The following is a 144179-nucleotide window of genomic DNA, read 5'->3' on the forward strand; positions in this document are numbered from 1 at the left end:
CCAAGAGCTGATCACTCAGTAAATCTTATTTATACATTTCCCAGTATCCAAACATCACTTCCCTGAAGGCTTTGCAACAATTTCAAAATAACCATTTACTTTCTTTATGTGCCCTTGAGAGGAATTACAAGGCACACTAGAGTTTTCATGTAAAATTTGAACAGAAGAAGCAACTTTGCTCAGCATATAGCAGTTGCCTCCCAAAGTAAAACCTTCGGCTCACTGCGTCTAAACAAGGGGAGATCAATGGGCTCAGAATGCTTGTGATGTGTGCGTTGAGTGAGGAAGAGTATATTTTTTCTATACTTTGCAACTTCAATGCCAACAGCATAGCTGAGGAAATGAAAAGGACCGAGAGCGAAGACAGACAGACCAGTGAGGAGACTATGGCAGTCGTCAGCCTAGAAATGATGAGGGTCTCGGCAGCAAAAATGAGGGGGAGATGATTTTTGCCAGATATTGAGAAGGATGACTATGCAGGGCTTGGCAAATGACTTGAAATGGTAGTAGAGATGAATAAGTCAGGGGTGACTGCGTTTCTGCTTCAAGGCTTTGAACACGGCTAAGACTGAACTCATTTCCTCTTCACAAATGCAGCTCCACCTCCCAAATCCTGACATCCTTATCATCCTGGTTATAGAGGATCCCTCTCCCCTAAAGTGGCCTTTGTACAATACCCTCCTGTCTTGTCATTCTGCCCTTAGCCCTCCCACACCTTCACATGTTGATGTAATCCATAAATTGGAAATAGCGTACATTTCCAGCAGTTCTGTTCATATCACTAGTTGGACTGGGAATTCACCATCATTTTCAGCCAATGAGTTTGAAAAGTTTGGGACTAGACAACTAAAAAAGAAACAGAAAGACAAGCTTATGTCAAATTGGTAGCTAATCATCATACATCATACGGTTTTCAAAGTATTTTCACAACCATTTTCCTATTTGATTTTTATAACAACTCTCTAAAATAGGAATCCCTTTCCAATGATGGATAGGAGACTCAGAGATTTAACTCTCTGGCTGAAAATCACAGAGCTATTAAATTCTAGTAACTTGCAGCAGAGTACAATATAGAAACATATTCATTAAGTAGTTCCTTCTTTTTATCCAAATTTAATTTCCCATATTAGAGACAATAGGCTATGAGGGCTAAATAAGCCAGGATTTATGAGATTAATAACTAGAGAGTATACGGATTTTTTCCAAAAATTTTCCAATCACACTATGAATTTGACTCATAGTTTCCAACCTTCCTCTTTAATATGCCACAAAATTTCTAGGGCACAATCTAAAAGCAGTTTTTTGCTACTGCCCTGTCACCAAGAATCAGGAAAAATCACTGGGTTCTCCATTCTCTGAGTTGATGTGACATCCAAACTAGTGGCACGATGTTGTGAACAGCCCAGTTTCCACCCCTCACTTGTGCCTGCAGATCTCAGGCTAATTGTTCTTGGGAGACAGTCCCAGCCCTAAAAGGCAGCAGGTCAAATTCCCAGAGAAGAAGAGGTTGACTTAATAGCAGATCCTCTCTCTCAAGTCATATCCTGTAGTGACAACCTGGTCCTTATTGCTTAGGCCTTGAGCTTGAACTTCGCTTGCCTGCCTCCCTTCCCTGTAGACACACACCAGGGCCTCTGGTTCCATTTCTGACCCTTCTCCTCAAAGCACAGTTGCACCACAGCAGGGCTTTCATTGCATTTGATGTCAGAGGACCCACATTTAAATCCTGGTCTTTCCTCATACAATCGGCACAATCTTTAGCTGATTTTTTTTTTTTTTTTTGCGGTACGTGGGCCTCTCACTGTTGTGGCCTCTCCCGCTGCAGAGCACAGGCTCTGGACGCGCAGGCTCAGTGGCCATGGCTCACGGGCCCAGCCGCTCCGCGGCATGTGGGATCTTCCCGGACCGGGGCACGAACCCGTGTCCCCTGCATCGGCAGGCGGACTCTCAACCACTGCGCCACCAGGGAAGCCCTTTAGCTAATATTTATTGAGGCTTACTGAATGTCACAAGCTATTCTTAGCACTTGACATGCATTAACTCATTTATTTTTCACAGCATCAATATGAGCTAAGTATTGTTACTGCTATCCCCATTTTACCTCTACAGAGCCTGAGACACTGGCAGGTTAGGTTATTGCTCAAGCCGGTTAGTAGCAGAGTTAGGACCATTGGCCATTCATTAATCCTATGTGAACCCGCTTCTTCATTAGTAAAACAGGGATAAGAGCACACCCCTTAGAGAGCTGTGTCTGAATTTCATAAGAAAATGTATGTGAAAATACTTATTAAGCTATACAAATCTTTATAAATCCCAATATTGTTATTGTGGACCGATGCCTGGATACCACACTTAGCCAGACCCTAAATAATCCATCTAGCTCTGATCCTGGCTTCTTCAGACTTTCCAGTTACTTTCCTCCTGGGCACCCACTTCCATTTGTAGCCTGCAGGTACATATACATTGATATTACCAGCAAGAGCCTCCCTCTTCTAAACTGAATAAACTACTTTCTCCCACTTTATCTAGCCAGCCAATATGGGTGTGCTGAACTTATATATTCCTTAGATGAGGACCGTCCAAATGGCTGCCAACAATAATTCCATGACATAGACAAACCTAAAAGCTATGACATATTATCTAATATCCCTGTAAGGAGGAGAATCCATAACAAAACTGTGTTCCACAGAGGACTGAAATACCCCGTAGCCAATGAAAGCAGAAACAGTTGTCAAAGGCAGACAAGGTGTGGCCAGCAGAGTGTCATTTCTACCTTGTGGTCTGTGTCCCCTATGGGACTATAATGTCATGCTGTTCTCACACTGAAAGAAGCACTAGATCCATAAGTTGATCCCGGAGTGTGTTGTTTGTCTCAATGTTTTTCCTCTGTGTTGGGCTGTGTGTCCTTCTGATCCAGCCTTACCTTACATGTTCAGTAAACACTTTACTTGTTTGCAAACTGTGTTTAAAACTTTGACTCTGTCTATAAGATTGAGCTTCTGGGCCAACATAGTTTAAATGACAACTTGGGAATGAATGTATTCCCTCCTATATTAAAGAGGAGGGAGTCTATTCTATTGTACAGCAAGGCTGCTATAGCACTGCAGCCCTTCTTCACATGCTGCCTGTAAGATTATATTAGAGCATCTGGATCTGCCATATTAGCGATAGGAGAATGGGTCTCCTGCCTTTGCTGTGGGGCACTGAATCCCTTCATGGAGTGAGAATCAAGGGAGAAAGCCAGCAAGGCTTATAAGCAGTCTTACAAGTTTCTTTTCAAGTTTGTCTGTCTGCCTTCTTTCATTGTTAAATTATGCACTATCATATACACAAAGAAGTAGACCAAAAGGATTGATTTATCCAAGGATCATAATTGAAACCAGAACCCAAGTGTTCTGACTTTGATTCATAATTCCTTATAGTGTACCAACACTAATGAAATTTAATCAACAAATATCCACTGATCACTTTTTGTGCTAGCATGTAGTATAAAACATGATCCTTGATCGAAAGAACCTTACACGCTATTTTTGAAACCAGACTTAAGTGTATGGAAGTTGTGTACACATATACTACATACGTTATTGCCAAGGTAAAATACAAGCTTATCATATCTACGTATAGGATTAATTTACAAGTTTTAGGTGTATGTGATAAGTTCTATGTATTTTGATGAGGGTGGAACTTCTGGGTAGGAACAATATGGAAGGTTTGGTCAACTGTCAAGTTTATACTATTTTATATTTACACATGGATCAAATAGGTATAGGCAGGAAGGAAGGAGGGAAGGAGGAAAGGAGGGAAGGAAGGAAGGGAGGAAGGAAGGAAATTAAATTATCATTACCTGGTCACTCTCCACCCTTAATTGCATTAGAGTCAGATGTGTAGGAAGACACATACATTCATACTTATGCTAACAAGTAATCACACTGACTGGATCCATTCTCTTTTGACAAAGTTTATGAGCCTTCGCATTTTTATCTGGTTTCACATTTTTATTAGGCTCATAAACTTTTCTCTGTTCGTCATGAAAATGGCAGTTACTCCAGAGGCAGACCTGTCCTACCATATTCCTAGATAAGCATGGCATGTCTGAATCCCCAGCATATAAATAGCTTGGACCTTCCTTCTGTAATCATATTTACAAGTGTGTGAGTGTCTTTGTGTGTTTATGTGAATGATAACACACCAACATGGCACATGGAAATTTATGACAAATATTCTCTAAGTAAATAAATCCAGAGTTTAACTTCCATATTTGCTAAATCCACTAACATTTCAAGCCAACTGATAAGTTGATTATAATTTCATGGAATATAAGCTGTATTGTTATATTTTTACACTGGTAATTATTTAAAAGTCTTTTTTCTTGGCAACATGATTTAGCTGGTATTCTTTTGTAATGCATGTGAGCAAGTGTTAGGGTGAGTATATAATTTATCATCCAAAAGAGGACATCTTTTAGAGTTAAAGGAAGTACTAATAAATAATTACATTGGGACAACCAGCATAAACCAGGTGTGTCACGAGCAAATAGGACACTTGTGTGGTCACTCAAGATAGTGACCATACTATCAGCAAGTTCATGTGCCAACCTGAACTTTAATAAAAGTTAAGAAAACAGGGGAAGATGAACAGATGAGAGGTACTGATGGCAATACTTCATTTTTTTATTTCTTAACTGACTGCTACCTTTTTGGATTTTTATGAAATAATCATTATTTCTATTTCCATTTCAGAAATGAACACCAGGATCTCCCACTGCCAATTTCTCCTGGCTTTTCCTTCCACAGCTACTCACACTTCTGATTATATATGGAATAAATTGCATGAGTCTGATACAGTGTTCATAACGGACTTTCTAATCCTTGAAGAATATGTGCAGCTCTGACCAGAAGTTATCAAGTGGGTCAAGGGAAGCAATCACTAAAATAGATCTATTCAAGACTACTGAGTACAATCTAGTAAAGGCTCTTGTAAATACTTCAATGCCCAGTAACAGACAATTATTCCATACTTAATTTAAATTGTAATTGTTTTAACTTTATAGTATATAATCCAGAATATGGAATATTTGTTAGACACATAAACTTGTGGAGGTATGAAAACACCTTATTACTCTTTATAAATATTTAATAGAGAGAAGTCAGACTTTGCCTGCCAATTACAGGCTTTGTAAATTGTCATGGTAACAATTAGTGTGTTACCCCCTGTACAGGTCTTAATGAGGATTTGGGGACTTCTGCATTGATCTAGTATACCATTTTCATCAGTGAAATGGATGTTAAATTTACTCTTGAAAATAAGGATAAATTTAATTTTAATATGTAATGCAAGTGTTTGCCCCATTTGCTTTCATTAGAATTATTTTGTTCTCATAAGATATAATTTATTATAGCATGGTACAGTAAGCAAATATAGTTTCTGCCTTCAAGGGAAGTCATGAGATTATGATATTTTTTCTCTAAATTATATCAATAGAGTTAACCTAGCTTAAGAATTCAGTTTGATAATGGTCAAAACGGATCTATGTTTTCCATGGGTGAACATATCTTTTTACAAAATACCATTAAATCTTTGTCAGCGTTTGTTGAATATGGTCAGAATTACCAAATTAACTTCCATTATTATGAACACATTAAGTATTAACACTCTTCAGTTATCTATTTATTCAACAAATATTTACTGAGTGTCTACACTGTTCTAGGAATTCCAATAATGAGCTAGAAGATAAGATTTCTGTTTTTCCACAGCTTACATCTTACTAGGTGAGATAAATAATATATAAAAACAAAAATTGCTCCTTAACATAATTTCAGAGAATAATAAGTCCTATGAAAAAAATAGTAAAAGTTAAGTCTTTATAGTTTGATCTGGGTGACAATAATTTATTTGTTTGTCCTGTTTTTTTAGTCAAGATGGCTAGTGAATGTGTCTCCAAGGAAGTGACAGTTGAATAGACCCCTGATAAGACATGGAAAGTTTCAGGGAAACTCTGGAGAAGGACAAACCTAGGGGAAAGGCTCTGAGAAGGGAATATTGAGTATTAGAGTATTGTGAAGCAGTAAAAATGAAGTAAGAGCAGGGGAGCTTTGTAGAAAAAGAGCTTAAAGAGATAGAGAAGGACCAGATCATGAAGTGTTTAGACCACGGAATTGATGAGCTGAAGGAAACAAAATAACATAATATAAATGTAAACATCCTCCCCAAGATGTTTAGGTCCTAATCTCCAGAACCTGGGAATATGGTACCTTAAATGGAAAAGGGGACTTCCAGAGAGTAATGCAGCCCTACCAGCACTTAGATCATAACCTTGTGAGACTTGTGTCAGAGTTCTGACTTTCAGAAAAGATAATAAATTTGTATTGTTTTAAGGCGCTAAGATTGTGGTAATTTTTATAGTATCAATATAAAATCAATACAAGGATTCTGAGTGTGATATGATATCTATGATCCATGTTTTAAGTGATCCCTCTGGCAACTCTATGGAGAATATATTGTAGGAGAGGCAAGATGGCAGCAGGAAGACCAGTTAGGATGCTAGGCTGAAAGCAGCTATGGTTGCTTGGACTATGGTAACCAAGATGATGGTGATAAGAAGTGGCAATATTTGAGATAAAATATGGGTATAAAATCAGCATAAAGGTGGTTTTCAAAGCCATGGGACTAGATGAAACTATCCTGCTGCACTGTCCAATATGGTAGCCACTAGCTACATATGGCTAAAGAATAAAATGAACTAAAATGAAATAAAATTAAACCTTCAACTTCTTAGGCATATTAGTCAGATTTCTAGTTCTCAATGGGCACATGTGACTAGAGGCTACCATATTGGACAGCACAGAGTGTTTTCATCATCATGGAAAATTCTATTGCACAGGGCTGATGGTAGTGAGACAAGATAAAGAAGAAAAACAAAAATAAAAGATCAAGAGCAGATCCCTGGGTTATTCTAACTCTCAGAGTCAGGGACAGGAAAAGGAGCCAGCAAAAGAGACTGAGGATTGGTCAGTGTTTATCTTTTCCAAGATTTAAACACAACAAAACACAAATTAGGATACTACACTTATGATAGAAACTGTGATTCTATATTAACATAAATGTTATTTCTGCATAGATTTATTTAGCTGTTGAATCAGCTAACAAGGGGAAGGTATTAACTTTCTTTAGGATTCCATTTGCTATTAAGTCCCTTCTAAAATGGAACCTTGGCTCTGGGGGACAGAGTCAGGCAAGGAGAAAGGCAATGAGGGAAGTAATGGCATGGCACAAGAGTGAAGTATTTCTTCCTTCATAAATTTGTACTGGACCATCTTTGAAGGAGAAGAGATCAGAAGAGGGACAGATGAAAAAGGAAAAGAAGGTTAACTTGAGCAAGAGAACCAACACATTATTTTCTCTGACCATTCCCCCATAAAGAAGCTTAAAGTTTTCTCTTCTTACTTTTTCTACTTGTTTGATAACAAAACCGTTTTTGTTGCTAATAAATGATTACCAGCTGAGGATTTACCAAATGTCTGCTGTTCCTCAGCTGCAGTAAAGAATTCAATTTCTTAGAAGCAGTTGACCTCTGATACCATATTATTTGATTGTTTTGATGTGTTCTTGTAAAGGTTAGGAAAAGCAAGAATCTTATGAGGAGTCAGACCTTAAGTGAGAGACAAATGGGACTCTGAAACCGGAGAAGAACTTTAAGAGTCAGGGATTCTGAGAGGGGTACAAAGTAGTGCAGGTGAGGGAAGGGCCGTCACCATTTTGATTGTTATAATACAGTGTATTGTATCTAGTTAGTTATCTAACTAGTTATCTAATAGGTTATCTTATTAGTTATCTAACAAGTATTTCCCAACTTTATTCAGTTCTTTGAAATTATTTTTCTGTTTTGGGATAATGAATACAAATAAACTCAAGTTGAGCTTCTCTTCGTTGCTGCTTTGCTGACACCAAATAAAGTAGACTGAAAAAAAGAACTGAATAAAGTTAACTAGGAAATACAAAATCTGATAAAAGAAGAGAGAAAAAGTAAGCCAGATATGTGCTTTCATTCATTCAACACATATGTATTGAGCTATGACTCCTTGTCAATCCTGTCCTTGGTGCAAAGAATGTAAGACAGAGTTTTTCCCCAAGGAACTTGCATTTTCTCCTACATAGAAGATTTAATGGTACAAATTCTGGGCTTTTATTTTGTCCAGGAGATTTCTCTCAACTGCATTCTTTTTAAGATCAAAATTTACACCAAAGATTGAACACTTCATTTGTCATGATCTCTCAATTAGTACATGATAATTTTTACATGATTTTTGCTAACATATTCTTTAGTTAAATCCCAGTGATACAGATACTTCCATGCACTTTTAGCTAGTTTAACCACTATCTTTGGTAGTATATATGGGAAGTTCTCCTACAAAGGTCAGAGCATAGAGAACATAGCCATGTCACTTATTTCATTATTGAATCATTAGCAATGTTACTCTCACTCAAACTTCGTAATATAAGACACTATATTATCCATGCATAAGAATCTAAGAGTCAAGTTTACATGTCAGTAAACCAAGACATAACATACGTACGTAGCCCAACTTTGTTCACATTATAAAATGAGAATTTTCTTCATTCCTCTCCACTTCTAACACAAGACAACTAGAGATAGAATTTTCTCTCATTCCCCACGTAGATTAATCCTAGAAGATTCCCCTGCAGTCATTTTTGTTAAGTACTGTGGCTGTTCATTTTGAAATATAAATTATCAGGGTGACAGAATTGCAAGGAGATTGGGAGGGTTTTGTATTTGGGATGGGATAGATGTCATATGTTAAACATTATGAAATAAGTAAATTATTCTGCAATTTTGTGGCTCAGATAGATATTCATAATTATCCTGGAACCATGGAATCAAAAAGAGAGTTCTAGTGCCAGTAATTGTAACCAGCTTCTCAAATACTTCTACTGGAGAATAAGTATTATAGAGAAAAGGCAACTGACCTGAGATGGAAGAGTTATGTTCTAGCCAGATTAGCCAAAATTGCTCTTATAACATTTAGGATAATTCTCTACCTTCAAATTTGATCATTCTTTTCCCTATTTTTTTAATCCTAATTTTCTCTCTTTCACCAGAAGAGACAGCAACGGAAAGGCCATACAAATTATTACCTGGTCCACACCTCAGTTAATTAAAACTTGTAAATGATCAAGACATGTTGTGTACATTTTGAAATTGGTTTTTTACTGTATGTGGGATCTGTGTGGGTTTGTTCTACTGGGGACAGGAAACTGCAAAACATATATAAAATAGCACTTATTACTCAGAAATATATCTGGGACATCTTGGCAGTGTCTACTACTCCAGATAACATCTGCAATCTTGCTCACCAGTCCAGGCTGGCTGTAGCATGTGCTCCTTGGCTGCTAGGTATCTATGGCCTTGCTTCTGGTGGGGCAGGGCTAGAGGTTAGGTTCAAAAGTTAAGCCAGGCTTTGAGCCGGCTTCCTTGCCCAGATGGGCCATAGAATGGGCTCCATGGTCAACATGGCCTGTTGGATGGGAACCCAAATTAGGCAGAACTGTCAACCCAGCTCCCTAAGTCAGGCCATCAGCTTGGCTCTGAAGATGGGCAGAGCCACTGGCTGGGATATCAGTGGAGGCACAGCTGCAAGCAGGAATGCAGTCTGCCCAGATCTTAACTCTGGCTACTGAAAGCCCTGCCCCTCCCCCGTTCTTCATCTCCATCTGATCCCCAGTGGTTGAGTCTAGTAGATTCTCCATTGATTCCCATGAGGCAAGACCCAAGTGGGCCTCAAGGAAACACTGCAGAAGCTGGATGTCCACCTTGGCTTCTCTTTTTCCACTGGAGAAACCATAGGCCCTGAGGTGCCCCCTTGGTACTACTTGCCTGGGGGCAGTGTGATGGGGTCAACATGAAACCTCCCTTGTAACCCTTCTAATATGGTCCTTCTCATTCTCTGTGGTCCAAGGATGTGCTTCAGCCTCCCCTCTGGGTTCTGGGACTTTCCCAATGGTGTTTTGTCTATGAAGAGTTGTTAACTGTTCTTCTTATGAGGGGGAATGAAGTTGAGAATGACCTGAGAATGACATCACCACCTGGATGATGTCACTCTGTTCTGAGTATTAAAATTAGTACTTCAGTAAAGCATTTAGTGTAGTACCAGAACAAAGTATCCATTTTTATTCTTATATGTGAATTCTCTCCCTCTGGGCTCACTGTGGAACAAATGCTTCTGAAATAGTTTCTGTTCCACTTACTCTAAGAGATAACATCCTATTGGTATTTTGACATATTTTAGTATGATTTCATTTTTCCATGCTATTAGTAAAGAAGTTAAAATATCATAAATATGGGTGGTTATGAAGCTATAATTAGCATGAAGTATAAGTAGTCCTAGAAATCTATGGCAAGATACATCTATATTTTTTGGCAAGCAAGTAGCACAGAGCAAGAAGAGCTTGGTCCTTCACTGGCTTTTCACTTGGGTATTCTAGAAGTCACTCTTTCCTAACTCTTGTTTTTATTCCTCTATTTCACCATGACCCTCTCCCTCCTGCCAGCCTCCCTACCCAATAAACACACATGCAAATATTCATGCAGTTAACAAATGCCCACATACACACTGAATGGAGTATGAGTAGATGAAAGACAATAGGTTCATAGCAAGGACATTAAACTGAACCTAAGTAAACCTACGTTCCAATCAAGCTTGTTGAAAGCAAGCAATAGAAACCTACTAAATTCAGCTTTAATAAAAAGTGGCACAGAGAGCACGTTGTGCTGCCAGAAAGTAAGGAAGTGCTCAAAAAAACAAAACCAAAAACCCCAGTGAAAAGCTTCCATTGGCCAAAGAAAACAATTTCAGCAATATAATATATAGCACTGTATTGGATTATATCCTAAAATATAAAATAAGTATTCATGACTCTCCAATGATTTTATAAATACTTGGGAGAGAATAGACAAGTTTCCCATGCAGAAGAATTCCAAATAATATATATAGATATTCTGCCCTCAAGGAGAGAGAGCATAACTCCCCACTCCTTAGATGTGAGCTGTGCATAGTGACTTCCTTCTAAATAATACAGTATGAAAAGAGCAGAAAAAGAGTAACTTTACAGTAGAGAAATCTGACAAACACTACCTCACCCAAGTGATCAAGGTCAACATCATCAATGATGAGTCATGTTGACAGATGTACATTTGATATGATGTGATGAGAATGGCACTTTATGGTCCTCCTCTCAAAAACACATGACTCTAGTGTAATGAAAAAAAATCAGACAAATCCCAATTAGGACACATCCTACCAAATATCTGACCAGTACTCCTCAAAATTTTTAAGGTCATCCAAAAAAGGAAAATCTGAGAAGGTGTCACAGTCAAGAGGAGCCTAAAGAGACTTGATGACCAAATATTTATAACATAACATCCTAGATGGGATCCTGGAGCAGAAAAAAGAATATTGGGTGAAAAACTAAGGAAACCTGAATAAAGTAGTACTGCATCAGTGTTGGCTGACTCATTTTAACAAATCTACCACATTAATGTAAGATGTTAATAATGGAAATAATTGGGTGCAGGATTTACAGGAACCCTTTGTAGTGCCTTTGCAATTTTTCTGTACACCTGAAACTGTTCTAAAAAATAACATTGGGCTTCCCTGGTGGCGCGGTGGTTGGGAGTCCGCCTGCCAATGCAGGGGACGCGGGTTCGTGCCCTGGTCCGGGGGGATCCCGCATGCCGTGGAGCGGCTGGGCCCGTGGGCCATGGCCGCTGGGCCTGCGCCTCCGGAGCCTGTGCTCCTCAATGGGAGGGGTCCACAGTGGCAAGAGGCCTGCGTACCGCAAATAATAATAATAATAATAATAGTAACATTAATTTAAAAAGAAGTAGAGAGGGTAAAGTCTGGCTGATTATGGTAAGTGAAAGGGAATGTCTTAGAATCAGAGGTAGAGCCCATGAATACCAGAGCTGGGGACCAGAGAGCTACAAGGAGCAAGGTTGCCTTTGCTGTCTTTCAGTAGCTACAAGCTCTCTCATCTCTGCTTCCTTCAGCATATTGGGTTCTCTTTTGCAACCTGCGTGATCTAATGATGAACTAACTATGTACATGGTCCACTATGGGGATACCATCCCTAACCTCTCTGACACTGGATCAGCTTCAGCGAGCATCTCAGCTACCTCAATTCAAATTCCTTTCTTCAGATAGATATTGAATCTGGTAGCTGCCAGCCAGCCAGTTTGTATGTCCTTGAAATAGGTACACAATCTTAAACCAAATAGTTATTTTGGCAGAAGGGAGTGGAGGGCCATGCGGTAGCCTTTTCTAGGGTCTCAGAGAGAAAGTTCTTTAAATAAAGCTGGTGAGGACAGGGAGAATAATGGAATAAGTTTAGTACATGCAACCAAAGCATAATATAAATGTATTTATGCTATAAATTAGAAAGCATAATATACATATAAAGAAACAACAGAAATCATTATCAGTATGTATGGTCACAACACAGCTATGTACCAAGCACAAGATCTTGGTGTCATCAGATAATAACTCATGTACTCAACTCATGAGTCTACAGTGCTCGGCAGATGTGGGCTGGGCTTGGCAGGGTTGGTCATACATCTGTGGTCATCTGTGTTTTACTGTCACAATAATGATGTCTGGTGGCTGGTTGGCTGGCAGCTGGGGGAGTAGGGACACATGTCTCTCTTCCAGCAGGCTAGCCTAGGCCTGTTCTCATGGCAAAATCAGAGGAAGAAAGAGGAGATGGAAATGGCATGCACTTTTACAAGCTCCTACTTGCATCACAACTGTTGAACATGCAGGGGCCAACTCAAATCACATGGCCCAACTCAGAATGAAGGGTTGGGGAAATAGACTCCCTGAATGCTGAGGACCACTAAGGCACATTGCAGAGCATGTGGGTATGGGGAGGGTGTGAGGGTATGAAGAATTGGGATCGTTCACACAATCAATGTGTTACATAAATGAAATATTAAAGTAATCAGATGGTGGGATTAATCTGAGAAGCCCACCCAGAGGAAAGGATTTTGAATAAGTGTTCAAGTCAAATTATAGGAGAGCATATATAGATATCTTCATCATTTGGTCTGATTTCAAATATTTCTATTTTTGCTATTATGGATAAAGTGATCAAAAGGAGACAGGATGTAGCAGCTTCTATGTCCTGGAGTGAAATTATGATTCAGTTATTAACTCTGCCGCTCACTAGCCCACAAGAAGTAATGCTGCATCCTCCGATTTGGCCTTATCTATTGTGACAAGGCTCCAGGAAGCTGATGGGCATGAAATTCATTTCATGTCTCACAGAATGCCTGAGTTTTGAAAATACATTTATGATGTTTCAAGTTTCAGTTATTTAGTGTGTGATCTCACAGACTCACAGTCTTCAAAAGAAAGAACATTAACTTCTCCTCAGAAGCTTTAAGTTCTTTGTTACAGGAAACCCAGGAGGTATCATTGCAGGAGAAACATACAGGAGCACATAGGTCACTTTTGATAAAATGTCATGTATTCTAAGGGCAATAGAAATATGTATTTTATGCAAACTCAGAGTTGAATAGATGGCACAGGTTTAGATAAAATAGATTCAAACCATCCTTATGTATAATACATTAATAGATCATAGTCTGCCTGCATTTCACCTTTCTCAAAATACTTCATATAAATAAGAAAATGGCATTGTGACCAAGGCAGCAAATAGATACATAAATGTGCAAGTAAGAACAATAACATTTTTATAATCTTCCAGGAAAAATAAAATTACATCTTTCTTCCACTAAATGAAAAGAGATGAGAATACACAAAAGAGATGGGCAAATGTATAACTTTCTGCCATTAATTCTGCTGTATATTTCCAATGTTGTAATTTGTCAGCTTTACTTCTTTCCATGCTTACCAGAAGTCACAATAATTAAACCTGAATTTTTCTATTTGTTTCTTTTCCAACAATCCGTTGAGAATAGTGCTAATGTGGGGAACACCTGGCATTCTCTTCATGCCCTGGCAGACATTACAGGTTGATTTGGAAGCTCTTTTTAACAGAGGCTGGACCAGGTCTCTATATTCACCTCAACTCATTCTTTTGTTCAACTTCATCATGGGATCAGAAGTAACAACGCGAGGAAACCAGCTTGCCCCCCCCACCCCGTCATGCTCTGCACCCACGGTTAGTTTATCAGACTCCTACTCATCCTTCAAATTTCAGCTCACTTGCCACCTCCCCCCTAAGTCTTCCCTGACTGATGGTTTTCATTTTGATACAGCACCTCTGTGATCTCATAAAACCCTGAGCATAACTCAATGAAAGAGCTCTTTGTACCGTATCATCTTCTATATTTAGTTCTCTATCCCGCTCAGTGATCTATGAAAGAGACATAAGTAAACTAAGAAGAAAGAAAAACAAAATGTGGTTGTGATTTGTCTGTGGATGGCACATAATTCTCATAGCACAGCGCTTAGAACGTGGTGCCTACAGTTTTAGAGAATGTGCGCCAGCCTGCAGAGTGCGTGCGTGAGTGACTGAGAAAGTGAATGAACTTGGAAAGGAAAGGCCCACGTTTGCCTGTTTCCTTTTATCCATGCACCTCACCCAGAAAATTAGCAATTGTCGGTGACATTTTTCAGAGTTTATTTATAGCAAACCTAGTCCTGCTGAAAAATATCAGCCTAATATAACATGTCTCTAAAGTTCTTGGGCTAAGGTGAGGGGGTGGGGAGACAGAGAGGCGATGACAGAAGGGGTTTTATTTTGGGTGCCATTGAAAGCGCCGAGGATAGAAGTTTATTTATTCAAGCAGCTCAGTGGCATTAAGGGAGCAGTGGGGCTTGGAATCATTGGGAGATCACAGCTTACCTGTATCAGGCTGCTTAAAATTTCTGAGCCTCAGTTCCTGCCCTTGTAAACTAAAGGTAACAAGAGCTACCTTCCTAGAATACCTGCAGGGCTGTCATGACAAGCCAGCCTAATTGCTGCAAGCCTCTTAACCTGACTGACACCCCGATGATACTGACAGAAGCCCCACACCTACTGGCGGCCACAGAATAAAGCTGGTATATTTTTCAGCATCATTTTATTCAAGGAGATGGGAGACACTAATTTCGTGTTGAAATAACCATGTCTATTACATGTATACGGTGCAAAATGCTCATGAATATTTATGAGAAACTACAGGACTTCAGAGAAATTTCATGCTTGGGTCAGGGAGCAACAGACTGTACCCTGAATTACCCAAGGATTCATATTTACTTTTTTTCTGCTGCTAAGTTAGGAACATTGGAAAATCCCTGATTGTGGTAAAGGATTTCAAACACCTTCAAACACCATATAAGTGTGTAAGATGATCACAGTTTTAAAGTTTAAAATTATTTCTTTACAATTTTTCCTCAGAAATGAGTCCCATGACTGGGTACTGCTTATAGATCCAAACCCAGTAGTAGCTAAGTTGTCTTATTTTATAGCCATGTATGGAATCCTTGAAGTATATTTCCACAATTATTTCCCCAAGCACCTAATTAATTTATTTTTGCCACTCAAGAATGAAAACTGCATCTCTTTTTGGAAGATCTCTATAAGTAAACAAAAGGAATGAGGAGGGATGTTAGACTTTCGGCTCAGGCAGACTCTAACACGTACAATAGTGAGGGCAACTCAGCCGGCAGAAATAATAAATTGCAACTCAGCCAGTGTGGAAGAATTTTCAAACACAGCATGCACAAGATGTTATTCTATGTTTGCTTTTAGAATTAGAGAAGAAAGTCCATATGGGTATTCTTTGAGAACAACTGCCACCACTGCTTAATTCCCTAGAGCCACTGGACTTCTGTTATACATGATCACATTAATAGTGCTGCTTAAAAGATACAATACGCTTTCACCTCCTTACACACACCTGAATACCCACACCAACACATACACGCGCGCACACACACACACACACACACACACATGGCTATTCAGCTGATTGTGCTAAAAGCCATCAAGCCAGAGTACAGAAAAGAAATCGAAGTATAGACATAGTACAAATATAGAAGAGAAATCAAGTAGAGAAGATAAATTATGAAGTGAAAAAGCCAGCTTTGTTCAAGGTAGAACTAAAATTTGCCTATGAAAAATGCCTGAGAAAGAGGTGTTGTTATAAGCAGACTAGAAGTATATTTGGATTTTCCCAGATTCTCTATGTACCTGCTTCTAATTTTGTTTATCATCATCAAATTTGTTTTCATATTCCTTGTGAGAGAAGTTTTTGGTTGTTTGGAGAGTGTTTGTGTTCTGTATCTTAGAGCTGTTTATCATTAACAGATAAATCTACTAGGAAGACCTGAGGGTGTCGGCATCTGGAAAAGTTTTCAATATCACTACTGTCATTTGCTCCGAGTTCTGAAACTGAAAAATAGATCCTTGAACCAAAACTTTCATTTTTACACATTTGTTTCAGAGATCTAACCAGCCTTTGTCATCTGCAAAAGTTCTATTTCTGATTTACCTGGAGGCGCTGGTTTGACTGCAGATTGATTTCAAGAAAGCCTTTCTTTTCTGTTCAAGAACCAAAGGACAAAGATGCTTTTTTTCCCCCTAACAAATTATTTTACAGGCTCATCCTGATTCAGTGATAAAGAATACTCATGCTGGATAAGTACTTTGAGCCTGATGATAAATGCTGGTTTGGTATTATTTCTATTCAAGTCTGCAAAAACCTGGAGAATTGACTGACAGCTGAGAGACGGCATTCTGTGAAGAAGTCTTCCAGTGCAAGTTCAGCCGTCTGTCTGATGAAATAGCTTGATTATTACTGTCAACGAGGTACTTGTAATTCCAATACCAAAGACCATTTGGTCACTGAGAGGTTCTTAACCCTTATTATGACTTCTAGATAAATAACCTAATGCCAGAGCCCAAAAATACTGAAATTATATCCTGTACTTTGGTCCTCTTCATGACAGATTGCCACAAATATTCTGGAGGAAGAGAAAGAGACTATCAGAGAACAGCTAGGAACTGCTTCACCTGAGCCCCATGTTTCTAAAGAAGTCTCTTTTGCATCATTAGGAGCATGACAAACACATAACAGTGAAACTATTTTAGGAATTAACATTGGCCAGTATACACATAAACATCTGATTCGGGGGACAAACAATGTTAAAATAACCTGCATGGATTTTAAATTGTCAAGCATTAACACCTTTCAAAGAGATGCACACTGAAAATTGAGCCAAGCCTGCATTCAGATTAATATCAGAATCCTTGAGAGATTAAATCTGAAATGAAAAATATCACACTTAATCAAGATCTGGGTTGTCTGGATTTATATTACATATAGCCCTTAATAGACATGTGGGATTTGTTGGGGGGGGGGAGGGGAACATTTCAGATTGATCTGCTTTACATGACATTGAAAAGATGCATTCGAAATAATCAAAAGCTTTCAGCGTAATTCAAATGGAAGTGTTATTGAAACGGCAATAATAATGAGCTCGGCATGCCATCTAGTCTAGTAGAGCTATATTCATTTCCTCCCAGGTATGCACGTATCCATTTCAGGTTCTTGTAAGAAGGCACAAATTCAGGTGCTTCCCCAGGTAAACAAATGTCATCACAAGGTTTCCATTTCCAAGAAATTGTTGTCACGGTGGGGACTTGTAAGATTTAAAAGAGAAATATCCTTTAGCAGGAAAACAACCTATGTGGCTGGGAGTGAAGGCAGGGAAAGGCCCCCTGGAGCAAGAGACTTTCTCTTTTCTTCTTCTGAGAAGTAGGAAGAAGATGCCCAAGAGGAGGTGCTGAGACTTCTGTCCCACGAGCTGTGTTAGCTCTCTCCACAAGGCACAGGGTCACTGTTTCTTTCTGCTGGCTGCCTCCTGCCATTCAAATATATCCACTCACCTTCAGTTTTCCAATCTATCAGCTCTTGCTACCCTTTCTTATTCTTCCCTGACTGCTTTCCTTCATTCGTTTTTTCTCTACTGGTAACAAAAATATTCATGGCACTTTGTTCAAGAGGTTAAGACAGACTTTACGCAGGGGGACCGGTGCAAGGGGTCTTCTGCAGAAGCTGGGAGAGACCAGGCTCAACTCTGACTAGAAGGACCAGTGGAGATTCACAGGCAAGGAGGAGTCGGAGGTCAGTGGATGGAAAATTATTAAGAGGAAACATCCAAGCTAGGAGCATTCTCTCCAGACCAACTCAATAGGATTCTCGCTGAAGGCAGGCCAGGGGATAAGATATCAAGGTGGGGAATTTTCAAAAAATAACCCAGCAGGATTCTTGCTAAAACTAGACTATAAGCGCCAAACACAGAGCCCAACGTTGGGACTTTGAGGGTTCAGAGGAATCTGACTAAAATTATGTCATGGAGAGAGTCTTTGTCATCACCGAAAATAAAGCAAATGTCCTCTAAAACTCTGCTTTCCAGTCCCCACAGGAGAGGCACTCTCCATCAGATTCTTTTCCCTGTATAGGCCCTGGTGTCATCCTCTGTGTCAGAGAAATAAATATGCACAACTGTAGTCTGCAGACTGGTTGGGGTAAAACTGCTATTTTCAAAATAAGGTCCAGTCTTCTTGTCTTTCTTCCAATTTCTACCAAGTTATTTCAGCAGAAACCATACCCCCTATGTCCAATGGATTAGGCATTTCTTTCCATATTACCCCCAAAATACGTCCCAAATATTTCGTTCATTTCCCACAGTCACTATGTTAAGTCACCTCAACATCTTCCCTTTCCTGGATTCCTGCTACTATCTTTTGAGTGGTCTCCCTACTTCTTTTCTTGTTTCCTTTGATCCCCTCCAAACTTTTTGACAAACAGATAAGAAAAATGGCATTTTTAAAACAAAAATTGGATCATGTCTTTACCAAAAAAACCTACATTTATTGGACTCTCCATTGTAATTAGAATATGATCCATCTCCTTGCTTCGATGTATACATCTGTGCATGACTTGACCTCTGTCTTTCTATTTAACCTCATCGTGTTTCAATCTCCCTCAAGTTCCTTTGGGTCCAGCCCACCACGTGTCTCCCCTTCTTCTTTTTCCTTTGGGTCTCAGGGTAAATGTCCCTCTTTAGAAAACATCCCTAGAGTAACCTCTGTTCTTCTCTCAGTCCCTTGTTTGTTCCCTTATTAAACTTGAACATTCTTTGTCTTTTAACTTGTTTTTTGGCTGTCTCACCCAGAAACAACTGGCTTCTATCCTAGCACCCATCTGTCTTATTCATCATTGTATTCCTACAATGTCTGACATATGAGAGATACTGATATATGATAATTGTCTGATAAATGATAGATATCAATGACTAGTTTTTGAATGAATGAATGTCTCCAAGCCACTTCTCAAAAGACCTCTAAACAGTAATTTCTAGAAAGAGTATAGCAGTCTTATTTTAAAACCATATTGTCTTTGGTTTTAGAGAGATTTAAAGTTATCTTTAACGAATATGAAATTTCCACTCAATTTCTCTAACCATATTCAAATTAAGTTCATTAATGAGGGTTAATCATTAATGAGGTATAAAGGGCACGAGTAAATAGAGGTGTGTGTCCAAAGAAATCAATTTTTACAAAACTATTTAAGCCTGCTGCCCACATTATGGCATGAGCTTGCCAACAAATATAAAGATGTAAATTTGGGTAAATAAAATAGAAGTCCCGTGTTTATGGTTACCACTGGAGTTGACTCCAAGCTTACCTGGGTTCGAATAGTGACCCAAGAGTGAAGTAGACTTCACTTCCACAAACTCAGATGTCATCAGGAGCGAGCCTGTCCTGAGGCCATATCTGTTCCTGTACAGTCTCTGCCAGAGGTAATGATCAGTAGTTTTGTATGGCCAACACAGGGCTTGACATGCTTTGGAAGGCCACAACAGCTGGCTGAGGCAATTTGGCCTCTCATAGAAGACCTGGCAGGTGTCCGAGACACAAACAGTGAATTACCTTCCCTTTCCCAAAATAAATTCGATGCTAATCAGCATTTATCTTGGGATAATCATGAAATTGGACCCGTGATCATGTCATCAAATATCCATCTCGAGAATCCAAATTACACAACCTGCATCACTCTGGAAGACTCAGTCACATACACATTCATGGTAAACTTTCTGGATGAACTTCAGCAGCTGCTTGTCCTAAAAATCTGAGCACAAAGTTCACAGGCAGCTTTTCATGTCCATTCTTTTGAAGGTCACACAGAGTTTCTGTTATGAATGAAGAATTTCCTATAACTTTGTTGGGAAGGGCAGTGGTACAGATGTGAGAGCCAACTGTGTTCTCACTGTAAGATTTTATTTCCATGTACAGTCCCCGTTTTGGAAAGAACATCTTTTATGAGTGAATTGTAACAAAAGTGCTACCAAAGAGTTTAGGTGACTATATGGTTAGTGAATGTGGTCACATTTTGAAACACTTCAAAAAGGAATAGAGTATTAAAATACTTTCTGTAGAAACAGTTCTAATAAATGATACATATACTAATTTTTCCCATTCACTCAGTTGTTTTTGTGTTTTGTTTTGTTTTACCTTCAGGTAAATACATCCCAGTTATGATTATTATTTCCTATATTCGATTTTTAAGGACTTTCTCTTCCTCTAACTCTAGTTTAGTCAAGTCCTTTTCAAAATAAAATACCACAAATTGAATATAATGGTGCAGATTTAGTCATATCAATGTAAACTAGAAAGAAACTATAAACCAGTATAATCGAATGAAAATTTGATACAAAGTCAGAGCTATATTCCTATAAAATGAAATCTCAAAGGGAGGGGGATAAATTGGGAGATTGGGATTGACATATACACACTACTATGTATATAAATAGATAACTAATAAGGATCTAATCTACAGCACAGGGAACTCTACTCAATACTCTGTAATGGCCTGTATGGGAAAACAATCTAAAAAAGAGTGGATATATGTATATGTATAACTGATTCACTTTGCTGTACACCTGAAACTCACAAAACATTGTAAATCAACCATACTCCAATAAATTTTTTTTTAAATGAAATCTCAATTTCTTTGCCAAGCCTGAGTGTCACGTTAATGGAGTAGATGGTCCTTACAGTCACCTGAACACTGTGGTGAGCTTGGGAAATCCTGCAACTAAATTTGAGAGCAGAAGCAAAGGGAAGACCAAATTGTTCTGCCAAACAGACAGAAGAATTTGGAGGGAGGAACCTAGGGAAATTGAAGAAGAGAGGTGAGAGGGAAGAGGAGGAAAGAAGAAATAGAAAATAAATGATGAGTGGCTAGGGAAAAATCTCAAGGGCAGGGTAGTTAAAAGACCTTTGAAGAAGCATATTTAACATACAACTTCAAGTTTTCAAATTTCTGAAACATAAACTTCTTCCATCTTCTAAGTCTTTAACAAAGTGTGCTATGTTCTCTCTCCCTCTTGGTATAAGTCAGGGAACGGTCCAACTCTACCCACATTCCCATTACATGAGACAAGGAAGCATGCTGAAAACAGCAAAATGATCCATTACCTAGGTTGATTACGTGAAAGTAGATCTCAGAGCCAGAGGTGACCATAAGAACATAATCCCCCTCTGACTTTACAATCATTTCTGAATCATGCCCAACTTGGAGGAAATTTGAAGACAAGGAAATACCTTCTGTAACTCTGGTTAAGATGTGAAAGGGTTGATACCAAGTAGAGAGAAAGCCAGCTCTACGTAACTGAGCAGGACCCTATGGAGCCTTCCAGGGACAGATCCCTCCCGGGAAGATCTTCTGCTTTAGCTCCTCTCTGAAGTACTCAGATAATAGTATCTGATGCACATTTCCTGAGTTGTTTTGCAGATGCTAAAACCCCCACTGAATGGAAGAAATTAACACACGTTCTCTGGAGTGTGGCTGGAAACTGGAAAATTTCAACAACTTATAACCTTTTTATTGATACTTTACCTCACCATCAACCAATCAGAGAATTGTGCATGAGCTGATCACGTACGCTCACTTGCTTTGCCTTTTTTTTTTTTTTCAGTATGTGGGCCTCTCACTGTTGTGGCCTCTCCCATTGCGGAGCACAGGCTCCGGACGTGCAGGCTCAGCGGCCATGGCTCACGGGCCCAGCCGCTCCGCGGCATGTGGGATCTTCCCGGACCAGGGCACGAACCCGCGTCACCTGCATCGGCAGGCAGACTCTCAACCACTGCGCCACCAGGGAAGCCCTGCTTTGCCTTTAAAAATGTTTTGCTGAAACCCATCAGGGAGTTCAAGCTTTTTGAGCACTAGCTGTCCTGGACTCCTTGTTTGGCACCTTGGAATGCTGTACTTTCCTTCACCATAACCCAGTGTCAGTAGATTGGCTTTACTGCTCATGGGTGAGTGGACTCAAGTTTTGATTTGGTAACATCTAGATCTTTCTTAGTAACTAAGACTGACAGCGTGTGAAGGAAGTATAGCACAAAGTTAAAACGCTCAGACACACAGGGAAAAAAGATCATTGCAGAAAGGGGGATGAATGAATTTCTGCAAATAGTATTAAAAGTCTAGATATGAGCAAGAAGCCATTTTAATAGATAAAACTGTGGGTTGTAGGCAGAAAGGATGTAATGACAGAAAAATGAAAGCAGAGGACCTGAACAGGAGTAGAATGGAAACAAAGGCCTTAGAAACATCTGAATAAGGGTTTCAGGGTCTTCATGAGTTCTTTTGCGATGAGTAATTGAGATTTAATTTGACTGGTGCAGGTATTCTATTTGAGTGTATTGTATTCAATAAGATAAAATATACAGTAAACCCACAGTGTGAGCTCATTCTTGTTCAACCAATTCTCTGCCTCTATTTTGAAGTCGTGACTTAACACGTTTGAAGTTCTTCAAAATATGATGTAGAACCTATCTGGGCTAGGAGGCTCCTATCTGACAATTGTTGGCCTGATTCTGGAACCCAGAAAAAGCAAACCAGATTAATCACATCCCTCCCAAGTACTGCACCAGAGAGGTTCATACTTGCATAGTTTTAACGTGTGATACCAAGTAGGTACAAATTGTAGAAGAAAAAGAAGACTGGAAAGTTATACCAATATATTACTTATCCAAAAGTTTCTTTGCCTCATCAACAATGAAAACAATTAAATGGTGGCATTTGGCAATATAAAGGTAATATTAGGTATTGCTGCCTTACACAAAGCTCTTTTCCATCCAAAGAGAGTTGCATTATTAAATTTTTTACAAAAGCAGAATTAGGATGCTTGCTTTGAAACATCGTCTTCTGGGAAAAAAAAAAAAAAAAAAAGGTTGACCAGCAAGATATTTAAAAGGATGCAATTCAATAATTGCCCTACATTTTTTAAAAAGCATTTTTTTTCTTCTCAGGTAATGAAACAATAATAAAAACAAAAACCAGAGAACTCTTGACATAGAGGGACCAACTCAGTGTTTCACAATAATTCAGATACATGTGCTTGTCATGGTTCCAAGTGATGTTCTTCTTTTCTATCACCATGGAAATTGACATCAAACTATTTTCAATATAGTTTTGAAAGGAGAATGAGCGCTTCTAGCACATAATAGAGGTGTTCATACCATGTACTGAACCTGATCACTGTGCTAATGGAAATCTACTTGATGATGAATGGTATTTTTTTAATCCTTCTTTATTCCCTAAAAGCAAAATAGTTTGCCTTGTTTTGTAAGAAAACCTACTGAACAACTCCACAAGAAGTTACGAGTGGCAGAAAAGCTAGTTCAAGCCTACCTTTCACATTCAAGGGAAAGGTAGTGAGATGAAAGATTTCTTTTCAATTTTAGTTTCTTTTCATTTAAAAGCAAAGGGGAAAAGGATATACTGGTTTCAAATGTATCTGAATGGAGTAGATAGATTAATAAATGTTGTACACACTTGTAGTCAAAAGGGAGCTGTGCAAAGAAAAAGCAAGGTGCCACTGGTTGCTGAAAGCCTAAGATATTTTGAATTAAAAAAAAACAAAAAACATTAACATTCATATGCAGTCCTAACCGAGTGGACACTTAAATGGGACAATTAGCTGGTGCTTTTCTGGAAGTGCCATGGAGGGGCACAATAGCTGACTCTCCATTGACTGTACTACCTTGTCCCCTTCTTTCAATCAGAGCACACACGCCCTGAAATGGTATGTTTCCTTCTACCTTATATTTATTCCATCATTTCCTGAAAACTGATGGAGAAATACTTTCTCAGTGGTCCTTTTTCACATGTTATAGATCATACATTAATATCCTGAGAACCTATTCCCCTTTCTTTCTATGTCTACCTCACTCGGTATCCACAAAATATTTTATTTCTGTGTTATGGCCTTGGCCAGGCCTGCTGCACTGAAAGTTCAAATAGAGTTAACGACCAAAGTAGCACTGACTTATATACACTACCAGATGTAAAATGGATGGCTAGTGGGAAGCTGCTGCATAGCATAGGGAGATCAGCTCGACGATTTGTGACAACCTAGAGGGGTGGGACAGGGAGGGTGGGAGGGAGGCTTAAGAGGGAGGGGATACTGCAGCAAAAAGTATAAAGTACCTAGGAATATACCTACCTAAGGAGACAAAAGATCTGTATGCAGAAAACTATAAGACACTGATGAAAGAAATTAAAGATGATACAAACAGATGGAGAGATATACCATGGTCTCGGATTGGAAGAATCAACATTGTGAAAATGACTCTACTACTCAAAGCAATCTACAGATTCAATGCAATCCCTATCAAACTACCACTGGCATTTTTCACAGAACTAGAAGAAAAAATTTCACAATTTGTATGGAAACACAAAAGACCCCGAATAGCCAAAACAATCATCTTGAGGAAGAAAAACGGAGCTGGAGGAATCAGGCTCCCAGACTTCAGACTACACTACAAAGCTACCATCATCAAGACAGTATGGTAGTGGAACAAAAACAGAAAGGTAGATCAATGGAACAGGATAGAAAGCCCAGAGATAAACCCACACACATATGATCACCTTATCTTTGATAAAGGAGGCAAGAATATACAGTGGAGAAAACACAGCCTCTTCAATAAGTGGTGCTGGGAAAACTGGACAGCTACATGTAAAAGAATGAAATTAGAACACTCCTTAACACCATACACAAAAATAAACTCAAAATAGATTAAAGACCTAAATGTAAGGCCAGACACTTTAAACTCTTAAGAGGAAAACATAGGCAGAACATTCTATGACATAAATCACAGCAAGATCATTTTTGACCCACCTCCTACAGAAATAGAAATAAAAACAAAAATAAACAAATAGGACCTAATGAAACTTAAAAGCTTTTGCACAGCAAAGGAAACCATAAACAAGATGAAAAGACAACCCTCAGAATGGGAGAAGATATTTGCAAATGAAGCAACTGACAAAGGATTAATCTCCAAAATTTATAAGCAGCTCATGCAGCTCAATATCAGAAAAACAAACAACCCAATCCAAAAATGGGCAGAAGACCTAAAGAGACATTTCTCCAAAGAAGATATACAGATTGCCAACAAACACATGAAAGGATGCTCAACATCACTAATCATTAGAGAAATGCAAATCAGAACTACAATAAGGTATCACCTCACACGGGTCAGAACGGCCATCATCAAAAAATCTGCAAACAATAAATGCTGGAGAGGGTGTGGAGAAAAGGGAACACTCTTGCACTGCTGGTGGGAATGTGAATTGGTACAGCCACTATGGAGAACGGTATGGAGGTTCCTTAAAAAACTACAAATAGAACTACCATATGACCCAGCAATCCCACTACTGGGCATATACCCTGAGAAAACCATAATTCAAAAAGAGACATGTACCAAAATGTTCATTGCAGCTCTATTCACAATAGCCCGGAGCTGGAAACAACCTAAGTGTCCATCATCGGATGAATGGATAAAGAAGATGTGGCACATATATACAATGGAATATTACTCAGCCATAAAAAGAAACGAAACTGAGCTATTTGTAATGAGGTGGATAGACCTAGAGTCTGTCATACAGAGTGAAGTTAGTCAGAAAGAGAAAGACAAATACCGTATGCTAACACATATATACGGAATTTAAAAAAAAAAATGTCATGAAGAACCTAGGGGCAAAACGGGAATGAAGACGCAGACCTACTTGAGAATGGACTTGAGGATATGGGGAGGGGGAAGGGTGGGCTGTGACAAGGTGAAAGAGAGGCATGGACGTGTATACACTACCAAACGTAAGGTAGATAGATAGTGGGAAGCAGCCGCAGAGCACAGGGAGATCAGCTCGGTGCTTTGTGACCGCCTGGAGGGGTGGGATGGGGAGGGTGGGAGGGAGGGAGATGCATGAGGGAAGGGATGTGGGAACAGATGTATATGTATGACTGATTCACTTTGTTATAAAGCAGAAACTAATTAAAAAAATAAATAAATAAACTTAAAAAAAATGGAAAAAAAAAATAGTATGACATTATAATTGTCATTTGTTCTTGTATATGTCACACACAAGACTGGAAAACTTGAATTTTCCCATGTCCCGCAGTGGCGAGGCAGGCTCTTTTGTGCAGGCTGTGCAGTTTTCTCTCCTCGCCATACATTTGTGCAATTACTCAATTCCTACAGGAAGGCAAGAAAGCAGATAAACAAGTAGCTATGGGAGTCTCAAGAGGAAGAAGGAGATCAAGATCATCTTAATGTTCCCAAGTACAACATAAAAAAGAGTTTTCCAACTCTGACCATTTCATCCACTTTATAAAGGCAATAAGGTAGACAAAGATATGCTCATTTCTATTTCAATAATAATACGTGTCAGGATCATTTTGTGTGAAGGTTAGAAGAACCATCCATCATTTCGGTTGAACTGTATATTTTCCTGTTCAGCATTGATAGATTTTTATTTTAACCTTAGAATTTCCTCTCAAGGGACTCTATTAGGGACACTGTCATTTTTTATTCTGCTCTGTTACTTCTCCTTTGTAAACTTTGATGTGTGCAGACAACACATTCTGGCTAGGGAAATTTAATTAGGTAAGTCTACAAATTAATTGTTGCAATTAGACTGCTTCTAACTGCCTGGTGTTATGAATTTATTTATGCAGTAATTATTACTAGATGTGTGGGATAAAAGCCTGCAGAGGTGCCCCCTCTAAAGGTGCTACCTTTCAGATGTATACACAGCACTCCACATCAATTAGCCACAAAAAAAAAATAAAAGCAGGCATTTTTAAAAAATAAAGAAGAAAGAAAAAATCTCCATGGCCATGTGCACACACAGATTTTGACAAGCAACTTGTTAACAAGACCTAAAGAGGATTGTTTTCTTTGTATATTGCAAAATTCAAAATGTTAGAGATTACATAAATCACCATAAAACAATTTGCCAGTATATAAACTAGATGAAAATGCAAACTTCAAGTCCATCCTATGAACAGCATGTAGGTATTTTGTTCATAGTCATGATTGCAAGGGCATATTTGAAGACACTGATGATTTTTCAGTAAATTTTGTTTTTAATCATTAAGATCATTTACCACAACAAATTTTATGGAGCATATCTTTTTAAGCGCCTTTAAATTTTAAGGAAATAAACAATGGCACTTCAAGTTGTTTTCTCAAATCTTTTCTTCTGTAACAAGGGGCACTGTGGCTTTTAGTAGAAAAAGACAGATCTAATACCATCAGCTGAAAGAAAGAAAGCAAAGAGAGACCAATACTGGTGGAGACAGACGCCTATGAACAGAAGTTTGAAAGTCAAACAGTAAAATGAGAATGAATCACTGGTAGAAATGTAAATCAGTGTAATCTTCCTGAAGAGCAATTTTTGAAATGGATTCTTAGTCACTTTAGAATATTTATTACCTTTGATTTGCTATTTTTTTTAAATGGGATTAAATCTTAAATAATACCAAATTTTAAAATAACAGATACTCATCTCAGTATCAATACTAATAACCCCCAAATTGTAGCAACTCATATTGTTACCATGATTATTATATTTTCAAAAACTGGAATTAGTGGCTCTTCAATTCATTTATTACCACATTCATTTAACAAATATTTAATAATCACCTATGGTATGCAAGGCAGTTTTCTATGTATTGGGGACACAGAAAAATTCCTACTCTCAGGGGCTTATACTTCTTTGAGGGACAATGAATAATAAGTAGGTTAAAATATAAATAATATTCCATTGTATATATGTACCATATCTTCTTTATCCATTCATCTGTTGATGGACACTTAGGTTGCTTCCATGTCCTCATTACTGTAAATAGTGCTGTGATGAACATTGTGGTACATGTATCTTTTTGAATTATGGTTTTCTCAGGGTATATGCCTAGTAGTGGGACTGCTGGGTCATATGGTAGTTCTATTTTTAGTTTTTTAAGGAACCTCCATACTGTTCTCCATAGTGGAATATTACTCAGCCATAAAAGGGAACAAAACTGAGTTATCTGTAATGAGGTGGATGGACCTAGAGTCTGTCATACAGAGTGAAGTAAGTCAGAAAGAGAAAAACAAATACCATATGCTAACGCATATATATGGAATCTAAAAAAAACGATACTGTTGAACCTAGTGGCAGGGCAGGAATAAAGACTCAGATATAGAGAACGGACTTGAGGGCGTGGTGGGGGAGGGGAAGCTGGGATGAAGTGAGAGAGTAGCACTGACAGATATCCACTACCAAATGTAAAATGGATGGCTAGTGGGAAGCTGCTGCATAGCACAGGGAGATCAGCTCAATGTTTTGTGACAACCTAGAGGGCTCGGATAGGGAGGGTGAGAGGGAGGCTCAAGAGGGAGGGGATATGGGGATATATGTATGTGTATAGCTGATTCACTTTGTTGTACAGCAGAAACTAATACATTGTGAAGCAATTATACTCCAATAAAAATGAAAATATATATATATATAAATAATATGATTTCAAAACAATATCTAAGTGGCAGGAAAATTAAGCCAAGTGAGGTACTGACTGGCCTGGTGTGGGAGTCTGAAACCTTCTGTTTTGGGCAGAGTAGACAGAAAGGGCTTTCTGAGATGGTGACATATGATAAGAGACCAAATTGGTGATTAGTGGATGCAACATTGAAAAAAAAATAAAATAAAACCGCTGATATTTCATCATTTATTTTACATAATACTGACCAAATATAAATACTTATATTTGGCAAAATAAACAAATAAATAGTTTAGATTTCATAAAATAAAATCCATGAAGCTAAATATTTAATAATTTCAAAAATAAAAATATAAAACTATATTATAACATCAATTAACCCACACATTCATAAATTCAGAGATCAAACAAGCATTATCATTTTAATATAAATTATTAACTGATAAAAATTACCAGTAGGAAATTATTGCTTAAAAACAAACTAAACACTCCACAAAATGAAGAAATTTTAATTAATCCTGAAAATTTCAAGAGTAACATTATGTAACATATTTACTAAAAAACAAAGCTCACTGATGTGGTCATCATTTTGTACCAAAGACCATTGTGTGCAAATTTTTTAAACTAAGTTTATTCTGACTATCTGCTAAAGAAGAAGACAGGGAGCAGGGATCTTGTGCCCACTCCAAATATTTTCTCTTGACTCTTTGTAATACCATCTCTTATTAGAAATATTTGAAGAGATTTTTTAGAAAACATTTTTATATGTTTATTTTGATATTTTTAAAGGGACTGTAGTGTTTTTATTGATAGAAAGCTATAGATTTTGTTTTAAAAAAAAGACTTGTAGTTTGTCACTTCTTGAGTCTTATCATGTGTTGATAAAACTGTCCGAATCGATATCAGTACTCTTACATTTATATTCCGCTCATTTGAAATATTTTTGAACTAAAATGTGAGCTGTTATTTCAATAGAATCTCTGCTATACCACAATCCATTGTCATCTGCAGGTATGGACCACTCCAGAGTGTACACATGGCTTTGTTTCTTTTTCATGTAAATTGAAGAATTGAATTTTTTATCTTGATTTCAAAACATCAGTGACTCCAATTTCAGATTATTTTTATTGGTCCAATGACAGTGTAATATCAATAAAAATACCAGAATGTCACTTCTTAAGAATAGCAGATAAACTATAATCTTGGGGTACAGAAAATCAATATTACCAGCCTGTCTGATTAACTGATCAAAAGGGACACATTTTGTACCGATGTAAGAGAAAAGATTCCAGAAGAACTTCTAGTAACTGCTGAAGTTCTGATGTGAAAATGAGCAAGGACCTAAGTGTGCCCAAAAGGTCGTTAAAAAGAAGGAGGTGAGGCTGTCCCACTGGAGCTGCAAGCAGAAATAACCAAAATGCAAACAAGTTTTCTATAGGTGGGAGATTATACATGTTCATTATTGTCTGGACTTTTCTCAAGCTAAAATCTTTTTCTGATCAGTATGGATTCTTTTATAATGGAAAAGCAAACTTTAAAAAAATCCATGACACTTTCACTCAAATTATATGGAAAACTTTTAAACAGATAACTATGCCTTGGCATAGTTCTTCTATTAACAGTTGTCATGAAAGAGCTAAATGGAAAATGCAAAAAAAAAAAAAGGGGGTGGGGGGTGGGGGGTGGGGGGTGGGGGGGTGGCAGGAGAGAAAGAGAGAGAAACAGAGAAATAGAAATGAAGCAACAGAGAGGAGATGGTAATGTGTACCCCATGAAATAGAGTTCTTACAGTCAGTGCTCTCTGGGAAACACTGAATCATAATATAGCCGCCCTTTTGGAAAAGTCTAAGATATATTCACAGATATAAGTTGTTGAACAATCCAGGATTAAAGAACATTGAGGAATTTTATTTAACTCAATTTTTCCTGAACTTTTTTTAACCAGAGGAAACTTAGCTATTTTCTTTCATAACACTTTGGGGACTGCTTCCCAGGAACACAAATTTGGGGAACACTGCCCTGGAGAAAGGCCACACCTTCATGAAACCATCTTTTTATTTGGCCTGTGGGCGGAACTAAATGGAGATCAAGAGTTTGGTTATAAACATTAGCTTGATCAGTCATGGAGGCAAGTCTGTACTAAAACTAGATCTTTATTCTTAGGCTCCTAAAAGACTAAGAGGTACCTAAATTCAAACTGATGAAAATATTTGAGTTGGACCACCCCTTCTCAGTACCAAGAACCCAATACAATATTAGCAGGAAGAGAGAGGGGAGTGGATTCTATTAAGAAAGTGGAAATTGTAAATGGAAGAGTAACTGAATCGGTGTGAGCTTTAGTCATCTTATAACAACTGCTCTTCCCTTCCTCTCAATTTCCCTGCCCTCACCATCCATCCAATGTTAGTTAAGCTTCACAGGTTGTGGTGATGTTTATGCTGCCCGTCATAATGTCGGCGGATTACCACCACTCCTTCGTTGTTTGCTGGTCTTTGCTATCTGTTTTCTCTACCTCGAGCTATGCTCCATCCTACTCACCCCCCTCATCCAGCCCACACACATCTTTTCATTGTAATATGCACACAGATACAGATCATTCATTTCTTTGGGCCCAGGGCTGGCATTAACATTTGCTCATCCTTTGTCTGCTGTAGGTGTGTCAAAACTTCCAGTCAAAGATAAAATACATGGTGGAAATTGAGGTCAGAGCACAATAAATAATACACAGCACAGAACAGTCCATTCTGAATACCACTTTAGAATGGTTACTGGCTGAGAGAATTTGCACTAAAACTCATTGGCCAAGAATGTACGAAACAATCTAACTCTTTGGCTCTGAGCATAAGCTAGTACCCAAAGCACAGGGGATGGGGAATATATGTATAGATACGTTGAGTGTGCTGAAATGGACTGCTTTTTATGTATATAGTGGAAAATCATTCAGAGAGGAAGAGTTTTTATACTGAATGAGTACTGTGCAAGGATGATATAAATGGGGTCTGCAAAGCCTTCAAAATGACTTTTACGGTAGAATGTTTCCAAGGCTGTTCTCCCCACACCCTCATAGATGGATATGTACTAAAATTCAGCTCTTCATCAGGAGGATGCAATTCAGAATAAATGTAGTTTATTTCATCCTATTCTGCAGCATAACTTGGACACTGTAATTCCAGGGATCAAAACATGCAACTACCCAAATATTAATGGAAGGTAACCAGTTTGGAGAGTATTGCATGGCCAGGTGGACCAGCTCTGCCATATACATATATTGGCTGTGTGACTTGGACCTGTCAATTAATGCTCTGGACTTCAGTTTTCTCATCTGCAAAATAAGGATAAATATAGTAACTGCCTCACCTCCCAGATCTGTTATTAGGATGAAATGTATTTGTCAGTCTTTCCAGAAAGCATCTAACAGTTATATGCATCACGTAACTGTAAATAAATAAAAACAAGTAATTAAGTGTTATTCAACATAGTTTTAAATAACACCACCAAAGTCCACATGGATATCAAAAAACTTATATTGCCCACTTGCAATTTTCCCCAGTTTCTCTTTTCCTTTATTAATGGCTTTTTTTTTTTTTTTTGCGGTACGCGGGCCTCTCACTGTTGTGGCCTCTCCCGTTGTGGAGCACAGGCCCCGGACACGCAGGCTGAGCGGCCATGGGTCACGGGCCCAGCTGCTCCGCGGCATGTGGGATCCCCCCGGACCGGGGCACGAACCCGTGTCCCCTGCATCGGCAGGCGGACTCTCAACCACTGCACCACCAGGGAAGCCCCTATTAATGGCTTTTTAACACCTAGAAATAGTTGTGTGGGGGGGTGTGAGTGTGGATGTATGTATGTGTGTGTGTTCATGTTTGCGAAATGCATAGCCGTGTATACTTAAGGTACTTACATCTATCACTTTTTTTCATTACGGTTTCTCCCTTTTCTGTGTGCTTATCATGATCTTCCCTTGCAGAACCATGTAAATAGGCAGCCACATTTTCTTATAGGAGATAGTCTTGCAATTTCATGTTTTAATATTTAAATGTCAAATCCCTGTGGAACTTATGTTGATTATGCTGTGAGTCAGGGATGGATCATTACTAACTTCCGAATAGGTTTGGCTCTCATTTAATTCTCACGTTTTACAGAAGCCACCCAGAGTGCGCACTGCATCATGATTTTATTTCTCTGATGATTTCATGGTAGAACTAAAGGTGCTGAAAGAAGTGTAGTCAGTCAAGTGGGTAGCAGGGAACCCTCCCAGGTGGTTTCCACATGTTGCTTACAGCAAGTAGACTAGTCCACACTCAGGCTATCAATGTAAGACTTCAAAACACAGCTGGTTTTTGTTTTGGGTTTGGTTTTTGGCAATTTTTCTTTTAGTCTAAAAGGAATTTTTTTTCAGATGCAATTCATGACTAGGATTAATAAAAATTGTCATCACCTTCAAATCCAAATAGAGAAAAACTAACTGCTATTCCCTAATAGCCTGGAAAAAAAGGTTTGAAGTGCTTTCTAATATGTCACAGCTATAACTATAAGATGATCTGTGCCTTTCCCATGAGCCTGCTCTGAGGATATGCTATGGACTGCATGGGCGCACATATTCACCTATACTCTGTGCGTGTCTTTACATGGTGCCAAAATATCCATACAAGTTTTAAAGTTCAGTTAAATATCCCAATGCCTTAATAATATAATTCCAGATGTCTGGATAATTTAAAATATCTAGGGTCTTAGTATAGCGTCCCATTCACATTTCTCTGATACAGGATGGTTAGGAAAGTCGGTAAACTTATGCTGGGCAAAGACGCTAGCTAGTTGCATGGTGATCCAGGAAGTTCTCTCCACAGATACGCTTAAGGCTAAGGTAAAGACTATATCCATATATATATATATATATATATATATATATATGCAGATATCTGAAGTGACACTGTCTTAGTCTGTTTGGGCTGCTATAACAGAATACAACAGAATGGTAGCTTATAAATAAGAGAAATTTATTTCTCACAGTTCTAGAGGCTGGAAGTCTGAGAAAAGAATGCTAGCATGGTCATGTGAGGGCCCTCTTCCTAGTTGCAGGCTTCTGGCCATATCTTCAAAGGACAGAAGCGGGGTAGGGAGCTCTCTGAGTCCTCTTTTATAAGGGCACTAATCTCATACATAAGGGTTCCAACCTCATGACTTAAGTGCCTCCCAAAGGCCCCACCTACTAATACTATCACCTTTGGGGGTTAGGAATTTCGAGGGGACACAAACATTCAGATCATAGCATGCACTAAAGTGTGCTATTTAGGGCTTCCCTGGTGGCGCAGTGGTTGAGAATCTGCCTGCTAATCAGAGGACATGGTTCGAGCCCTGGTCTGGGAGGATCCCACATGCCACGGAGCAACTAGGCCCGTGAGCCACAACTACTGAGCCTGCGCGTCTGGAGCCTGTGCTCCGCAACAAGAGAGGCTGCGATAGTGAGAGGCCCGTGCACCACGATGAAGACTGGCCTTCGCTTGCCACAACTAGAGAAAGCCCTCACACAGAAACGAAGACCCAACACAGCAAAAATAAATAAATAAATTAATAAACTCATACCCCCAACATCTTCTTTAAAAAAAAAAAAAACCAGGGCTCCCCAAATAATTTCCTATGAATGAATGGTGGTCATTTCCCTCAAAATCCTTGTCTTAAAAAAAAAAAAAAAAAAAGTGTCCTATTTTAAAAATCTTACTTAAGTTGACAGAATTTTAATTCTATTTTCTAAATTTGTTTCTTAGACAGGGTAGAAATAATCTTTTTGAGTCCGTGGGCTCCATCTAGTTAAAAATAACTGGAATCCTCCCTGGTGACCCTTTTTGAAGACCATATTAAATTCATAACCACTTCACATTCAATAAAAATTACTTGCATTATTGCTCGTTATTTCAATAATAGATCTAGGTATTTTATAGTTCATATGTAATGGTCACTTACTATTTCTCAAGCTGAGCTTGATGCTCACATATAAGATAACTTGAAAGATATGATAAAGTGTAACCACCCTCACCCCCCAAATTCTTTACTATTTGAACTACCACAGTCATTAGACTTTCTTCAAGTTGCAGAATTTGTTCCAGAAAGCATTCCTTCTCATTAAAATCCAAACCTATTATTTGATGAAAATAGTATTTTCACACATAATGTTACTCCATTGCACCAGACTGATTGATTGTCAACTCCCTAATGGACAAGAACTACTTGGAATTGGCGGTATATTGTTTTTCATAAGAAGGAATGTCTGAGAAAGTCAGTAAAATTGGAGGGCAGTTCTTGAAGCATGCTGTAGAAGGAAGCTCTGGTCAAGGAGAAGTAGTGGACACTGAGAAAAATAAATTATAAAGAAGGCCAGAGTGATACTTCCTAATTTAGTCTAGACCAGCATGTGCCATGTCCACATTTATGCTAAATCTACCAATGGCTCCCAGACTCACTTCCCTATATTTGGGAGCAGTGGCTTTCAAATATTTTAACTCATACAACCCATTACAAGTTTTGAAACATGATGTGCCTCTGACCCATTTTAAGTTGCCTTCAAAATTTTACAACATGAGTTTAAATAAGTGTATTTTTTGTTATTTGGAAGGAAAATTAGATTTAGTAAGGTAAAATATGAAAATGCGTTCTAATGGAATAAATATTTCATGTTTTGGTAAAAATAAGTTTGACTACCTTATTAAATAACATTATAATTTATTAAAAATGGGTTTCAGGGCTTCCCTGGTGGTGCAGTGGTTGAGAGTCCGCCTGCCGATGCAGGGGACGTGGGTTTGTGCCCCGGTCCGGGAAGATCCCACATGCCGCGGAGCGGCTGGGCCCATGAGCCATGGCTGCTGAGCCTGCTCATCCGGAGCCTGTGCTCCGCAACGGGAGAGGCCGCAACAGTGAGAGGCCTGCGTACCGCAAAAAAAAAAAAAAAAAAAAAAAAAAAGGGTTTCCACTACTTTATTAAAAAATGTCCACAGAATTTGAGAAAATTAATGTAAATATTTTATCAATGGGTTTTAATCTAATGGATTCTTGCAAAATGCAGTAACCCCAGAAAATATTCCAGTTATTTTTTTAAATTAACATCATGATCTATACTGCTTCAGTTTTTCTGAATTCTGAACATTCTATGGTAGGGCAAACTTCTTTCTTAATAGAGATAAGTAAAAGGGAAGACCAGAAGGTCCAGTAGGTTTAAGATATTTTAATTCATCAATCATGGAGACATCTTTGAAACCAGCATTTCAAATTATGACTATTTGATGTCTGGGAAGATTTAATAGCCCAGAGCTAACCAGCCTAGTACAATTTGGAAAGAGTGTGATGTTTGCCTTTCTTTTCTGAAGTGGGGAAGGGGTAATATGAATATAGTCCTGTTCTCAAGAAGATCCATTTTGGGGAAAAGTGTAGATGGAAGTTGAGAATCTATAAATTAGCACCCTTAAAACTCTATACAGAAGTACCTTGTGAAATGTTTTCCTCACACTCCCAGGCTTTAGGTACCTCACTTTTAAGACGCCGGTGTGGGAGTGAATTTTGAAAAATCCATGAGCAAACAATGAGCTCAAAACAACAGAGTAAACTACAGAGCTAAACTTACAAGCTTAGTCAACAGTCAATCCCTGAGGATTGAAGATAAAGGAGTTCCTCAAATGAGATAGAAGAGCCCAAAATAGGCTATGGAGGACTGAGCTTTGGAAGTACCATGTTTTCATGAAAAGAGGGATGACATACTGGTGGGGAGGATGGATGGAACTTTTTCCCTCCTTGTCTAGCATCTGTTCACTCTTCAGTTATTTTCCCCTGGAACTCCACCCTTGCCTTGTGCAGCACATTTTCATTGGAGTTAATACTCCTCCAGGTCAGGGAGAAGGCAAGTGATCCAAGTCTTGCCAATCACACCTTTACATGCTTGGATATGTGACCCAATCAGAGCCAGCCAGCCACAGTGGTTCTTTAACTGGGCCTACACGAAGAGGTTTGTGTTTTTTACCTTTGGATCTAAACCTATAAGCATGTGGATTCAGAACTACTGTGAAGCCTCTTGAAACCATGAACCAGCCAGGAAAGCATCACCTAGAAACAGGGAAGGAGAGATTGGTCCTGATTATATCCTGTGAGCTGTGAGCCTTGGATGGAGCTCCATTCACCCATAGCTCTATTTACACCTAGAATGTTCTATTTTGTAAACTACTAAATTGTTCTTCCCCCACTAAATGAATATGGGATTTGGGCTCTGTTATCTGAGAACAACTATAATTAATACAGGACACATGTAACCTTTGTTTTTATTTTCTAGAATTGGGTATGAAAAGCTATAGACAAGACACTGTTTGCTTCCTTTAAATCGTTCTTTCTGAAATTTTAACAGCTGTCTCATAGTAGGCATTGGTGGCCAGTTACACCTATATGCTTCCAATGATTAATTGCTTATCAACATAATTAACTCATTCTCATAGTGTGTATTTTTATATTGTATGTATGTGTGTACATATATGTATGTACATATACACATGTATATATGTATTAACTTGTGCATTTTCTGAAACAACAAACTCAAAGCAATAATATATGAAAACTATTATAAAAAGTGATATGCATCTTAGACTGAGTTCTTTTAAAAATGAGCTTTTAAGTATAATTCTGTACTTTTTTACTTATATAGGATTTCCTTAAACTTTTTTGGGATTTCCTTAAACATTTTTGGTATTACTATCAAGAATGAGTAAATCAATTCATTCTTATAATTAGAAGCCACTCCTTTCTCATCTGAGTGCTTCAAAACACCAGAGGAGTTTGATATCAAAAACCATTTTGAAAACTTTCATTTGTGCTTTCATCATTTTATGGGTGAAATAGATGATCAAATATCTGATAACAATTCTTCCAATTAAATATTCCCACTTTGTAATTTTACTTCACTTATTTCTCTCATTTGCTTCCCTTTTCCTGTACAGAGCAGGAAAAAACAGACAATTATAGTCATGGTATGTACAAATTGACAGCAGAGGAATTTCTTTTTAGAAAATGTGCCCTTTAGAGTCTTGGGTTGGACAATATAATGAAACAAATGTATTCATTAAGTTGAGATGTAAAAAATTATAATGCTGACTGATAAGATGGTAAGCATGAAGATGACATCCCTAAGTGGGAAAAGAACATATGTGGTAACACTAGTGAAACGTTGACCCAGTGTATTTTTGTCTCCCAGTATGTTTAATTACTTTAAATATATAAATATACCAGTAGGCAAGGCCAAAAAGGCTTAGGTTGAGTTCTCATAAGATCACTGATTTTCAGATCTGAAAAAAAAAAAAAAATATATATATATATATAACTGAATCAAGTATATCAAGTATATTTTTTTAAAGTTTTATGTTCTTCTTAATTTTTTTTACTGAATTATGGACTTCATTTATATTAAAAAAAAGAGAGAGGAAAAAAAATCACTGATTCTCCCATTGACAATAAACATTTAGGATGTCTCAAAATTTCTAATTAGGAAAAGAAAGAAAATTTCAATATTAGAGAGAGACAGCCATAGAGCCTAAGGAAATGCAAATGAGAAATCTATTATCATTTTTTTTGCTTTCACAGATGAATTTAAATGTATTTTATTAAGACCACTGTATCTTAGCTACTGATGTATTCTGTCCACAGATTAGGGTCTCCAACCATGGAGAAACCTCTAGAAAAGAGCCTCAGATGAAAAATCAAATGATTGAGGTAGAAGAGGTCTGAAAGATCATCTGACCCAATCCTCTAATTTTACAGTTGAAGACACAGAAGCCAAAAAAGTTAAGTAACTTACTCAAGGTCACACCGCTAATCATTGGCAGTTAAGAGCCAATAGGTCTCTATTTTATTCTTCTTTATTCATGCTTCTGATGAGCTCCATGACATACACCAAATACTGAATTTCCCAGTACTTTAGCTCCCTATGATAAAATGGAGTTAAGACCCCCTGGTTCTTCCAGATTTCATAAGCATATTGTTAGAGTTTGTGTGAGTCATGAGCAATATACTTTAGCTTCTGTGAAAAGCAAATTATTCATTTCCTACCATTCTGTCGGTTAGGATTCTCTGATAATAAGCAACAGAAAATACACGCAGCTTACCTAAGCATAAAGGGAGTTGACCAGAAGGATGTGAGGGGGCTTGGAGACTGAAGGGGAATATTGAATAACTGGCTTAGCATAGATGAGAATGAGGGTGCTAGAGAGGGTGTAGGAAGTGGAAACAGCCCCGCATTCTTACCTGGTCCAACACTTGGATGATTCTCCTCCAGCTGTTCCTTCCAACAGGGGACCTCTGCTGGGGACCCCAATTGTGGAAGAGAGAATCAACTGGCTCAGATAAGATCACATACTTTCTCCCTTTACCCCAACAGAGCAGTGAGAGAGACCTATCACAAAGAGCTTGAAAAGCCCCATCAGCTTCCTTAGCAAGAGAAATGGGCACCTCAATCACTGGCTTTCCAAGATGACACACAGGGAGGAAAGGTAAAAGTCCCCCAAAGGAAACAGTGATGCTGTTAGGAAGAGGAAATCATGTATTGACTAACCAAAAAAACAACTAATGCCTACTATGTCTACCATGTTTACATTGACTGCTGAACTTTGCATTTGATGATATAGCCCTGGAAATAAAAACTATAAACTTAGATCACGTGTCCTTGATGTAAAAGGGCAACGTGTTATTGTGCTGATGGCCAATTCAGCACACTCAGCAAATCAATCAAGGTTGCTACCTAAGAAAGCCAGCTAACCAATATTAGCTAGGATTTAAGCAAAAAAGAAAAATGTTTCCACCTGAATTTAGACAGTAAGTTCAGCCCCTGTTGATCAAGAAGCCAATACAGGGCTTCCCTGGTGGCACAGCAGTTAAGAATCTGCCTGTCAATTGCAGGGGACCCAGGTTCGAGCCCTGGTCCAGGAAGATCCCTCATGCCGCGGAGCCCATGCACCACAGCTACTGAGCCTGCGAGCCTGGAGCCCGTGCTCTGCAACAAGAGAGGCCACCACAATGAGAAGCCTGCACACCACAACGAAGAGCAGCCCCCACTCACCGCAACTAGAGAAAGCCCACGAGCAGCAACAAAGACCCAGTACAGCCAAAAAAAAAAAGAAACCAATATAATCTGATCTCCTATCAACTAAAGTGGATGTAGTGTGTATGCATCTCAAAGTACGTCCTAGACCTGGAAGATGTAGGATAGGGAATCGATTCCTCATATCAGGTCCAGAGAGCTCATTTCTCTAGGACTACAGCAGCCATCATTTTATTAGGAAGACCAGGCAAAATCTTTCCCATCCCTGGCTTAAATGTCTTCACCTTCTGGGGAAAATTTTTTTAAAAATATTAATGACACTGTGAATGTATTTTTCTTTAAAATATGTTTGCACAAATTTGAAAACCCTAAACCAGGTAATAGTTAAAAGGGGGTAGGTCAAAGGTATATTTATCTTTAAATATCATGTAAGTTTCCTCTACTCTTTGTCCCCAACTCACCCCCAAATCCCACTTGACTTGGGCCATGGTCCATTTCAAGGGTAGCGTGATCTTTTAAAACAAACAAGATCATGTCACTCCTCCCTACGACATTCTTCACTGGCTCCTCAGAACCTTCAGGTCAGCCTGCAACTTCCCTCCCACCAAGGTATCCAGAGCCCCTCAAGTCAGCTGTCTGCTGGCCCCCCATCCTCCCTGTCCCTTTTGGCCACCAAAAGGTGCTCTACAATCACCCAAGCACAACTAACTGCTTGACGTCTCCAACACTTGTCACGGAATCTCACTTCTGCTTCCTCAACCTACAACTCCTTTCCTCCTTCCTTTATTAATATCCCTCCTCCCTGTCTGCACCCCAGTTACCACTCCCTGATCCAAATCCCTTCTTTGATTAACTTTGTTCTTTATGGAATTTTCAGCTCAAGCGTCTTCCCTTCCAGAAACTTTTCCCAAACCTCTCAGTTTCAGGTAGGAGACTCTGTGTATGTCCTCATAATAACACCCTCAGCACGGTCACCATCATCATAGCTCCTCTGACACTTATGTATTTAGGAATCTAGCTCCTCCATTAAACTGTGAGCTCCTTGAACAATAGGGAGTGCGTCTTATTCCTTTGCGTAGTTCCAGTATCTGACACAGTATAGGGCACAAACTATGCGATAAATATATGTCTATTGAAGACGACAAAAGCATTCTATTACAACTACAGAGGCATAATTATGCCCATCCTCATCTTCTGCCATGGCTGGAAGTAGGTATTATCATCCTTCTATTATCCCCATGCTGAGAAAAGGATAACTACATCTTCTCTGCTTAAAGAAAAAATGACAAGGGGGTCTTCTGCCATCACTGCATACAAAATTAGGCTTCAGTGTGGTTATCCAGTCATCTGGCGGCCTCCCACCTGGAACAGGTGATGACTCTAATGGTGTGAAAGCCTTAGAAGGATGATTTCACAGGCAAGCAGGGGAAGATCTGAAAGGCATTGGCTTGGATTCTTATAAAGTCTGTTTGCCAGAGGAAATGGGTGCAGAAACAGAGAGCCTGGCCTGCTCTCCCTGAGATATTATGTGATGGTTTCCAAGTGAAAAGCAAAGGACAGAGACGAGGGCAGGTAGTGCCTGGGAGTTTTCAGCGGCAGAGAAGCTGAGGTCCATTGGTCACTAAAGGCTCCAATCAGAACACAGATAAAGGAACACCTGTCCTGTGATACCTGCAAATGGATGAGAAGGGGGAACTGATGGGCTAGAACAGAAGGAACGAGCTGTATTGCAATTGTAAAGACTACTGATGTTTGGATCTATATACATATACTCTTTCTCAGGTTTACTGTCTAGCATTAGTGAGGTTGGAGAAAGACGAAGGTTAGCTGCATAACCTCATTTCCTGGTCTTTGCTAGTATGACCACCAGCGTTTCTGCTAGGAGCTGGGGGTGCTGTCGTTTGCATTTGACACAAAAGCCTTTCTCCATTCTAGTCACAAGCAGCTGGAGCGTCACATGGTACAAAATATTTGTAAAAGCTGGCGTCTTTAGGATCTTTTCCATCTAGAGCAAATTTGAAAAGCTGGCATTTACAGTTCCCTAAAGTATCCATCTCTAATGAAAACAATGTCAGAGCCTTAAGCACTTTGGCATTTCTTGGACACACTATAAATATACAGGATATATTTTATCACGTACCGTGTGTTAGAGCACAGGGACAAAGAACGAGCACCAGGGAAAATGGTTTGAGGCAATTTTTCCGACATATTTCTTCCAAGGCCATTTCAAATGACGGCCCTGTCCTTGAACTCCCTGGTGATCATTTTAATAGCAACAAGGACCATGTGGTAACGGGCCTAGACTGCAGGTTGTATTTGGCTGTAGCTGATATAAAGTCTACTGTCTTTTGTTACTAAGGAGACTGTATTCTAGTCTCTTCTAAAGATGTTTCGAGCTTTCTTAGCACCGTATCCCTAAAACTTCACAATGCTGCTAAGGATTTCTGCATAGGCTTTGGTTTTAAACCACTTATCAAACTTCTGATTCTCCTTCCATTTAACCACCCTTGACTGTTGACTTGATAACAGAAATCCTGTGCTGAAACCGTGGTCAACTAGAGGCACCTGTCAGGATTAGGAAAATGCAGATGGGGGCCCAGATAAACTCTGCTTCATCTCCTCACCCAGTGGTCTCCATCTCACTGCAACTCACTTCATGATCTGCTCGGGTGGTTTCTGGAATCAGAGGAAACAGGGCAAGACTCCTGGGGGCAGACACACGCTTATGAAAATAATTTTAGTCTCACCACTGATTCCCCCTGCCCTTTTGAAACTTTAAAACAAGCTGGGCAGGCTGGAAACAGTCCAGGCTGGATGGGTGCCATTTAGGGAGAGCATTATAAGACCAGTACCCAGAGTTCTTTTGATGTGCCGGCATCTCTCAATTGGATACAAATATCAGACAGATCACGGAGTTGCTACTTGGAGGACATCCCTTTATATAACAGAGGAGGCTCAGCTTCTCCAGGATATATTTATGGACTGAGTGATGCCTCTGAGCGCGCCCGATCAAGGTATGGCAGCGCTGGTGGGTGCTACAGAGAGCTCAGCTGAAAGAGAAGTGTCACATTGTGTGTCGCCATGGAAGCGGCATCTTGACAGAGCAGTACCTGTAAAAGTGAAATGTTTAACGATGAATAATTTTGTTTGAAGCTCTTCTGACTCCACATTTCCATGGAAAATGGAACCATGGGAGGCATGAAAATCTCTAAAGGGCTTTTACACATAGATTAATGTGGTAATTCTCTCATTACTATGTTCTGAAGAAGAGCTTCTTACGCCAGGTTCTGTGCTTTACCTTCAGTTATAACTTGGCTTTGCATTAAGTGTTTTAATAAAATGTGAAATTAAATGATCATCCCTGGTGATATTCAGCTTTTGGTTGAGGTAAGGAAAAAAGTACTTCTACAGTACATGAAAGCCAAAGAGATGGTCCTGTCCTCAATAAAGAGATCAGTGGTCAAATGACATGGTCTCCCATGGGTCTGCACCTCTCCATTAATTGGGAATTTGTTACTACTCTCTCCTGCACCTTTGAGAATTACAAATAGTATAACCCATTGACAGTCATGGAATATGTACGCTGTCAGAAGCCGACCAATTTAATTTATTCTTTTTTGCACATTTAACCAGGTAGCATTGGGAAAAGCAAATATTAATAGTGACAGTTTATGCCAGTTTTAACTCTCTGTGCTCCTCTCTGGTGTATCAGTAACAGGAGAGGAACAGAAGCTTCCTGAGCAGCATTGATCAACTGACGGATGGACACATTAGTAATAAGAGACATGAACAATCAAGGGAGATGGAACGTAATTCTTTGGTAGAGAAAATGATGAAACAGCTTTTCATGTGACATATTCTAAAATAACAACACAGTCCTTCAAAACTGTTGAGGTTTTTGTTTTGACCAAAGAGTGAGAAGCCTTCCAACTGACGGTGTCAGAGAAGCCTGCCGCAAGAATTCTTGTAAATTGATTGTTCTCATTGGGTATTAATGCTCTAATTCTTCCAAAGTAAGGCTGAGGTTGGCAAACCCATAAGGCAACTGCTACGTGTTGATTGCACTCATTCTTCAACGAAGGCCTATCACTTTGCTTCCTGAGGCTTCCACAGCAGAAGACTCAGCTCTGAGACCAACTACCTAAGTGATAGTTTAGAACTTGGGCTCAGGTCCAAGACTTTCTAGATTTGATTCCTGGTTCTGTCACTTATTACCTTGGGCAAGTTTCTTAACCTTCCACCAGCTTAGCTTCCTCATCTGTATTAAACACTGATCATGTAAATGTCATATTCCTATAGGAAGATTAAATGAGGTGCTAATGATAGAACAGAGCTTGGAACACGGTAGATGCTCAATAAATGTTAGTTGTCAGACTGGAACTCTAAGTCCCCCATGGACTCATAAACTCCAGTCCTTCCATCCTTTCTTTCATGACATGTCATAACCATGATCTAACTGGACAGTGGGGTTATTCTCCTAACACATATTTCTAATTAAGGAAGACCTGAAAGTTGCCACATTGAGCCCATCATGTTTGGAAATGTCTGGAGTCCAGTCTGTGTAATAAACACTAAATAGATTCAATTTCATCAGCTTTGTCTCTCTGAGCCTTGAGGCCATTTTCCATTTTAGCAGAATCAGGAGTGCTTGATCTCTGTGGAGGCTAAGCCAAGACGTAATGACTTAAGTGAAATCATTCCCTATGGTAGATTTCACGTAAGCGTGCTTGATTTGCATCCTGTAGGTGAGAGTAAAGAAAATGAGGATGAAAAATACAAATAATGCTCTGTAGCTGTCACAAAATCACCTGTTATCGTCCCCCTTTCCTTCTCCTGGATACAAGACTGTACACATTTGCACAATGTTCTCAAGAGCTATTTGTGAAGTGAATTAATAAATACATAATATAGTGCTGCACAAGAAGCAACACTTATTAGCTATGTTGTTTTCACTGTGAGTTTAAAACCAGGGTCAATCCTCTAACATACACGCACACGTGCACACACACACACACGTTTTTCACATTATATGCCAAATACATATACCAAGTGATCACTGGGCAAAGGAACTGTAATCTGTCGATCATAAAACCAGATGAGAATGTAGAAGAAATTATCTAGAACAACAGATACACTTTACATATTTAAAAATGAACACTTGGCATCTAGGGTTGCTACATTATTGACTCAAGGTCAGAAAATAAATTAGAGGTAGAGCTAGAACCAAAATTCACACTCTGCCCAGACTTCCATCACATCATCCTGCATCTGTTGGCAACATTACTCTGAACTTGCTTTCAGTTATTCAGATAAATGCTAAGTAAAACCTTGTGAGAATCTGAGAATGTACCCGATCTTTATTTCTTGACTCAACATGCCACACTAAGGTCAGATTGTTAATCTTGTATTATTTCTTGATTCAAAAATTGACACACAATTTAGTTCTTTCCAGAGGATTAATAGGTTTCTCTTGTGTTAAAAGATATTTACACCAGAGCTTTAAAAATACTGAGTAGCATTACAGAAAATAAATCAACAAAAGTTCAAGTTACCTTTCAAATATCAATCATACACTGACAAGTCAGTCCCTTTCAAATTACAAAGTGCTAAGAACTGTCTAGCTGGTAGTAATTGCCAATGTTTTAAATACAAGTCTTCTGTGAACCCATTACTTCTCCTAAAGGACTAATTTATTTTCTGCAAGAGGAAGGCTTCTAATTTTATGTGTGTTTTATTCAGTTTTCATAGACTGTAATCACAACATTCCTGATACCCCCTTGTATGGCAAATTTGTTTTCTCACCCACTGATAATATTTGGACATATTTTATTTGTTTTAAAAAAGGTACTAAAAGGAAATCCATGTCTTCATATGTAACCAAAATCTAGTTATTCATCAATTAGCTGGTTGGTTCTTAATCATGGTGACTTTGCCCATTGGAAAAGGGAGAGCGCTTTGGCTCAAAACCCACTGCTGCCACCTAGTGTTACTGGACAAGCAGTGCCTTGGCTTTATCCCTTGTGTTTGTGTCAGAGACAGTCCTCTAGGGAGAGGGAGAGGGGGCGGGGGGGTGGGGAGAGGGAGAGAGAGAGAGAAGAAGAAGAGGAGAGGAAAGGAGAGGAGAGGACTGTTACTTTAGCAATGATCTTAGTAATTAATTATTTAGGAAACTTTTGTCTCTTTCTATTGACTCTTTTTTATTTGAATATCTGGGTTCCAGACATGCTCCTTTAATATGCTTGGCATTTGAATTCTTTGAAGGCTTTAAATCGATGAATACTAAAGACAATGTGGTACCTTAAGGCAATCATCCATATTGATGAAGTTCACGATAAATCGATATATGCTGCAATAATCCATGTGTAAAAGCACTGTGCCCTTTTATTCTATTCCTATTGATTTCAAACCCCTTAAGGGCATGGTTGTCAATAGCTGAGCCAAAAGCTGCAGAAGAAGCCCACAGACCACTAAGTCATTTTGCATTACAGGGCAAAGACAAGCCCAGGAAAGAAACCCACTACTGTATTCCAACTGAATTGATCAAAGAGAGTACAAGAATTTCCCTGCATGAGAAATTATTTTGTTGAATAGGAACCACCTTTCAAAGGGTCTAAACGAATGAGATTTAAATAAATTTAAAGATTCATATCCATTTTATAGGGGTGCTTATATGCCATTCAATAGTAGCTCTTCAGGGAGAGGTTGTTAGAAATGTGAAAGGCTGAGGTTCCACGGTAAAAAGCAAGCTGGAGTAGCCAGTGTGTGAAGTGGGTGCCAGGACAGGGAGGATATTGTGATGGCCTCTTGCTCCGCCATGGTACAGCAAATGTGTTTCCAGAGATTTGGGAAGTCTCTCTGGGTGGGAGCCTCGTAGAGAGGAGAGCTCTGTCTCAGAAACAGAGGGGACCATAAAGTCATAACAAGGGTGCAGGACCCGAGGGTCTTTGGATGTGGATTTTTTCCTATTAACCTGAGTCGTAGTCTAACTCTGGGTCTTTCCTACTCTTACTGATTTCCACAGACCAGGAGTGTTTCCCTTACTGATGTGACTGAATAGATCTCTGGGACATTCTCTTCTGAAAATATGAATAGAAAAAGCTCCTCCTTGGTACTGTCAGCTTTGAGATATACACAAAGGAATGGATCCCCAAATCTCAGTGGCTTAACCAACAACAGTTTATTTCTCATACATGTAATAGTTAAACACAGTGTTCTATAGGCAGTCTTCCATGATGAGAGGTGGGGACTCAAGGTCCCCCCACGTTGTGGCACTTCCATCCACGAGAACTTTGGAGCCTTCACTCCAGCCAGAGGATGGAGAGTCAGCAAGCGTGGAGAATTGCACAAGATGTTTGTATGACCAGACCTGGAACTGCTTTACGTCACTTTCACCCTCATTCCACTGAACAGAATTCAGACACATGGTTACACACATACTTCATGTGCTGGGAAATGTTGTCTAGATTTGTGCTCAGGAAGTACAGGAAATAAGTTTTGATGAATATATAGCAGTACGATAAATATATAACATACTCATCTCACAGTACCGTACGTTTGTCAAACACAGGGGCCAGCAAACTAAAGTCCATGAGTCAAATGTAGCAGACCACTTGTTTTCGTATACCCCATAAGCTAAGAATGTTTATTACATTTTAAAATATTTGGAAGACTGTAAGAGAGAAAGAATACACAACAGACATTATTTATGGCCTGCAAAGCTTAAAATATTTATTATCTGGACCTTTTACAGAAAATAATAACCAACTCGTGGTCTACCTGTTTTATTTAGTGTCCTGGAAAGAATCAGATGTCACCCTCAAAAGAACATTAATGAAGGGACTTGTATTTAGTTTTCTATTGCTGCATAATAAATAACACAGACTTGGTGGCTTAAAACAACACACATGTATTATCTCATAGTTAGGATTCTGGGCACAGTTTGCCTGGGTCCTCTGCTTAAGATCTCACCAGTTTTACAGTTGAGGTGTTGGTTGTGGCTGTGGTCTCATCAGAGGCTTGAACAAAGGAAAGATTCCTTCCCAAGCACCCTTGGGTTGTTGGCAGAATTTATATCCTTATGGTTGGAGGACTGAGGTCCCATTTTCATGCTGACTGGAGGCTACCCTAAGGCTCTAGAGGTCAACCATAGTTCTCTGCCATGTAACCCTCTCCATGCAGTTCACAATTGGACTGTTGGCTTTTTCAAGGCCAACAGAGCCTTGTACAATACAACCTAATCAAGGGAGTGACATCTCATCATCACCTTTGCAATGTTGTGCTGGTTAGAAACAAATCACAGATTCTACCTGTGCTCAAGGAGAGGGGATTACCAGTTACCAGAACAGAATGAGACTCTAGCTATAGGAGAGGACCACCACAATGGTGCCCACAGCCTTCAGTGAGGAATGCAGTCACTACCAACCCATGGCCTAGGAAGCAGCCGCACAGCAGAGGGAGATCAGCTTGGTGCTTTGTGACCACCTAGAGGGGTGGGATAGGGAGGGTGGAAGGGAGGGAGATGCAAGAGGGAAGAGATATGGGAACATATGTATATGTATAACTGATTCACTTTGTTATAAAGCAGAAACTAACACACCACTGTAAAGCAATTATACTCCAAAAATGATGTTAAAAAAAATGTAGGCAGAAACTTGTTGTATACCAACAAAGTAGGGTGGAGAATTTTGTTCTCTGAAGGGGGGTGAATGGTGGATATTGGAAAAGGAAGGTTGTTTTTATTTCTTATTCAAAGTCTTACTCTCAAATTCACATTGATATTTAAGAGCCTATATATGGTTACAGAATACAGCGTCGAGTGGAATTCAGTAGTTATCCACTTAGTTAGGCCATCGGTCAGAAGATTTCAGAAAATACCACATAGGATATGCATTTTTCAAAGTAAAATTGGTATCCACGTCAATTCCCTTACAGTAGTCAAATTTCTCATTCTATACTGAACAAGACAGAACCACAACAAGAATCATGGATTTAAAATATCATCTCTCAATAGTTTCCCACCCTCTTTCTCTGTATATGTAATGCATATAACACATAGTCCATACTCTTATGTGGAGAAGTTAACGCCTTCATAACTCTGTTCTCTTTACATCCCAGACTTCATTCACACACTCCCTGAATACTCTTCATGTCAACATATGGAACTGGGTGTTCCGGCTTTGTCTTCCGCTTTTCCCTATCCTCACACCTGACATGAGATTTCCTCGACTTGAAACACCCCTCTTTTGTTATCCATAGTGTAAACTCTTCCCCATCTTGGAGTGTAAGCACACCCTCATCCATAAGATTAATCATGCTTCCTGAGAACACACAGCACTCTGTCACACTCATGGGAAGATTAGTCATTCTTCCTGAGAACACACAGCACTCTGGAAAGATCACAGCACTATTTAAACTTCACTGCAATTATCTGTTCGCATGCCCATCTTCACCGTTGAACTGTAGGATGCTTATTCCTACTTATACCTCCTCACCGCTAGCATCGTGGCACAAAATAGACTTTCACGAGTGTTGGTTTAATAAATGAATGATTAAATGAATGGGTGAATATTAAAATTGCCTTATTGAGAATCAATCGTCTGTTTTACATAGCACAAGAAAGAATAATGGATTCAAAAGTTTACATACGAGTCACCTATCATCTAGGGAAATATTAACAGTAAATAACAAGGACTAATGCATCCTTGATCTAGCACGCATGTCAATTTCTAATCTCCTGGATTTCCATTAATGCAGATATAGCTTTAGTTTTCCTAGGTGCCTTTACTAAACCTTAAACATATTAACAGGAGTGACATAACCAGATGAGATTGGAAAAGAAAGAAACTGAAGTCGATACATTTATTCGAGGGGAAAATACAATAGAAAGAATCCAGACCCACTGGAAATCTCTGATAATGGGAAGCAGAATTGAATCTTTACATCCTTCACCTTGCTGAACCAACACAAAGCATGATGTAGTGTTTCCTCGGTGCCAGTAGAGGGCAGCACACACTTCATTAACTAGGGAAGCAGGCTGTGCTGAATTCCTACTTTATCAGCCAGAACTCCAGTAAGTGCTCTAGCAACGAAGATCCCAGGTTTCGTCCACCTCAAGCAAAAGCCTCCCTCCAGAATGTGATTCTTTAAATATTTTTGTATTAACATAATTTCACTGAATTCTACTGCAGATTTCAAACTGTGATTGTGTTTATGCTTTGAGGGATAATGTGGCAAAGCAGAAAGGATATATAGGATTTGGGGCTAGACAGACAAGCTTTGTACATCTGGAGTCCACTACTAACTAGCTGTGTTATTTGGTCAAATTGCTGATTCTTTCCAATCTCCCTTTTACTCACGTTTAAAACACAGATAACAAGATCTACCTCATGGAGTAAGATCAAATAAATATATAGGTATTGGCTTGATGTTTTCTAGTTGTCTTCCCCCTTCTCTGTTTTTTCCCATTTGGGAAAAACAAACATCTACAAATGTCTATCATATACAAGGCAAAGCACTTTGACAGAACCAAAAAACGCCCAGAACCAGCCTTGGATGAATTTGCCAAGTAAGCCAAATTTCTCTGCCAGGAGCTCTGGCAGAGAACATTAGAACACAACAAATAATAAAATTTTTTGACAGTAATAAACGCATTACACATTATGGAATCATGGAAATATGGACGACAAAGCCATTTAATATTGTGTAATACAGCACTGCGGTAGGAATTCAAGAGAATTTAGTCTTCATTTACAAAGACATGGTTAGGATGTACAGGTGACCCACAGCAAAGTTTGTCCAAGTAGATGCCAGTCTAGAGAACCACACACTCACCAGCGTGTGAGGTCAGCTCTAACAACAGACTTTGAGAGCCTCTGCCTGTCTTCTACCCTATGATTCTCCTTTCATAACCAAAAAACACTGTTAAACAGGACAACATAAAACAGTAACAAAAAAGAGAGCAAAAGGGATGAAAAAGCCTGATTCTACCAAGGATGCCAACCAAGTGGGAACTCATAACAAAACCTGGGTACCAAACTGAGAATAAATAGCTGAGAAATTCAAGGCAAAGACAGCAGAGTTCAGACCCAATGCTGACTTACCATATCAGCGTGGACTCGACAAGCTGTGTGCAGTGAGGCACAAGGGGCCTCTCTGTCTTCTCGGGGAGCTATGGTCCAAAGCTGGGGTCTGCAGCAATGGGCAGTGCCAACTGTGTCTCTGTGGGACATCATGAGACCTGTGAAAATAAGTAAGTTCATGAACATGAGAGCAAGAAGAGGCTGTTTATTCAGAGCTTTCTACAGCAAGGGGGCCAGCCACCATCACTTGTGTTTGGCAGAAAATTAATTAAACGCAGGCAGAGACATGGGAAAGCCTTCTCATGGAAGCAGGGGTGACTTCAGGCGTGCCCTGATTGGAGGCTGTTGGCATGGGGACACTGCAGCTGACCTAGATAGAAGTGGAGCATCCTATGTGATTGGTCAGGTGTGCATATTTGGGGTTCTCAGGTTGGTCCTAAGTTGGAAGAGAGGGCAAAGGTTAGGGAAGCTGTCAGTGATTAATTATGTCTTAGCCATTTTGGACCAACTGTCACATGGCTATGTTTGGCCTCCTGGACTGGTTCCTACAGATAGCAGTCTGACCTCTTAGACTGGTTACTATGGAGAGCAGCCTGGCTTCCTGGGCTCTTTGCTGCAGGTTGTAGGTCAGGATTTTACTTTTATATATGGTCTTGCCATTGTCTGTTTTTATATTTAGTCTCTCACTAAGACAGAAATAAACCTCAGGCCAGGAAGATGTCTTCCTTAATCTCTTAGGTCTCCTAGTCTCTGATATCTGAGATCTCTACTCTCCATAATCCTGGGTGAGTTGCTTATTCTCTGTAAGCCTCAGATGTGTTATCTGAAAAATGGCAGGTTTCATCTAGAGAACAGTTCCCAGCCTCATGTGAGTGTAAAAATGGATGGGAGAAATTGTTCTGGGGTAGGGACATTTAGGTAGCAATTCAAAATTGCACAGAACCCATGGGCTATACTACCTAGGCAGCAAACTCAAGTGAGTGATGTGAAGGACATAGCTCAGGGAAATGTTACCTGGCAGGTATCTCACTCTGGGGGAAAAATGGTTGGAAACCACTGGCCCAGTTAATGTCAGGTTCATTCCACTCTACTTGCAATAAGAACCAATTCCCAGCTATAAACTCCCCACCTTTCAGTCTATGCATGACCATCACTAGCATTTAGAAGAGTGGGAGCAAAAGTAAACACTGTCCTAATGATCTCCTTGGGGTCAACTGGCAGGTACACGTTGATCAGAGGCCAAGATAAAATAGTGACACTGATTTAGCCATTAAGTTCCTCTTGGTTTTCCAGTCTCACTAATTTTAATCCTCTTCTCTTTTTCAGGTGCTTACTTGTCCTTGTGGAGCCACTGCCTTAGCTAAAAATTAAATTACTATTAACGTTTATTTCTGAATAAAATGTGAGGTGAAATGCCATGTGCTGCCCTCTTCAGATTATTGAAATAACCTTCAGTCATTTTGAGTAGTTTGCCAGAAACTGTGATAACTTTTCTTTCTTTAAAAATCTTGCTTAGTTATATATGCACAATGTTAACCATTTTTCTATTCAGTATTTGTTGTTATTTTCTATTCTATATTTTTTGTTCCTAGTACTTACCTAAGTCCAAAGAAACTATCAACAAATAAAACCAGATAAGTCCTAGCCCTCACTGGAGCTTATGTTCTAATACTATAAATTGGACTTAAATATCAAATTGCTATTCCTAAGGTAATAAGTACTAGGAAGTAGGGTAAAGAGATACAGAATGAGTGTGTTACTTACATGAAGTTGTGGTAGAAGACCTCTAGGATAAATTGATAAATAAACAGAGATCTGAAGAAAGTGGAGAAAAAAGCAATATGGATATGAGGAAAAAGATTTCTGGACAAAGAACAAAATGTACCAAGGCCCTGAGACCACAGCATCCTTGGCATGTTCCAGACACAGGAAGGAGGCCAATGGGTTAGAGCTGAGGGGTGAGGGAAGGAGGGTAGCAGGTGATCATGGCTTCACAGGTCTAGAGGAGAAAGACCCTAGAAGGCCTTGGGGCCAGAGTAAGAATTTGGGTGTTTACTCTGAGTAAAACAAGAAGGCATTAAAGGTTTTGAACAGAGGAATGATATGATCCCACTTATATTTTAAAAGATCACTGTGGCTGTCGTGTTAGGAAAAGACCAAAGGAGGATGAAGATGGAAGCAGAGAGACAAACTAGGATGCCGCTGCAATGGTGTAAAGGTGGGAATAACTTGTCTAAAGATGCCTCCATGGGTTTTGGTTTGAACAATGGAGAATGGAGTTGACAATAACTGACATGGGAAGACTTTAGGCAGAGCAGATCTGACCCGGATAGAGAGGCAGAGCTCGATTCTGAACACCTAAGAGGCCTATGAGACGTGCCAGTGAAATCTCACACAGGCAACTGCACAAATGTATCTGAAGTTCAGGAATAAGGTCAGGGACAGAGGTATGAATTTGGGAGTCATTAGTTTACCTGTGGAACTATTGCAATGCGAATGGATAAAATCATCAATGGAGTGAGTGCAGGCAGAGAAGACATGGAGGCTTGAGCCCTCAGGTGTTCCAGTGTTTGAAATCTGGTGGATACAGTAGAACCAATAAAGGATCTAGGAAAGGAAAGGAGAGACTCGAGAGAGAAGGGTAGCCCAGTGTCCAAGTGAAGAAAATGTTTCAAAAATGTAGAGTGAACCTTTGCTGAATAATATAAATAGAGTGAGATGAAACCCAAAATGACTTCAAATGGCAGCATAGAAATCATACTTGATGTTGACCAGAGAGGTTTTAGTGGATTGCTGGAGAGGAAAAATTGATTAGAGTGAAATCAAGAGAGAAGTGGAGGAAGAAGAAGCCTTGAGTATAGACAATTCTTTGAATGAGCTCTGCTGAAAAGGGAAATTTAAAAATAGAGCATTACCTCTTGAGACACATGGAAAAAAGTAAGTTGTGTTGGTTTTTGTTTTTTGGGGGGGTTTTGGGTTTTTTTTTCGGTACGCAGGCCTCTCACTGTTGTGGTCTCTCCCGTTGTGGAGCACAGGCTCCAGACGCGCAGGCTCAGCGGCCATGGCTCACAGGCCCAGCCGCTCTGCGGCATGTGGGATCCTCCCAGACCGGGGCACGAGCCCGTGTCCCCTGCATCGGCAGGCGCACTCTCAACCACTGCGCCACCAGGGAAACCCTGTTGTTGGTTTATTTTAAGGAGATATTTTAGCATCTTTATATGGTGAAGGGAATTATCCAGGAGAAAGAGAATAACTTATGACACATGTGACAGAGAGGATGATGGCAGGAGCGTTGTCCTTGAAGAGCCAAGAGGAGTTGGTACCTAGTGTCCTAATGAAGGCACTGAATAGTGCATCAAAGTCCATTTCATCCTGAAGGAAGGGGGAGCCAGGCACAAAAATGTAAGCAGGTTGGTAGATACAATGTTGAGAGAGTAGAGAAGTTTTCTTCTCCATTCTTCTGGGGAATAAGAAGCAAAGCCACAGCTAAGCTTGATGAGAAAAGAGAAATTGTTGAAAGTTTGATGGCACCTGGGGTAGTTTATGAAAAAGAATTGAGTTTTATCCCCAAGTCAAATGATATTGGGCATATAAGGACTCAAACCCTGAAATTAGCACACTTTCATAAACAACTGAGACAACGTATTCATTTTTTCACTTATGAATCCATCAATCATTTCTTAACGAACTTTTACTGAGCATCTATAATGTACCAACTCTGAGCAACTCTGGGAAAATTGCTACCCAAGTAAGTCTTAGTCACTGTGATGGCAGAGAAGCTCACAGTCTAACTGGGGAGACAGACATGGGAAAAAATAATACTACACTTCTCTTTATTTGAATATGATACATATCATCTTTCCAGTGGCATTCTTACTAGATATCTTGAGACATGATCTACTTCAAATATTCTGTCATGTTCTATGAATAAGCACAATCACAGTTGTAAGGCTACATGTTCCCATTTTTGCTTAAGAAAAAATATAGCCACCATCACTATTACAGAGGCATGTTCAAAGTGCTAAGAGAGCATTGGACAAGACGGGATTCACTTGTGGTCCACATATACAATGGAGTATTACTCAGCCATAAAAAAGAATGAAATAATATGTATTTGCAGCAACATGGATGGACCTAGAAATTATCATACTAAGTGAGGTAAATCAGAAAGAGAAAGACAAATACCATATGATATCATTTCTACTTGGAATCCAGAATATGACACAAATGAACTTATCTATGAAAGAGAAACAGAGCCACAGACATAGAGAATGGACTTGTGGTTGCCAAGGGGAGAGGGTGGGGATGGATTGGAAGTTTGAGGTTAGCAGATGCAAACCATTATATATAGGATGGAGAAACAACAAAGTCCTACTGTATAGCACAGGAACTATATTCAGTATCCTGTGATAAACCATAGTGGAAAAGAATATGAAAAAGAAGGTATATATAACTGAATCACTTTGCTGTACACTTTGTTGTACAGCAGAAATTTACACAACATTGTAAATCAACTATACGTCAATAAAATAAATTTTTAAAAAAGAAGGGATTCACTAGAGTTATGAAGAGATTCATTTGAGCAAAGTCTTGAAGAGTAAGTAGAAAAGACAACCATATGCCATATACCAGAAAGAAAATGCATAAAATCCTAGAGACATATGAATCTGCACAGACATGCTGAGAATAAGTTGTTAATAAAGACAGTCTTTGAGTTTTTATTTATTGGGTTTTTATTTAGTTAAGTTTTTTGTTTTTAAGCAGAGAAAGAATGACATAGCTGGATCTCGTTTTCAATCAACTGTTTGTGTGGATGTGTGGAAGGAGGATGGAAGGAAGAAGAGGCCAGTAGGTGTTAGATTTAACAATTAAGAGGCTGATGAGGACCTATACTAGAACGTGGGCAGTGCTGGTGAAAAGAATGGATGGATTAAAGAGACATTTTGAAAAGGCAATTGATAAGTCTTGCTAACTGACTTGTTATGGAGGATAAAGGAGCATAGAAGAGTCTAAGATTTCCTTATGTTTTCTGTCTTACCAGATTCAGTGAAAAGTGATATAACTAACTGAAACAGGAATTATAGGAGAAATGGCAAGTTTCTTTTCTTTCTTTCTTTCTTTTTCTTTCTTTCTTTTTTTCTTTCTTTTTTTCGAAAGAAAATGAGGCTTGAATTTTAGCACTATGTTTGATTTGTAGGTGCCTACTGAACAAGGGAAATACAGGCAAATGTCTGGAGACCAGTATTTGGAAGTTATCATTGCATAAGTGCCACCTGAAGCCTTGGGAGATGATGATCTCATTGCATGTTGACGTCTGCAATGAGAAAAGAAGATTGAAGACTGACTCTAAGAGAAAATGCTAGGAATTAAGAGACAAGTGAAGGTAAGCCTGTGAAAGAAGGACATGATCAACTTATCCAGTGTTCTGAGGAAACCTGAAGCCAGGTTTCAGGGTTAAGCCATGAGTCAGCCAATGGTGACTTTAGTGAATGTGGTTTCAGTTGACATAGGCACATGGAAAAGAATGGTGATTTCACAACGGGGGTGATGATTATACATGTGTTTAAGAGAAGGGATCACAAATATTATGTATCCCCAGGTACATGATTAGGAAGTATCACTCTGATGTGGAGAATAAAATGGGTGGGATTAGAGACTTCATGCTCTAATTCCCATAGCCATCCTTCTCAGGTCTCTGTTATATACTGCAGTAGATGTTCCACTTATGCAGAAATAAGAAAATAGGAGAGAAAGTGGTAGATTAAAGGCCAGTGAGATATAATTCAGTTAGGACGTCCTGGTCACTTCAAGGACCATATATTCTGAAATATAAAAAGCACCCCTCCACCCCTATCCAAGTCCCTTCTTGAAAACCTAACAAACAAACTCAAACATACTTTACAGAAATACCTGGGAACTAGGTGTGTACAAGAAGGAAACACATGTACTAGAAGAGACTTCGCCATTCCTTAGAGGCTCTTTCTAAATTGTTCTCTGATAAGGCAATTCATGGGAAGAAAACATTTTGGATATAATTATTCACACTCACTACATTGCTTTATTCTCCAAACTGCACATTTTTCAGAAAAACACAAAAACAATAAGAACAATATTTGTATGGTACTTTTTCATACAAGTGATTTTTTAATGCAATATCTTATTCAACTTCCCAATAATCCTATGGACTTGATAATATTATTATCATAATTATTAAAATGTGAAAAATAAGCCTCAGGACAGGGTAATGAATTCAACCTCAGGTTGTTTGGATAGGAAAAGGCAGAGCCAAGACTTAACTGAATCCAGGTAATCTGACCCCTATGCTTTTTCCACTATATTAATTTGCTTGTTCAACAGACGATGCTGGGACCCACAGAGATTTCCTTTAATTCCACAAGAAAGGAATTACTGTTTTAACTGGGCTAGTTCCCCTATAATTTGACAAACCAAAGTTGGGAAAGACCATACCATTTTGTATGGGTTAGTGTTCAAAATTTAAATTAAATGAGAATTGTTACTATTTCATAAAGTATATAATAAATATATAATAAAAGTATTGAGAAATAAAGCATTTTAAGTGGTATAGACAGTTTCCTCTGAAATTCCATTCAAGTGACTGTGTACTGCAAGGAATTAAGGTAACCAAGCTTTAAAAAGGTGTTTGTACATTGATGAAAAATATGAAAGAAATGTATGAATGATTTTAAGGGTTTTCTGACCTTCTATCAAGATGCCCAGGCAACATGGGTGATGATGACTTGTTTAAATCCTAGAGAAAAGCGTTAAATAATTAGTTGCGGGGCAAAGAGAAACACTGACTAATAGAAGAATGTTTCAAGATGTCTGAAGATTATATATACAAAATCAAGTTATTGCAATCTTCTTCATCAAATATTTAAGAGAGGGCTTCCCTGGTGGCACAGTGGTTGAGAGTCCGCCTGCCGATGCAGGGGACGCAGGTTCGTGCCCCGGTCTGGGAAGATCCCACAGGCCGCGGAGCGGCTGGGCCCGTGAGCCATGGCCGCTGAGCCTGCGCGTCCGGAGCCTGTGCTCCACAACAGGAGAGGCCACAGCAGTGAGAGGCCCGCATACCGCAAAAAAAAAAAAAAAAAAAAAAAAAAAAATTAAGAGATTTTTTCAGGAATATTTTGACGAGACTTCAGGTTTTTAATTTTTACACAGACCTGGAATACGATACTTGGGAAAAATTGGATACTGTTAACATTTCAAACTGGAGCATTTGAAATTGAGGTTGAAGGATGCATGTGGTCTTTGGACGATACGGTATGACTTAAGAGAAAAGTTAGGAGGACAAAATGAAAAGAAGTGATGCACACAACCCATAAAACCAAGGCAGAGGATTTGTGTCAAATAGCTCATTGTTGGGGAAAGTTCCTTCCTAGTGGCCTTCCTTCTAAGCAGCAGGAACTCAAGTCTGGTGACTTTATTTCCAGTCATATAAGCCACATTCAGCTGCCCATGAAGATACCCAGTCCTAAAGGCCCAACGCATACTCATGCAAATTTCTGGACTCATCCCTCATTTCTGTAAAGCTACTATTTTCTTTACAGCAGGGTTTACAATTTGGGCTATGCTTCTCAAAAATATCTGGGAACTTATCTATTTATATCATATGTACATTTTTCCTGGGGAACTTTCACTATACATGGCAAGGGATCTCTTTAGAGTATCAGCTACCTTCCATATATGGAAAAGTAATTAAGGTACTTGGTGATGGTGATGTTCTTCTTCTTACTGGATGACACCTAATTTTTATTCCTGCAGGATGGAGCAAGGTGCCTCTGAACTTCAGCCAAAATAAAGCAACTCTGAAAGTCCAAACTTCATTCTTTCATTGTAATCATTGACTAAAATGGTGGCCAAGGGCAAACCAGAGACTGAGAAGTTTTGTCACCCGCAGAACTGAGACCACGTTACTTGAATAAATGACATGTTAAGCCATCCTTGGCCATTATACTTCCTGCTGAGAGTTGTGACAAATCATAAACTTCAAAATGCCATCATGGGGGAAAAATGAGTTCTTCAGGAAAGAATAGTATTTGTCTTCCTCAAGTATAACTCATCATTAAGAACAAGTGTCTGGAAAAGAAAACAGTTCTTCGACTGACATTGTAACTTTGCCTCTTTTATTAACATTACAACAGAATTTTGTAAAGGAAAATCTGCATGCCCTTATTAGTTCCCTTGATCCCTTGCCAATCTGTCATTAGTGAAGTAGCAACTTGTGTAAAAGATTTTTTAAATGCATAATGCAAACAGGAGACAATCAGGCCTCTTGAAAAGTAATAACCGTCTTTTAAAAGATTTTAATACATTTTTAAGCTATGCTATCCAAGAATATTTGGAGATATATATATATATTTTTTAAAAGGTCCTTTGTAGACATGAATAAAAAAAGAAGATGCAAATATCCGACTTGCTACTTGAAGCTTTGTATTCTACATAGATGTTGATTATCAAGAATGTATTAAATAATGATTGTTCTTACCATTATCCAAGAGGATATATTTCAGCTGTGTGTTTTCCCAACAGAAACAAAATAAAGGCAAAGTAGAAACAAAGTACAGTCAATATATTTCAAACTCTTAAATGGAATGCTTATCTGCTTTAGGAAAGACATCAACTTAGATTCTTTCTAGATTCTAGCCAAAAATCACTTTGCATCTCTCAAATGAAGGACTTGCTATTTAATGTTGACTTTTTTTTCTTAATGGCACTAACTTACTTCATTAACAATAAGATCAGGTAAAAATTGACATCCAGAATACTTAGATGAGCCTTTAGATGAGTTTGGGGTTTTTTTCCTGGAACAATCAATTTCATTTTACATATATTACCTCATCGATCTCTGACATTGTTCAAGGATGCCGTTATCTACATTTTGCAGATAAGCCTTCCCGCCCCCCCAAAAAACACCTTAAGTCCATTTTAAGATTCAACTAACCATTGATGTGTGTGTCTGTCTTGTGTTAATCACTTGAACAGTATTTGAGTTTTGCACCTCCTAAATTCCTGAAGGGAATATTCTGTATTATTCTACCTGAGATAGCATGGCCCATTCATCAGTTTCTTCTTGTTGTTCTAAATTTTGCTGTTCTCAAGGTGCCACATGCTATGTTTCACCTGGGAATAAAACTCAAGATAAGGTTGGTCTTTTGGCTAGGTGCAGAGAACCTCATTGCTGAATAGAAAGTAGGGTTGATGGATAAAACATCTAGATTTTTAAATTTTTTGGAAAAGCTAAACTTCAGATAGATTTCTCAGTGAAGGTAACAGCTTGCCTTGACAACTCAGTGAGCACAGCATCATTATTTCACACAGAATATATGGCAGGCATTAATTTTCAGTGTCAGATAAATTCATTGACCACAACTATCAAGAGCACAAAGAGAATGGATAATTAATTCCTTTTGACATGAAATTACTATATAATAGAACTGCAACCTTCACTCTTTCTCCAACCAATTGTCTAATACTCTGCTTTCAGAGGTCATGGAAAGCACGGTGCAGAAAACCTTTGACCAAAACTCTCGTCATGCTTCTACACTTGTTTGCTGATTGATTCGTATCAAATCATTCTCTTCTTTTTAAATGCTCCCCCTATCCTTCCAGTAGTGCTATTTCCAAAGTGGAAATATCAGAAAGGCAGGAATTTAATTTTAACATTCCTCACACCTCGTCTGAAATTAGGTTGATCAATTTTTCTTTTAAAAGAGTGTGCCTGCATTATTTGTACACAATAGCTAAACATATATATATATATATTTATTTATATATATATATATATATATATATAAACAATATATATATATTGTTTTGTTTTTTGCTGGTTCCTTTTGAAGGTAGAGGTAGGCAGTTTCCTGATGCCTGGAGTTTGGTACCCTAAAGTTTACCTTCAGTGTGAGTTTGACACCTGATAATTCAGAATATTTCAACTTTAAGATATCAAGCTGTTTTTTCAGAGTCAGATGAGACTATTAAATGGCCTTTACCACAACACACACCCCTATATATCTAGCTTAATGCCTGCCATGTAGTGGGCATTCAATGAGGACTTGTTAAGTTAATGAATGAGTTCCTTTTAGAGACATTGTGGTAATGTCTGATTTACATGAATTGATTCCAGCAAGCTGAGAGCAGATTGTATTTGTCAATGTTAGTCATGTTCACTTCCAGTTAACAAAGGTGGTTTTTATGTTTTCCTGGGAATGCTGATGAAGCAAAGCAGGATGGCAACGTTCTATTCTGTGGAAACTTAAGTGGCATTAAGAATGGAGACATAAGTAAAAGGGAGCTTGGCACAGGGATTTAGAATGTGGACTCCAGAGCTGAAGAGCCTGGGTGTGAGACCTGACTTTGCTCCAGGACCTTGGACAAATTATTTAAACTCTGTTTAATGGAACTGTTAATGGTCTCAACTTCACAGGCTTAAAGTGAGAGCATTAGATGAGTTAAAGCAACTAAAAGCAAGTCTGTGAACCAGGAAAGGCAGAGTACCTCTATCATTGGTCCCCAATTTCAAATATGTCACGTCCTCACTTAGTTTTCAATTTTTTGTAATTGTTCCTCTTTACTCTCTCAGCTCATTGAGCTTAAACGCAAGTATCAAAATAAATCAAAATATTTTAGGGCTTCCCTGGTGGCACAGTGGTTGAGAATCTGCCTGCTAATGCAGGGGACACGGGTTCGAGCCCTGGTCTGGGAGGATTCCCACATGCCGCGGAGCAACTAGGCCCGTGCACTACAACCACTGGGCCTGCGCGTCTGGAGCCTCTGCTCCACAACAAGAGAGGCCCGTGCACCGCGATGAAGAGTGGCCCCCGCTTGCCACAACTAGAGAAAGCCCTCACACAGAAATGAAGACCCAACACAGCAAAAATAAATAAATTAATTAATAAACTCCTACCCCCAACATCTAAAAAAAAAAAAAAATTTAAGTATACTAGCTTTCCCATCATATACTTAAAAGGAAATAACAATCAATTTCCCACTACTACAGATCCTTCTGGAAATCCCTTAGGACACTCTGTACTGAGCACTCAGCAATGGCCTCTTCATGACCTAGCAGGACGCCCAGACACAGGCGTGCTCAGATGCCTGGAAGTTATCCTAAATCTCTCCAGTCATTCTCATCCTGAGAATAATGAGATTCCTGAATTCACATTATGTGGCAGACACCGTGCTGAGTGCTTTGTGTGCTGATGCCACCACATGGCCTGACCAAGACAGAGGAGTGTCGCCAGACAGGACCCTGTAAAATCTTGCAGTCCTGGTACACCCGACCACTCTGCCTTTAGCAAAGTGCGTCAGGACATTCAGGGACTGGAGGGTAGGGAGGGAAACTAGCCTCAAACAGCCCCCAAATCGGTGACAATTGGTGAAACTGGTGACAATTTCAGGCCAAGCCCAGTTTCCTACTGGTTTCCTGACTTCGGAGGTAGGCCTCTCAACAGAGTGCTTTGACCCTTACTGCTCCAGGACTTCTGTCCCTTCAGATCTCAACTTTCTTAAACTTAGATCCAGCCATGCCTTCTGAACTGACCTTCAGCTTCAACTCTTTGATTGCTATACCAACAACCTTGGCCTCAGTCCATTAGCCACTGAGCTCCTAGACCCCGATCTAGAAACAGGTGATACTGCTCAGGGCCCACAATAAGGGAAATTAGAGCATTTAGGCTAGAACTGAAATTCAGAATATTTAACCCAAACTAGTATGTTTTGAAGAGCAGTGGGCAGGTCTCCTAAAAAAACTTATTTATTGTCTCTCTGTCATAATCCAAAAATTTTACCATTTAAGAGTTAATTCTTTAAGTCTTAAAATTGCTCTATTTTTTTCTATCTGAAAGACCCTTAGAGTTTCTGGAAAATGCAGCTCCCTCAGACAATTTGTACAGCCCTCAATAGCATTTGTGTAGCTCACCAACTACACAGAGGTGAGATTCTAGGGCTTTATTATATTTAATCTTATGATCTTATCTATTACAAATATTTAATCTTCAAATTAAATCTGCAGGCCACACTCATGATAACAATCTCAAGATGAAGAAACTGAGGTTCAGAGAAGACCATATAGCCTTGGGTACCTAAGAAGTAGATGTGACAGATCTTATGGCCTTTCGCATTGTATTTCCGTACTACCTGCTCAAATTTGGTTGACTTAGATTTACAGATTGTATTTTAAGGGTTTGAATTCACTCAAATAACCTTTTATACTTACTTTTCCTCTCTCCACCTAGTTGTTTTAATTCTTTAAAAACATCGACTCTGTTCACCAGTTAATTTCAAAGGCTTTTCAATGTCAGGACTTGTGCTGAGGTTCCATGACTCTCCAGTCTCTGAACAGGTCATTAGTCCAAAGCACTTTCTAGGCCAACCCATTGGCCCCTAGTGACTCCGTATGCCAGTTAAACAGATGCCCACCCTTGAGAATACCTACTTAAAACACAAAGAGTAAATCTTATAAGCAGCTCTGCAGATTCAACTATTGAAAGACTAATGGGTCCATATAAAATAATCTTCCAACTTCTGGGTTTAGGAAAGCCCTAAAAACAAATTAACTTTAATATTTTTCCAAGGTTTTTTAACCTTGCTCACTCAACAGCTGCTCTGCTTTCATAATGAAAGAGAAACGAAGCCATAACGGCCCTAAGGTTGCCAAACTTGGGGGGTGAACAAGCTTTCTGGGCTCTTCAGAACATTCCCTCTCTAGGAAGTATGACTGTCAGATTCCAACAGTCTGAGGACATTTACATTTCAGCAGTGATGAATGCCACAGATAGACAGCAAATAGGGCTGCAGTGAAATTTAATGTTCACTTTAGATGCTCCAGTTCTTATTAGAAAAGGTCACCCATTGTCCCCCTCAGATGATTAATGCAGACCCTTACATCTTTATGGGATATTTCTGCAATATGTGCTAAGTGACTGTCTGTTCCTCATTTCAGACTCTACCAGTGCTTTATACTCAACACGAATTTAGATGGGCGGAAATGCCACTTTACAGCCTCAGGTTTCTGTACATTGCCCTGTTTTTAAAAAAAAGCTTAAGTCATGGGGTCCAAAGAAAGCTTAAAGCCCATTTTCATCAAATTTCCCATAGCACTTTTCTTTAAATGTATGCTTATAGAACAATTACTATAATACACAAAGCCCTTTTCAGTGGAACTTGGAAAATGCAAACCAGAACTATTTTCTTTCAGAAGCTAATTAGTTAAATCACACCAGTGGTAGTAGAAATAATCTGTTCTTATTCCTATATTAGAAAAAGCAAAATTTCTTAAAACAAATTCTGTTTACCTTCCCTGCTAATGAGTTAGAACATGGACATGCATTACTGCTTGTGATATTTTTTGAGGTCAGGAAACTTGTTTTGTCATTTTCTGGGGTCAAAGAGAATAACAGTTTTTAGTTTCTGTCCACGTAACTATCCAAAGAATCATTACATTTTCAATATCAACCACACAATTTAAACACCTGTACTTCAATTTCTCTTGTTTTTGCCATCCTTACCTCTATTTTTGGTCTTATTTATTTCCCCAAACTGGGGAATCCTAGAAGTACTAAATGGTTAAAGCCCATTTTTATATAAATTTCATTCATATAAAAGTCACCTGGCTGTGCTAGTTCATTACCAAATTTATACAGCTGACCTGAAAATTTTTTATGGCACCCTGGATGTTAAGCAGAGAAAGCATATTTTCCAGATGGAGTTGACCTAGAAGAATTTGCCCCGTCACTCAAACGGTTTTTTCTCTGTGGCATTTTCCTTCCTCAGCCTACTAATGGGTTTGTTGTTGAACTGCCGCATTGTTGCTTGATGTGAGTTACATTTCATAACACTACCGAGTTCAATATTTGTAGGCCACATTGTTCTGGGTTTTGTCACTAATGTTGGTAACAAAGAACCAATCAAGTTGTAAACAGCCAATGTGAAAGAATCAATTATATAGATCCAGCACAGTGTAGGTAGAAATGTAGGTAGTAAAATAAGATTTTCTTTTCTTCTTACAAGCCTGTCCCATTTGCCAAAGGGTTAAATCAGTTCACTTTAAATGTCATTGCCTGAATTTGGAACTGGTCATGTGGATGAGCCAAAATCTGTTGAGAAGATAAAAATAATAGGTACTAATGAGTACTTATTATAATCTGTCCTTTTGATTGAAGCACACAAATAAAGGAGGTCCACATCAAGATGGTGGAGTAGGAAAATCCTGAGCTCACCTCCTCCCAAACCAAAACTACATATAGAACAACTACCTCTAAGAATGACCTGAATATTAGCAGAACAGATTCTTAATAAATAAGGATATAAAGAAAAGGCAACACCAAGATAGTAGGAGGGGCAGATATGTGGTCTCATCAGAACCTACACCTTCAGTGTGGTGACCCCTAAATGGGAGGGATATCATAACCACAGGGGTGCCCCCTGAGGAGTGAGGAAATTGAGCCCACTTTGGGCTCCCCAGCCTAAAGAACCAGCACTGGGAAGATGAGCCCCCATAACATCTGGCTTTAAAAAACAGTGGGGCTTATGTCCGGGAGAAGAGAAGGCTGTGGGAAACCAAAACACTGCTCTTGAAGGGCTCACTCTCACTCACTCTGAGTCTGAGCACAGAGGCAGCAGCTTGAAAAGCAACTGGGTCAGATGAGAACGAGTTTCACTGACTAAATGTAAAGCACATGCTGGAGGGGTAGGGATCTAGCGGAACTTTCTCTGGGGATAGAATTGCTAGTGGGCATCATTTTTTTTATGGTGCCTAGCTGGCTGGGTGGGTGCTGGAGGGTACCATTTCTGTCATCATCCATCAGACTAGCTAACACCAGGCACCCCGCCCTGGCACTCCCCTGAGAACCAGCCCTGTTCAACATGCCCAAAACAGCTGGCCCCTTCAAAGAGTCTCCTACCCCCCCCCCACACATCTGGAAGGAGTCCTCGGCCAGCCCTGGCATCCCTCCAAAGCAGCTCCCACTCTGGAGACCAGTCTCAAATGCCAGCATGCCCATAATAGTAGTGGCCAGGCCTTGCAGCCAGCTGGGCTCGGGCCAACCCTGTCCACCAGTGCACCTGCAGCAGTCATGGTCAGGCCTCTTGTAGGGACCAAGGCACTGGATGGGGACCAACTCCGCATACCAGTGCACCCACAACAATTGTAGCCCAACCACAATAAGAGGGCACACAGGGGAGGGATACCCCTGGAGCATCTGTCTCTCGTGACCAGGGGGTCAGCACTACTGGGCCCTACAGGACACCATTTATTTAAGACCACTCTTTCAAGACCAAGGAACATACTTTATATACCTAATAAAGAGAAACAAACACAGAGATTTAGACTAAATGAGGAGACAAAGAAATACCTTCCAATGAAAGAACAAGACAAAACCTCAGAAAAATAATTAAATGAAACAGAGACATGTTAATTTATCAGATAAAGTGTTCAAAGAAATAGTCATAAAGATATTCACTGAACTCTGGAGAAGAATGGGTGAACTCAGTGAGAACTTTAACAAAGAAAATATAAAAAAGAGCCAATCAGAACTGAATAATATAGTAAATGAAATGAAAAATACCCTAGAAGGAATCAACAGCAGATTAGAGGATGCAGAGGATGAATCAGTGATCTGGAAGACTGGGTAGTGGAATTATCCCAATTAGAACAGCAGAAAGAAAAAAAAAATTAGGATAGTTTAAGAGACTTCTGGAATAACATCAAGAATATGAACATTTGAATTATAGGTAGAGAAGGAGAAAAGAGAGAAAGGGACAGAAAACCTATCTGAAGAAATAATGGCTGAAACCTTCCCTAACCTGGTGACAAAAAGACATCTGACTCAAGGAAGCACAGAGAGTCCCAAACAAGATGATCGCAAAGAAACCCACACCAAAACATTATAATTAAAATGTCAGAAGTTAAAGAGAGTATCTTAAAAGCAGCAAGAGAAAAACAACTAGTTACATACAAGGGAACTTCCATAAGACTAAGAGCTGATTTTTCAGTGGAAACGTTATAGGACAAAAGGAACTGGCATAATACATTCAAATTACTGAAAGGAAAAAAATATATATATCATTAAATGATTTTTTTTACAAGGGTGCCAAGACCATTCAATGGAGAAAATACAATCTTTTCAAGAAATAATGTTGGGAAAACTGGAAATCTACATTGCCAAAGAATGAAAGTTGTACTCTTACTTAGTTCATGTAAAAAATTAACTCAAATGGCTCAGTGACTTCAGTGTAAGAGCTAACACTATAAAAACTTAAAACATGGGGGAATATCTTCATGATGTTGGATTTGGCAATAAATCTCTTGAATATAACAGCAAAAGCACAGGCAATGAAATGAAAAAATAGGTTAATATCCTATATATAAGGAAGAACTACAACTCAATAACAGCAGCAAAAACAGCCTAATTAAAAAATGGAGAAAGGACTGAATAGGCATTTCTCCAAAGAAGATATACAGTTGGCTAATAAGCAAATAAAAAGATGCTCGGGCTTCCCGGGTGGCGCAGTGGTTGAGAGTCCGCCTGCCAATGCAGGGGACACGGGTTCGTGTCCCGGTCCGGGAAGATCCCACATGCCACGGAGCGGCTAGGCCCGTGAGCCACGGCCACTGAGCCTGTGCGTCCGGAGCCTGTGCTCCGCAACGGGAGAGGCCACAACAGTGAGAGGCCCGCATACCGCAAAAAAAAAAAATTAGTGTTTGGCAGGAAATGTTTTCCGATCCACAGTTCTCTAAATCACCGTAATTTATTAAGTGTGATAAATGATGTGCTGCTAACATGTTTATCTTTGTATTCTTAGTCCACTTACAAATAAAAGGTTATTTTGTTCTGCTTCATAAATACTATGGGTGGTGAACAGTTTTATAAGATGACTGATTCATTTTTTTAGTAAATGAAAAGATAATGCATTTTAAGCTATCTTTTAAGTACTGCTGAAATCCAACTGTGGCCGTGGACTGCACTCCATGTTGATTTATATACACTGAAGACCATAATGTGACGAAGACAATATCTAGCACTGACTTTGAATGAACATTGTCCCATGCATTTTTTGTATATGTAGATATTTGACTATTTAATCTTACATGCTCAGATAAGATTATCTATTTGGCTGTAATCAGTATGTTTTGTCATAGCAAACTACAAATTTCTCACATATTTTATTCAATGCTACTTCACTGTGTCTCATACAATGCCAGCACCCTAAGAAACCTCAACTGTGAATGGAATCCTATTATTTAAGCAATATTGGGGTTTATTTTCCTACAAAGAGTGTTAGTTTAGAAAGCACCTGATTCTCCCTATAAATTCTTACCATTTGGTTGAGTTTCTCTCACCACAGTGTTGATCTACTTAGCAAATGACTGGCTGGCAATTGGGATACGAATTAGCTCAGTCATTACCTGGATTTGGCAAGCAGGAGGCTAGGGCCGATGCTCTTGGCTTTGTCAGAGCCCAAGAGTGAGTGCGCTGATGTGAGGGGTCACTACTCAGTGGTGATTAGCATCATCCATTGGTCCCACTTCCACACCATAAACCATCACCACTGCACCAAAGCCCCTTAGCATTTTGCTGCCCCATTTAAGTCATAGTTGCTGATGAAGTTCAATATGAAAATATTTATTAATCACTACCAATAAGCAAAGTGCAGTGTTAAGCACTTTTGGAGATAATAAATGCAATCCCTTCCTTTAAGTAAATTACAAGCCAGCAAGAAAATAGGATGATCTTTTTTAACTTTTTATTGGGGGGGGTCTTTTTAAAAAATATTTATTGCATGATTTTTTTTAAGTAGCACTATTATATCTCAGATTGTGGCAAATGCCAAAAAGGGGGTGGGGGGGAAGGCATAAAAAGCTAAGAAAGTTTGAAAACGAGAAAGAGAAAACTAACCAAGAAACCACCCTGCCAGGTGTTCTGAGAATATAAGATTGTCTGAGGATATAAGAGTATAGGAAGTCTTCTGGTGTAAACTGTCCTGAGAGAATCATGGCTTTTAAGTTTCAGAAAACACATCAGAGTGGGAAGTTAGCCCTCACTATTTTAGGCAGATTATTTTCGTAACTTTCCAAATCAAAATGACAAGATTTGGACACATTTGTTCATTTCACCATTCAATACATTTTATTAAATGGCTGCTAGAAACTGGAGCCTGGACTCTGACCAGGTGGTATAATAGTCAGTGAAACAATCTAGTTGGATGGTGCAGACATAGTAATGCATCAGTTTCACTGCATCATCTATGTTGTCTGTGTGTGCAGGTGAGATGTGAGATCACAGGAGGAATACCTCCCCCATTCTGTAGGTTTCAAAGACAGAGTCCCAGAAAGAGACACTTCTGGATTTCAAGCTAAAGCAGCAGTATTTCAGCCCAGAAAACAACATGAGCCAAAGCCCTAACTGTCCCAAGCACTGTACTCCTATGTCACAAGACCCTCCAATTACAGATACCTGGCTCTAAGGAAAACAGTTTACCCTCTAGAGAGCACAATAATATAAATAATCTTCACTTCCCATTATAATATTATTGATCCACAAGAATAGAGCATCCTGCTCCATTTAGAAGGCATTTGCTTACCACACTCTAGAGATATTAAATACTTCTGCAAATTAAATCAGCCCTTGGTTAAGTCATATGCACTAGTGCTGGCCAGCCGGTCAAACGCTTAAGGATTTTATTTTAAAGAGAGAACAAAATTATTTGTGATCGTTAGAATTTGCATGGCATTTGTTTGGGACATAAATTACAGTTCTTTGGTAGGAGAAAAACATCAGAGAGGTTTGAGCACTTAATAAATAACTGTGGTGATGACCCGATTTTCAGTCTGACTGAAGAACTGCAAAGACAGTCTCAGCTCGGCTCAAGATGCAGCTGAAGCTCATTTTAGATGATCAGTGACGTGAGGGAGGCTGAACGTCCTCAGTGCAGCAGTTAAGTGATCTCGGCAGAGAGAAGAACCAAAGAGATTTGTTCTAGTTAAGAGAATGAATATTTGGAACTGCTTCTGCAGCACTCAGGGGAACATTTTTCTTATTTGCTAATATGAACTAAGAAATAAATTCATCACATTTGCCAAAGTCTCTACACACTGTAAGATTGAAAGAGGCTCAACAGATTTCTTAAGAGCATCTGTGATGCCTGGTATCTGTGAGCTCCTGTGTATCCCTTTGAATGGCTCCCTTGCCCAACCCCACGCGTGAAATGTGACACATGAAAGCATCTTTTCCGGTCTCTCTGGGACCCTGTTCTATCATCAGCTCTCTTCTCTCATGTGTCTTCCATCTCTTCCACTCTACTGATTTCTCAGCATTTATACATTCTTATGTCTCTCACATTTTTAAAATATGAAGGATATTTTTTAGCCATGCTCCTCTGGCTTCTCTCTTGTTGCTATTCTTCTATTCAGAGTCATAATCCTTGACAAATACTTTGAAGTCACCATCTGAACTTCCTTACTGTGCAATGGTTCTCCAGTCTGGCTTCTGCCCCCATATTCTGCTCTATCTGCTCAAACAACAATCACCTATGCCTCAGCACTGAAACTGATGGACTCTTCCTCATGCCTTGGTATTGACCTCTTGGCAATACCTGACTGGTGACCACTCTCCTCTTTGTAAATATCCTTCTTTGGCTTCCGAAATGTTGTCCCCAACTCATGCTCTTTCTGAGGTTGCTGACTACTGCTTCCCTCTTTTGCAGACTCCTTTTTCCCTCTCTCATATCCCTTAAATATTGCTGCCATTAATCTTCTTTTTTTTACACAGCTTCAAATATCTTCTTTCACCTGGTGAATCTCACATCTACGTTACCAGGAGAGGATCATGTCTTGAATGCCATGCTTGTAATGCCACCTACCTGTGCAACAGCTCCACATGGATGTCACATAAGCACTTCAAACTCAATACTGTCAAAAACCAAAGCTATCATCTTCCATTCCTGATTCTCTCCACTACTCATGATTGATCAGGCCTACCTTTGAGGAACGTATTTTGTCTATCACTGAATTTACACATGCATTTTTTAAGCTTATCTATTCTATTTACTGAATTATAAGTTCTCTGGGGAAAGAGCTCTGCCTTACTCATTTTTGTATCCACAGTACCTAGCAATGCCATAACTATTTGGGAGCTATAGATGAATGAATGGAATGAGGTGAGGTCCACCTCATAGCTGTATTTCTTTTTTTTTTTTTTTGCATTAAAAGGAAGTATATCAGATAAGAGTCCCAACACACGGTTGGACTGCTCCCTGGCAGAACTGCTCAGCGAAGGATCTCTTTTATTTCTCCTGGCAGCTCTCAAAACACTGCCATGTGCCACAGTATTCTCTCTCCCAGGAAGGTACAAGAATGCAATCCCAGGAGAACATATAAGGAAAGAAAAGTGCCCATAAGAGGATAGCTATGTTCTAACACATATATATGGAATCTAAAAAAAAAATGGTTCTGATGAACCTAGGGGCAGGACAGGAATAAAGACGCAGACATAGGGAATGGACTTGAGGACACGGGGAGGGGGAAGGGTAAGCTGGGACGAAGTGAGAGAGTGGCATGGACATATATACACTACCAAATGTTAAACAGATAGATACTGGGAAGCAGCTGCATAGCACAGGGAGATCAGCTCGGTGCTTTGTGTCTCACTAGAGGGGTGGGATAGGGAACGTAGGAGGGAGATGCAAGAGGGAGGGGAAATGGGGATATATGTATACGTATAGCTGATTCACTTTGTTATACAGCAGAAACTAACACAACATTGTAAGGTAATTACACTCCAATAAAGATGTTAAAAAATATTCATTCTCAAAATGAATGCTGTTCTTAAAATACAATTTAAGAGTTTTTCCTACATTTGAGATATAAGCTTTTGTGTCCCACAGCCTATAAATAAGCTGATTCTGATAAAATTTCTACTTATTCAAGGTTTATAAAAGTTAAAAAACTAACACAACAATGTAAAGCAATTATACTCCAAAAAAGATGTTTAAAAATAAATAAATAACATAACATAACATAAAATGCAGGAAACCACACACACACAAAAAGACACAGCCCTAAGCCTCAAAGAACTCACAGTCTAGAGGATTATAGATAAGTAAAAAGGGTCCAGAAAAGTATGCAATGGGGACTTCTAGCCCTGACTTGGCATTTGATATAAGATTTCTGAAAGAAGTACCATTTCTGCTGAGATCCTATTGATAAAAAGTACTAGCTAAGTGAAATTGTCTAGGGAAATATTCCTGGCATATGGACTAGCATATGTAAAAACATAGAGGTAAGAAAGCAAAACTTGTTTGTTCGTGCAACTGCAAGAAAGACTGGATAACATCATCCACCAAGAGCAGGAAGAGAGGAGGATAAAAAGGCTTATGGTGGTGATGAACACAAATTTGGGCATGTTGAGACGGAGATGTCCGTGGGATGTCCAAATGGAGTGGTTGGGTTCCGGGGATATCATCATTGTCTAATATCACCATTCGATGATTTGAACCATTGAAACAGATTTGAAAGACAAGATAGAAAATAACACGGTAGGGCTTCCCTGGTGGCGCAGTGGTTGAGAGTCCGCCTGCCAATGCAGGGGACATGGGTTCGTGCCCCGGTCCAGGAGGATCCCACATGCCGCGGAGCAGCTGGGCCCGTGAGCCATGGCCGCTGAGCCGGCGCGTCTGGAGCCTGTGCTCCGCAACAGGAGAGGCCACAACAGTGAGAGCAAAAAAAAAAAAAAAAAAAAAGAAAAGAAAAGAAAATAACACTGTAAGGGTGGTAAGATTTCCCAGGGAGAGTACAAAGAATGAGAAGAGAGAGGATAATGGACAAACAGAATCACAGGGAACACAACCATATTTAAAGAAGAGATGGAGGAAAAAAATTGTCAAATGATACAGAATCAGGAGGAAAAAGAAGAGAGATAATGGGAAATCCAGAAATGAAAAGAGTTTCAGGGAAACTTCTGGCATGTTCGAGATATGTTTGAAGGACCAGGTCTCTCCTAGGGAAAAACTCATCCTAAAGGAAGAAGTTTGCTCCAGCGTAGTACAGGCTGGTCTCCAAAGGATAGAGTGATTTTTATTAGAGCTTGCTTCCTGTTTTCGGTTCTAGTTCTCAGGGACTAATGTCTGAACTCTGGGAAGATAAAATATCACTAATGAGTGATAAAAATCTAAAGAGCCATTCATTCAAATGAGGTATTGCATCAGAATGGCTTCACTGCCTACCTGTATCAGATCCTGGCAAGAATCTCTGTCTAGGGCAACTGTTGGAACTCACTGAGGCAGAGAAGGGACATAGGACCAGAGCATCATGCTGGACCAGCCCACATCTGTGACCGAGAAGACACAGGAAAAAAAAAAAAAAAAACCACAGGAAGGGAGGAAAATGCTGAGAGTCACCTACAAGTTGAGATCTAGTTCATCATCACTCTTAAAACACTTACAAAAAATGCCACAAAGGAGAAGGGGAAACTGTGATAGAGCTAGAATCCCTAAAATTATGGCCAAGAGAGCCAGGGATGTGCCCTTATATTATTTCCCATGTGATACATGATGTCTCACACTGTGTGACCCGGGAGCCAGGGTCTCATAAACATGTGATCCCTGCAAGAGATGGGGTAGATGAGAGGAGAAAAAAGCAACTTGCATCCAAATGAAGGTATTTTAAAGACGAAAATATTAGTTCCACTTATTTTCAAATATTCAAATGACATTTTAAAGTGTTTTACCATGTGAACGTATGCCCTAACTTGAGGATTTTACTCCTTTCACAGATTGGAGCTGTCTGTCTAAAAAGGAGGTTGTGAGACATTTTTCATCTACTGACCACAGCGTTTAGGTCAGTTATCAGCAACAACAAGATATCCTGTAAAAAGTTAAACTGGTGAAAAATATAAGCCATCTTGAAATAGAAAACCTGGTGGCAGAGAACCTTCAATTTCCTTGGCACAATGAAACTAGATGTAGCATCTGTAGAGTCTGTTCATACACCCTTTTCATAGATGGCTTGTGAAACCAACACTCACACTCACACGAGAGCCTTAGGGGAAGCCAGATTTCACTCCCCCACCCTTCAAAGTTCTAACATAAGGAAGAAAATCTGAAGTCGTATCATCTTTAAGAGACTCTATGGAGAGAGACGAGATACCAGTCATGGAATGCCCACAGTCTGCCAAGGGGCTCTGCCTGCTGTCATGTGTTTATGAAAGAAAATGCCCACAGCCACCAAGGTCTTCAGCCCTTTCCACAAAGTATCTAAAGGCAACAATAGAGAGGAAAGACAATCCTCTGGTTCTGTAAATAAACAAAGAACTTGAATCCCCAGAGACTCCTCCAACTTCATAAACACTTTTTAAATGGTGATCATATTGTCTCCAGGGAAATGACAATGAAAGAGGAGGCTATGGATACTATCCTGCTGCCATATGTCTGGTACTGGAGATCATAAAACTCTGAATGAGAGCAACGTGAGCCAGTGACTAGAGCTCTCCTTGGATTTATGACCAACCTGCTCTTCATTTTCACCCAGTGAGGGCACTCATGTTCTTAATAAAACGCTTTGAAATCCTGACATGAGAAACACAAAACAGTATCATTGCTAAAATCCATAAAGTTCTCAGGGCTTCTCCAGAGATCTCAGCTAAACCACAGAAGGGAAACACTGATAGGCTCCCTACCTTATTTAAAAACAAGCACATGCAAATATCTGGACTCAGAGAAAAATGGCTTCTCTTATAAACTGACCGCTTTTCTGGTACTAACACAGATCTCACCTGCAGTTACCTAAATGCAACAGCTCTCCCTCTGAGCGAGCGCCTGAGCTCCAGACAAGGTCAAGCATGCTCCATCTCAGGAGGGGTGACTCTTTTTTAACAGCAATGCTTTAGAAATGACTGAAACGGACACCCAGAGGTTCTTAATGGACCCGTTGCAATCACAATAGATGTTGTTTCAGGAGCTGCCTTTCATATTTGCTGTGCAAATATGAAAAATGTGTGGGTTTACTGATCTGAATAAACCATCCCTTGATGTAAAGAAGGTAAGATCTTTGTTAGTCATTGACTATTTCAGTACCAATAAGGCTGCCCTTTGGACAATTTGTTCCCTTTCAGACCTGTGGCTTCTCATTTGGTTTGTTTGGTTTGGTTTCAGCTCTGCGTCTGCTTAGAGAAAAGACCTTCACTCTTATTTCTTCTCATCCTGTTCATAGCATCTAGTATACAGCAGGCATGTTAAATGAAGATTTACTGTACTTCCAGATCCAACAATTCACTATACATTCTTTGTTAGGACACTGAACACTAAGGAACATATTAGAAACAGAAATTAAGAAGAATGGATAGAAAGGATCTGTATCAGAGGCTCATTTCAAGCTGGTTGAAGTTAAATAGTGCAGCTTCCACTGGGCCATAATGATTACAGGGAAATATGAAAGGGACTGCTGGGTAGTGTTATCTTTGCTTTTTATTCCTAACGGTGTCTTCGCATATAATGGATAGTTAATAATTTCTGGATGGACTGAGTTTTGCCACGGTCAGTAAAAATATACATTCCAAATTCAAGGAAATTCTTTTCCACGATGAAAAATTGTGTATGTGGGGAAACCTCTTTATGTACTGCTGCCTGATCAAGGGAAATCAGAGGTTTCCAGCAATGAAATAAAATGTCTTCTCATTTTACCCATTCCCTATCTTGGCATTTATACCTAGAATTGGCAGAAAAAGAAGAAAAGAAGAAGTCTACCCACTCCCTGAATTATCTGTTTCTTTTTTTATGGCTGACTTCCTTGTTTTTCTTCTACTCTGGCTGTCCATCAGCAAAATACCCATTCAGTTAGGTACTTATACATGCATTTAAAAAAATATTATGTACTTATGGACTCCTGGTTGGCACTTCATGAGGTGGTTCTAGATGGCTGGGCAGGAAAAGATAGGGGTTTGAAAATTGGGCAGTAACAGCAATGGGCTATTAAACAATTCTGCATGATTATCACAGTGCTTATTACATATTTGTTATTTTTAGTATATGCTCAATAAGTAAGATATAGTTTCATAATTAAAACACAAATAAACCCTGAGATGCACCAAAAGAATCCAGTATGTTTTACTGTTACTAGGTACATATTTCTCATATGTGAATGTTGTCACTTTTTAAATATAAACTTACTTCAGAAGCTAATATGAAGTATGTGGTGAATTTCCTGGTTACATAAAAGGTACATAACGAACAAAGTTTAATAGTTCTCTGATTATAATGCAAAAGGAGTCAACTTAGTGACAAATGGTTTCCTATAGTGAAAAGGGGCTGAGACCATTGTTGCTTATGAATTTCAGTGGCTAAGAGCTGGTTAATCAAAAGGGGAAAAGATCCATGACTATTTGCTCTCTGTAGGAGGTCTTACAGTAACTTAAGTGTCACAAATGCCAATAAAACTGAATTGATTTATTTGCTTTTAAGCATAATATTCCTGATGTAACAAATCTCAATTCTGTTTACATTTTTAGTCTAGGAATAATCATTATACTTTATATTAAGTCTATAAACTGGAGTACTAAGTTATCAGCAATAAAAGTTTATATTTAGGTAACAGACAAGAAAAAACAGTAATCAATTTTGATTAGTTATTTTTTTAGAATCCCCTAACATCCAAAATTAAAATAATCATACATACATGTAAATACCCAGCTTGTAAAAGCAATTTCTTAGATTGTTTTAAAGTCATGTGCAATTTCCAACTTCTTGATACATCAGAGAGAACATATGCAAATGTATCCAGTTTGGCATTTGCGGGAGAAAATCCCTTAGATGGAGAATTTCATTGGCTGCTCAGATAGGAAAGTCATTTTGGTTTCACTTAAAAATTAACACATCCTCTCACTGACATTTAAGACCAGTAATTGGCTGTGAAGTGCTCAGTGATACTTTCAGAGGAAAAGTGGTATATATATAATGAATATAAATGTGGTCTATACGTATATCATTATATAGATATAACAATATATATAATGGTATGTATAGAAACTTCTAGTTTGCTAATCTACTACATCAACCTGTTGCTGAAGGTATTGTATGTAATAATATTGGCATTATATTGTATGAAATAATATACTATTGAAAAAAAGTGACTGGCTTTTTTTCTCTCAAAGACTTTCTGAGATGGTAAAATTTGAATCAAACACCTTTTCCAATAAAACTAGTAGCTGGAGAGCAAAAGGAAAGGATACAAGGCTCAAGGAAGCTCTCTTACACTGATTTCTCTGTCTTTTCATTCTTGTATATATTCTATTGCATTTTTATAGCAGCTGTGTGATATATCTAGACAAATTTTAAATATAAATTATAATATGGAAAGAATGAAGAAAAAGGAAAGAGGAAGGCTTGGGGGGCACAGAATGCTTAAATACCTAAATTATACACTCCTCTATGTAAAATATTTTCCATTTTTCTTAGTAAATTAAATTCAGATTGTGGAACAGTTAAGGGAAAACATCCAGATAAAAGGAAATAAAAGAATCAAGCAATGGTTGGAGAACATATCGTATTATCTTTTTTCCCTTATATTCAAATTTTACCCTTATCATTTATCTCCTAAACATTTAGAAAGGATACAGAAAACAAGACCAGCAACTGTAATCCGTCATCAAGCATTTTGACTTCTATCCCAGGAACAAGCTCCAGCTAAAGAATGATCGCTTTTAGTTTTAATGTGTTTGTATAAAAAATATTCACCGAGCACCCACGATGTGTCAGTTTCTTAAAGGCTCCACTTTGACATTATACATTCCATGTTCTCTCTTGCCAAATACATAACAGTGCCACCTGGAATTCCTCATTATGAGACACAAGTAATACTGGGGAATATTGAAATTTTTTCCATTAACTAGAGAGAGCTGACTACTTGTCAGAGTTGTAAGAACTTTTTATCGGATAAAAAAAAGCGATGTAGAATTAGGTGATGACCATACCTGTAATTCTCTCTGAACATACAAAAAAATGTACTGAAAATCTCTTTCAGTTTATATTAATCTTTAGGTTCAAGAATTTAAGGAAAATTATATGGACAAATATACACATGAAAAGCTACTTTGAAGGGCTTTTGTTCAAGAAAATGCATTGTGTTGAGTACACATTTAGAGATAAACGCACAATCTGATTATTCTTAATGCCTATTTTTCAATAAAGACTGTTTTAAAAACTTGTAGTCCAATGAGGGCTACACTCAAGGACCATATTCATTTTAAAATGTATTTAGTGGAGCTATAAGCCTACTCCTCCATGCCATTGCCCTATAAATAGCAGTTCTGATTGTCACATAATTGTGGTTTCACTTTTCAATGAGGAAGGAGGAGAGTTAATGAGAACCTCTCAGGTTTTTTCTGACCAAAGTACAATACTAGAAGTAGTACTCTGGAGAACATAAAAATGATAATGTCGATTCAATTTACAGTATTATCTCCTAGTCCTTAAAAGTAAAAACAAAATAAAACACAATACTACTTAATCTCTAGCATTTTACCTAGGACAAAGCTATGTAGATTTCAAAGAACATCTATCTTTCAAAGAATGCGATCATTCATAGCTCTGAAAGCATGGCTCATGAAAACCACATAGGTTAATCACTTGTTTTAATTATGCATCAAATCTTTAAAATATACCTAAATTACGAAGAAGCGCTATCATACTATCTTCAGCCAAGAAGGCAATCACCCATTCAGAAAACAAAGAAGAACATGTTAATTGTTGTTTGAAATATGAATTACTATAATTTTGGGAAAGCATTATGGCAATATGCAGCAACAGTGCTAAACTATTCATAATTGTTTTTAACTTGGATTTGCATTTCTATAAAACAATTTGAAATTCTCCAAAATTTTAATATCCTTAATATTAAAATATACAAATACGCATTAGAAGAAAATTGAAATGAAGGGCATGGTTAAGCAAAGTATGGCACATACATAGGGAAAAATATTACTAAGTCATTATAATCACCCTTTTGAAGTTTTCTTTAAAGTTTTGTTGATATATAACGTTCATATAAAAATTATTACTGGATGAATTTTCACAAAATAAACATACATGTGTACCTATACCCCAATTGAGAAACAGAATGTTCCCTTCATTCCAATGTGTATAAAATTTAAAAACCTAGGTTCTAGTAGTGTAGACCTCAGGCGAGGAGCATCAACCTCACATGGGGAATTTGTATGATCTCTACCTTGCAAATCCTAAGATTCTACCCCAGACCTACCCAGTTAGAAGGCCCAGAAATAATGAGGATCTGCACTCTGTTTTACCAAAGCCTGTAGGGGATTCTGAGGCACACCAACATTTAAGAACCACTGGCCCAGGGAAATGTATTTTGTTATAAAATGAAAAAAGTACTCATACGTATTATTTTAATGATATAAAAATAGGCATAGGAAAGCAGAATGAAAGTAAATATGACAAATAGCAGCTATTGCTAGAGAATAAAATTGTAGGTGATTTTTATTTTCTTCTTTATATGTTTTTGTATTATCCAGATTTGCTGGAATGATTATAATACTTCAGGGCTATTATTGAACACATCTGTTTTGGTCTTTGAAAGGACGTTATCATCAGCTAAATCAGAAGAGCTTCTTATGATGATACCATACAGTCGGCTTGCTTGAACTCACTGTCATTACAATTTCCTTTCTGCATACCAACATCTACATGTGGGGTACAGAAGAGAGAAAACCCTACCCAATTATTCTTTAAATGTTCGGCAGAATAAAAGTACACGGTAACCAACTGAACACACTGATAGCTGCACAGATGGAAATAAATATTGCCTTGCATGAACATAGGAGGCAATCTTGAAATTGGAAGGCAAGTTAAATTCTCAAAGGCTTCAAATTTACTAAGCCTTTTTATTTTAAGGAACACGACCTTTCTAAAAGAAGCTTTTCAATTCCATCTCTCCCCAAAAGGCTAAAATAAGTAGCTCTTTATCACAGCAAAAGGGATCTCCAATGAGGATAGATTAAAAGAGCAATTCAGGAGCTACAGAACACGGAACCTAACTCGGATGATAATAAAGTAATTATAGTAGTTGCTATCAGTCCCCAGCCCATATCCCTCAGTCTTATTTCTTCAGAAATCAGGACTTCCATAAGCCAGGTTTGGGCAATCTATGTTTGAAGGCTTTTCCGGAAGGCTGCTCTGTTCTAGGGCTCACAGATTAGAAGTGCCAAGGACTTAACATTCAGAAGAGCAGCACTCGACCAATGACTGGCAATGTGAGTGTATAAATACCTCAACTCCCTCAACCCACCTAGCGGGATAATTCTGAAGCACACATCTCAACAGTTCCTGGAGATTCCCTGAGGTATAAATACCTCAACTCCCTCGACCCACCTAGCGGGATAATTCTGAAGCACACATCTCAACAATTCCAGGAGATTCCCAGAGGTATAAATACCTCAACTCCCTCGACCCACCTAGCAGGATAATTCTGAAGCACACATCTCAACAATTCCAGGAGATTCCCTGTGGGACTGAGCTTCTCTCACAGGATGGTAACACATATGCTTCGTGGGCTGCTTCCCTTCCCTCTATCACTTTTCTATTTCCTTGCTGATGTTCCTTGTACCTCCCAAATAATTGACTTGCAATTGAATCCTTGTCTCTCTATTTCTTGGGCAATGCACACAAGGAAAGTGTTGATTTGCTGAATAACGTAGAAGACAGGGTAGGTATTACTTCCAGTAAGTTTATTAAAATGCACTTTTATAAGCCTTGGGGATTACACTCATTGCTATCATTATAATTTTGAACGTAAACTAACCTTGCTAACTAGACATTGCTTCTTGAGGGTTTGAGCAGTCCTCAGTTTTCCTATGAAGGTTTGAACCATTATTCATATAGTGAAAGAGGCACATCAAGATGACAGTCAAAATTATTTAACAATAGGTATGATGTGATCGTTATTATAATAACTTGAAAAATAATAGACATTGCCATGGAGCTAGGCCAAATCTCGTTTGCCACCTATTAACCATTTGGTGCCAGGATTGAGAGGACTTTCTGGGGTCTCGGGGGAGAGTCTGGAATAACAGAGAGATATTATAAAGGCTCAGGCAAGTGGATGTATAACAACCAGTTTAAAAGAATTTCAATATTTTAATAATCAGTAAGTCCCTACTGGTGCATACCAAATGGATATCAACATATCCAAAGAAAAATCTTGAACACCATATATATGAATGTCTTCTTATTATAATATAAACGATCTAGCATTATTTCCAGTGGGATCAGTGTATTTAACATGCAAAATAACTGCCAAGGGGCACTCTGTTCTTGGGAATCAAGTTTTCTCAGAAAACAAATGTGAAGAATGTGGGTAATTTTAAAGTAAAACACAGAAATGCTTTCAATCCAGCAAAATGACTATCAAAAAAGGATAAATCCTCCTGGTGATGTGAGTGTAACTCCTCATCGTAAATGAATATAACACGCCTATTGAAATACAGTAGCCTCCTGACTGGAATACCTCCTTATTTACACTATGCTATAAACACACAAGGAATTCGTCCTGTATTGAGTGCTGAATAAAAAGGTGAATAAAAATACACAGTTGCTAAAAAAGGTTTGTAATCTCCAAGAACTACGTGGGAATTCAGAGGCCAATAGTCGGTTAAGGCTGAAATACAAGGTGAGTGGCCATGGTTATCAAAATGATTCCCTACAACCTTGGGCAATTAACTAAAACGTCAAAGATGAGACTGCATGAAAAAAATATTGTTCCTACCATAGTTGTACAGAAAAGAAAGAAAGGCAAAGAAAACTAGCAAGCAAAATATTCCATGAAAGATTCAGGATTTACAGTTTTTAACAATATTTTGTAAGCCTCAAAAACAGCTTCTTATGTAGAGAGAGAAAAAAAAATCAAACTGAAATGAACTCTTCCCGAATTTATGCAAACAAGTAATGAACAAAATGATTTCTGTATTAGATTTCAACACAGGGTATATAAAAAGAATATTTCTGCATCTGAAAAAGGTAACATCCCTGAACAAGATGTGTTTTTTTCCAGTCTCCCACCATACACAGTGAGAGTTTATGTTTCACTAAAATAGTAGCACTAATCATCACAACAGAGAACTATTAGCAACTTTTCCTTTACGTTTTAACTGTAAACCACACATTTAAATAATTTTTCCCTATTCAACCTCAGATGCACAGTATTGGATGAATCATATCTTTGTTCCATGACACTGACATCATTGATCCATACTTGCCTCACTTTTATTGATTATTCAATTAGTGTTTTTTGAATAATGTAACAAACACCTGCTAATTCACCACCCCAAGACAAAAGCTACTATGTAGAGCATAACTGACATCTAATTACATGGATCCTCCAACAGCATATCCCTTTTTGCTCTACAATGCAAAATAGGCGTCATCCAAAATTCTGTGTTCATCATTTCCTAGCTTTCCTTTGAAAATAATTTGTTGCATTCGTATGTATCATTTGTTAGTTTGTTTTAGTTCTCTTTAATGTTACAAAAAGGCTAGCATGCTACATGTAATCTTTTGGAACTCACTTTTTTTTCTATATTATGTTGCTACGATTTTCGATGATGTCACTTGTTGCTATAGCCCATTCACCTTGTTGATAATATTTTATTGTGTGAATACGCAATTTATTAACCCATTCTCCAATAAATGGGCTTTTGAGTTGTTTCCAGTTCTTACCATTGGAAATAGTATTATGGATTTTTTTTGTATATGTTTCCTTTGTAAATGTGTCTGACTTTCTCTTTAATGGAGATTTCCTCTAAAGTGGAATTTGTTGAGTCATGGTAAATCGAATGCTCAACTTCAGAAGGTAATGCCAAATTACACTCCCGCCAGCAAAGAATAAGAAATTCCATGGATCTACATCCTCCTTGAAAAGTATTATTCCACATCCTATGTGGAAATATTGGCTGATCTTGGTTTGCCAGTGTGAAATACAAAATATATGAGATAAAAACAGCCTCACTAGTGAAACAGAAACATTTGCATTCATTATAGATCACTAGTATTAATTAATTTATAGACCACAAAATCATAATGCAAATATAATTACAATGTTTAAATTTTTGGATTGTCTATTTTATTTCCATTTAACCAAATAACTTATGAATATATATTGTATAAATGAAATTATCATTCAAATAATAGTTATTTTTTAAAGCACAAGATTTATAAAAATTCTCAATTTATCAAGAAAGAATAGATCTTACCCTGCTCTATTCTTCTATAATATTTCATTCACCAATAGAGAAGGAGTCTTTCTCAAGCTTCCTCTCTGATTTCTCTCCTTCCACAAGCCCAAGAGGGTCATTGTTTTCCATGGGTCTAATACTAATCTTCTTTCTCTCCCACTCTAAATTTCCTCCCTGAGAGATCCCATCCAGTTTCACTGGCTTAAAATACCATTTACGTACTTGTGAATTAATTTTTGTCCTCCAATCCCAATCTCTCTGCTGAGTTCGGATCTCAATTTCCACTGACCATTGGACATCCTGCATCCTGAACTTAAAGGGCTCTAGGTATTTTCTGATGACACTGCTTACTAGTCACTGAAGTTTTTCCAACACTTTATTGACCCCAAATGTCAGAGATGCACTGGTGAGGAAGAGGAAGATGCTATTTGACCTAACAGAACCCCAGAAGATAAACGCTAACGAGACCATAGAAATGCTGTAGCCATTGGTCACCTTCTTGGCTATAGGTCTGAGAAGGGAATTGGACAGGCATTCAAATAGACAAGGAAAATATATACGTTCTGTCTGTTGACAAATGGTGATACTGGATAGATGGCTCCTTGTTAGAAAACAGAATGAAAGGAAAAACGAAATAAAAAACACTAACTGGGCTTGGGGAGGAAAAAGGTCACTGAACAAGGGAAGGGTAAATCACCTTGTCTCTGAAATACATGAAAACAGTATGGAAAGTATTTATTACAGGTAACAGAACAATGTGTTAGATAAATTTTTGGCAGTCTCAACTGAATTCGTGAATCAAACAATGAAAGAGCAAACTGATTAAAAACAAAACAGGGAAAATAACAGGTGGTCATGAAAAGGGAGAGAGGTGAGACTATGAAAGATAAACTAATATTAAACATCAGATTAAAGTAGCCTTAAAGGATTTAAAATGGATAGTATGATTGATGATGAGGCTTCCTAGTACATAAGGGACCTACTACAATGAAAATTTCATGGTACAGATGTAGTAAATGGAAAATAAATAAGAGCATAGAGAAATTAAATAATGATAAATAAGTAATTCTATCAATAAACATGATAGTTCTAAAATTAGAAGTATTAAACTATTTCTTAAAGACCAAGGAGTTGGACATGAGAATGGAGGCAAATAGAAGATCTTGATGAGTGAAAGAGGTTTCAAATATTAGCAGAGATATTTGGGACTGGCTAAAAGAACAGAAAGGCAATCATTTATGGAACAGAAAAGTAATAAAGAAGTTCCCAATTTACAAAGGGAAAAATGAAATGAACAGAAATGTAATCAAAGCAACAAAAAATAAAGAAAATAAAAAAGAGGGAGAAACGTAAAATCAATATTAAAGAGGGAAAGTATTACATTGAGAATATCAGTCATTACACTAAATGTGAACTGTCTGAATTCTCTTGTGAAAAGACAAATCACTAGATAGGTCAAAATCAAAACACAGCTATATGCTGTTTAACTGAAAATACTTAAAATGAAGTAATAAAGGAAGGTCAAGTATTGAAAACTAAATTGGGAAAGCAGATAGCCATAGGACAAATATTTAAACTTGCAGGGGTATTATTTCTTACATTGACAAGAAAGCAAACCAATGGAATATTAAAAACAATTGATAAGCAATCTTGATGACTGCAAGTATATGAAAAGAAGCTCATAGTCACTAATGGGGAAAGCGAACTAAAGGAATTAGGTATCTTCTTATACCCATCAGAGTGGCCAAACTTAAAAGACTAAAAGCATATATTGTAGGCGAGAAAATGAGAAAATAGTATAGTGGAACCATGAGGTGTTGGCACTTTTTGGAAATCAATCTAGCAACATTTCATAAAATTAACAATTGGTCTGTCTTTTGAGCCAGCAATTTCACTCTTGGTACAGAATCTCTTAGAAAGAAAATCCCAAGGGAAAATAAAAGTACTTAAAGGAGAATGGTTGAATAATACTGGTATATCCATAGGGAATAATATGCAGCTACTTAAAAGAATGAATATGAGCTATAGTAATTTGTATTTGAGGAATTTCCAAGAGGTATTTTCAAGTAAAAAAAGCAAGATACAGAAAAGTGTATCATATACCATTTTTAAAAAAGACAAACAATAACAATGGAAACCCTGTATGTGGAGGAAAATGCGAGGATGCATTCTAGATGTTAACATGCGGTACTGGATGGAGGAAGGGGCTGACGGATTAAATACACTGAAGCTTTTTTCACAGCCGATGAGGATAACCAGAACTACGGGCCTGTGATCCGATTCAATCTTACTTTTAAACTATCAAAATGCGGGCAATACACCTGCATACATTTAAAACATGCTGCTCAAAACCAGTCACATAACTTCACTTATAAAACAAGTATGAGTACTTCATTCTCATGAGAAAAGACTTGTTAAAAGACATAAGAATTTACTTTCAAAAGTCCTAGCACACCCTCTATTGGTCTGGAAAATTAAATGGGTAGGGAGTTTTTTGTCCTAGGGACTGAAAGTCCTGCAATCCTTTACTGTTTATTCTTTTTTTCTCTCTGACTGCTTGTCCTTTACTCTCCCTAAGGATGAAATTAATGGTCAGCTGCACCTGTCCATCTGACCCAGTTGGTTAATTCAGAATTAAAATTGACTTATTCAGCAACACTGCCAATCCCTGTAGCTCTGGAATGATAGCAATAATTCTAATTAAAAATGTACCTATTGCTGCATGTATTATCTAATCCATATATACCCTTTTTAAAAAGCTAATTAATGCTTCTACTTGTTGTCTCTGGGTTTTCAGTATCTCTCTGTCGATAATAGCTTTGCTTTTAATCATTTGTTCCTGTTAAAAAGCAGAAATAGGCAGAAAGAAGAGGGAAAAAAAACATCACTTGCGTCTGTCTCTACAGAGAAATTGCTTGGAAAGCTGTCAAAGTTTCTTTAGATGATTTAGATGAGGGAGGGTAGCTTTTAAAGGAAATGAATGTGAGACAACAGATGAGGTTGGGAAATTCACTGTGGATAATCTTTTTTAACATTAGGGTGCCCAATGCATTGTGTGTATGTATTTGTATGTGGGCACGCAAATCTGTATGGATTTATGAGGATTCAAAATTGCATATGCTTCAAATATAAAAATCTCCAGAATGAAATCAACTGATATTTTCTGGTAGCTTACAGCAGTCCTAGGCTCTGCTGAGTGAACACACCACTAAATAGAATATATCTTGAGTTGTCCTGATTTAGAAGCATAGTCAAATATTATCCCAAGCATTCTTATAAAGAAAATAGGCTCCTCATGTTTCAGACCTATTTATACCTAAAAATTAGGTTGTCCTAAATGGGCAGAGATTCTTGGTTACCTGTTTAAAAGCAATTATTTTCATCCAGGCTGAAACTAACCAATTAGCTAGCATTTCTCTTTTTATATTTGGTAATAAATCTTTCCCTATTTTTACACTGTTCATGTTTTTGTGTTATTTCATTTTGTTTCTATTTCTTGTAAGAAACTATGGTTAGAGTTTATTTTCTTCTATTAATTTTTGTCTATTATGGAATTCTAAGCTATTTATTCTTATAGTATTTGATATGCCTAATCTTAATTCTGAAATCTTATTTTTTGTTTACTGTTCTACTCTTCTTTCACGTTTTCTTTATATTTTGTCTTTTGTTATGTGAACTGTAATTTTTCTTTGTTTTTAGAGATTTGCTTTATCATCTAAGGATTTTGAAATAGTCATACACTTGGTTTTTTAAAACTTCTATGGGAGACTATGAGTTCTTCAAAAGTATGCATATTTTTTGTTCTCAAAGTCAAGTATGAAACAATCTCTTGATACTGCCGATATAAATCTAGGTATTTAGGACGTATTTGTGTTCCCTTATAATAGCCTCATATTCCTTTTATTATTATAATCTGGAATTTTTAGTATTTACAAGAACTGCTTTTGGTATTCAACCTAATTTTATTTTTAACTGATTTAAATGTCATTCAGAATCATTTCTTTTATGACTCTGAAGTTTTACTTTGGATTCTTCTGTCCTTTGGCTATGGTGTATCTTAACTTTCCTGGAAAATTTCCTGAAAGGATGACTTGCCTTTGCCTCCATATCTAAAGCTTCTAGGTATAGATTTCTTGTGGCACATCTTTTCGCCTCCCAGCCCTGGAGCTGTAGAGTTCTAGTTTCCTTGATATCTCAAACTGCAGGGAAATATAAAACCAATCTGATTTTTGTTCCTTTGTAGGAATTTTATCCAGATGTTTTAACTGTAAGATTTTTCTTTCTTTTTCCTCATAATTGAAAAAGAGGATCATAGTATTTTGAGGCATAAGCCTCTTTTATCGTCATTCTTCTCAGCTAAAATGCGAGCAATTTTGAATGTGTATGTTTAGGTTGCTTTTATTCAGAAATATTTTTCTTTTATTATGTTTTTCTTCCTTCCTTTCTTTCTTCCTCCCTCCCTCCCTCTCTCCCTCCCTCTTTCTTTCTTTTTCCTTCTTTCTTTCTTTGTTTTCCTTTCTTTCTGTTCTAGTTTCAGGAGTTTTGAGCATTCTTAAAGAATACAAATGAAATACAGATAGACAAGTAGGGTTACTCAGTTTAATTACAGATATCAGTTTAGAATAAGTTAATATACAAATTTTATTGCCAATCTTAAGATGTTTCATCACCAGAACTGGTAGCCTATCTGCCACAATATCAATATTTTGAATGTCTAGATTCTTTCTGGCCAGATTCTGAGTTTGAGCCCAAGTTCCTCACTAAATGCCAACTAGCCCATGTGGATGGTCTCCCCCTTAGAGTCCAAGAATGCTCTTCTTACCTGATGCCTCAGCTTTGACTGTATCAACAAACATCCATCCTTTCTTTGTTCTGGACCTTAACCCTAGCTCCCAAATGTCATCATTATTTTGTCTTATCCTTCAACTGTGTCTTATTATAAAATTAGCTTCCCCTAACATCACTTCTATAGAGTCATACACAGAATGTCTATATAATTTGGTAGAAGATGATTGAATACATTATAAATCATGAAAGAAATATGAGTAAACATAGGAGATACACAGTATAAAACTGTCATAGGTCTCATTTCACTACTGTGATTGAACACAAGGTTTCAAGCTGCAAGTATGATATTGATGTTTTTATAGGTGATATGTTAAAAGAGATAAATATCAAATCTTTTCAACTTTATTCACCTCTCTTGCAATTATGAGGTGATAAAAAGCTGCAGCTATGTTGAGAATCATGCCTCTTGTGGCGGACAACAAAAGAGTATTGCTTTGTAACTGGATAAAATATACCTTGCTCAGCATCCTACCCTCAATCTGCAAGCAGTTCCATCAGAGCTCCAGGAGCTGTGATGAGACATCAAGCAGTACCCTGAACTTATTGCCATGACTCCCTGTTTTAAACATGCTATGCCTGAAAACAACAGTCCTCCTATTCTAGGGAAACTTCATTTTCTCAAATACTCACTTTCACCTCCAAGTAGCTAATTTTGTAAACTCCTTGAGATGGGTACTTCTCCATTTACACACAACACCCACATCGGGGTGTTCAACACAGCATTTGCTCAATAGCAAGTAACTGATGAATGAATGAATGAATGGATGGATGAATGAAACCATTGTTGATCTAGACTCCTGACCCATCTTTTATTTTCAGATCAAAAATAAATCCCTCTGTTAAAGTAGATTTAAGTGGAAACTCTGGTACAAAGTTCTTCTTACTTAAACTTGTCTATAGCAGGTACATTCTCTTTCTTTTCCTTTGTAATGTTGCTCGGTTCTCTGGAGACACATCTCTTAAGAGACACATCTCTCTCAGGTGTATGAAAAGACTTAATAGACCTGGCACCACTTCCCCCAGCCGAGCATACTAAGCCCTGACTATTCTGGTCGCTGTCATCACCCTCAAGACAATTGCTGTTCTATTTTAACCCCAGTCCTTTCAGGCACTTTGGAATTTGAGATAACTACAGAGCTACTTGATGTATTGAAAACTGCCCAAATTCTACTTTCTCTTTTGTTCTTATTCCTTGGTTCACTGAGAACATTGTATCCAGCCTGTCTCTCTGTTTCCCCCATGAGATTTGAGATGGCTTGTCAAAGAAAAACAACAGTGAAGAGGATAATTAATGATCCTTTGATGCCTGCCAGCTCTCAAGAGGTCCTTACCTGTAGGTTTTCAAGTGTTTCATAATTACTTGACAGTCCCAACTGCTTGCCCATTTTGCCAAGTTTCCATATTTCCTTCAGAATATGGTAGATGGTGTAAATACCTTCTGGGTCCCCACTGCACTACAGCTCAGTGCATTCAAGTAAACCTTTTCCATTAAAATGATCACAGTACATGTACAGTATGCTTCAGAAGTATGTAGTTATGATGGTATGCCAAATGCTTTCTCTGAAAGGTTTGAGATAACCACAGATGTCCTGTGGGATTTTTCTTTCTTTCTTCTACTTCCAACACACAAAAGGATTTAGAAACTTCTTCTTTAACCAGAATTCAGTTTTTCTCTCAAATAAACTCAGAACTCTTTCACTCCATCTTGCTATAAGCTAAGCCATTGAGGAGGAAATAAGTTATTGTGTTTACAAAACTTGGCAGTTACTTTTTGAAAGATATAGGATACATAAAGAAATAAATAGGGCTCAGGCTAAACATGAACTGGTATAAAAGATGTAAGCCAGGGCCTTCTTGGCCTTGCAGTAGTTCTTCATAGGTACTATGTTTAGCTCTAGTCCTGACTTATGAGCAAGGCTTAACATTAACAGAACAGAAAGAAAGTGTGGGGATGAGGAGGAAGACTGAAAGAAGAGCATCTTCTATGCTCAAACGATTATTATTTATTTGGGCAACTTAAAGGGCCATCCAAAAAAATCACTATGACATTCTGTTTCATTTTACTTGAAAAAATGATAAATCTCTCCTATGAAATTTTCTCAATTTTTATATCTAAAGAAAGATGTTGCCAAGGACCTTTTTATCTTACAGTACTATTTTTATGAGCAAAGAAGTTTTTATCAGAAATTCTGTTTTGAGAAGTTTCCAAAGCTTCAGGGATAAACTTTCCAACACAAAGTGTACCAAACATCCCACATTATAAAAATCACAGAACAGGATGGGTAGATAAGACTTTTTAAGAGTTTGTTTTGAGATAAATCACACTGGAAAGATATTTTCCAATTTCCAAAACCTCTGGGGAACATATGTCCCCAAGACCCCCACTTATTCAGGGCTGTCATACCTCATTGTGTAATTGTGTATTGCACAGCTTTGAAAAACTTCCAACACTTAGACTACCAGGTGGTATCAACACTGTGGCCTCCAATCCATATTTGTCATTTTAGAAAACTGAAATAGTTATTATTTTAGGAGAATTGAATCTTTCCCCAAAAAAGTCTTATTCAGAACACCAACACATAAAATAGATAAAAGCACAACTGCCCTGTTGGACATGTAGATGGGGAATCCCACGGACCCACCCCCTCTAGCTCCCCGTAAGGACTCCTATGTCTCTGAGAAAAGCAGTTCAAAAGTGGTGCTTTACAGCAAAAAAGTTTGTATAAGGAAAAGACATATTTTCCAAGATTAACTGAAGCCATGGAAGGTTCGATAGAAAAGCATGAACATGGACTTCAATAAACCACTTCAGATTTGGCTGTGGGTAAGCCCCAAGGTCCTGAGCAAGTCACAGCTGTTCTAGGATGTTGGACAAGATAAATGAGAGGGGTATGAGCCTTTTTTTTTTTTTGAGCCATGGGCTTTTAGGGGATCTGAAAAAATACTGCAGATCGTCTCCCTTTATCCCGTCAAAGCCACATAGACCCACTGCTATGCTTTCAATGTCCAAGGATATTTGGCCCCTTGATCTCCTAGTGTTTCATGGGCATCCACTCTACATAAGCATAAGGTCATTCAGATCTCCGTGTTACTCTACATTACTCTACATTTTTAAGTGATTTTCAAGTCTAACAAGGAACGTTACCTCTGCATTCTCTCTGCTTCCCAACAGGTCAGCTGGCTCTCCTGTGCTCCATAGAAGCAGAATAAGACTACATGCCCAGCTCTAAACAGAATGTTTGCAAAGTTGCTATCTTCAAAAAAATAAAAATAAAAAGACTGGTTCTAATGAGTATAGCTCAGTGGTGCAGTCTTTCCCCTCCTGGAAATATGGTTTACAAAGCAAGTCCTTCTGAAGTGAAGAAACTAGATCATATTATGCATGAAACAACCCTGCCCACCAGAGAAGACATTTACCTGCAGGTCTGCAGCTGGTGGAAGTCCAGCTGTGTCTAGTTAACTAGACAGGGAGGGTGAAGATGGCCACGAGAACTTTCAAATCAGAAAATCTCAGTATCTGCATATTTTAGCCATTTACTATTTCTTGTCGAAAAAGCTATGACCAGGATTTTATAATATGCATCCTCCCCTCATGTTCCCTCTCAATTCCAAACTATATTATTGCTTATAACTCGATTATTGATAGTGATGGAAAACCAGTTACCTCTGACCCCAGCAGTGCCCAAATTTCTAAGTGACTGAAACTGATGTTTTTTTTTTTTCCTGAACTCTCCAACTCATCAATGCTTTATTTTTCCTTTTCTAAGACATTGATGGAATTCTAACTTGCATGTAAATTCTGTATATATACTTGGAAAATGTGCATTTCTGGAGAGCAGGAACTGGATTCCAAATGACAAATAGTTTCTTCTCTTCTGTCAAATTCTATTTTTTGATTGAGTGAGGCTGCCTAGAGCATAGAGTTAGAAGAATTAGAACTATTCCAAGGATGGGGTTTTGTAATCAAGTACTATCTGTCCAAGTGCAGAAGGTATTTTAAGGATCCTAAACTCTATCTTCACCAGCCTATTTCTTAGCACCCCTGGCAGAGCCCCTGCTCACCCAGAGTACATCAGAGAAAGCAGTAATAGTGGAGAAAATTGATAGATAATGCAAAGAAGGTAAAACAACATACATAAAATCTCCACCAAATCTCTATTTCTTTGCCCATTTGGGTTTAAGAAAATGCACAATATTTTGTCTATTTTATTTTGAATATTTATTTATTTATTTGGCTGTGTCAGTCTTAGCTGTGGCATGCGGGATCTAGTTCCCTGACCAGGGATCGCCTGGGCCCGCTGCATTGGGAGCACAGAGTCTTAACCACTGGACGGCCAGGGAAGGCCCCTGTCTATTATTTTCAAACCATAAAAATACATATTATCTATATATTTCAATGTGCCTAGAAAAATTCTGGAAATACACAAAGAAACACTGAATGATTGCTCCCTGGAAATGAGAATGCAACAGGTTGGAGGAAGTCCTTTGCTTACCAGAATAATTTCTGTAGGATTCTCACCACCAAGTGATTTGGTAAAGTATGAATTCTGAGAGAGTTAATGCTAATATCAAGTGTAATCACTAGACTTGAAACTCCTTAGAAGGAGGATTCTTTTGTCACTTTAGGGCCCTGGCCATTTTCTGAAATAAAATAGGTGCTCAAAGTAAGTTTGTTTGATGAATTAATGAGTCAACCAATCAATTAACCAAGCAATCAAAGTGCCTCAGACATTGTTCCTAAATTATAACTATAGGCTGGTTCTACCCAAACCTCTTTCTTGCTTCATGATAACCAAGTAGACCAGAATTCACATGTTGTCTATATCATATATAAGCTATAGGGCTTGGGGTTAATTCCTAAATTTTCTGAGTTTAAAGTTTCTTCATTGAAAATGGGAATGAGCCTCAAGATTAAATAAGACGATATGCACAGAGCGCCTACCTACCTCAGGGCTAGGTGAATGGTAGGTACAACTACTGTTATTTTTTTTAAATGCCACTAACTTTCAAGGCTAACTTTGTGTTTTCTCCTCTCTATTTAAATGATGTGATAGGAACTTAACAACAACAAAAAATCCTGCAAAAATATTATTATTCAGGTCCTGCTGCGTGATAGATGTCCCAGAATTGGATTGTACTACCTTTGAGCACTCACAGAAGTATATGACAATAATTTAAAGACGACACAACTGAGCTGATTAATCATTTAGTGCCCTGCACTAAATCCCATGTTTCCTTAGCTTCCCTAAGGTGCTTGCATATTTCCTAATGCCCGTCGTGTGACACAATAATACAATGTCATATTTGCCCTTCAATAGGCAATTACATTCAGTTATCACATTTTGAGAGGGACAAAAATAATAAAGTGAAATTTTTGCAGTGAATGCCATCCTCATAAATATGAGTATTTAATTTCTGATAATCCCGTTTTTGTTGGATACAATATGAACCCTATGTGAATTTTAGTCAGTTTCTATAAAAGCATTTCTTTTGAACTTTTTGAAAATCGCAAATATATTTTCTAGAATGACAGCCACTTTCCATTCTTTACATTATCCATTTTTTCTAAGTTTCTTAAAAAGTTAAGAAAAATATTGATAAAAACGGCAAATCCTATTGTCTAATCATAATCCTGTTGGTCTAAATATTCAATGTCTTCTTAAGTTTCTTTTTTTTAAATAAATTTATTTGTTTTCTTTATTTATTTTTGGCTGTGTTGGGTCTTCATTGCCGCACAAGGGCTTTTTCTAGTTGCGGCGAGTGGGGGCTACTCCTCGCTGCAGTGCGTGGGCTTCTCATTGCGGTGGCTTCTCTTATTGTGGAGCATGGGCTCTAGGTGCGCAAGCTTCAGTAGTTGTAGCACGTGGACTCAGTAGTTGTGGCTCTCGGCCTCTACAGCACAGGCTCAGTAGTTGTGGCACATGAGCTTAGTTGTTCCGTGGCATGTGGGATCTTCCTGGACCAGGGACTAAGCTCACGTCCCCTGCACTGGCAGGTGGATTCTTAACCACTGTGCCACCAGGGAAGTCCCTTAAGTTGTTTTTAAAACCTAATAGTCTGAAGTCTAGACACACATTTCAGTGATTAAGTAAACTACTCAGTCAATTCAGTTAAATAAATTAGATATGACTAACTCATTTTGGTATCCCCCTAACTCAGCTTACTGCCTTGTCCAAACATAGTAGGCACGAATAAATATTTATTGATTTGAGTTGTTTGCTCTTTGAAGTGAAATGTACTTAGGTTGACACTAGAGCAAGTAATTTTGATAATGCACATGAAATGCCTAATAGCTTCTATTAAGTCCTTTTCCAACTCTTGTGCACCTTTTTCGGATTAGTGAGTTTAATTTGTTCTTGTTAGGTTACTGAGCTTGGATTTAGAAGCAGATTGGCAAATTGCTCTCCCAATATCTATTATCTATTTTGTATTAATAACTGTTTATTGGGTTTTAAGTCATCTCCCCATCGTCTTTGTTCTAAGCATCCCTCCGTTGTGAATGGTTGCGCAAATAAGAAAAAAGTAAAGAAGAAACACCATGGATGCCGATGAGAAAATTCTTCCTACCAACAGATGTGATTCATTAATAAGTCAGTTCACTTCGAATGGAAAATCATTAATGTTTTCACTCCTATGAGACAATAACTCTGTAAGAGTTAGATTTGATCAAATAATGATTAGATGAACTATAGTAGGATTCAGATTAACTGTGAAATTATTACTTCTGGGACTGTGATTTAGTATGTTTTAATTTTTAAATATGAGAGCATGATTTTAAGAGATCAATAAGTCTGAGGGAAGAATAAGATTAAGATATCACCCAGTGTGTTTTTATATACAATCATAATTATACTATTATGAAGTTCATTAAAATAGCCACATGTTGGATTATCCCTCTTGATCTTTATATTTTGAATTCTGGTAAGCCATCATTACCAAACCACCAAGGTACATATATTTCTATCATGTAATATGCATTTTGTCATTGTAACCAAAACAAAATGTAAAATGTTGTTTTTTTCTATGTGGTTTAAATATGAAATTTTCATCCCAAAACTGAGGTTACAGTTGGCTTTATAAAATACAGTTCCAAAGGTGGGAAAATATATAGCTGACATATATAAAAATCATATTAATTTTCTTACCCTTTCTTTCTGAAAAACTAGAAACAAAGAACCACATGCCTTCCCCTAGGACTCTGATAACTTTACTATCACACGTAAACAATCAATGTGCCATTGAGACACAGAATCCTACCGTGGTCTACAGTACCACACTTACATCCAGGCGACTGGGAGGCTTCCAAGGGACCCACACTTAATGACCCCTCAGGTGCCTGGGGCCAGCCAAAGCCGACAGGGCCGCCTGGATGGGGAACCCCAAGCCTGGACAAGAACCCACATGGTCCTCAGTTCTGGTTTCTAGGATGCTCTATGGACACTCTCCAACCCTTTACTTCCACACATGGGGTTGACCAGATGCCCTGAGGAACTGTGAGATTCACATCTATGGGGTTGTCCTTGGGCAGGCCTGGATTCCAGGGGATCACTTGGCAAGCAGATCACTCTGGTTCTCTGGCATCATATGTCTTTCACAGAATCACATGAGATTGGGCCCTCAGAACAGTGCTGACATGCTGATTTGTGGGAACCTCATGTCAGATTTAAGCCAAGACTTGGACCATGGATGTAGGCTCATTTGTGACTCTGGCCATCCATATTCTGACACTGACATGGCCTCTGGTCTTCAGCATTTGAGAATGTAATGTGGTATCAGGCATCCTTTACCCCATGTGCTCCTAGCTACTGGCACCCAGGGCAGCCCCTCTGTCTTTACAGCTTCCACAGCTCACAGGCTGTCCTGTGGGTGGCTGCCCTCTTCCTCAGGCTTTTGAGGCCATTGCTCCACAATGCCAACTGGCCTTGCCAATCCATATCCTCTCTCATCTCCAATCCATGTGCTTGCTGCATTTCTCTCTAGGTTGCCCTAAGCTGTGCTGGAGAAAGAAGGGACATTGCTTGTATAAATGAGGCTGTTCTTCCCACTCTGCCCACTGTCCCTGGCCTATGGTCCCTACAGGTGGTGACGTATGGACAACAGTTCACATTCTAGGAATGCAGTGATTACAACCTAAAGAGTGGTTGGAAGATATACTGTTCTATGTTTATACTGTAAAATTCTGATAGGTAAATATTACATGATCAGAAAACAAATTATTGTTCACATTTTCCTGCATAAGCCAGGTAAGCCTTGCTTTGTGGTCATTTTCCGTAAAACCCAGCAACAGCCCTTGCTGGACAGAGTCATTGGAAGCCAGTATTCACACGTGGTACGATGGGTGATGCCGTATCATGAGTAATGATGTGGTTGACATTAAATAGATGGCATTAGGGAACTGTAAAGGCAAGAAAAATCTATACTGTTTCAAATACAAATACTAAGGAACCATGGCATTGTGAGAAATAATAGCATGGCCACTTTCTGTCATGGTGAGAGATGTGGAATTAGCCAGGAGACAGTGTGTTTGACAACAGAGTATAAAATGATGGTGCCTGGACATTTCACATGCTGGAATGGATAACAAGCAAATACATAAAGTACTTCTACTCTATCCTTAATTTTATATCTTCATCAGTAAATCCCTATACTTCGTGAATGCCTATCATGTATGAATCTTATAATGAATTTTTATTGTTTATTTTTTTACTTTATTTTTTACGATCTTCATTAGAGTATAATTGCTTTACAATGGTGTTAGTTTCTGCTTTATAACAAAATGAATCATTTATACATATACATATCTCTTCCCTCTTGCATCTCCCTCCCTCCCACCCTCCCTATTCCACCCTTCTAGGTGGTCACAAAGCATGGAGCTCATCTCCCTCTGCTATGCGGCTGCTTCCCACTAGGTAGCTATTTTACATTTGGTAGTGTATATATGTCCAAGGCACTCTCTCATTTTGTCACAGCTTACCCTTCCCACTCCCCGTATCCTCAAGTCCATTCACTAGTAGGTCTGCATCTTTATTCCCGTCTTGCCCCTAGGTTCTTCTGACCATTTTTTCTTTTTTTTTTAGATTCCATATATATGTGTTAGCATATGGTATTTGTTTTCCTCTTTCTGACTTACTTCATTCTGTATGACAGTCTCTAGATCCATCCACGTCTCAACAAATGACCCACTTTCGTTCCTTTTTATGGCTAAGTAATATTCCATTGTATACCTGTACCACATCTTCTTTATCCATTCATCTGTGAATGGACATTTAGGCTGCTTCCATGACCTGGCTATTGCAAATAGTGCTGCAATGAACATTGTGGTACATGACTCTTTTTGAATTATGGTTTTCTCAGGGTATATGCCCAGTAGTGGGATTGCTGGGTGGTACAGTAGTTCTATTTTTTGTTTTTTAAGGAACCTCCATACTGTTCTCCATAGTGGCTGTATCAATTTACATTCCCATCAGCAGTGCAAGAGGGTTCCCTTTTCTCCACACTCTCTCCAGCATTTATTGTTTGTAGATTTTTTCTTGATGGCCATTCTGACCAGTGTGAGATGATATCTCATTGTAGTTTTGATTTGCATTTCACTAATGATTAATGATGTTGAGCATTCTTTCATGCATTTGTTGGCAATCTGTATATCTTCTTTGGAGAAATGTCTATTTAGGTCTTCTGCCCAGTTTTGGATTGGGATGTTTGTTTTTTTGATATCGAGCTGCATGAATTGCTTATAAATTTTGGAGATTAATCCTTTGTCACTTGCTTCATTTGCAAATATTTTCTCCCATTCTGAGGGTTGTCTTTTCGTCTTGTTTATGGTTTCCTTTGCTTTGCAAAAGCTTTTAAGTTTCATTAGGTCCCATTTGTTTATTTTTGTTTTTATTTCCATTTCTCTAGGAGGTGGGCCAAAAAGGATCTTGCTGTGATTTATGTCATAGAGTGTTCTGCCTATGTTTTCCTCTAAGGGTTTGATAGTGTCTGGCCTTACATTTAGGTCTTTAAACCATTTTGAGTTTATTTTTGCATATGGTGATAGGGAGTGTTCTAATTTCATTCTTTTACATGTACCTGTCCAGTTTTCCCAGCACCAGTTATTGAAGAGGCTGCCTTTTCTCCACTGTATATTCTTGCCTCCTTTATCAAAGATAAGGTGACCATATGTGTGTGGGTTTATCTCTGGGCTTTCTATCCTGTTCCATTGATCTGTTTCTGTTTTTGTGCCAGTACCATACTGTTTTGATTACTGTAGCTTTGTAGTATAGTCTGAAGTCAGGGAGCCTGATTCCTCTAGGTCAGTTTTTCCTTCTCAAGATTGCTTTGGCTATTCGGGGTCTTTTGTGTTTCCATACAAATTGTGAAATTTTTTCTTCTAGTTCTGTGAAAAATGTCAAAATGGTAGTTTGACAGGGATTGCACTGAATCTGTAGATTGCTTTGGGTAGTATAGTCGTTTTCACAATATTGATTCTTCCAATCCAAGAACATGGTAAATCTCTCCATCTATTTGTATCATCTTTAATTTCTTTCATCAGTGTCTTATTATTTTCTGCATAAAGGTCTTTTGTTTCCTTAGGTAGGTTTATTCCTAGATATTTTATTCTTTTTGTTGCAATGGTAAATGGGAGTGTTTTCTTAATTTCACTTTCAGATTTTTCATCATTAGTGTAGAAGAATGCAAGAGATTTCTGTGCATTAATTTTGTATCCTGCTACCTTACCAAATTCATTGATTAGCTCTGGTAGTTTTCTGGTAGCATCTTTAGGATTCTCTATGTATAGTATCATGTCATCTGTAAACAGTGACAGCTTTACTTCTTCTTTTCCAATTTGGATTCCTTTTATTTCTTTTTCTTCTCCCATTGCTGTGGCTAAAACTTCCAAAACTATGTTGACTAATAGTGGTGAGAGTGGGCAGTCTTGTCTTGTTCCTGATCTTAGTGGAAATGGTTTCAGTTTTTCACCATTGAGGACGATGTTGGCTGTGGGTTTGTCATATATGGCCTTTATTATGTTGAGGAAAGTTCCCTCTGTGTCTACTTTCTGAAGGGATTTTATCATAAATGGGTGTTGAATTTTGTCGAAAGCTTTCTCTGCATCTATGGAGATGATCGTATGGTTTTTCTCCTTCAATTTGTTAATATGGTGTATCACATTGATTGATTTGCATATATTGAAGAATCCTTGCATTCCTGGGATAAACCCCACTTGATCATAGTGTATGATCCTTTTAATGTGCTCTTGGATTCCGTTTGCTAGTATTTTGTTGCAGATTTTTGCATCTATGTTCATCAGTGATATTGGCGTATAGTTTTCTTTCTTTGTGACATCTTTGTGTGGTTTTGGTATCAGAGTGATGGTGGCCTCATAGAATGAGTTTGGGAGTGTTCCTCCCTCTGCTATATTTTAGAAGAGTTTGAGAAGGATAGGTGTTAGCTCTTCTGTAAATGTTTCATAGAATTTGCAATCTTATAATGAATTTTTAAATGAAACTGGTTATATAGGCAGGGACCTCGCAAAAAAAATATTTTGCCCAAGGCCTCACATGCCTTAGCAACTGTCCAGATGTTCTAAATTTGGAAAAGATTTTGGTCTATATCCTTACACAATGCTAAAGCTGCTAGCCACGTTTGTCAAGTCTCATCAATGTCAAGTATGCTGGGAAGAAGTTACCATAATGTCATAAATCAAACAGTTACATTTTGGGTCAGTGTCTTAATCAGCTTGGGTTTCTATAACAATATATCATACACCGGGTGGCTTGAACAACAGACATTTATTTCTCACAGTTCTAGGGGCTGGGAATTCTAAGATCAGCATGCCAGCATTGTCCAGTTCTGGTGAGAACTCTCTTCCTGCCTTGCAGATGGCTTTTTTTCTTGCTGTATCCTCACAAGGCTGGAAGGGAGGGAGGGAGGGAGAGAGGGAGGGAGGGAGAGAAGGAGAGAGGTGGGGTGTGCAATCTCTTTGTTCTTTTCTTATAAGGGCACTCATCCCACCATGAGGGCGCCACTCTCATGATCTCACCATACCTCTCACAAAGGTCCCATTTCCAAATACCATCTCATTGGAAGTTAGGTCTCCAACATATGAATTTTGGGGGAACACGATTTAGTCCATAGCACCCAGTTCTCAGTTGTGACAACTTTGTTCCTAACATTGAATCAAATCATATTTTTGTATTGCATCCCTGTGTCAGGGAAGAAAAACTTTCCTCTACCCTCTTAAGTTTAGTTTTTGGGAGTCTGCAAATTAAACTAGCAAAAGACAGATTAGGCACTCAATTTTTATTAATGTTTATGTGCACAGGAGTTCACAGAAAAGAAGTGAAACTCAAAGAAACAGATTCAGGGACATATATATATATATATATATATATATACATACATACACACCCTTTTAACAAAGGAAAGAGGGTTTGGACTCCAGGGATGATAAACTGTGGGGAAGTGACTTGGAAATATATGGGGGAACTAATGGAAAATAAGGACTATCTTAGTAAAGTCTGTTTATGCAAACTCATCTTTGGTGTTGACTCCCCAACTGCTAGGATGAGTCACTTTTCTCTCCCTGGTATGGAGTGGAGGGGATAACTTCCTTGAAGGGAATTTTATACCCTTCTTTTAAGCAGATAGGGAGAGTGTGGAAACCTCTTTCTGTATCTGCTGAGTCTCAATGGCCTTCATCACAAAATAATCCATCTGCCCATGTGTCCTAGTTGGGGTGGCATATTCTGATCCCCTTCACCTACAAGAGTGATCCTCAAATCTCACTATGCATCAGAACCACCTGAGAAGCCCTTCGCTGCCTGCCTTCACAGAGCAAGACCGCAACTGCACCATCACCCTCCATCAGGTGGGAGGCAAACCAGGCTGGCTGACTGATAAGCAAAAATGGGAGCTGGCAGGCTTGGGAGGAACACAACCAAACCTCAGGCTTGTGTTTATCCAATCAATAAATGCCAGGGTTCTTGCATAACTGTTGCTTAAATTCATTTCTCAGCGGCAGGACCAAAGGGTTGTAATGAAAGCCATGCCACCATTAGAGAGCTCATTAGAGTCAGTGAGGAGAGAGCAGGCTTTGAGATCATCACTCTCAGGGCAACAACATGCAGACCATCTTTCGGTTCACAATAAGATCAGTAGGCAGAGCGGTGGTTAGGCAAAGCCCTTTGCTTTGTCTGTAGAAAGATTACAGAAAGGAGGACAATCAATAGCTTCATGGCAGAAAATCTCCCTCGTCTGTGCAACCCTTTCGCTGAATCTTTTGTTGCTAATTCGGTTTTGGTAACATGAATCTCCCCCAGTGCCTTTCAGGGAGTGCATTCTAGGAGCAGTTTAGCCAAGCAGAAAGGCCACAGATCAAGCCTATTGTCTGCTGGCAAAGGCTCCACTGAACCCTAATGGACACAGGAATCCAGCCAAACAAAGACTCCTCAGTGCTCTGCTCAAATGAACCCTACATCAGAGGCCAAGGGAGTCGTTTTGATTATCTGAAAAGGTAGTGATTAGAAGGTGCATATATTATGAACCAATAAAAAAGAAAGGAAGGAAAGAAGGGAGTAAAGAAACGTAGAAATGAGAGGAAGAATGAAAATTCTCTTCCTGCAATGTTTCCTCAAGGGTCTGTTGGCAAAAATTTGAAAACAAGCTTAGAATCCCTATATAGAGGGGTGTGCGGTATCCTTTATCTACTTGAATGCAGCAATGTGCTGTTCACTGTCTCTAAGAGAGAGACAGGTTGCACTGGTCTTTCAACTAGTCTTCCCAGTATCTGTGACACGTGAGAGGAGGAAGGGCATTGTCAGCTTGGTTGTACAAGTGGTTATCTTTTAATGCATGTAACTTCTAGAAATCAAATGATCTTTTCTCTAAAATCTCAACCATTCATTTTCTTAGTCTGAATTTATAATTTCTGCTTTGGCTCTGCCCTTATTTCCTCCTCTAACTCTCAAGACACTCTTTGCTTGATGATATTTGTGCTTTCACTCTTAGGGTCAGGTTGCCGAGTAAAACTGGGTGCTATGAGTATTAGAAAATAACAAAGCCAAAGGCCTTTAGCCACTGAAATTAAGAAAAGTGAATGTAAGCATGAGTTATCTTAACCCAGAGGACAGGAAGTTGACCGTCACCACGAGGTATTTGCTCATCCTACTGCAATAAAAAAAAATTAAAAAAATAAAATAACCAGAAATCACTGCCCACACTATTGACTGAGCACTTACCATAAGACAAGAAAGAGTTCAGCTCATTTAATATCCATAAGTATCCTGAAGGATAAGCAATTTTTATTATTTTACAAGGAACAAAATTGAGGTGACCTGCTAGAAGACATGCAGCAACTAAGCAAACCATGTCTAGGACCCAGGGATGACCAGCTCTAAGACCCATCCTCCACACAGCTTTCTCGACTTTCCCTCCAATGCCCTTTCTAGATTTGTCCTTTCCTCTTCTTTATCCTACAGAGATTGTCTCCCAAGCCTGTCCTTTATGAAACTGACTAAAAAAAGACCTGCCTTATTGCTCCCAGATTACGACATGGGGGACTTTAATTTGAAAAAAACATTTTATTCAATTGGAACATCTGGTTCCTTCTTACCTGATCCATTTAAAATAACTTCTAATAAAGACCTATAGAAAGAAAAGTGCAGGGAGGCAAAAAACGTGCTTACTGCAGATCTAACTATCTGCTTCACTGCTCTCCTCCTCAAGGATGCTACAAGAGCCACTGCCAGGTCAGTTCTGCTTAAAGATTTGCCCACATCAGTGGGAGCAGTAGGGCACGCAAAGAGTGCGTCTCCTGGAGCTTTCTTCAGGAAAAGCAGACATTCAACAAACCTAAACGTGTTGTCAGACTTAAGCAAGCAGAGTTTCACGTTGCTCTTCTTGTGGCAGAGGTTTCCTACTTGGTTCTCCTTTGATTTTTAGTCCCTGCTCGGTTTACCAGCTTTAGCAAATAAAAATACAGGAGGCACAGTTGAATCTGAATTTCAAATAAGCAATGAAAATTTTTCTAGTCAATGTAGATTTATAATTCAGGTAAATAATAGGCAATGTTTAGTATAAATGTTTTTAATAGAAGTGTGACCTATGTAATACTGGGGATATTCTTATTCTAAAAAGTTTTTTACATCAAAAAATTATATATTGTTTATTAGAAATTTAAATTTAGCTGGATATCCTAATTTTTTTTGGCAATCATAGAACTCAGTATGATGAATCTACACATGATGGAACCTGGAACGGTCTATTTGTACAAGTAGATTTTGCCTTTAAATTAAAAAAAGTAAAAGTCAGAGAAAGACAAATACTGTATGATATCACTTATATGTGGAATCTAAAAAAAATTTTAAAACTAGTGAACACAACAAAAAGAAACAGACTCACAGATACAGAGAACAAACTAGTGGTCACAAGTGAGGCGAGGAAAGGGGGAGGGGCAAGATAGGGGGAAGGGATTAAGAGGTACAAACTACTACGTATAAAATAAATAAGCTCAAGGATATATTGCACAGCATAGGGAATATAGCCAATATTTTATAATGACTATAAATGGAGTATAAACTTTAAAAATTATAAATCACTATGTTGTACACCTGAAACTTATATAACATTGTACATCCACTCTACCTCAATTTAAAAAAAACAAGGAAAATCTCCACCCCACTCCCCCCAACCCCAAGGAAAAAAAACCCAAACTGACAGTATTCTACTACAGAAGAGATTTGCCCACTCTAACAGAGAACAAAGGCATTTCTAGCCACAATGTATCATGGTATACCATTTCAGCACACACTATAAACAGCTATTTAATGAAAACAATGAAGGCACTGACACAGACACAAAAAATTAAGACACACAGTAATGAAGGTGCATATTTATTCGCAATCTATTCTGAGTACCATCGTGAGAAAACTAAAGGATGTGTCAATTGGGGTAAGATTTTCTTTGTAATTTTATTGTGATTTCATTGTCATTTGATTGCTATTTTATTGTCTTTTTTTGGTATCAATCTTGGTGGAATATTTTCTGAATACATATTCATGCATTTATTCATTCATTCTCTCAACAAATATTTATTGAGTGCTAACTATGTATAAGGTATTTAACTTGTGCTATAGGGACACAAAAATGAATATGAGCCAACCATTATCTTCAAAAAATCTATTGTTCTATTAAAATCATGTAAGTGCCCGAGAATTCAGGGAGGAAGTTGTCACTTATGTCTGAAGTCAGAGGCTGAGTGTGGTGGGCACCAGTGGACCTCCTATCTGGCAATGTTGAAAAAAGAGAAAGGTTCTAGTCAGAAACCAGTCCTTATAATTCAGTCACCTCAGAATTTACTCATTTTTGCTGCCTAATATTTCACACGAATGGAAAATTGGTACATGGACGTTGTGAAAAAAAAATTATTTTTAAAAGTAAATATTTATCCTTCACTGTAGCCAAACCCATCAATGTTTTTATATGAAACAAATCCCTGGACACTGAGTGTAGAGCTAACAGGCAGGCAGACTGTCACAGAAGAGAACTCAGAGAGGTCAATAGTCATTTATTTCAAAATATCATTTCCCTACCAAGGTCAAGCCATGTCTCAGGGGTCAGTGGACATTTACCTGGCAGCCTCTGGGGAACAATTTCTGTTACTCTACTTTCCTCCATGTGACTTTTTTCCTTATTATCCATCAAGAGTGAGTGAGTCACAGTCACATTAGGCATTGAACTCAATTTCAGCAAACATTTTTTTCCTTTTTGCTTCAGTGTTATCATGGTTAAGTTTTAAGTATTGTGCATGAAGGGATTGTCAGTATTTGCTTTCCAATTAACTGATAAAGCCCCTTGGAATTTCACTATAACATGTGAGAGGCCTTGAAGGGAAAACCATCTTTGGATGAGGAGTTTCATACGATTGTTCAGTGACAGATGGGGTTACCTTGTGTTCCAGAACAATTCTAACAAAGAAGTATTTGTCACATTTAATTGACAGTTTAGCATTATAATTATGTATTAAGTATATTTACTCCAGCCAACCATTAAGTAAGTAAATACATAGCTTTTTCCCTCATAAGAATTAGGGAGAAGCATGCTAAATATTTCCTTATCTACTTAGAGCTACGTTTGTCTGTAACCACTTATCTCTGATGGCCTTTTGGGAATGCCATCTTAAGTTCTGTGTATGTCATCAGTGTCACAGCAATGTGGATTGCCACTTGGGATCCATCAAAGCAGGGCCACCGACTCTGGGCCCTTTCTCTGCTTGAGAAATAGAGCCTGATCTTGATCCAAACAACATCTGTTTAGGATTACCTACTACATTTCAATGCTCCTCTTCTGGCCTTCGATCTTTTGCATAATCCTATCCTCCTATCCAATTCTTATCTCCTAAGGGTGCCACTCTTGCGTAGAATGAGACAGAATGTCTGCCTGACCAGAGATATATGCCTGAGAATTCTTCCTTGTAAAAGTTTAGGTTGTTTTGTTTTGTTTTGATTGTTTTTCAGCATTTATACTGATTGTTAGAGAAAAAGACAGGGAAGAAGGGAAAGGGAGGACATGTGACATTTTCCCCCCCATTGTATTCTTATTATCTCTTCTTTCTGTTTCTAAAACTGCCTCTTTTCTCTTGGGAAAGGGGGAAATGCCTTCTTTGCATGGCTGAGTGTGGCTACGTAGAGGTCAGGCTTGAGTGAGAAGTGATAGCTTTTGTAGAGTGGGTGAAAGTCCCCACAGTGCATCAGTTTTTACTGTTGCTGTTTTCTGTATCAAGATTTAAAAAAAAAAAGTTTCTTTATATTTGTGAGTGAGTGAATGGGACTGGGGTTCTTACTCATGGACTCCCATTTCAAAAACCTTTCAACTCTCAGGACTATCAGTGGTAGATTCTCATGTTTTCCTGTTGCTACAATGGACACAGTAAAAACAATGAGCAAAGCTAGTGATGCATAAGAACTGTGGAAAGGGAAACATCATTATGGTGCAGTTACTTTATTACCAAAGGAAAAAAACCACAACCTTAGAAAAGATGATGAGATGCTTAGTGCCTGAAAACAAGACCTACTCACAACTCCAAATGTTCAAAGAAGCCGATAAACAGAAACTGAGAGATTTGGAGAAGATCCCCCAAATGCTTCTGTTCCCCTTTCCTTCACTGCCTGCACCCCTACACACAAATACATTCATACCAGTCATCAATGCTTACAGTTATCCTAGGATTTTCTCTGTTGAAGCTAAGCAAAGAAAGTACTGTTGAGAGGAGTAATATTTGCATGAACCACCATCTATCAACTCAAATTAGTTTATAATATCTGGTTAGAAGAACTCTTGAGTAAGCTGAGCAGAGGTACTCTGGTATCCAAAACTGACCTAATTCACTAGGTACTTGGGAGAAAGGGTGATGGGACATCTGCACCTTAAGAAACTGGGCGGCAATTCAGATGCTACTGTCGGGGTGTGTGGAGCCACAGGTAAATCCTGAGCCCAGAGTGAGTGGTCAAGGAGAATAGGGGCAGTATCAAAGGGAGAGGGCCAAGGGAGGTCAACGAGTTATAAGGGACACTGGAGAAAAAGTCCCTCTACTCATAGGTAACCCTGGTGATGAGTGTCTCTGGGTATCTCAGGATAAGTATCAAGGGATCAGTGACAAAATGTACAGCCATTTCCTTCATATTTATGAGACCACCTAAATGAGTCAGCTGAGATATCAATCTTTCTTTCCGTAAAAATACACTGTTAAGAAAATATTACAGTATATCATCTAGTGATCTGTTAGAACTGGGAATTAATCAGCAGGAAACAATCACCTCTGAAAGTCTTTGCTGCTGACTAAATAAATGTAAGATAAAATTAATACAAATGGGTAATAAGAAATGATTTCCATATTTTACTGACAAGTCATGTTAGGAATCATTATCCTAATGGCTTATGAACTTCCTGTATTATCAAATGACATTCTGGAGTAATATTATGATCAGGAGAAGAGTTTTTCATCCGTGTGTGACATAAGCAAGGAGGTTCTGTGACATATACACAGTTTCGCCCCCTTAGCAAATCACTGATTTCAGAACACTGTAACAGAACAAGGAGAAATTTAAGCTTGTTGATGGACCCTACATATTCAGAAGGCCCTGGAAAGCCACAGTCATCACCATAAATTCTTTTCTCATCCCAGTAAGTTTCTCCAAGGTGAGAAGTCTGTCTCTATGACTTAAAGAACTGTCTGCAGCTGATACTCTGAATGATGGCCGGGGGGAGCCTGGAGAGAGAAAATGTGAAAAGCTTCCTTCCTCATGCAGGATGACCTTTCTGTTAACAACGGGGTCTAATTCCTGCATGGTAGATGGTAAGGTCATTGAATGGTCTAGAGCCCCTCCAGCCAACTGTCCAAGGGAAGAGTGTGTCCCAAGGACAGAAAGTGGAGCCGAGGAGGATGGGACTAAATGGCGGCCCTCTGCCCTCCCCCCCATCATCGGGATGACTTCTGATTTGTCTCTGAGAGGGACCTGACCTGGGGTTTGTGAGGCCTCGGGCTCTTCTGAAGTCTGAGTGGAGGGAACTGGGGCATAATGCTCTCACTCAGAGCCACAAGGAAGCTCAGGATGGAGGTGGGTCCAAATGACCAGTCTGCTGGAGCGAGCCTGGCTGGAGGAGACCCATGGTCCCTGGCAACACCAGCCCACATGTTTTTAGGGAGGAGGTGCTGGTCTCCCCAGCTCTAAGGGGCTATGCATGAATGCGTCCCTGAGTTTGGGAGGGGATGGCCTTGGCAGCGGAGGATACTCAGGGGCCATGAGGCTTCCTCCAGTGTCTACAAAGTGGTGACAGGGTGCAGGCTCACACCTCCCATAGTCTAGCGTGTAGCCACAGTCTGAGGACAGCAGCATCTGGACCCAAAGAGAACATGCACAAGATGTGAGCCCCAAACTGATAAGAGAACCTAAAGAGATTCAATGAAAGCACATAAAGCATCTCTGAGTCTTAGCAAATATGGTTTATGAATTTAAACATTCAGTAGGGAAATACGAAAAAATCATTAACATAAAGGAACAGAATAATTCAATTGATAAGCTAAAATTAATAAATATATACTCATCGTGAAGTAAGTCAGAAAGAGAAAAACAAATACCGTATGCTAACACATATATATGGAATCTAAAAAAAAAAAAAAAGGTTCTGAGGAACCTAGGGGTAGGACAGGAATAAAGATGCAGACATAGAGAATGGACTTGAGGACACGGGGAGGGGGAAGGGTAAGCTGGGACGAAGTGAGAGAGTGGAATGGACATATATACACTACCAAATGTAAAATAGATAGCTAGTGGGAAGCAGCTGCATAGCACAGGGAGATCAGCTCGGTGCTTTGTGTCCACCTAGAGGGGTGGGATAGGGAGGGTGGGAGGGAGATGCAAGAGGGACGGGATATGGGGATATATGTATACATACAGCTGATTCACTTTGTAATACAGCAGAAACTAACACACCATTGTAAAGCAATTATACTCCAATAAATATGTTAATAAATAAATAAATATATATATACTCAACAAATAGAGGCTATATATTTTTAGATATCAAAGGAATATTTACAAAACTGATCAGATACTGGTCTACAAAGGAAACTTTAACCAGTTTTTCATAACCGAGATTTTTCTTTCCTGGGACATATGATCTGATCCAAAAAAAAAAAACTTTGGAAATGGATAAATTTTTAATGACTCAAAGCATAGTAACTCCTGAAAATTAGTAAACAGTCTTGCAATTTACACTTAGAATAAAGAAGATTCTACAAATGAGAAAAGGGCTTTATGTAGGCACTGTTAAACAGGACCTTTCTCTTGACCCTGCCTGGGAAAGCATTAGAACAGTGGGTAAGCATCATGTGGAGGCCCCCAGAAGGCTCCAAAGGTGAAGCTGCCTTCCAAGTGAAGCTGCTTTTAGTCCAGTTACCCTAGGAAACAAAAAGAGAATAGCACAGACCATTCAAGCCTGCAGAACTCTATCTTTGATAAAACTGGAAATTTATTTATATATGTTTGTTTCCTTTGTTACTTTTTATGCGCTCTGCCTTGGAATTTAGTATTAGCCCTTTACATACACACACACACACACCCATATATATATATATAGGAGTATGTATACTCTGGCATGCTTTAATGTTATTCAGGGGAGCCAGGATATTTAAAGCCAGAGTACAGACAAAGCACTGAAGGGAGAGGACAGTCCTAAACACTTGAGATCTACTGGCTGTTGAGGATGAGGGGAATCCCCTTGCTGAAGTCAAGGAGAGTGATTCAACAGCCACACCACCTCTGGGAAATTTACTTCTGAGCGCAAGATCTTGGATGTTTTGTATTATGCCTGGGAGTCTGCACGTGTCTAAAGCTAGACAAGAACCTTTGTGGAAAGTCCTTCTGCTCTCTTCAATGTTTTGCTCACTGAGTCCTTGAGGGAGCCACTTCTGTCCCTTCATTACCTTGAGGCATCATGGGAAACACTGTCTCTGTGGCTCCCTGATTGCTTTGGAAGAAGCACTGAAGCATACGGGCCATTGTAGAGATGATCCTCTATCGTCTCTGCTGAGTCTTCAGATGTAGCTGCTTGCCTCATATCACCCAGATTACCTAGGAAAGCACAGACCTCTCTTTCTGCATCACCTGAATGGCCGAGATTGCAAGCTGGCAAGAGACAGAGCGGCTGGATGCAGAAGCAGCTTCCCTCTCAGGCATGTTAAAAACAAGTCTGGATTAACAGGCAAAACTGTTCCAAGAGCAATTTTTTTTTTTCTCTTATGAAGCACTGCCTTAAGGAATAAGGCACTTTCCCCTGAGAAATGCAGGATAATGAAAAAAACTGACATTGTCTAGATAATTCCTGAATGTTCAGGTCACTGTAACCTAAAGAGGTATAGTCTACAATGCACTGCCATTAAGGCCTCAAATCAGTTTGCATGTATCAGGAAAGAAAAATATTTCATTGATATTCTATTTCTGTCTTCTTAGTTAGATAAATCTTAATTTGCACCATGGTGGTGTAGCTGGGTGGTGTTCTAGGTAGTGCTTATGGTTGGCTCTGATAGAGCCAAAACTGCCAGAAAAACATGAGTGACTTTCCAACGTGAAAAATTTCAAGGTTGGTTTAGTTACAGTATTAGTTAAAGTTGTACAGGTTGAGCGGCTGTAACAACCTCCAAAATGAGTAAAGCTTCCAACCCAATAGAAGCTTACTTCTTGCTTATGCTATGTTCAAACAGGGCATTCCTAATCAGCAGGCATCTCACTTCCAAGTGATGATCTACAGGGATCACCTTCTAATTTGTGGCTTCCAAGGTTGGGTGATGATCCCTTTTGCAGCCAATCAGAAGGAGGCAAAAGCATAGAGCGTATCTTGAGGGAGGTAGCAGTGGGCTTGGCTGGGAGCTAGCACGTTACTCATGCCTTCTGTTTCATTTACTGAAAATCAGTCACATGTCCACACGTGGGAAGCTGAGAACTACAGCTAAGCTACAGCTCAGGAAAAAGAAGAAATAGGTTTGGTAAATATGTAGCAGGCTCTCTCACTCTGGTCTTCTAAATTCATTTTGGTTACCAATTTTTTTTTCTTTTTTTAGAACTGGGAATATTCTTAAAAATCAATGCCATCTACCACTAACTTGAAATGTATTCTATAGGCAATACCACCACACTTAAATGACCACCAAAGTTATTCTGTATTAAATTTCCTATTCTGAATCTTTTTCATGTTTCTTTCCTAATCAGATATCCTTGTCATAGAGCTTTGTCTTCTCCCTTTCTGCCTAAAGATTTGATTTTCTTCTTTGACTACTATACACAGTCCATTCTAAAAGTACACCAACTGTAGAGCTCATTCAGCTCAGCTAGCCAGGAAACAGAAGCAGCTCACTGCAATTCCTTCCTTAGCTAGGGGCTTTCTCTCCCCAGCGTTCCATGTCCTCCACTTGGCAAACCCAAATTGCCCCGCCTGTTCAGGAACTCAGGAGAAGGTCATGGGTCAGAGAGCTGTCCCTTTAGCCTCACGCAACCCAGATGCTGACACCAAACCTTGTGTAAACATCAGCACAAACAGGGGAAGATGCAGTCAGTGTCAGACTAGCTGCCACTAGGCATCATTTGATGTTTGTGGAGACTGACATGGAGAAGTGATTCTGAGAAATCCCCCTTTGGCAGTGCAGCAGAAATTTCACATCCACCCTAAAATCACTTGCTGAGCGATTTGCACTCTGCCACAGAAGTTTCTATCAGCAGAAAGGACAGCTGGGGTTTGGGTATGAAAATACTACCTTAGACTGTGTTTGCTAAGACCCACAGGAAGAGACGCTCTCAAGTCTTCCTGGCAGTTCCTGTAAGGCTCTTAATGAGGCACCTTGTTTGAAAAAGAAAAAAGCAAACACAGAAAGCAAAAGCTGAGATGCCAAAGTGATGGCTGCATATTAGAAATATTGAGATAGCGTGGGTGCAGAAATGATGTTTCTAGGACACAGTCTGATATGCATCCAGACACGACAAGGGTAACTATAGCACGATGAGTACCTGGACAATCTGTCACAATCCGCCAGTTGAAGCAAGGGGCCAATTAGAATGGCTCAAGCTCTTCCTGCCCCAGCTGGGCAGGTCTCAAGACATCTGCCACTGAACACTGCTGCACAGCAATGGTACTGAATCCTAAAGACCTTGCACACTCTGCTGTGTCTTTGTGTTTTACTGAGTGTCTCCTTCTGATTTCTTGTGTTCATCCTGACTTCTAGGTCTCTCCTTATGACTGGGGACAATTCCCACAGCCTTGACCTGTTGGTCCGACCCACCTCTTCATTTCTTCCTGTGTCCCAGGGCTAGACGATCATCACGTTGCACCAATTTTCCAGTCCAATCTTCTGTTCTTGTTTCTTACATAAAACACAAACAACAGCTATCCGACAGCCCTAATAAAACTATCATGACCAACTTCTGTTACTCTGTATATCACAATTTAAATATTTCCTTGTGTCTCTTCTCTCTTCATGGACCTCAAACATACCTGTCTTCTATACTTTTCCCTAAGACTTAAACTCAGTCAGGAGGTCACTAAATAATCTGACAAATTGCAAAAAAAAATGTGTTAAGATGGGTTATACGTAAATGTGCCTTATACACTAAGGAATAAAAAAGAGATGAATAGTGTTCTTTAACAAAGCAGGTGGTCCTAGTGGTGGAACATCTAGCATCTGGTAGACTTGTAGGGGAACTGTTTGGGAAAAAAGGTTTCTTGTGTCCTTTAAATAACACAGTAAAGTGACTCTTCTCTGTTATACATCTACAGCCATCACTGTTTCATGATTTTTCTCAGAAACCATAAAGCAATTTGTGGGACAGTAACTACTGCTGTATTTATAGTTTGCTTCAAATAAACTGACATAATGATATTTAACAGGATTTTTTATTTGACGTATTAACCTAAGTACAAAAGGCTAGAGAGACAATATTTAATCTACCCTCAGAACGATTAAGAAATGCATGTGCATTTCCATGTATCATGTTCTCAACTCATTTGGCTTACTCCATGGATGTCAGTCAATTTAAATAGTAGTAGGTGAATTAAGATTAAGTAATGGAATAAAAAATCTGAGTGTAGAGATGAAAATAGCAAAAATCGTATCTGCATAAATAAATGGTTAGAGAACAAGAGAGTTGAAAACTTTTCAGGAATTGATAGAAGAGTCAACAGAAGTCAATAGAAAAACTCAAGGCAAGAGTGGGCAGTAAGAATAGTCCTGATGCACCCCGGAGGAAGATGGCGGAAGAGTAAGACGCGGAGATCACCTTCCTCCCCACAGATACATCAGAAATTCATCTACACGTGGAACAACTCCTACAGAACACCTACTGAACGCTGACAGAAGACCTCAGACCCCCCAAAAGGCAAGAAGCTCCCCACATACCTGGGTAGGGCAAAAGAAAAAAAGAATAAACAGAGACAATAGGATAGGGACGGGACCTGCACCAGTGGGAGGGAGCCGTGAAGGGGGGAAGGTTTCTACACACTACAAGCCCCTTCGCGGGCGGAGACTGTAGGTGGCGGAGGGGGAAAGCTTCGGAGTAGCGGAGGAGAGCACAGCAACAGGGGTGCGGAGGGCAAAGCGGAGAGATTCTGGCACAGAGGACCGGTGCCCTCAGGCACACACCAGCCCGAGAGGCTTGTCTGCTCGGCCGCCGTGGCGGGCGGGGCTGGGAGCTGAGGCTCGGGTATCGGCTTTCAGTCCGAGCGCAGGGAGAGGACTGGGGCTGGCGGCAGGAAGAGAGCCTGAAGGGGTTAGTGCACCACGGCTAGCCCGGAGGGAGTCCGGGGAAAGGGTCTGGAGCTGCTGAAGAGGCAAGAGACTTTTTTCCCTTTTGTTTCCTGGTGCGCGAGGAGAGGGCATTAAGAGGGCTGCTTGGGGAAGCGCCGGAGACAGGCACGAGCCGCGGGTAAGGCACGGACCTCGGAGACGGGCGTGGGCCGCCGCCGCCGCCGCTGCCGCCGCCACCGCCGCCCGCCGCGGCCCGCCACCGCCGCCGCTGCCGCCGCCGCCGCGGGGCCTGTGTGCGAGCGCGGGTCACTGTCCGCCCCGCCTTCCGGGGGGCCTGTGCACCCCGCCACTGCCGGGGTCCCCGAGACCCGGGGACGGCTTTCCCGGGAAAGCGCACGGAGCGCCACGGGCTGCTGCAACGTCACGCCGGCCTCTGCCGCCGCAGGCCCGCCCCACACTGCGCGCCCCTCCCTCCCCTCTGCCTGAGTGAGCCAGAGCCCCCGAATCAGCGGCTCCTTTAAACCCGTCCTGTCTGAGCGAAGAACGGACGCCCTCCGGCGACCTACGCGCAGAGGCGGGGCCAGGTCCAAGGCTGAGACCCGGGAGCTGTGAGAGCAGAGGCAGGGAAATCTCTCTGTGCAGCCTCGGAGGCAGCGGATTAAAGCTCCACGGTCCATTTGATGTGCCCTGCGTCTGTGGAGTGCATGAATGGACAGCGAATCATCCCAAATTGAGGAAGTGGACTTTGAGGACAAGATTTAAGACTTTCCCCCCTTTTCCTCTTTTTACAACAAATTATTCCAAATTAAGGAGGTGGACTTAGAGAGCAAGATTTCAGACTTCTCGCCCTTTTCCTCTTTTTACAACGAATTATCCCAAATTGAGGAGGTGGACTTGGAGAGCAAGATTTTTGATTTTTCCCCCTGCTCTCTTTTTGTGAATGTGTATGTGTAATCTTCTGTGTAAGATTCTCTCTGTATAGCTTTGCTTCCACCATATGTCCCAGGGTTCTATCGGTCCGGTTTTTTTTTTTTTTCAATAATTACTTTCTAATTTTAATAACGCTACTATATTTCATACTTTATTCTATTTTACTTTACCTGCTCTTTCTTTTTTTCCTACTCTCCCTTCCTCCCTCCCTCCCTCCGCTCCTCCTTTCCTTCTTTCTTTTTCTTTCCTCCCTCCCACCCTTCTTCTTTCCACTTTCTTTTTCTTTCCTTCCTCCCTCCCTCCTGTCTTTCTTCCTTTCCTTCCTCCCTCCCTCCCTCCTTTCTTTCCTTCTTTCTTTCCATCCTTCCTCCCTCCCTCCTTTCTTTCTTCCTTCCTTCCTTCCTTCCTTTCTTCCCTTCTTCCTTTCTTTCCCTCTCTCTTTCTTTCTTCTACTAATTCTTTCTTTCTACTTTTTCTCCCTGTTATTCTAAGCCGGGTGGATGAAAGGCTCTTGGTGCTGCAGCCAGGAGCCAGTGCTGTGCCTCTGAAGTGGGAGAGCCAACTTCAGGACACGGGTACACAAGAGACCTCCCAGCTCCACATAATATCAAGCAGCGAAAATCTCCCAGAGATCTCCATCCCAACACCAGCACCCAGCTTCAGTCAACGACCAGCAAGCTACAGTGCGGGTCACCCTATGCCAAGCAACTAGCAAGGCAGGAACACAACCCCACCCATTAGCAGAGAGGCTACCTAAAAACATAATAAGGCCATAGGCACCCCAAAACACACCACCAGACGTCCACCAGAAAGACAAGATCGAGCCTCAACCACCAGAGCACAGGAATTAGTCCCCCCCACCAGGAAGCCTACACAACCTACTGAAACAACCTTAGCCACTGGGGTCAGACACCAAAAACAACGGGAACTACGAATCTGCAGCCGGCAAAAAGGAGACCCCAAACACAGTAACATAAGCAAAATGAGAAGGCAGAAAAACACACAGCAGGTGAAGGAGCAAGATAAACACCTACCAGACCTAACAAATGAAGAGGTAATAGGCAGTCTACCTGAAAAAGAATTCAGAATAATGATGGTAAAGATGATCCAAGATTCTATTTCCCAGATCCAAAATCTTGGAAATAGAATAGACAACATGCAAGAAACAGTTAACAAGGACCTAGAAGAACTAAAGATGAATCAAGCATCGATTAAAAACACAATAAATGAAATGAAAAATACTCTAGATGGGATCAATAGCAGAATAACTGAGGCAGAAGAACGGATAAGTGAGGTGGAAGATAAAATAGTGGAAATAACTGATGCAGAGCAAAATAAAGAAAAAAGAATGAAAAGAACAGAGGACAGTCTCAGAGACCTCTGGGACAACATTAAACGCACCAACATTCGAATTATAGGGGTTCCAGAAGAAGAAGAGAAAAAGAAAGGGACTGAGAAAATATTTGAAGAGATTATAGTTGAAAACTTCCCCAATATGGGAAAGGAAATAGTTAATCAAGTCCAGGAGGCACAGAGAGTCCCATACAGAATAAATCCAAGGAGAAATACACCAAGACACATATTAATCAAACTGTCAAAAATTAAACACAAAGAAATCATATTAAAAGCAGCAAGGCAAAAACAACAAATAACACACAAGGGAATCCCCATCAGGTTAACAGCTGATCTCTCAGCAGAAACCCTACAAGCCAGAAGGGAGTGGCAGGACATAATTAAAGTGATGAAGGAGAGAAACCTGCAACCTAGATTACTCTACCCAGCAAGGATCTCATTCAGATTTGATGGAGAAATTAAAACCTTTACAGACAAGCAAAAGCTGAGAGAGTTCAGCACCACCAAACCAGCTTTACAACAAATGCTAAAGGAACTTCTCTAGGCAAGAAACACAACAGAAGGAATATACCTACAATAACGAACCCAAAGCAGTTAAGGAAATGGGAATAGGAACATACATATCAATAATTACCTTAAATGTAAATGGACTAAATGCTCCCACCAAAAGACACAGAGTGGCTGAATGGATACAAAAACAAGACCCATATATATGCTGTCTACAAGAGACACACTTCAGACCTAGAGACACATACAGATTGAAAGTAAAGGGATGGAAAAAGATATTCCATGCAAATGGAAATCAAAAGAAAGCTGGAGTAGCAATTCTTATATCAGACAAAATAGACTTTAAAATAAAGACTATTAGAAGAGACAAGGAAGGACACTACATAACAATAAAGGGATCGATCCAAGAAGAAGATATAACAATTGTAAATATTTATGCACCCAACATAGGAGCACCTCAATACATAAGGCAAATACTAACAGCCATAAAAGGGGAAATCGACAGTAACACAATCATAGTAGGGGACTTTAACACCCCACTTTCACCAATGGACAGATCATCCAAAATGAAAATAAATAAGGAAACACAAGCTTTAAATGATACATTAAACGAGATGGACTTAGTTGATATTTATAGGACATTCCATCCAAAAACAACAGAATACACATTTTTCTCAAGTGCTCATGGAACATTCTCCAGGATAGATCATATCTTGGGTCACAAATCAAGCCTCGGTAATTTTAAGAAAATTGAAATTGTATCAAGTATCTTCTCCGACCACAATGCTATGAGACTAGACATCAATTACAGGAAAAGATGTGTAAAAAATACAAACACATGGAGGCTAAACAATACACTACTCAATAACGAAGTGATCACTGAAGAAATCAAAGAGGAAATTAAAAAATACCTAGAAACAAATGACAATGGAGACACGACGACCCAAAACCTATGGGACGCAGCAAAAGCAGTTCTAAGGGGGAAGTTTATAGCAATACAATCCCACCTTAAGAAACAGGAAGCATTTCGAGTAAACAACCTGACCCTGCACCTAAAGCAATTAGAGAAAGAAGAACAAAAATACCCCAAAGCTAGCAGAAGGAAAGAAATCATAAAGATCAGATCAGAAATAAATGAAAAAGAAATGAAGGAAACGATAGCAAAGATCAACCAAACTAGAAGCTGGTTCTTTGAGAAGATAAACAAAATTGACAAACCATTAGCCAGACTCATCAAGAAAAAAAGGGAGAAGACTCAAATCAATAGAATTAGAAATGAAAAAGGAGAAGTAACAACTGACACTGCAGAAATACAAAAGATTATGAGAGATTACTATAAGCAACTCTATGCCAATAAAATGGACAACCTGGAAGAAATGGACAAATTCTTAGAAATGCACAACCTGCCAAGACTGACTCAGGAAGAAATAGAAAATATGAATAGACCAATCAAAAGCACTGAAATTGAAACTGTGATTAAAAATCTTCCATCAAACAAAAGCCCAGGACCAGATGGCTTCACAGGTGAATTCTATCAGACATTTAGAGAAGAGCTAACACCTATCCTTCTCAAACTCTTCCAAAATATAGCAGAGGGAGGAACACTCCCAAACTCATTCTACGAGGCCGACATCACCTTGATACCAAAACCAGGCAAGGATGTCACAAAGAAAGAAAACTACAGGCCAATATCACTGATGAACATAGATGCAAAAATCCTCAACAAAATACTAGCAAACAGAATCCAACAGCACATTAAAAGGATCATACACCATGATCAAGTGGGGTTTATCCCAGGAATGCAAGGATTCTTCAATATACGCAAATCAATCAATGTAATACACCATATTAACAAGTTGAAGGAGAAAAACCATATGATCATCTCAATAGATGCAGAGAAAGCTTTCGACAAAATTCAACACCCATTTATGATAAAAACCCTGCAGAAAGTAGGTATAGAGGGATCTTTCCTCAACATAATAAAGGCCACATATGACAAACCCATAGCCAACATTGTCCTCAATGGTGAAAAACTGAAACCATTTCCACTAAGATCAGGAACAAGACAAGGCTGCCCACTCTCACCACTCTTATTCAACATAGTTTTGGAAGTTTTAGCCACAGCAATCAGAGAAGAAAAGGAAATAAAAGGAATCCAAATTGGAAAAGAAGAAGTAAAGCTGTCACTGTTTGCAGATGACATGATACTATACATAGAGAATCCTAAAGATGCTACCGAAAAACTACTAGAGCTAATCAATGAATTTGGTAAAGTAGCAGGATACAAAATTAATGTACAGAAATCTCTGGCATTCCTGTACACTAATGATGAAAAATCTGAAAATGAAATCAAGAAAACACTCCCATTTACCATCGCAACAAAAAGAATAAAATATCTAGGAATAAACCTACCTAAGGAGACAAAAGACCTGTATGCAGAAAACTATAAGACACTGATGAAAGAAATTAAAGATGATACAAATAGATGGAGAGATATACCATGCTCCTGGATTGGAAGAATCAATATTGTGAAAATGACTCTACTACCGAAAGCAATCTACAGATTCAATGCAATCCCTATCAAACTACCAATGGCATTTTTCACAGAACTAGAACAAAAAATTTCAAAATTTGTTTGGAAAAACAAAAGGCCCCGAATAGCTAAAGCAATCTTGAGAACGAAAAACGGAGCTGGAGGAATCAGGCTCCCTGACTTCAGACTATACTACAAAGCTACAGTAATTAAGACAGTCTGGTACTGGCATAAAAACAGAAAGATAGATCAGTGGATCAGGATAGAAAGCCCAGAGATAAACCCACGCACATATGGCCAACTTATCTTTGATAAAGGAGGCAGGAATGTACAGTGGAGAAAGGACAGCCTCTTCAATAAGTGGTGCTGGGAAAACTGGACAGGGACATGTAAAAGTTTGAGATTAGATCATTCCCTAGCACCATACACAAAAATAAGCTCAAAATGGATTAAAGACTTAAATGTAAGGCCAGAAACTATCAAACTCTTAGAGGAAAACATAGGTAGAACACTCTATGACATAAATCACAGCAAGATCCTTTTGGACCCACCTCCTAGAGAAATGGAAATAAAAACAAAGATAAACAAATGGGACCTAATGAAACTTCAAAGCTTTTGCACAGCAAAGGAAACCATAAAGAAGACCAAAAGACAACCCTCAGAATGGGAGAAAATATTTGCAAATGAAGCAACTGACAAAGGATTAATCTCCAAAATTTATAAACAGCTCATGCAGCTCAATAGCAAAAAAACAGACAACCCAATCCAAAAATGGGCAGAAGACTTAAATAGGCATTTCTCCAAAGAAGATATACAGACTGCCAACAAACACATGAAAGAATGCTCAACATCATTAATCATTAGAGAAATGCAAATCAAAACTACAATGAGATATCATCTCACACCAGTCAGAATGGCCATCATCAAGAAATCTAGAAACAATAAATGCTGGAGAGGGTGTGGAGAAAAGGGAACACTCTTGCACTGCTGGTGGGAATGTGAATTGGTACAGCCACTATGGAGAACGGTATGGAGGTTCCTTAAAAAACTACAAATAGAACTACCATATGACCCAGCAATCCCACTACTGGGCATATACCCTGAGAAAACCATAATTCAAAAAGAGACATGTACCAAAATGTTCATTGCAGCTCTATTCACAATAGCCCGGAGCTGGAAACAACCTAAGTGTCCATCATCGGATGAATGGATAAAGAAGATGTGGCACATATATACAATGGAATATTACTCAGCCATAAAAAGAAACGAAACTGAGCTATTTGTAATGAGGTGGATAGACCTAGAGTCTGTCATACAGAGTGAAGTTAGTCAGAAAGAGAAAGACAAATACCGTATGCTAACACATATATACGGAATTTAAAAAAAAAAAATGTCATGAAGAACCTAGGGGCAAAACGGGAATAAAGACACAGACCTACTTGAGAATGGACTTGAGGATATGGGGAGGGGGAAGGGTAAGCTGTGACAAAGCGAAAGAGAGGCATGGACATATATACACTACCAAACGTAAGGTAGATAGATAGTGGGAAGCAGCCGCAGAGCACAGGGAGATCAGCTCGGTGCTTTGTGACCGCCTGGAGGGGTGGGATGGGGAGGGTGGGAGGGAGGGAGATGCATGAGGGAAGGGATGTGGGAACAGATGTATATGTATGACTGATTCACTTTGTTATAAAGCAGAAACTAATTAAAAAAATAAATAAATAAACTTTAAAAAAAAAAAAAAAAAAAAAAAGATGCATGCACCCCAGTGTTCATTGCAGCACGATTCACAATAGCCAAGACATGGAAGCAACATAAATGTCCATCGACAGATGAATGGATAAAGAGGATGTGGTATATAGGTACAATGGAATATTACTCCGCCATTAAAAAGAATGAAATATTGCCATTTGCAGCAACGTGGATGGACCTAGAGATTATCATACTAAGCAAAGTCAGTCAGATAGAGAAAGACAAACAGCAAGTGATAACACTTACATGTGGAGTCTAAAATACAACACAAATGAACCTAGCTACAAAACAAAAACAGACTCATAGATATAGAGAACAGGCTTGTGGTTGCCAAGGGGGAGGGAGGGAAGGGTTGGGAGTTGGGGATTAGCAGATGCAAACTATTTTTTTATATATATAGGATGGATAAACAACAAGGTCCTACTGTATAGCACAGGGAACTATATTCAGTATCCTGTGATAAACTGTAATGGAAAAGAATATGAAAAAGAATATATATATGTATAACTGAGTCACTTTGCTGTACAGCAAAAATTAAACACAACATTGTAAATCAACTATACTTCGATAAAAATTTTTTAAAAGAAAAAAAAAAAAAAAAAAAAAAAAGAATAGTCCTAAGTCCACAAAGCCTTGATAAAATGCTAACTGACAACAGTAAGATTCATTGATCACAGGGGTGTACAGGCCAATTTGCAGTGAACTCCAATAATCAAAATGCCTCCACAAAGGCAATACAAGGAAAACTGATATGCATAATGATGAGTATAAGTCACTGAAAGATCCTGAATGCCTTTGAATCACTAAAAATGTGATTGTGCTCAATATAATTTTAGAGATACATGCATTTATTTCTGAACAAAGAGACTTAAGAAATATTTCCTTTTGCAAGGAGCTATTTTGCTAAAACTCATAAAATTTTTGAGCTAGAAATTGTCCTGTTGCAGTACCAAAGTTGAATTGTTAATTCAGTAGAAAACACTAAACCAGAGAACAGAGGGTTGTCAGGGACATTGGGGAATTTGAGACCAATGCTGCAGAGGTGGGGGTGAAGGGGATAGAGACTAGGGGAGGCATGCCTCGCATGAGATCCAGAATAACAAACATGATTTGTCAAAATCCAAATAGGGTAAATCCATACCGCTGAGCCCATGTGGTCTGTGTGGGCAAAAATCTATGGACAAACCACCAAAGTGTGGGAATTAGAAGGAAGGGTGATCAGTAGTCTGAGGTAACATCCTGATATATTTCTTAGAAAGTACAGGGGTCTTAGTGGTCTGAACATCAAAACCAGCATCCTGACTCTGCCCCCCCACCCCGTTTTACTAAAGGGAAAACTAAAGCTTAAGTAAAATGAATTGTCCAAGGCCATAGAGTTGGAAGCAGCAGAAATGGGTATTATACTCCAAGTTTTATATTTTCTGGGCAACATTCTCTTAAATCTAAAAAGCAATCTCCAGGCACACGTGACTGAGGGCTCAAACCATCCAGTGATTCACTTAGTTTTTTTCTTCCTGGACATACAAGTAATCTGATGGCCAGAGGAGGAAACTCAAGTCAATTTCTGCTTAAAAAAAAAAAAAAAAATTCACTCTGTAACACAAGATGTCTCAGACTAGATGGCTTTTTATCCTTGGACCAATCTTCCTTCTGAATGGAAAAGAGGAACATCTTCCTCATTGAACTGTAAATTACCTCAAGCTACTAACTGCTACCCTCCCACTATTCATGCAGGCAGCTGTTAGCCCTAAATCAATTCAAAACACAAACAGGCATAGCTGAGTTTGTTGTCCTAAATTCAAATAAATTTCTACTTTGATGATCTGTGAGCTAAACAAACAAACAATCGTTATTTAATGCCTGATAATGGATACAATATACCATCTTGACCCCAAGGAGCTTAGAGTTTACAGATTATTTCTCCTTCAGAGGAATCTAAGTAATGGAATTGTTCTAAATCACTTTTGTAAAGAATCAACCTCTAAAAAAAAAAAAATCACACCATATAACAATAGGAAAGTGATTTGTTGTACTGTATAAGATAAGCACATTTATTATGCATTTATTTAACTATACCTATATTATATAACATACATAATGTGCTAAAACAAACTTTCTTTGAACTCTTAGCTTTTTGTAAATTCTGAGCAAACAATCCTCTGGCTTAAAGTAGTAAGCGCAAAATATACTTGCCCTTGACTCTCTTTGAATGTGACTCTGCACACCTGGTCTCAAGGTCAGGATCTTCTCCTGGGCAACAGACGCTGGCTGCTCAGCTATGTTTCCCCTCCTCAGTTCAGCACCACCACCTGGGGTTTCTCCTTGTGTTCCGTGATATTATTTTCTTATTCTCAGGCTCATAATTATAAATAAAGTAATTGAAATCAACTGGCTCTCTTCACTTGCATTTTCTGTCCTAAGTGACAAATAAGAATTCCCCGTGCCCTTTTCTCTCTGTTCTTCAACTATTACCATTTACTAGAAAGTGATATGAATATGCTTCCTCAACTTCCCCTAACCAAAAATCCACTGAGGAGACTTTTTTTAAATTATGTGTTTAACTTTCTGAATAAGTAATACATTCACAAGAATAAATCCACCAAGTGCAAAACAGCCTAGAGTGAAGGGTACTTCTCCCCTTCTAGCTGAAGATACAATTATATATTCACATTCTCCCAGCCCCCTTTACACTAATTTTTTTAACATCTTTATTAGAGTGTAATTACCTTACAATGTTGTGTTAGTTTCTGCTGTATAACAAAGTGAATCAGCTATACATATACATATATCCCCATATCCCCTCCCTCTCGCATCTCCCTCCCACCCTCCCTATCCCACCCCTCTAGGTGGTCACAAAGCACCGAGCTGATCTCCCTGTGCTATGCGGCTGCTTCCCACTAGCTATCTATTTAACATTTGGTAGTGTATATATGTCAATGCTACTCTCTCACTTTGTCCCAGCTTACCCTTCCCTCTCCCTGTGTCTTCAAGTCCATTTTCTATGTCTGCGTCTTTATTCCTGTCCTGCCCCTAGGTTCATCAGAACCCTTTTTTTTTTTTAGATTCCATATATATGTGTTAGCATACAGTAGTTGTTTTTCTCTTTCTGACTTACTTCACTCTGTAAGACAGACTCTAAGTCCATCCACCTCACTACAAATAACTCAATTTTGTTTCTTTTTATGGCTGAGTAATATTCCATTGTATATATGTGCCACATCTTCTTTATCCATTTATCTGTCGATGGACACTTAGGTTGCTTCCTTGTCCCGGCTATTGTTAAGCAGTGCCACAGTGAACATTGTGGTACATGTCTCTTTTTGAATTACGGTTTTCTCAGGGTATGTGCCCAATAGTGGGACTGATGGATCATATTTTAGTTCTATTTTTAGTTTAAGGAAACTCCGTACTGTTCTCCATAGTGGCTGTATCAGTTTACATTCCCACCAACAGTGCAAGAGGGTTCCCTTTTCTCCACACCCCCTCCATCATTTATTGTTTGTAGATTTTTTGATGATGGCCATTCTGACTGGTGTGAGGTGATACCTCATTGTAGTTTTGATTTGCATTTCTCTAATGATTAGTGATGTTGAGCATCCTTTCATGTGTTTGTTGGCAATCTGTATATCTTCTCTGGAGAATTGTCTATTTAGGTCTTCTGCCATTTTTGGATTGAGCTTTTTTTTTTTTTGATATTGAGCTGCATGAGCTGCTTGTATATTTTGGAGATTAATCCTTTCTCAGTTGCTTCATTTGCAAATATTTTCTTAGGGTTGTCTTTTCATCTTATTTATGGTTTCCTTTGCTATGCAAAAGCTTTTAAGTTTCATTAGGTCCCATTTGTTTGTTTTTATTTCCATTTCACTAGGAAGTGGGTCAAAAAGGATCTTATTGTGATTTAAGTCATAGAGCGTTCTGCCTATGTTTTCCTCTAAGAGTTTTATAGTGTCTGGCCTTACATTTAGGTCTTTAATCCATAATGAGTTTATTTTTGCCTTTATACCAATTTTATCATACAAATCACACTGCTTCACAGTTTTTTTTCTTGCTTAACAATATATTTTGAAGCTCTTCCATATTAGTGTATAGAGAGTATCCTCGTTGTTTTTTAAAAAGTACATATTGATCAGTAGTTTCTCAAATATAAATGTTTCTCAAATGTAGATTCTCAAATAGAGGTGTTTTAAACAGTGGCACTGAAATAACCAAACATTATTCCATGCCTGTTCACAAGGGAATAGAGGCAAAATAAGCCCCAGTCGTCCAGCTCTGTAAAGCACAAACAATTCTCAATTCTCAAGGGTCACGAAAATTATACATATATATACTTGAGATCAGTGAACTGATGCTTTTGTAGCTAATCTAGGTATGCAAAATATCAATGATTGCTTCTTCACTAATCCATCCATGATGGGGAGCTCCAACTTTACCATTAAGACAAGCGAGAATAATTGGATAGTCCTGCCATTTGACTGTTGCTTCTAAGGTGTGGACAGTCAGTAACATAATTGCCCTATAAAGTCATAAACTCATAAACACCTTAAGAAGTGACACTTGTTGATAGCTTTATAGTGTACCCAATACTGTTTTGACCTCTTTACAAGGATTATCTCACTTAAAGCCTCAAAATAATATTATAAAATTACTACTCTGCCATTACAGCCAAGAAAAATGAGGCAAAAGAGCATAAGTAATTGATCACAGTCTACAATATTATGTGATACAACTAGTATCCTAAAGATAATATCTAAACAGGACCCTAGGCTTAGCCCCTGTGTTGTACGGCCATGGTCTCCTCCCTCAGTGTACTAACCAGCTGACTTCACTAACTCTCAGCCAGGAGACACCTAGTACAGTCTCGGAGTCAGATGTGCCAAAGCTCGCCTTCTGCTCTACTGTTTCCTGGTTATGTCACCGTGGGTAAGGCTCTGAACCCTCCTCAGAGCCACTGGGGATAATGAAATTTAGAACTGTTGAGTCAAAACACTCTATCGACTTTGAGTGGTGTTCCCCTTGGCATTATGCAATATTTCATTTTTTTAAGAATCAAATACACATAAACTAGGTAAGTCCTTGACAGGAATAAATGCCCAATAACTGGGAGTTTAAATAATAACAGAAGTGACATCAATCAGTGTTGACTTCCTTAAGAAACTGTAGCTGGACCAGAATTTAAGAATATCAACAAGCCCGAATGTCCCTGAAATCCTTAGTTTGATGGCCTTGACTTTCTGAGACATTGGGGAAACTCAGAAACATCAGCGGCTAGAATGATCTCCTAAGAGCTACTTTTGCTTGCAAGACATCAAACGTAAGCACATATTTATTGACTCACGGTAAGCACGATATGCTCTGGAAAAACACGACAAAGCAGCTAAAATAGCTCTACCCCAACTTTGACTTAACTCTTCTTATTGCTGGGGGAGCAGCAGAAGCTAGACTTTCCCAGATACTGAAAGTTCAATTTCATTCCTTATCTCTTACCTGGGAGAGGTACCAGTGCCTAGGGAGAAAGTCCTTTTAACACAGGGCTTGAGGCTTTCAAAAAAGATCTGAGTCATTTTTTAACAGCTTTGTTTAGATAAATACCATACAATTCACCCATTGAAAGTGCACAATTCTATGTTTTTTGGTGTATTCACATAGTTGTGCAACCCTCACCAGGTCAAGTTTAGAATATTTTCATCACCCCCAAAAGAATCTGCACACCCATTAGCAGTCACCCCCCAATCTCCCCATCTCCCTCCAGCCTCTGGCAATCACTAATCTGTTTTCTGTCCCTAGAGATCTACCTATTTTGGACATTTCATATAAGTGGAATAATATAATTTGTGATCTTTTTGAATCACTTCTTTCACTTAGCATAATGCTTTCGAGGTTTATCCGTATTGTAGCATATATCAGTACTTCATTTTTTTATTACCAAATAATATTCCATTGTATGGATATATCACTTTTTGTTTATCCATTCACAGTTGATGGACACTTAGATTGCTTCTATTTTGGGGTTATTAGGAATAAGGCTGCTATGAACATTTGTGTACAAGTTGTGTACAAGTTTTTGTGGGTGTATGTATGCTCATTTCTCTCAGGTGTATACCTAGGAGTGGAATTGCTGTGACACATGGTAACTCCATGTTAAACCTTTTGAGAAACCGCTCAACTGTTTTCCAAGGCGCTGCACCATTTTTCATTTCTACAGCCAGAGCCACTTTTAAAGCCTAGTATTCCATGTTCACTTTTTAAAAAAATTAGTGGCTTTGCTTTGACCTGTCATTTTACAGGTTAGACTGACTGGCTAAAGAGCCAGGTTAAGTGATAAGGTTATCAAGGGAAAATAAAATCACACATTAAATCATCAAAATGCTTTATTTGCTTAAACATCTTCTATCCCTTTTTTTGTTGACAATCTAGCCACGCTTGTCATCTAATCCTTTAGTTATAATGTATTTTTTTCTCCCTGAACCTTCTCCAACAGTGTTCTTGGCATGAAAAAACAATTCACACTACCTGTGCATTAGTTACCCCAGTGCTAGTGGCTTTAGTTTTTGTATCAGTTTGTTTTCCTGCTGCTTTTACAAATGTAACCTCTAGATTCACAGTTATAGTTTGACAAGAAAATGAATAGATGGTGTCAGACAACAAAATGAAACAAAATCATAAATTTTTGGTGAAATCATGTTTCACTATGTTATTCGTTATCCAAGAAAATAAAAAGTAAACTGAGCCATAAGTGTACATGCACTCTTGGTTGTTTGGGAAACCCATAAAGTTGTATCTCCTAACAGTTAGGAAGATAGGTATTGTATTAATGTAGCAATAAGGTAATATTACTTACTTTAACATGGATTGCAATTCATATATATAGTTGAATATTATTTTCTTCGTACATATCAAGTTACAAAGCTGTATACTTGTAATACTGTTTTGTTTTTGTTTTTGTTTTTTTTGGAATTCCTCCTTCGGTGGTGTCTTCAGTACAGACACGGTGCATTCAAAGCAATTCCACAAAATATTAACTGGATGTCAACCATCTGTAAGGCACTGTGCTAAACACTCTTTTGAAAGGAATTTTAGAAGCTATTCTTCTTCTGAATGTGCTCATTGGAAGCAAATATTCATCCATGGATGGTGGATTTTATTTGGGGAAATGGTCAAAAGTAATTCAAAGTCAATTCTGATGGATGAGGTGGGTAAGACCCATCAAGCACTGTGACATTCTTAACAGTCAAAATTATGTGTGACTCTAAATTTATGAGGCTGGTCTTCTTGTATGGTTCATTAACCAGATTTGAAGAAAAGTGCACAAGAGGAGTTCTAGCAATATTCAGAGTTACAGAGACAATGGTTAGGCATGTGGTGCCAAAGTGACTGTTTTAATGGATGGCAATCTTTGAATGTATTAGTCCTGGCATGTTTCAAACACTCACCCATTGCTTATGGTCACACATTATAAAGTGCCAAAAAATACAGGACCCAGTAAAACTTAGCCACATCCATAGCCAGGATAATGTCATTTTCTAGACAACTACTAACACATGTGATTTATAGTTTTCCGTAGCCAGAAAGGAGCTGGGGCTTGAATGATACCTGTTCTAACAAAGGAATTGACCAGAAGGAAAGCGTTCCAACTGACAGATGCTTCTTCAGTGCTTGGCATATAGAACCTTCTCCAGGTGGCACTACTTATAGAAGTAGTCATGGAAAGAGAACTTGGCTCTTATTATTACAAGACTGAAATAAGATTAATAGAACTTTAGAGGAATAAATCAAGGTTGAGTGCTACGTACTGACTACTTGCTTCATTCTATGTCTTTCCCGACTTCTTTGGACTATCCTTAATCTGAAAGCTTCTCTTTCACAGCCCAGTCCAAGAATTGTAGATAAAGTGGTTAGTTTCCTATGGGCTACAGGAACAACTCACCACAAACTGGGTGGCTTAAAACAACAGGAATTTTTGTCTCACAGCTCTAGACATGTGAAGTCTGAAATCAAAGTGTCAGCAGGATTTGTTCCTTCTACAGGCTGAGGAAGTATCTGTTCTGTGCCTCTTTTCCAGTTTCTTGTGGTTGCTGGGAATCCTTGGCATTCTTAGGCTTGTAGATGCCTCACTCCAATCTCTGCCTCTATTGTCACAGGGCTTTCTTCCCTTTGTGCCTGTGTCCAAATTTCCCTTATAAGCACACCAGTCATTGGAGTAGGGCCAGCACAGCAGGACTGGGGACATGAAATAAACATTGACTTATTCTTACCTGTTACTCCATGAACGTACAGAATCGGATTATCCATTTCTTCATCGACTTCCACTTCTAGCAGAGGGACTTTTACACAATAGATATTTAATAATGATTTATTGAGTAATGAATGACAACTAGCAGGAAGATGTAAAAATGCTTTAAGCTCAATCATGGGAAAAGTTGTTACAAGTTATCTTTTCATCTCTGAGTATTGGGGATAAAGATGATAGAGAGGGGTCACAATTGCTCACAGAACTGACATCAACTCTACAGAATGGGGAACTACACAGGGATGCTTCACTTATTTCCCAGACTCTGATGCTATTAAAGGTCTTTAGAGGCTTTGTTTCATCCTTCTGTGATAGCTGTGCTGGGGTGATGACATTTCATCTTGAATGTCTAGAGGCTTGTTAGCAGAGACCCTGTCACCGCCAGGGATCACAGCATTTCTGTGCTCAGTCCTTAGGGCACTGATCTCAGCTGTACAGCTGGACTCAGCAGCAGACGCCACATGTTCTAACACGACAAGCAGCTGGATCTCCAGCCAACAGGCAGAGAGTTATTTTCCTGAAATGAATGGCAGTTTGCAAAGCAGAGCAGGGGATGGCTTTTCCTTTCCTATGTTGCTCAAATCAGCTCAACTTTAGCAATCACAGAGATCCGAAGAGGAAACAGCCGTTTATTTTGGCAGTGTGGAGCTAACGTGTGTTTAGAGCAGGTGGAAAGCAGCAGCCCAATCTGCCTAATCTATTTCTGCAAAACTGATGCGAGGTGAGATTAGGTATAAAGCAAACACAGAGATGGAGACAGGAAAGGCTAAACACCTAAGCATACAAGTAAACTTTTGGCATTCAGAGTGTTTTTATACATGCTCTCTGCAAGCAAAATTATCAACACAGCATGGCTTTCACTTTCTTAACCATCTATCTTTGTTGCAGGACAATCTCTCTGTCCCCGAAGGCTGTAAATCAGGAAGTGAGCAAGAGAATGACTACAGACTTTAAACCAATGTTTGCTCTGAGACTTGAAACTCTCAAGGAAATGGCGACTTCGTTTCCAGCTAAAGTAGATGTCTGCCTGCCTCTCAGTTGGAGCAGTGCTCTTGCGAGGTATAGGGACATCTCCTCCTTTATTCCCAAAGAAAGTAAAATGTCAGCTAGTCAGAAAGGATTTTTTTCCATTTTTTGTTAGTCGGCAGATTGTGGCACTTCAAGCCATCAGGGGAGGGAAATGTATAGCCTGCTTTAACTTTCTGTCTAAGTGCCTCTTTTGAAACACTGTTTTCCAAAAAGTATTTCATCCTTCATGTTTTTCACTCCTAGTGAGAGCAGAATGAGCAAACATGTTGACAGAATTGTTCAAGTAAAATATTTTACATGTTAGAGTTTATTTCTACAAAGTCGTTTCAAATTTGATGAACTGGGTCAAGAAGACAAGCAAATAGCACATGAAATGCTTGCTTTATAGTCATGGATATAGAGGGATTCTTTGTAGTCCCGAATCTTTTGAGGTCTCTGATATTTGGAATGTCAAACAATACATGGGAGCAAAATAATTGTAATTCTAACCAAGAGGAGACAGCCTCAGTGGACAACAGAATATTGGATTTAGGTAATTCTGTTTAATTACTGAAGGGTGGAGAGAAGCAGCAAATAGCAGAGATCTGCCATAAATGAAAATTCTGACCTGGTATCTTAGGACGAGGTCGAGCCAGAGATAGAATGCTTTCAGTGGCTGGAGAAGAGGATCTCAAGCCATAGTTACATTTGGGCTTTTACACACTTTTAAACATAGAGTCAGTCTATTTTAAGTTAAATTTAGCAGAATAATAGAAGGTCTCTCACTGGTAAGCAGTTCATTGGAACTGTTCCAAGTGGAATTGTATAGAAAGGACCACATATCATTTTAGAATGCACACAGAATTAAATATATTTTATGTATGTGTGTGTTGTATAATACAAAAAAAAAGAATCATACACGACACCATTAAAACCAAAGTCTGGATCTTTGGAAAGACAATAAAATTGTTTAAAAGAAGGTAAACTTTGATAAATCTGATCAAAAGAGAAAAGATAAAGTATGTCAATACTCATAAACAGTCTTTAACTGTATATATAAAAAGGATTAAAAGTATTAAAATATGTGTTTATCAATAAACTTGAAAACCTAAAGAAAGTGTCACTGCTTCCTCCTAAGTCTATTACCAAAATTGACTCAAGAAAAATTTCATAAACCTTAAAAAAAATCTTTTAAAAATGATAGTCAAAGGCTGACAAGATGTACCTCTAAGAAAGAATGAGTCCACGGGAGGGGACTTTGCGGGAGAATGGATACATGTATATGTATGGCTGAGTCGCTTTTCTGTGCACCTGAAACTCTCACAAGGCTACAGTCCAATATAAAAAAGTTAAAAAAAAAAAAAGAGTCCAAATGATTTTGTGGGTAAGCACTTCAAAACCTTTAAGGAAAAGACAGTTTCCAAGATGGAGAACAGAAAAAGAGCGATAGTTTTAGCTCATTTTAAAACCTGGATTATCTTGATCCTGAAATAAGTGAGAAGTACAAAAAGGGTATATAAACACAGATGCAAAACACACACTCACACACATTATTTCCAAGTAGAACACAGGGATATATTTAAAGAATGATATAGGAATGAAAATATTTTTCAAAATTAAGGAATATAAAGTAATATATATAATAAATTATATATAATAAAATATACAAAATAATCAAAAAAGACATGCAGAAAAGGATTTGATAAAGTTCATCACTCATTCTAAATAAAAGCTCTTAGACAATTAAGAATAGATGAAAACTCCTTTAACTTAATAACAAGTAGTTACCAAAAACCTACAAAAACATGATTTTTAATAATAGAATATTAGAAACATTATCTTTAAATTGTCAGGCACAAGATACTTTGGCCGCTATCATCACTAACATTCAGTATGTTAGCAGAGATCTTTGCTGAAGCAATAATCCAAAAAACATAAATATAATGTTGGAAGACTATGAAAGGATGAGATAAAACTGACGCTAACTTAGATTCTAAGAGTTTCTACCTAAATACACAACTGTAAAACACACATGGCCAGAAAGAAGATCAACACAGAAAATCAAGCTCAAGCTTTCCAGTAATGCAGTAATAACCAACTAGACAATGCAATCAGAAGTTTTGGTTTTTTGTTTTTAAAGAGGATTCCATTCAGAGCACAGTAAAACCATAAAACATCTAGGAAAAAATTTAAGAATAAACGGCAACCTACTTAATGATTATTTTAAAAGCTCACTATAGAATGTAATAAAGATAACATGGTATGTATAGTAAATATTACTAGTGTTCCAAAGTAGTGGTATACATTTATATTCCCCCCAGTAGTATGTACATGAGAAGGCCAGTTTCTACCCAGTACTTAGTATTGCCTTAATGATTTTTTTTTTTTTTTTTTTTTTTTTTTTTTTCGGTACGCAGGCCTCTCACTGCTGCGGCCTCTCCCGTCGCGGAGCACAGGCTCCGGACTTGCAGGCTCAGCAGCCACGGCTCACGGGCCCAGCCGCTCCACGGCACGTGGGATCCTCCCGGACCCGGGCACGAACCCGCGCCCCCCGCATCGGCAGGCGGACTCCCAACCACTGCTCCACCAGGGAAGCCCTGCCTTAATGATTTTAATTTGCATTTCCTTGATGATGAATGGGGTTGAAACTTTGTGTTTTAAAAACTTGTATTCAGGCTTCCCTGGTGGCGCAGTGGTTGAGAGTCCGCCTGCCAATGCAGGGGACACGGGATCCCATGTGCCCCGGAGCAGCTGGGCCCGTGAGCCATGGCTGCTGAGCCTGCGCGTCTGGAGCCTGTGCTCCGCAATGGGAGAGGCTACAACAGTGAGAGGCCCGCGTACCGAAAAAAAAACTTTTGTATTTAAGTCTATAGTTCATCTGGAACTGACTTTTATATAGTATGAGATAGAATTCAGTATTTTCTACCAAACATATTATCATATTGGTCTAAAACTATTTTTTAGAAAAATCTTTACCCAACTATATCATAGTTGCCTGTACATACCATATATATGAGCCTATTTCTGAACTTCTGATGTTATACTGGTCTATTTGTTTATCTCTGAACCAATTTCACCGTTTTAATTGTGATAACTTTAAGTAAGTCTTAAGATTTAATAGTGTAACTCTTCCAACTTTATTCTTCTTTAAGACTGTCCTTACTGTTGGTGGACCATTTACTTTTTAGATATATTTTTAAATGAGATTGTCCATTAAAAAAATGCTTCTGGAATCTTGTTTGGGGTGGCATTTGATTTAATGATAAAGTAGGAGAAATTTGATGTCTTTAATATACAAGTCTTTCAATGTATTTATTAAGGTCTTCCTTAATTTCTCTAAAGTTTTATAGATTTCTGTGTACAAAAATTTATAAAAACATTTTGTTGGTTTATTCCTAGGTACTTAATATTTTTAATACTATTGTAAATAATGTTTATTTCATTTTTAGTTATTACTTTGTATGGAGATACTACTGACCTTATGTCTAATGGCCTTGCTAAATTCACTTACTAATTCTAATAGTTTGTCTGTAGAATATTTTGGATTTCCTACATCAGCAATTATGGGTCTTAAGTCTTCCTTTCCAATTCTTATATCTTCTATTTTCTTGCCTTATTGCACTAGCAAAGATCTCCCATACAATGCTGAACTGAAGTGATTACAGTGACAATTATTGCTTTGTTCTTGAATTCAAGGGGAAAGCTTTCAATATTTCATTACTAAGTTTGATGACAGCTATAGGATTTTTGTAGGTATTTGTTACCTTTTTAGAGAATTTCTCTTCCATTCTTTTATGGTTGATTCTCTAAGAGTTTTAATCATAAAAAAAATAGATTTTATTAAATGCCTTTTCTGCATCTAACTAGTTAATCATATGATTTTTCTTCTTTATTCAGTTAATGGTGAATTATAGTAATTGATTTTCAAATATTAAGCCAGACTTGTGATCCTAGAATTAACCCAACTTGGTTGTATCATTTTATGTATCTCTAGATTCAGTTAATTTCCTAATACTTTGAGGTTTCACTCCTAGTGAGAGCTGAATGAACGAACATGTTGACAAAATTGTTCCTCAAGTAAAATATTTTACATGCTAGAGTTTATTTCTACAAAGCCATTCAAATTTGTATCTATATACATAAGAAAAATTGCCATGTAATTTCTGTTGGTATCATTTATGCTAACTTCACAAATTGAGTTGGGAAGTGTAGCCTCTTTTTCTATTCTCTAGATGATTTATATAAGCTTATTGTTATTTATTTCTTTTTTTTTAATTTATTTATTTTTGCTGTGTTGGGTCTTCGTTTCTGTGCGAGGGCTTTCTCTAGTTGTGGCAAGCGGGGGCTACTCTTCATCACGGTGCGCGGGCCTCTCACTGTCGCGGCCTCTCTTGTTGGGGAGCACAGGCTCCAGACGCGCAGGCTCAGTAGTTGTGGCTCACGGGCCTAGTTGCTCCGCGGCATGTGGGATCCTCCCAGACCAGGGCTCGAACCCGTGTCCCCTGCATTAGCAGGCAGATTCTCAACCACTGCGCCACCAGGGAAGCCCCTTGTTATTTATTTCTTAAAAATTTGGAAAGAATAACTGCCTTTGTCCTCTGGACCTGGAGATTTTTATTATAGGAAAGCTTTAAGTAGTGAATTCTATTTCTTTGATAGAGAACTACTCAGATTATCTACTTTTTTTTGTTTTAGTTTTGTTGAATTGTGATTTTTCAGGGAATTTTTCCAATTTATCTAAGTTTTTTCATTCATGGGTTAAAAGTTCATGTTTATTATAGCACTCTAGCCAAGTCATGATAATTTTTTACCCAATAAGAATATGATAGCAGCAGCTAAAACCTTAAGTGGACTTGGTAACCTAATACAGACTAACAACAGAAGTTCAATAAATGTTTCTGTCTTACTTAAATATGTATGTCTGCTGCCTTCTCCTGTCACCAACAAAACAATAATAAATCAATATGATAAACAATATGATACCGCCATCAGAACAATCAAGAATGAATAACTCAAAATTAGATACAAATATTTGTAGGCATATATACAGTTAATTTACCTAATACTTCATTATTTATCCTGATTTTAGACATTTTGATGCAATAGAATTCTATTCTTTCATTAAGTACTATACTCCTCCCAGCATGACATATTAGGGTTTTCCATTTCAATGCTACCTAGTGAATCTAAAGTATAGTATCTGCAGAGTAACCTGTCAAATTGGTGAAAGATTTTTTTTTCCAGTATCAGAAGAAGAACTGAATTTAAGGACACAAAATCAATTCACAAGCAATTCCGAGTCTTGATGAGTATCCAAGTGTTTAGCTCTTGGGTAAAGACAATTGTAATTATATGCATGCCTGAGATCTTTAGCCAGGATGAAAATAGTTATATTCAATAACTCATTTTTCTACATTAGCTGTAAATGTAAAAGGTGATCTAGATAGCTTGGCTTATATTTTACATCGCCCTTATTTCTCAGCACCTTTTCTCCTCATTTTAACACTGTATCTTCATCAGTGCCAAAGTTAGTTTTAAGTTGACTATTGGTAATAATGATTAGAGATCTTTTTCAAAGATTTGCCTTCCTTGAAAATGAAGGATAAAGTTAATATAAACAATAAAGTATTCCTAAAATCAATTCTTATATAGACATATATGGAAATGGCTGCTTTTAAAATTGAAGTCATGTACAGTAGCCTTATTATCTTCATGTGAATTATACCTCAAGCTATTAGAAAGCTAATGTGTCTTGGCATTTGATTGTAAAATATAACGTACAAGAAAAAATTTTCATCACTAAAGAAAATGAAATAGGAATATTTCTAAGTAAAATAGAATGCCTGTGTTTTTATCTTTCACTTAGAACTAGTAGTAGTCTAGTCATTTTGTTCTTCATTTTTTTTAAGTTCCAGGAACAGTTATAAGTATGTGTGTTTGTGTGTGCATATGCATATGTGGTTACCTAAAAAAATTGCTGGAATGATTAACTATAGGAATTACCAAGAAACCATGAAACATAAAAGCAGGCTTCTCATTCTATTATGTACCATGAGCCATAGTGCATAAAATGGTCTTAGAACCTCTTAGGCTTCCACATTGTTTTTTCAAAAGCAATCTACCCTGCCTTCCTGCAAAAAAATCACTTCCTCTCTGAGACACATATTTCATATCTATGTCACCCTCTGCCTCTTCTTGTCATTATCAGAGTCATTTCTTATTATACATCTATAATCACACCCTCCTTCTCTTAAATTCATCAGTGAATTAGGGACCCATCTCACTGTCTTTTCCCCGTATGTTGGAGTTATTTTCTATATTTTCTCTTTGTAAATCTAAATAACAATTTTTGACATTAATTACTCTGAGGATTAAGACTCACAGTTATAATTAATACAGTTGACCCTTGAACAACACGGGCGTTAAGGGGTGCCAACCTTCCTTACAATAAAAAATTAGCATATACCTTATAGCCACACCTCCGTATCCAAGGTTCCTCCATTATCTGGGGTTCCTGCGTGATTCTTCCTTATCCTCAGTTCCACATCCGTGGATTCAACCAACTGCATGTAATACTGTAGTATTTCTTATTGAAAAAAACTCATGTTTAAGTGGACCCTTGCAGTTCAAACTCATGTTGTTCAAGGGTAAACTGTACTTGTATCATCTTTTAAATGTTCTACACTTTATTCATATCTATTACCTGATTTGGTTTTCATAATAACCGCTCCCTTCTTTTTAAAGAGGAATAAATTGGCTCAAAGAAGTAAAACTTTTTCTAACACTTCCAAAGCTTGGATTCAGGTCTGGTTCCATTTGATGCCAGGTCTGGCTGAGTCCAAGAGGGTATCTGTTCTATCTGTACCATGAATCTTTAGCATTCAAAATTCCTCAGAGAATAATGCTACAGAACTGAATAGCAATCAACTTACTTTTATTTTCCTTTGGCTATGGCTTTCTTCTATTCTACTTTTCTTCTCACTCTATTTGATTTTGGAAATGCAACAGAATAAGTCATCTATCCATGTTTAAAATGGTGTAACTTTGCATGTTTTCAGATAGAGTAGGTGATCGCAGGTTCAGAGATAAAGACAGAAATTGAATGGTGCAGGTAAATCTTGGAACTGTCCATTTATTATGCAAGTATTTACTGAGCATTTACAATGTATGTCCACAGAACTCTGAGGCTATTCTATGACTAAAACATGATCATGGCCTTCAAGAAGCTTACTTAAAAGCTAACAGGTTGCATTGCTTGAGCAATGAAAGTATCGAGGCGCCAAGGGCTTTAACCATGCAACTACAATAACTCAGTGTCCAGCACGTGGTAGGCATTAGTTAATACTGATTAAATTGATTAATTAATGTAGCTGTTCTAAAGTGTGGTCCAGGGCTTCCCTGGTGGCGCCGTGGTTGAGAGTCCGCCTGCCGATGCAGGGGACACGGGTTCATGCCCTGGTCCGGGAAGATCCCACATGCCACGGAGCGGCTGGGCCCGTGAGCCATGGCCACTGAGTCTGCGCGTCCAGATTCTATGCTCTGCAACGGGAGAGGCCACAACAGTGAGAGGCCCGCGTACCGCAAAAAAATAAAAAAATAATATAAACTGTGGTCCAGGGTCCCCTTGGAGAGGGTTCCTGAGTCTCTTTCTGGTGGTCCATAAGGTAAAACTATTTTAATACTACTAAAACATTTTGCCTGTGTTATGCTCATTCTCTTACAAGTGTCCAGCAGAGTTTTCCAGAAACTGCATGTGATGTCATTGTTCTGATGGCTAATGAAATGTGTACTTGTACATCCTTACATTCTAAAAATGAGTCAGTTTTTTTTAACACTGTAAATGTTGATGTATATAACTGACAAAAACAATACCTTTTTAGGATCCAAAAATTTTTTGAGAATGCAAAGGCTACTAAGACCAAAAAGTGTAGGGGTTGCTGAATTAATAATTTAAATAACTTTCAAATTCAAGAAATGTGTTTGTCATGCTGGAGGTGGGAGGAAGAGGTGATAGGGCAATCAAGTATTTGTTTATTTTTAAACTGATATAATTTTTAAATTGAGATATAACATTATACTATTTTCAGGTGTACATGATTCAATATATGACTATATGGCAAAATGATCACCAAAGTCTAGTTAACATCCATCACCACATAGTTACTTTCTCTTATGATGAGAAATTTTAAAATCTATTCTCTTAGCAATTTTGAAATGCATACACAATTAGAAAACAACTCCAAAGTATTCACTTTCTAAGCCTCTGATACTCTGGTCTCAAATGGGAAACCAACTATGCCTCACTTCCCACTCCCCAACTATTATTTTATTATTATTATTTTATTATTTTTAAAAATATTTATTTATTTACTTACTTTTTATTTAGCTAGCTAGCTGCACCGGGTCTTAGCTACCAGGTGCGGGATCTTCGTTGCAGCATGTGGGCTCCTTTAGTTGCGGTGCACAGGATCTAGTTCCCTGACCAGGGATTGTAACCCAAGTCCCCTGCATTGGGAGCATGGAGTCTTAACCACTGGACCACCAGGGAAATCCCTTATTATTTAAAGCATTTTGCATAGGTGGTTCTACATGTGACAGGACCCATACTGTATTAATAAAGGTGACTTGCGCTTGCATTTTTGTCCTCAACCCTAGTGGTTTTTTTTTTTTTAGGTTAATTAAGTTATATCTAAACAGAGTGAAGAAATGTTTGAACACCAAATAGCTCTCACCTAACAATATTCTGATAAACTAAAATTAAATGAATCTCAGTCACCCAGTATTTCTCAGGGCCTATTTGAAGGCTTTCAACATGACTGGAAATACACTGAGCAAAGCCATACTAAGGGACCCATCAAACTAAATCTATTTTTAAAAGCAATGGGAGGTGTTTGTCATATGCATATGTACAGGACTTGGATGAGACCACTTTGTCATTTTTCTATCTACACATTTTTTCCTTAGTTATTTGTAGGTGAAAAACATTAAATTTTTCTTGAACATGTCATGTGCGACTCTCTTTGCTATCCAACAGTGGGGAAGACAGGCTATATAATAAGTAATAGGTTCATCCTCTAGTAGAGATTCTGCTTTCCTTTATTTAAACTTGTTTTTCCCAAATGTGCATTTTATGAAATCCTTTTTAGGTTCAAGTGGAAGATTAAAAAAAAAAAAATCTGCTGATCTCCAGATTTTCATTTGATTTTACGTATTTCCAAAATGAGTTTTGTCTCATTCGAGGAGTTTTAAAAATTATAAAGAATGTTTTGGTCAGTTCTCAAAATTTGATTCTATCTTGGAGAGATTGGAAATTTGAAACGTTACACATTACGAATTATATGGGGTATCACATGAGGTATGATGGGTTTTTTAATGTGATTAAAAACATCAAAATTAACCAGATAAATCAGTGGAGATTTCTGCTGCCATTCAGAAAACTTGAGTTGTAAAGTTTGTCAATTTTACTATAAAGAGATTGACGATAAAATCTTTTCTGAAATTCTATATGAATAGAGAGGAAACTGCATTAGTAATACCTCAAGGGGAAATACATAAATAGGTTACACATTTTAAAAATATTCTTTCAGTCAAAATTTAACTAACCTTTACTTAGGAGATAAGATAAAGCAAGTAAGAAAACTATGCAAACAAAAACAAGTTGAAGGTCACCTTATGAATTCTGGAAGCTGGTTTTGCCCCAAGAGTTATCTACTGTAAATTCAGGGCTTGTTAAGGACAGGTCTAATATAAATGCCAGGATTTCACATTCAGGCATCCTTTGGGCCCCGCTCTGGGGTGAACCGGAATTTGCCAAGTATTACTACCAAGAATGTTTGCAAAAATCTGTTCATTGGAGAATTGAACCCTCGAGAATCTCCATGAAAAAAATAAGTGTTTCACATTCAGAGGAGTTTAGGAACTACTAAATACTGGGAAATATGCCTCGTGGAGTTTTGAATGCATGTTAGTCCATCGAGGACTTTGAAAACCCTTCCAAGGAAGCATTCTGTTTGATTTTATGTAACCCAGCATGTCCCCAAGTTTACATTATAACAGAGCCCTCTTTATTGTAATTTAAAAACACATTTTCCAGAGATATTGACCCAGGATAAGAATCTGCCTCTCGGGCCCACTCTCAACTGGGGAGGATGCAGGTGACTCCTTAGCTCAGGTAATACTCTCTGAGCTAAGCAGCTCTGGGAGTGCCATTTGCCTCATTCTATTTCTCCTGCCTCTGCTTGCCTTGCTGAGGCCCCACAGCTAGTGTCCCTACAGTTATCCTGATCTCAGCAGTCATTTCTGCCTTGAGTTCTTGCACTATTGTATCATTTCATACTAAAGTAATCCGTGTAATGATTCACTATCCAGATGAAACGAATAAGGAATCATATCATTTTCATCTTGGAAAGAACCTAACTCCTAAACTAGGAAAGTTAGACCCAGTAACACTGTCCCTTGCTCAAAGTCGTAGTCAATTAAACATTTTACGGGGAAGAAGAATTGACTAGAAAGCTCTAGCTGGCAATGTGCTCTATTTGGATCAGATTATGCTACCCTTAAAGTAGAAACTCAATTCCAACCCTGAGTGGTTTTAGTTCCAAAATGGGCCAGGAGAGAAAAAATGTCCACTGTGGTAGAAAACAATGATGATGTGTAATAGAAAGTCCATCACCAAAGTTTCCCTGCTGTGTATCATTTTGTTGATGGTAGTAGCAAAGCATATCATTGAAGTCTTCGGGCCAGCATAACTCAGAGTTTACACGGCCATTAGTCAGATGCCGAGTGAACTGCTTGCCATGGGCCTTCTGGTAATGCCTCAGATTTTCTTCTGTGACTGTTAGAGAAAGAATTGCTTGGGAATTCATTCATTCATTTCCTTATGACCTCGGGGCGAAGAGTTTTCACATCTGCTGAGTGTTATACAAGATGCTCGGTTTTGATGGGTGTTCCCCACTTGGAATTTTATCAGTTGCTTTATGATGAAATTGTCATCACTTCCTTGTCTTTATGTTTCTTTTTTGTTAAGGGCTCATTTTAAAACACTCTCCCATTTATTTCAGTGTCATAAAAATCAAAGTTTAATCTGAAATGAAGAGAGGCCTGCTCCCCATCTTGTTCCTTCTTTAGATATTCCCATCACTTTTCCATTCACACCATTAGGATTGACGATAAAATTCCATAAACACTTCTCTCTCATTTGGCTCCCTTTGGCTATGTACCATTTGTTCATTCCAGATGATGATCATTATCACGATCATTATTACCATCTTCAACAAATAAGCATTGGGCACCCACTAGGGCCTACCACTAGAGGAAGATGGCTTCATAAAAACATGGAGATTGCGTGATATAATAGATGAAGCTCAGAAATGAGATTTTGAAGAACACAAGCTTTGTTTATGGTCCTGCTCATGATGGGTTGCCTGGAACTGCTCCAAACATGTAATATCTTGAGGCTCTAGTTTCCCCTTCTCTAAAATGTAAATAATGCTTATGCTGGCCTCTCCTCTCTCCCTATGATTTTATGGGGAATCATACATGAAGTAGAAAGTGCTTTAGAAACAGTCACTGTATCAACAGAAGATATTGTAGGATTATCTTTTTTGCTCTAATCCTCAACTACTGTTCACATTTTAACAGCCTTTCTTTCATTGCCATTCCAGGCCTCAGGAGCCCTGGTTTTCAACGCCAATATTACAAATAGAAAAGTGGAACGTCCAGCCAAACCGCTGGGGCCTGGGGCTTGCATTTTGAAACATGACTCTTCTGAAAGCCTTGTTTTCCTCCTGCTATGACTGGCTGGTTGGCTAAATTAACTAAATTAACTGTTTGTTTTGGCAGCAATAAAGATAAAGCCTTAAATAGTTGAGAACAATAAAACCATGTAGATGGGCTCATTTTTCTTTTTCAGAATCATTGTGGTTGTTTAAATGTGTGTCTTATGAGGTGTCTAAATAAATGGAGTCAATTCAATTTAAAAAAAAACAGTTAAGGTGTCGAAGTGTTGATTAAATTATTTACATTAGAACTCCATATTTACTTCTAGTCCTTTTCAAGCAGTCCCTGTTTGCCTGTCCCTCCATGTTTGGGGGATTACTTCTCTCCTTTCTTTCCTTTTCTTCCTCTTTACTCACTTTTTTTTTTTCAAGGACTAGATTGATACTTTATCCCCAGGCACTTCTCCCCTCATCTCATGACCACGTTAAACTAGGGCTGCAGAAGCCACCGCATCCCAGGGGCAGAGGCAGAGTGGAGGAAAGAAGAGAAGGCACACCTCACACTCACTCCCCCCTCACCCTTCCCAAACTTCTAAGGATAATTTTGGCTTCCTGAAATTCTCACACTCCCGCCACACTATTTAGTCCTCTGCCATGATCCCATTTAACTCCGTGTCCCAGAGCCCCTGTGCCGCCTTGATGGGCTCACAAAATGTTTAGGAGAGACCCGTTCAGGTTGTCCTCTGACATGTGCCTTTTTTAAGCTTTTTAAAAAGTTCTTTTAAAAAATTACCCAACACACAATATAGAACTAACTACTGAGGTTAAGTGTGCCCCTCAGAGAAACAGGGAATCAGCAGACCAGAAAAAAAATACACAATATAAAAATAAATTGCATTCTCCTTTTCAGTCCTGGCCAGGAAAGTTCACAGGCTTCTGCAGCATGAGAGTCGGACAGGAGCCCCAGCTTGGCGGGGGTGGCGGGGGGGGCGGGGCGGGCGGTGTCAGCATGCAGTAACTCACTCCTGAACCCACTCACCCTTTTCAAAAATCACAGGACCAAACATGGGTCTCATACCTCTGAGCCACTGTTTTCATGGCTCCCCAGGCGTGGAGTGCTCTTGGCTCACTCCTCCAAAGACTAATCCCTATTCAATTCCTGGAAACTCAGCTCACTCCCTTCTCCCCCAGGAAAAATTTTCTATCACTTCTTCCCCTCTCAGGATAGGCGAGGTTGCCTCTCAGATCTTCTCTATGGTTCCCAGAGCACTTAACTCACTGTATAGTAACAGTTTTACTGTCTCTTGCTGACTGTCAGTTTTCTAAGGGCAGGACCACATTTTATTCATCTCTTCATCTCTAGCACCAAATAAGCGTCCTATAGCTGTCACTCAATTCCTATTTGCTGAAGGAATGAATAAATGAATGAATGAATGCAGAAAGGGGAAACCTGGGGGAAGTCCGTGCATTCCCAGCCTGGTCCATATTTGTTACCAACAAGCCTCGAAAGGCCCATACACTTGAAGGATGAGAGGACATATGAGTCTGTGCACGATTCTGCTTAGAACAGCAGAGGAAAGGGACTCAGCTAGAAACAGTCAATGAAAATCACAACTTTGCTGTTCAATCCAAGTGTAATAACCAGACTACATTAATGTGATTTACCTAGGAGAGGCAGAAGAAATTAGATGAGGAGGCAATTTGTTAGTGGCTAAGTACTAATTCCCACTCATTAGCTAAAAATTGCAAAATTCATTAAAGCAACTTGGTTGAAGACAGAACCACTAAAAGAGCAGAAGCTATTGACAGATTAAAGATGCAGAAAACCTTGAGTTTTTATTATATCCATGTTCCCAATGGCTCATTTTATTATATCCATGTTCCCAACGGCTTATTGAAAGTTTTATACTTAATAGGTTAAGTAAATAAAAATTCACTAATGATAATCCTATATGAGACCTAATAAGATGACCATGAATTTCCATTTACACCTTAACAGCAATAGCAAACATTTCACTGTTCATCTGTTCTGTCGCATTTGCAATTTTTAGAGAAGATGTAACACAGTTCCTATATTACTTCTTTTCCATTTAGCCTTATAGTTTCAGCCAAATATTTACTGTATGAATCATAAAAAGGTGCTACTAGGTTTTAATATACTGTAAAACAGTATTAATTATCATTCAATGTCACTTCCCTTTTGCCTGCTCCTTTTTATTCCTCCTTACATTCTCTCAGCACTTCTAAATTGCATAAATACACTTTTTTTAATCATTTACCTTTTGTTCTATGAGATCCCTTTATTGATTTTTACCGAAATTGAACTTCCAGGCCAAGTTAAGGGAAATTGCCAAGGTTAGAAACACATTTTTCTTATATGAATTCAGAGAATCTTGAAACTCAAGGTCACTTTTTGAGATAATCTGAACATTTCTAAAATTTTAAGCTATAAAAAACCTAAGAGAATTGATCTATAAATTGGGACGGGATGTCTAATCTTCAAGCCATCTACAATTCATTCTGGGCTCTTGGGCAGGTCTCCTTGGGCCTTTCTCAGATAATTTTTACCAAGAGATCAGTCCTGTCTTTCCATTCATATGCCACAGGGACATCTAATCTTCAAAGACTGACCCACATGATGGAACTGGAATAAATGTTTTCAGTTTGCAAATTGTTGTAATGGAAAGTGGAAAGCAGCTTGTTCTGTTGAAGTTTTAAAT

The sequence above is a fragment of the Mesoplodon bidens genome, assembly GCF_964165515.1.
Source record: "Mesoplodon bidens genome assembly, chromosome: 13".
Classification (NCBI taxonomy): Eukaryota; Metazoa; Chordata; class Mammalia; order Artiodactyla; family Ziphiidae; genus Mesoplodon; species Mesoplodon bidens.